Source organism: Phocoena phocoena, chromosome 11, assembly GCF_963924675.1.
Source record: "Phocoena phocoena chromosome 11, mPhoPho1.1, whole genome shotgun sequence".
NCBI lineage: Eukaryota > Metazoa > Chordata > Mammalia > Artiodactyla > Phocoenidae > Phocoena > Phocoena phocoena.
The window spans coordinates 59,906,014-60,043,551 of record NC_089229.1 but is presented as its reverse complement, the minus strand read 5'-3'; the positions used below and the strand labels follow the sequence as shown (position 1 = coordinate 60,043,551).

Genomic DNA, 137,538 nt, shown 5'->3' with positions numbered 1-137,538 from the left:
TCCTGAATCCCGGGTTTGTGGGGCCGCTGGTGAACATCCACACGGGAGACACCTTCTACTTCCCCAACTTCCGTGCGTCCGGGGCGCAGCTGCCCGGACTGCCTTCGCTGTCCTACCCGCGCCGCGACAACGTGTGCTCGCTGCCCTGGCCGTCGGCGGAGCCGTGCAATGGCTATCCGCAGCCCTATCTCGGCAGCCCGGTGTCGCTCAACCCGCCCTTCGGCCGCACGTGCGAGCTGGCGCGCGTGGAGGACAGCAAGGGTTATTACCGGGAACCGTGCGCCGAGGGCGGCGGCGGGGGCCTGAAACGTGAGGAGCGCGGGCGCGACCCCGGCCCAGGAGTCGGGCCCGGGGCAGCGCTGCTGCAGCTGGAGCCGTCGGGGCCGCCTGCGCTCGGTTTCAAGTACGACTACGCGGCAGGCGGCGAGGGTGGCGCGGGACCCCCGCACGACCCGCCCTCGTGCCAGTCGCTGGAATCCGACTCCAGTTCGTCCCTGCTTAACGAGGGCAACAAGGGCGCCGGCGCGGGCGACCCCGGCAGCTTGGTATCGCCTTTAAACCCCGGCGGCGGCCTCGCGGCCAGCGGTAAGGACCCCGGCCCATTCGCGAGGCTACTCCGGACGGGACGTCTGACCCGGGGCGGGGCGGTGGGGGGGGCAATGTGGGACTGAGCTAGGGCCTCCTGGGGTGACAGACTGTGTGGTGAGAAAGCGCTTCTTTTAAAAAAGGGAGTTGGGGGGGAAAGCCCTATAAACATGTAAATATCCCCGTAAAAGAACTAGATTCCCTTTTTCCTCGGCCTGCAGCTGGAGGGGGCAGGGAGCTCCGGAGAAAGGGGATTCTGACAGACTTCTCCAGGCCTTGGCGGGTGGGGACCCAGAGGCTGGTCCCTGCCCTCCCAGGGCCTCTCTTTCCACCTTCCCACAGGCCCCCATTACCTACTTTTTTTTTTTTTTTTTTTAAAGAAAGACCAGTTGTCTCTTGTCACTCGCTCATGTCTGTTCTAACTAATCAGGACCCCATCCTGGAGGATGTGAGAGGAAGGGGCCAGGATATCCTGGAGAAGAAGAGGTTTGGGGAGAAGTGAGAGGATAGGAATTTGGAAGGTTCTGGGATACTGCAGTGAGAAGTAGGGGAGGCAAGGAGAAAGAGTGAAAGGGGAAAAAGAGATTGATGGAGGCAGAGGAATTGGTGGGGATGGGAGTCTTCCTAAGAGAGGAGAGGAAGAGCCTGGGGTCGGGTGTTAGGCCAAGGTGAAAGGGGCTGGGGAAGGACCGACGGTACTGGGCTTGTCACCTCTTGGTCCCCTGGCCAACCCTGCTGGTTCGTCTCCACCCAGGCGCGCCCTGGTACCCGATCCACAGCCGCTCACGGAAGAAGCGCAAACCCTATTCGAAGTTGCAGCTGGCGGAGCTGGAGGGCGAGTTTCTGGTGAACGAGTTCATCACAAGGCAGCGCCGGAGGGAACTCTCAGACCGCTTGAATCTTAGTGACCAGCAGGTCAAGATCTGGTTTCAGAACCGCAGAATGAAAAAGAAAAGACTTCTGTTGAGGGAGCAAGCTCTCTCCTTCTTTTAGGGGGCAAGACACGGGCGCCAGCCCCAGACTGAGCCTGTCTCTGGCAGAGAGCAAAGAGGGGGCACTGCCTGGGACACAGTCCCCGCTTAGAACGCCAGGCGTCTCTGGCAGGTCCTCCTGGGACGTCCTCTTGTCTGTTTTGTTCGTGGTTCCCTCCCACACACCCCCAGCAGACCCTGCCAGGTCCCAGAGAGAAGGGAAGAACCCAGCCAGGGAGAGAGGAAGCCCACAGCTGCAGGCAGGGGGTAGGGGCAGGGAAGGCTGAGGCGCTGGGGAGGGGCTAGTTTGACGTGGGACCGGGGCGTTGGGCCTCCGTCTGAAGACCTGGAGGAGAGGTGACTCAGGCGTCCCCTCCCACCACTTTCCTTCCGTGGTCTTAGGTCTGTCTGCCTGCAGGAGTAGGCGAGGGTGGGGACAGTGGGACCAAGGCTCTCAGAACTTGCAGTTATTGGGGTTAGGAGAGGCTGCGAGGAGGGAGCAAGAGTGGAGGATGGGCAGAGAGCAGGGAAGGGGTCAGGGTAGCTCTGGGAGGGCAGAAGGAAGTGGGGGGACCTAGGAGGAAGTGTGGTTTGGGAGAACAGAATGAGCAGCAATGTCCAAGTCCGCTGGGGTCTGGGTCCTCCAGGCCTGGACACAGAGCAGGCCCAGGCATAAGCATTTGGCAGACCCGGCTGTGGACAAGGTGACGATCAGGCTTTCGTCCCCTCTAGGGCAGGCCACCCGAACCGTCTCCTGGTCCCCAGCCCTCTCCCGAGCCCCCTGCGCCCATTCGCTCACAGGTGTGCTGCCATCCACTCCTCCTGCCGCTCAGGCGGCTGCGGACCGGAAGCCGCAAGCGGGGAATTGCGAGCTGAGCGGACGCAGCCTCAGGTTCAGTAGCCACCCCAGGGACCCCCACCTGGCCCTCCGGGAAGCCCAGGAAGCTGTAAAAGGAGCTGCGAAGCGCGGCACTGATTGGCCGAGAGAGTTTCTGGCAGCCGCTGCAGATTCTCCCTTCGCCGCTGGCGTTCACGGTCACGGCCGGCCGGAGGCTGGACCGGCGTAATTTACGAGGCGGGAAAAGAATCCGCCCCTAAAAGGGGCTACCGGCCGCGGAGGCCCCCGCTCGGCCCGGGTTTCCCAGGCTGGTAACAATGAAGGAGGGGGCACTGCAGCCCCCCACCCAACTCCTTTCTCTCTTTTACCCACCCCTACTCCACCTGCTCCCCAACGGCGCCCTTTGTCTCAGGATCCGCTGTCTCCGCCCCCAGGCCAGGGAGCCGCAGATTAGGAGGACCAGAGCAGAGGGAAGGGCACATCCCCAAAACCCACTGGAGGCCAGAAAGTGGCTTCTCCAGCCGGGGGCCTTTTATTCATAGCCCACTTCAGGCCCCAGCCCCAGCCCAGTAGATCCCAGGCTGGCTTCCGAAAGAGAAGCTGTGAAGGAGCCCCCCGCCTTCTTGCACTCTGTTCTGATTCCCCTTGGTGAGAGTCCCCCAACCTCCCACCTGCTGACCCACCCTTGCCGGGATCAAGAGGGCGAGAAGCAGGGGAATGATGGGAGTTAAGCCCAGCCTGGCCCGCCAGCTTGGAGTTCTTCCCACCTGGGGAAAGGCTCTCCTTCCACACCCTGGAAAGGCAATCCACTCTCCCACCAGATTCAAGTCCCTGTGAAAGACTGTGCAGAGGCATGGGCAAACATATAGGCACAGCTGCCCAGTGCAGCACTTGGCCCACACCACTCTCCTGACTGTACTTGCAAAGAGGCAGCCTCGTATCCCCAGATACAGCCCTGCAGAATAGCTGTACAATCACATACCCTCATCCCACACTGGGCACCTGACACACTTCCCCACCCACATTAACCTATGTACACGTTTGCAGAAACCACCACCGTTCCAGCTGTCTGCACACTCCCCTGTGGGCTGGCGCTGGGTATGAGGCACTCCCCTCTTTGCCTGGTCACCCATGTACCCCTTCATACAGCCCCTCCTGTGACCTCTTGGTCTCTGGGGTGCTGGATTTGAGTTTCACCACTCCAGCCTGACTCTCCCAGCTTAATAAAGGAGACCAAAACACTCCAAAAGGGGTGGGGGGACAAAGATATGCAATATTCTCTTCCTGTCGCTTTAAACTTGATTTCTGTGAGCTTCTCTGTCAATCTGTGTCCTGTTCTCTGTGTCTGTTGCTGGTACCCAGTGTGATCCCTGTGGGTAGATGCCCTCCTTTCCTCCCTCCCCGGTTCTCTGTAGTGTGCCCTCCTATGCAAACGTCTGTCTCTAGCACGTTTTCCCTTTATATAGTCCTTGTACAGAGTTGCTTCATCATATTAATATTAATATTAATAATAATAATTAAAACATGATGGTATGATGATGTGATTTTTTTGAGAGAAAAATTTTAAACTGGCTCCATACACATGGTCTCCTATGCCCAGAAAGAATGGGATCCCCAACCTCCTAGCTGTTCCCCCACTTTACTTTTTCCAGCCCAGGTGAATAATAAAAATAATAAACGTATAATAATAAAGGAAGAGTGGTTGCAGGGGCAACAAAAATATACAAGCAACCAAGATCTGTTGATGAGCTGCCATCTCCAGTCCCAAGCAATTACTAGCAGAGAGAAAATTGGGGGATGGTAGATTAGCGGGGAGGAGAGGGATATCTGAGGAGTCGTGGGGTTGTAAAAATAATGTGGACAGCCCAGAGGAGGCTGAAACTACCTTCAGGACCACAAAAAGGAAGTCTGAGCTGCAAGATCTCCAAGAAGTGAGGCCAGGGTAGGGGCAAGAGCTGGTTGGAGCTGGGATGGTGAGAGTGCCATGGGGTAGGGGCAGGCGTTGGTGGGTCCACACTTCACCCTGATGGTTCTAACCCTGTGGCTTCACTCTGAGAGCACATTTTGTGCACTGCAAGATGACTGGACAGGGTACTAAAGACCCCTTGAAGCTGGTGACATAGGCTCCGCCTCTGTCAGCTGCGGCCCCTCCAGGCCATGACAGAGAGAGGCCCAGGTCCAGGCCAGAGTCTAGTCTCAGCTGAGCCCATGAGTCCTCTGCACCTCCACTTCACTCCTTCCTTATGGATGGGATGCCCTCCCTCTGCCTCCACCCGTGAGCCTCTGATCCCCGAGTTTCCCTTTCTCACAGCCAGGCTCCAATCACGGAGTCTCCTCCAAATTCCCCCTCCACCCTCCTGGGCCTGCTCCAGAATAACAAGAGCCCCCCTCTGAGCCCAGCCTCCCGAGCCACGCCTCCTGCCCTGAAATCTTTCTTTCTCTTTCTCCCCTCCTTTCTTTACTCCTGCAACTAGAAAAAGTAGCAGATTTAGACCAAATCCCATCCTCCCTTTGCCCCAACCCCCTGCTGAGTGTGTATCTGAAGGATTCAGGCAGGAAGCAGATCCCAAGCTTTGGGGTACTCCTATAAAGGGCCCACAGAGTTCAGGGCAGGCTGGGGACTGGATAGCTTCTGGCAGCCTTGAGCTGGTGGTATAGGGGAGGGACTGAGTGGCTGCCCTTGAGTCTGAATAAAGGTGGGGGGAGGTCTGAATCCCAGTGAATCCAGGCAAGAGACTACCCTCTTCTTAAGCCACATCTATACAGGAAGAGTTAACAGTGAAGGCATTTCTGGCTAAATAGGAAAGAGGGAATTTAGAGAGGTCAGGAATAACTGGCCTTTAATTTATTCCCTTGATTTATTCCCAGAGACACTGCAGATCTGAGAGAGAAGGTTCCTTGTTGGGTTTTGTCTATGCAGGCCCTGAGACTCAATAACTGGGGAAGCTGTCAGAGAAGGAAAAACGCTATAACCTCCTCCCAACGGCTGAATAACAAGTCCTTGGGTCTCCTGGCCAAAGAGAAGGTCATGGCTGGAGCCACAACCCAAATACCCAGGACTTGGCTGAGCTCTGGATCTGGGCAAAGATTGCATCTATTTTGCAAGTATTTGTCTGGCTTAAGCCCTGAAACTACAATTTACTCCACTGATTTAAGACAAAGCACCCTGTGTCTCTAACTGGGTCTTGAGGAACAAGAAAAGGAGAGAGTTATCTGGATAATCCAGGTAGAAAAATAATTTCACTGTTGTGTATGTGTAAGCTTATGCCATTCAAATGAGTTTTGTATTTGGCCCTGGTTATCACCCAGTTCTACTCCACTCTGAGCTGCGTACACGCAGCTAGGGTATTTAAAGCCACTATCGAGCGGGCGGGAGATGGGCCCGGCAGCCCGGGCTCTGTGGATGCTAATGCAGCCGGAAACCCGGCGCGATCGATGGCTCAGACCCAGAGCGGTGCAGGGACCGCCGGCCCCGATCTTCGAAAAATCAAACCCCCGGGACCTTGGGTTCCGGACCGGCCGGAGCTCCCGCCCATCCTCCCCACCATTACCAGGAAAGTAGGAGCGGTTTTTAGGCCCCCGACCCGTGGGGGAAACGCAGCCCGGAGCCCCCAACCCTCTCTGCGCGGCGGGCACAGGGAGGCGCCGAAGGTCCCGGTGTAATTTAGCGCGAGGTGGGCTGCAGGCCTGGGATCCCGCAGCCGCGTATAAGCCGAGCGTTAGGCTCGAGCGGCCGCCCTTCGGTATCCGCCTCCGTCGAGACGGAGCTGCCGGTTTTCCGCGGAGAAGCGTGCGTCCCGGGCCCTCCGCCACCGGACGCGCAGCACCGCGGCAGCTGGGGTCCGAGCTCGCGATCGCCGCTCAGGGGAGGCCCCGAGACAAAGGCCCGCCGGCCGCTGGTGGCCGACGCGGGCGCCTGGCCGCTCGCTCCCCTCCCCGCGCCCGGAGCGCTCCGTGCCCCGGCCCGGCGGACAGGGTTCCGGGGCCTCAGCCCAGTTCCCCGCCCGCCTGGCCCGGCCCCGGCTCCGGTGTGCCCGAGGTCCCGGGGAGAGGAAACCCGGCGCGCCTCCCAGCCCCGGCCCCGCCGCCCGAACAGAGCCGGCAGCTCCGGTCGCCGCGCGAGGGCCGCCGGCTCCCGCGAAGGACCGGATGACCCCTGCTGGCCAGATCCGCGGAGACCGCGAAGACCCGGACCCGCCCAGCCGCTCGGCCCTGAGCCACAGCCCGGGGGCGGGGGGACGCTCCTTGGGTTTGTGGGTGACCTCAAAGAACAGCCCGAGTCCGAGGCGCTGCCGGGCTGCGGGAACCAGGCCTTTCTCCCAAGTGCCCTCCCTCTGCTGGGCACGCGGCGTCCCCACAGCGGCGGCCCGCCCTCCCGCCGGGTTCGTCACCGCCGGCGGCTCTGCCCCAGGCTCCGAAAGGCTGTGCCGCCCGAGGGAGCCTGGCACCGGAGCCGAGGAACTGGGCTTGGATGAGACCAAACGCAGCGGACCTTTAGCCATTGTGACCCAGCCGGTTGCCTGGGGGTGAGTTCTCCTCTCCGAGCCGGAGCCGCTTCCTGGGGACTCCGAGATAAGCCTTCCGTTTGTCAGTTTCCCTGAACCGGAGTGGAGAACTTCCTTCAACGACCGATCTGTGCGGAACTCACCGGCAGTTGTTGCTAGAAAAGCTCCCTGTGAAAGACGCATAGTCCACATTCGGAGCATGGAAAAGCTGTTCCACAAAATGCACGCTTGGCCATGCTGCCGACATAACCGATATACTGAAACAGTCTAAAATGCACAGCGATCTATATTACATGTACATTCTGGGCATGGAAAATATATTTCTCTAGAAAATATACATATGGAGGCACTCTTATCTATTGTATGGGAAAACAACCTCCTGGGAAAAGATTACATATAGCATGTATACCCATCACATGTAAAAATTCATTTACATAGATTAAACAGTACACTTGCACACATCCTGCGCAGGGAAGGTACAGTCCTACATCTATTTAGCTACATGGATGTATACACTCCAAAGGGCATATAAAATCAGTACATGGACAATGCATCCAGATATTAATATATCCACATTAAAAAACTGCATGAAAAATATACATCATGTTATTACATATACACAAAGTGCCTATCAACCCAGTGTATGAAAAATATATTCTGTGAATTATGTTTGTATACATGGTGTATGTGTACCAAATACATTGAAGTACATACTTTGACTTCACATATTACTGTATTTATAATACACATTTATCTTAAAAACAGTAGCAGGAGGAGGCTCAGGCATTGGCAATGACATTCTCTATCAGCTGAACCTCTTTTCTGTCCTGTATTTCTATTATTTCTGTCTTTTACAAACCCTCTTCTGTGTCTACGTGGATTATTTATATGAGTGGTCTTCTATCTCTATTTAACTGTTGCTTCTCTTGTCTGAGGTCAGGGTCTATATTTAGAGCCCTAGGTCCTGTTTGCGGCAGGGTCTGACTGCATAACCACTCCTGTGTGGAATTAGCATTGTATAATTACGTTACCCCTTCTGTCTCAGGATGTGTTCTTCTAGATATAATATAAATATAGTTACTCTGAGCTGCCAGTTAGGAAAGGGGGAAAGAAGGAAGCGCAGCAACCAGGTGAGGTGTGTAACAGGTAGGTTCCGGCTGTGTGCTGGGCATGCAAGGGCTTCTTGAAAGCTAAGGTTTGTTTAACTTTTTAAAAATTTACTTTGAAAGCTCAAGTCCAGGGAAGTATGAAGTAAAGGCTGGACCTTGTCTTCTATGCTCCTCTCAAATCCGAGAGCAGCCCCACTCCATCCCAGACGACCAGGAAGAGGACTCCGGCCTGCTCAACTCCTCGACTCCAGTTCCCATCCTTAACCTTAACCAAGCAACTGGGAAAGGTTATCCAATAACCCAAGTTTTTCTCAACAAAACCCATTCCCAATGCTTTTTCAGAGGCAGTCATAAAGTATTTTCTGGAGCTGAGCTAACTCCGATCTGGCCTCCTAAAAATGAAACCCACTTGCGTCTTTCTTTAGCAGCTAAAAATCCTGGACTACATGACACACGCCTATGGAAAAATTCTTTGAGAGACAATACACTCACACCCAACAGAGATATTGTTTATGAGTCGATAGGTTCCATGTAGATGCGGCCATACTTTACTGTCCAAAGAAATCAATTAATTAGTGCCTCGCCAGTCCCCTCCCCACCCCGCCCCCGCCGGCCGCTGCTTGGCTGAGCTCGAGCGGCAGAGATAGATGTGCGTGGCCAGCTCGCTGGTCTTGTTAACAAGCCTCGTCATAAAGATGGAATGATAAGGAGAGCGAGGAAGCCCTGGTGGCCGCGAGGGGGGGCTTCGATAGCCCAGCCCAACGGGCTGTGGGACGGCGGCAAATCGGAACCAGAGCGAGCGCAGTGCAGCTCCTGCTCCAGCACCAGCACCGGGGATCACCGAGGATCTGGTGTATCCAGTGTTCTCCCCTTCTGGGGTGGTCACGCTGTAACTCGAATAATTCCCTCTCCCCTCCCCTTTCCTGAGTTGTCCCTTCTCTTCACTGAGCCCCAAATTTAAAAAAAAATTAATAAAAATACGTAAACCTCTGTCCTTGAGTGCCTGTCTTGCCCTCTGCCACGTTTGTTCCGGGACCTGCCGCCTCCTTCTTTCCCTGCATTTCTCCGCGTGGTTCCTTTTCATCTCCATCTGGCGCTCTCTTCCCTCCTTTGGCTCTCTCTCTGGCTTCATGGTTGCTTTTTCTACCAGGTTGGTACTGGCTCAGGCCCCAATGAGCTTGTAAAAATAATACAAATACCCCCTGGTTATCTCTCGGCAGAGTAAGCACCCCCAGATAAGCCCAACGGAAAACAAAAAAACAAATAACAACGAAACACTCCCCCCCAAAAAACCCTTGGATATAATTGCTGGTTTGGGTTGCAGCACTTAATTCTGTTTATTCTCACCAATGTGCATACTTAACAGAGAGATATTGATATTAAAAGGCAGGGGGGAATTAATTTTACTTTTATAGTCATCTATTAAGAGCAGAGGATGATCTGGGTCTCCTTTAAAGGGACCGGAAAAAGGGAGGAGGGAGAGAGAGAGAAAGGGAGGGGGAAGGGAGAAATATGACTGAAAGCGAACAAAGATCTTTGCCTGAAGAAACAATGTAACACTAGACAGAACTATAAAGTATGGGAATGTAAGAACACAGGACTCTCTCAGCTTCCCCCATTTGGAATCCTGTCCCTTGCACTTCCTGCTGAAATCTCAACCCCTACTACACAGCAATATTCAAGGAAGAATTCATGCAATTATCTGGATAATTGTAGGGGGAGAGAGAAAGAATTTCCCTTTGATTGTCTGATCCTCTCTGGTGTCTGTGCAAAGGAGGAGGAGAAGTGGGATGTAGGGGGGGGGAAAGGAAGTGGTAGGGTCTCCCAATATGACGCTATCCCCTACAGGATGGCTACTCCTAAATCAAGGAGGTCTTAGGCAGGCTTACAGATTCTGGAACATACTCAAGAATGGACACAGATTCACTTTCATTTTCCAGGATATTTGCTTGGCTTTACATTGTCTGCATAGATCTGCCTCATCCAGTATTTTAATTATCACAAGTAAGTGAATAATAGATAATTATAGGGGTGTCCATAATATCATTTATTTTATAGCCACACAAGATATGATTAGAGTTAATGTCCGAGGCTTTGTTGGAGCCTGGGAGGCAACAAGAGGCAAAGCAGAGAGGCCTGGATAATCTATCTCTTTCCTATTTTCATGTGTGTGGGAATCTCCAGAAATCCCTAATTCTCTAAATTCCCTCCCCAAAGGTCTTAAGTGAAATCTCTAGGATTTTAGGGGCTGGAAGCTGAGAGAAGGGCAAACAACAATTTGGTCCTTAAGTCTCCCCCTTAGTCTCAAGAGCAGTGATCTCTGCTCTCCCCAAACTGCCACAAACAAGGGCTTCGTCCTCCATTCAAGACGACTAGGGTCACAGAGACTTGGCGGGTGAGGCCAGTGAGAGGAAGACAGAGTCTTACCAAAACCAAATTCACTGCCATCCTCAAGTGGGCACTGGGCCCAGAGTGAAGCCCCTATAATCCTAAATCGGCCTTCTTTCCTGGACCCTCTTCCCCAGGGATACCTGGATGGGGGCAGAGGCCAGGCTGGGGCTGTGGAAGTCAGCTGGGGTGGGGATGGGAGAGTACTGAAAATATTTATTCTTGTTTCCGGGATTCAAAAGATCAGGAAAGAGAGAGAGAGAGAGAGAGAGAGAGAGATTGCAATAGAGAGCTGGGCAAGAGAGAATCAAGGGAAACCATGAAACCAGTGGGCAAGAATAAAAGGAATGAGTGAAAGGAAAGGGGCAGGAAGAAGAAAAGCAGGGGAAAAAGGGAAGGGAATAAAAAAGAAAAGGTAGGAAAAAGTGAAGAAAAGGACAAAAGAGAAAAAGAGGAAGTGAAAAAAAAGGAAAGGAGAGATTTGACAGAGAAAAAGAAGCAGGGAGGCAGAGGCCAGGGTCGCCTGGGCTCTGCCTGGCCGCCTGCAGCGGTCTGGGTGGGCGGGGGGCGCCCTGACAAAGTGAAGGTCAAGTTAGCATCGTACCTTATAAGGAAGGCGTCAGTCCTCCATTTCAGCCTTTCTTTCTGCCAGGATGTGGCCGTGGCATTTCTGGTCTTGTAAACACTGGACTCTTTGGGGCCTTAAAAAAAAAAAATAAAGACACCCCCCCCTCCTTCCTTTATTGGAGGTGAGCACGGCCGGCTGGGGGAAGCAGTGGACAGAGAAGTCAACTAATGAAGACTCCGGGAAACTTTTCTCTCCTTTTCTCTCTCTCTGGCTCCGCTCCCGCCAGCTGGGGCCCCCTCCCTCCCGCCCTCCCTCCATCCATCCCTCCCTCTCCCTCCCTCCTCTCCCCACCCCAATGCCTCTTTTTCTCTCCGTATCTCTCCGTCTTCCGTATCTCTCGCCACCGCCTGTAACTCTGGGCTCCATCTCTCCACTCCCCCCCATCCCATACGCAGACTTCTAAATCCATTCCATTCCACCGCGAAGCGGAGCAAGACGTAAGAATTGGAGAGAAAATTAGCCGTCACAAAGAAAAAAAATGTTCATTTACAGCTTAGATGTCTGACTATTAAGATTTTCTTCGAAAACAAGGCGGTACACTCGGTAAGGAGGAGGGGGAGTGAGGCAGCAGGAGTGGGGAGGGCTGATGCGGCATGAGCCGTGGATTTATTTATTTCTCATATCCAGAGGCGGAAAGAAAGGGGGAAGAAGAGGCAAAGCGAGAGAGAAGCTGTTGAACCCGGCAACTAGCAAAGTAGGAGGCTGCAGCTGAGGGACGGGGAGCGAAGCGCGCCGCGCTAGGACCCTGTAACGCGGCTGCGATCCCCGAGCGTTGAGCCGGCTCAGCCTAGACAAGTATATTAGATATCTGTTGGTCTGAGACGTGGGGGAAAGGCAGGGATGGAGGGAGGCAGGGAGAGAGGCGGAGTAAGGCGACGCCGCAGCCTGCCCGCTGGAGGGAAAGCGAGTTCCGGAGTGGAGGCGGCGGCGGGCTGGGCTGCGGGAAGCCGGCAGCGGGCAGCGGGCAGCGGGCAGCGGGCAGCCGGCGGACTCAGGCGAAAGAAGGCGGCCGAAGAAAGGAGCCTGAAGTAGAATCCTTGGCCCTCTCCCTCCAGGGTACCAGGGTAGCAGCACTAGGGCGGGGAGAGAGAGAGCGAGAGAGAGAGAGAGAGAGCGAGAGAGAGAGAGAGAGAGAGAGAGAGAGAGAGAGAGAGAGAGAGAGAGAGAGGAGAGAGAGGGAGAGAGAGAGAGAGAGAGAAGAGAATGAATATGACATGGAGGTGTCTGTGAAGGGCTCACCTCTTTCCAGGACCTCACAGCTTGTTTTCGCCAGCTCTGCGCCCACTCAGCCCTTTTTAGGCTTAATCATTGCTTTTGAAATGGGAATTCTAATGGCAAGGGAAGGGAGGGATGCACTGATGGGGGGCTTCTGGTTAAATCTGATGCCCCACAAACCCCTGCTGGTTGTCACCTACACCCTTCTCCACTGGAAAACCGGACGGAGTCTGGGATCAGTCCCGTCCCACTTGACCTACCTGGTTGAGGGTGCCCAAGAACTATCTGGGACCTGAAGTGGGGTCTGGGGCCCAGGTGGGAGCTGCCAGGAACGGTGGGGGCAGGCGGGGAGCTCCCAGGCCTGTATGCCTGGAGCCCTGCCACCCTGTGTTCTGATCATGAGAAACAAAGGGGGAGGATTTGATTATCTCTGCTGGTGTTAAAGGAGCCTGGCTTTCAAAAACAGCCTCTGACCCTGAGATCTAAGGTGATAAGTGTCTCTCCCACTGACGTTTAATCTGGGCAAACGTCCTACTGCCTGGGCTCAAGGGGCGGAGGGGGTGGCCAGGGTGAGGACAGTTGCTGCCGGGAAGCGCCAGGGAGGGAGTGGCAGGCCCTCTCTGTCATTATCTGGAGTTGTCTGGAGAGTATCTTTAAAGGTCAGAGTGGACTGGGGAAGCCCTTTCTGATGTCCCCCTCAGCCCACAGAAGGGGAGCCCCAAGAAGGGAGGGAGTTTACTACGAGCTGCGACATTTCCCCCTAGTGTGGGAAAGGCAAAGATAGCCAGACCTCATCCTGCAAAAATGTATTTTGGGTCTGTGACAGAAAATTGGTAGTCACTTGGGAGAGGTAGGGACTTGCAGTGAGCGAAGCAAGGCAAGACATTGTGGTGAAGGCAGAGGCTGAGGTGTGATTTAGGCTGAGGTGGTGCAGGAAGCTGAGGGAGAGACTGGAAAGGTATCACCCAAACCCATTTTCTCAGAGAAGCCAAACACACACACACAATGGACCCAATACTGAAAAACACCAGATGATCTGCTTCCAAGGGACATAACAGGCCAAGTGGATACAGGTTAATAAAACCCTCAAAAGCCCAGACAGGAACACTTAAAATGCCCGAGAAACAAAGCATACCGTGACAAATTCTGACCCAACACACAAGTACATGCACCAGAACGTTCCCAGGCACAGACAGACCTTCCCCATTTCGAGCCCTCACCCTTGGACACTCAGGTATACCTGCCCAGCTCCAAGGGCACACACACACTTGCGTCCCCTCCTAAACCTACCCACAGAAACCCCTGGGGGCAAGGGGGCAAGCACTCAGCAGCACGCACACCCCACAGAGCAAGGCCCGTGTCTCCTGAGCCTCAATAATGCACGATCCATACCCGGAGATAAAAGTCTAGACAATAGACGGTTGTTTATGACGAGGCTCTCCAAGTTTGGGGCCAGGCGATAAATCTCTGGCGAATCTTCTTGTAACTCAACTTCTGGCTGTAGTGACCGGAGGACCACGGAGACCTCAGAGAGGAGAGCAGCAAAATGGGAGAGACTTTTGAATCGTGAGCAGAAGGCAACTTCCCCGCTGGGGCAAGGGAGTGCAGGCGGCCACATTCTGCCCCACGTGGCAGGTCCACACTGTGGAAGCTTTCGTATCAGGCTTCAGAACCCAGGCGAGTCAGGTTTCCTGGCTCCCGAAACTGGGGAGAAATGGCAGGGCCTGGAGGCTGGGACTGACCCACAAACAGTTCTTGCTGCAGGCAAAGGGTCTTTTTTGTGGGTGACTGGAATCTTCTTGCTATGTGTCACCTGAATTTTTTCACCCCGTGCCTGCGCCTTCTCTCTCTCTCTCTCTCCTTTTCCTTTTTGGGTTGATGGGCTGTTCCCTTTTGCATTTTCAACCCAGGCATCTGATCACAAGTAAAGAGCCACCGAAGTTGATCTCATAAAAATGCCGCCAGCTCACTTTGATCTGCGAGGACTGGGTCCGAGCCTAAGCAGGCGCTGAAGCCGGGGAATGGCGGCTCCGGCCGACCCGGCCTGCACTGGGCCAAGAGTTCGGAGACCTGGGTGGCTCGGCACTGCAGTTCTGCCCAGAAAAGGCATCTTGTGTGTGTGTGAGCTGTTGCAGCTGAGTTTGGAGACCAAGGTCCAATGGTAGTGGCTCCATTTCCAGACTGCTTTTAAGACATTTCCTTGATTTTAGAGCATTTGGTGAGGGGCCAGTGAAACTGGCTCGTAAAATGGGACTTTTATTGGGAGAAAGGGGGTCGCGTTGCTAGCCTCCCAGGACAATCCCTCCTCCGAAGAGGAAAGGGGGTGGGGCTGTGGGGGCAGAGGGGCTGCCCTTCTCCCTCCTCCTTTCCTGTCCAGGGGCCGGAGGAACCTTGGAGCAGCGTCCTCTTAGGTGACCTGACTTGGGGCCTTGGGCTTGGGGCAATGGCCAGGGCTGAGGAGAGATGGGAGTCTGAGAACTGGCAGTCCCTTTCCCTTCTAGTTCCCTGGCTGGGGGTGGGAGGTGTCACGGGGTGCAGGATAAACCGCTGGCCTGAAAATCCCCAAGCACATTAAAGGGATTATTAAACTCAGTGGCATTGCAAGGGAGAGAGATTTGTGCAAAAGGATGCAATCCTTGCAGGCCCAGCCTCGGATCCACTGAGGGTGTCCATGCGCTGATTGCCTATCTCTTTATTGACCCCACACAAACTGAATTTACAGACCAGAGAGCTCTAAGGGCCCCCTTTCTCCAAACTGGGGTTTCCTCCCAGTTCTTGGTCTGTGGGGTGGGCCCCTTTCCCTACCACAGTCTGCTCTCTCCAGAGCAGCGCAGGAGGTGGGCAAGCTCTGAGGGGGCCCAGTACTGTGTGTGGGGTGCTGGGCTAGGACCTAGAGATACTGCCCCCTTCTGAAGCCACCTCTGGTGTCTGTGTGTGAAAGGGAAGAGTCTGTTGTGGCCCTGGCCAGAGTACCCAGGCGGCTGCCCAGACCGCAGCTGCCTGCTAGCCGCCTGAATGAGGCCACCCAGAGTCAGAGTCAGTGGGGCGGGCAGGATGGCCCTGCTAAGGAGGATTTCAGGTGAAAGCTGGGACTCCAGTAGGTGGAGAGGCCACAGGCACCCATGAGATGAGGGGGGAAAGCAACCTCCTCTCCACAGCGTGGGGCTTGCCAGGGCTCCTGGGAATCAATTTGGGGACCGATTTTTGATTTTGGGTCTCACGTCGGGGGAGGCACGGATGCTCAGGGATGCCGGCTGGGGCAGGCAGCTCAGCCTATGCTTCAGGGTGGCCTGGACCTAGGACTGGGCAGGGAGGCCACTCGCCCACACCGTGGGTACTTTTGCCAATCAATGTCTCCCCGACTTCAGCAGCCAAGGCCTTCTCTCCTTGACCCCAGCAGCAGCCTCCAGTTGTTGGGATTTTTTTAAGTTGTTAAAAAATTAAAAGTCAGATCGAAACTAGAAAAAAAATTTTTTTGAACTTTGTGCCTTAATTTTAGGGGGAAAAATATTGATGTTCACAAGCCTCTATTGGGAGACCCCAGGATTTCCTGAACATCCACTCCGTTGACATTCTTTCTTGCCTTTCTTTTTTGTTTCAAGGAAATAGAGCCGCCAGCAGCTCCTTGTAGCAGCCTGGCTCACTTTTATGGTGGCCCTGGAATAAACTTTGGTGGTCAAATTCAAGTGCTCAGGCCCACAGCTGTCTCCTCACAGGAAGCGAACCCCCTCCCCACTGTCGGCCCTGGCGGTACAGAATTTGCCTTGGGGGCTTGGGCCCCACGAGGCCCAGGAGGCCAGGATTGAGGGGGAACCAGGGCCCTGGGGGGAAGTGGGGAAAGTCAGAGTGGAGACTTTGAATGCTCATCCACACCTCTGCAAGGGGTACCTCTCAGCTCCCTCTTACCAGTTCCCATCACTGTTTGGGGAGCATTTTGCCTCCAATAAACTCGAGTTTAATGAGGAGAGCACAAACCCCATAAAAGCCATAGTCCACAGTTCCCCATCATTATAATTAAAAATGCCAGCCCCAGTACACCCTATGAAAAGAGGTAGGGGAAAGAGGAAAAGCAACAGATTTTTTTTTTTCTTGCAGCCTTCTCGTTAGCAAAGTCCTAATCTAGTTCCTTTTTGCCCTTAGTTAAGTTCCGGCCCTTAGTTAAGATCCGGCCAGGACTAAAGGAGGGCTCAGGAAGCAGTGCCCAGCAATGAATGGGTAGAGGGATGCCAGAGACCTATCCGTGGGTATGCCAGAGCCTCCCTGAGAATGGGACCCATGGCCAAGGCTGTTCCAACCCAGGTGTTGCTCTGGAGCAAATATGAGGAGACAGGAGGGTTGGGAAAGAATGATTTGGGGAGGGGTTGTGTTTGGGCTCAAGGTACCATTTTTTGTGTCTTCCCCATCTACTATCGGGGCCTCAGTACCTTGTCAAGTTCAACAAGGAAAATCAAATACAAATAATATTTTTACAGTGGAAACCAATTTTAAACAAGAGTTAGGAGTTAAAAGAGGGTTTGGGCCATTTCTGGCTTTCCCTAAGGGTGCGGTAGACTGCGTCCCCGGGGGCTTCAGTTCCTCCTGCTGATCTGAACAGAACAGATCATGCCCTAGTGGCTCCTCCTTGGATGCAAGGTTGCTTTCTGCTTGTGGGCAGTTGCTCTGGTACCCAGTCTAGAACCTTTCAATAAACTGATTTTCAGCTGCTCAAACGCGTCCTGTGCGAAGAAAGGCAAGGGAGTTCAGAACCGCTGAGTCCACCTCTGGGGTCACAGCCACCCAGGAGGCTGGCAGGGAAGGGCAGGACTGAGAAACAGGAAAGTGGCACCCACCAGGGCCTGGCTGCAGCCCCCCGGGGAGCAGGGAGAGGGGCTGGGGTTTTCCACTAGAGAGTGACCCCTGGCCCTGCCCAGCCCACCCAGGGTCCTCAGTTCCCTTCCACTGCCCTGCTGGTCTATTCCAGAGACCTGTACCTGGCCCCACCATCCACCTCACAGCCCCCAAATCGTCCAAGGATAGGAGCCCCAAACCCAGTCCCTCCACCATATCCTTCCTAGAGCCGACACTGGGCTTCTTTTCAGTGAAGAAGCTGAGACTGAACCACCAACCCAAAGGGCCCCTGACAGAGAAGACACAGGACTCTCATTCCAACCTCTTTCTTGCGGGTTTGAGACTTAAAAATCCACAGTGGATGTAGCTTTCTGTGCATTGATTGACAATAAAGTCAGGCATGAAATATTCACCCAGGGCCACTCTCTCATACTAAATATTTAACACAACATTAGAGAAGGTTTTTCCCAGACTTCGCCAGGCACCGGCTGGGCGGCTGGCTCACTGCTTACCACTGTTTATGACTAATCTAAGTCCCTAGCCGCCAGCAGCACAGCAAGCCAGACAAAGTTGGGACACTGGCTTGCTGCTGGGCCGCCTCACCTTTGGGAAACTTCAGATACACTTCCAGGGAGTCTCTCCAAAGGGGAAAGGGAGCCTTGATAGCCAGCCCTGGCCAGGAAAAGAATCGACTTCTTCAAACTCTTGTAAACAGGCGCTGTGACCCTCTTCAGGTTGGTGGGGTAAGAGTCCCTGAGAGTTGGGGGAAGAGATTCACATCTCTGGCAGAATCAGGCAGTGGGGAAAGAGGTCCTCATCCCTAGCCCTGTCTTGGGCTGATCACCGGGAGGAGGCAAGACCCCCCCCCCCATACGTGAGAACCCTCCTCCTTCTCCCAATCCTGGGGGGGGGGGGGGGGAAGAGCAGCAGCTAGAAAAAAATACAATTACCCCCTCCTAGCCCCCGCCCCCGCCCATCCCACCGCCCACCCCACCCCAACCCTCTCTCTCTCCTCCTTTGCTCGCTCTGTGGAATGGAGAGGAGGGGAGTGTCAAGAGAAAAACGAATACAAATCTGCAATTGATTTTCATAATGTTTCTGCGGTGTTTGCAAACCAATCGCCTGAACGTCCCCATCTTACCTAAGAGAGAACCCCTCCTACGACTGCGAAGTGCTCCGAACTGATATATGACAATATCTACTTTGGATCACGTGCTCGGGGAGAGAGACTAAGACGGATAACGCGTCATCTCGCCTTCCCAAATTTTCCCCCCTCGCTAGATCAGGTCCAAAACCTCCATCTGGAGCCGGCAGGAGAAGAGAACGATGTTTAACTCGGTCAACCTGGGCAACTTCTGCTCGCCGTCGCGCAAGGAGAGGGGCGCTGATTTCGGCGAGCGAGGGAGCTGCGCCTCCAACCTCTATCTGCCCAGTTGCACTTACTACGTGCCCGAGTTCTCCACGGTCTCCTCCTTCCTGCCCCAGGCCCCCTCTCGTCAGATCTCCTATCCCTACCCGGCCCAAGTGCCCCCGGTCCGGGAGGTCTCCTACGGCCTGGAGCCCTCCGGCAAGTGGCACCACCGGAACAGCTATTCCTCCTGCTATGCGGCGGCCGACGAGCTCATGCACCGGGAGTGCCTGCCTCCTTCCACCGTCACCGAGATCCTCATGAAAAACGAAGGCTCCTACGGCGGCCACCACCACCCCAGCGCCCCGCACGCCGCCCCCGCCGGCTTCTACTCCTCAGTCAACAAGAACAGCGTCCTGCCCCAAGCCTTCGACCGTTTCTTCGACAACGCCTACTGCGGTGGCGGCGACGCGCCCGCCGAGCCCCCCTGCCCGGGCAAGGGTGAGGCCAAGGGGGAGCCCGAGGCGCCCCCGGCCTCGGGACTGGCGTCCCGGGCTGAGGCGGGGCCCGAGGCGGCCGAGGCCGAGGAGGAAAACACGAATCCCAGCTCGTCCGGTTCAGCCCACTCGGCGGCCAAGGAGCCGGCCAAGGGAGCCGCCCCCAGTAGGTAGCAGCGGCCGTGAAACAGGCGGGCAGGAGGGAGGGAGCCAGAGAGGGAGGGCGAGAGTAGGGGGGAGGCGAGGGGAGCGGGGACGGCCTCGTGTTTTGGGTCAGTCCGATTTTATGTGGAGTTTTATAAGCATTCAAAGGATTTTATTATAACCTACAAAGCCCTCTCTCCCAACGACTCGACTTTTTACGATGGAGAAGGGGTGGGGACGGAGGGAAAAGGGCTCTTTGGAAAAGCTGGGTGAACCCCCTCCCCGTTATCTCCCTCGGTCTGTGAAATTTTTAAAAGCGCCACCATCGCGGGCTATATTAACTTTGATCGTGAACTTAGAGGAGCATTTAAGGAAGGATGGGGAGCCCGGCTGCCGGGGGGCGGGAGGGAGGGGAGGGGTGGAGGGGGAGAAAGGGGAGGGCAAGGGAAAGACAGGGAGAAACTCAGAGAGGGGGAGTGGTGGGGGAGAGAGGCAATGGAGCAGAACCTGAGGCCGGGGAGGCCAGCGAGGGCCGCTCTGCTTCTCTCAAAAACTATTTTCCAAATGTTCAAACTGTGTTCGCGTGTCCCTGAGCAGAACCCGGAGCAAGCCGGGGGTCAGCGGCGACAGGGGGTGGGGACGAGGCGGCTCAGGGCGCCACTCTGCTCCAGGCCTGGGGCTCAGCGTTTCTCTGCGGCCCGCGGCCGCTGCGCCGGCCTAGCCTAGCCGCGGGGAAGGCGCGGCCCGCCGGGCGTCCCGGGGCGCCAGGGCCCCCGGAAGCAGCTCTCGGGTGTCTTTGGTGCCTGCTCGCTCGCTTCCTCCCTGCCTCCCCACGACTCTCGCCCGGTCTCACTTCTTCGCGCCTGTTCTCCGCGGTTCCCCCAGATTTCTGGGCGGGGGGGGCGGTGGGTTTTCAGAGTCACTAGGAGGGCAGCGCAGGAAGGGGCAGAGGAGCCCGGCTGAGCAGAAGTCGTGGGGGGGGGGGGGCGCTGTCCGCGGGGACGCACTTGGCCCCGGCTGGCTTCCTTCTCCCCCAGACTCCGCCAGCCCCGTCCCTCGTCCGAGGGGAGGGGGCGCGGGTCCCACGGTGGCCCGGGATGGGGGACGAGCTCGCCCTGCCAGGGGGTCGTGGCTCGGCCCAGCGCTGCGCCCGCGGGAGGGCTGCCCGGCAGTGGGGCTGGGGTCGCCGGGGTCTCACGTGTCTCTCTTCCCCTCTCCTCGCACTTGCCCCCTCCCTCCCCTCCCCTCCAGACGCCCCCCGCACCCGCAAGAAGCGCTGCCCTTATTCGAAATTCCAGATCCGGGAACTGGAGCGAGAGTTTTTCTTCAACGTGTATATCAACAAAGAAAAGCGGCTGCAGCTGTCGCGGATGCTGAACCTGACGGACCGACAAGTGAAAATTTGGTTTCAGAACAGAAGGATGAAAGAAAAAAAACTAAGCAGAGACCGGCTGCAGTATTTCTCGGGAAATCCTCTGCTGTAACCGCAGACCGGGCCCTTTGGGGGGAGGGGGGAAAGGGGGAGATTATTTTATTTTATTTTTATTTTTTATTTTCTAACTCGCCTTCTTTCCGCGGGTGGAAAACTGGACTGTGGCCAGGGCTGGCCCCCACTGCCGTTGCCCGCACTTCTTTCCGGAACCTCCTTCACCTTGGTCTGACTCAGTGTGGGACAGGGACCGGGCCTGGAAAGGGGGGTGAAGGAAAGTGTCTGATCCACGGCGAGTGGACACCGTTGGCGCCGAGGCCAAGAATCTTTATTTAAAAGAAAACACACCTCGCGACAATGTCTTGCTGCTCGGATTGGGTGGGGGGAGGGGCGTGAGTAGTGAGCGCCTGAGCCTTACAATCCTCGAACTGCAAGCCTTCCCTTGCCCATGTGAGAAGATCTGCTAGGACACCGTCTCTGCGAGGGGAGACTTCCCGGGCTCCCCGTCCCTACCCCACCACTCCCCACTGCTGGGGAGCAGCTAAATGTGATCCCGCCTTGCTGTGAAATTTCTGTTCCTTTGACCTGGTGTTAGGTGTGCAAAGTCGTCTCCTACCTCTGTCTGTGCCCAGGCCCTGCCCAAGCCTAGTTGTTCTCCCCCTTGAACGTGTAGAGCCCTCCTTTGAAATTTCTTAACTGGTGCGTTGAGGTTTCCTAACCTTTTTCCAAGCTGTGCCCCACTCCGCGAATTTATAGCTATAGTCTATGCATTTGTTACCTTCTTTTTTTAAAAAAAAAAAGATTGGGGTGGAAGAGGCAGTAGGGAGATGGGATTGGACGCCTCCCCCATGCTGAGGCCTGAAGTTTTGTAAATAAATTTCACAAGCATTTCTTTCTACCCGGAGGGGATATGGGGAGGACTCGCCTGGAATGAGATTTGTATCACCCATCTCCTTGTGCGTGAGTGCGTGTGTACGTGTGCAATCCCCACCCGGCTCCTGTCCCAGAGGGATTGCTGTGAATTTTTTTTTTTTGGTGGCAAATAAAGATACTTCATTCTGTTCAATATTATATTATGATTTTATTTGACCCTTTTATTAGCCCCTCTCCTCTTAAAACCCTCAATGCTCCCAAGGCGGAGGAGGTGGAAGCAGGCAGGCAGAGCCCAACAGAGGAGGACAGGCGTGTGAAGGTGAGGTAGGCCGGAGCTGGCGGGCCTGCACCCGTCTCTCCACGGGCAGGGGCAAGAGTGTGGCGGTAGCTTCCTCCCGCTCTCAAGTTGAGGACTTTCCACTGCGACTCTTAAAGCTCTCATTTCTCACGTGCAGCTCGAGCTGCGTCCAAACGCCCAGCAACGCTTTCCGTTTAAGCACACGTTTGTTGTGGAGTTAATTGTAACCATCATCGAATTTAAATTTATAGGAATTTTCTTGGCTCCACCGCCCTCCCACCAGATGTCTCCGTCTGTGGCAGTTAAATGTGTAGGGTTGAGGGTAGGGCTTTCGTTTTTTCTTTTCTTCTTTTTCCCTCTATGAGAAGACTGTATTGGAATTTTTATATACAGTTTTGAGGGAGGGAAGGGAGAGGGGGAGAAACCAGCCCCCTCCCTTTCCTCACCGCGGCAGCCCCTGAGGGTGGGAGGGTAGGGCTGGGCCCCTTCCCCTCACGCACAAATGGCCGGGCTCCTCCAGACACAACAAGACCCTAGGCTGGGGCCACCCTGATGTTTGTACATTGGTCTCCCAGCGTGGAAAGCCCCAGAGATCTGTTTTGTAAGAGGTTGGCTTGGGGTGGGGCGCTGGGGAAGGAGGTGACCCGTGAGGATGGTCACCACACCCATACATATATTTGCTGCATGTTTCTTCCGGATGAAGATAACTATAGTCCTTTCAGCACATTCGTTGAGGGCACTCTGGCGATCTCTGTTCCAAATTCGTTATTTGGGGGCAGAGGTTTAGGACCGATTCTCTCATCTTTCCCTTTTCTTTGGAACTGTTCTTCTGTAATTCGAAGAAAATGTTTTCGTCAATATAATTCTGTTGAGTGAAAGAAAAAAGCACCACGACTATGGACTATTGCATCTAGGTTCCGTCGTTTTTGATGACGGGGTATCTGAATCTCTCATTTGTAAATGTAGGTCTTGAGACAAAATTTGCAAACTGGGGTGTATATACAACCCCACAATTGCCTGATGTGCCCACACACAAATATTTGTCGGATGCCTATGGGTGCACATGAAAAGGAATATTATGTGTACTCTTTTGCTTATAGTATGGAGTAAAACTGACCACATGCACATCTGGGGCTTGTGTCCTCCGAGGTGTGTAACCACTGTCAGTGTGGAGTGAGTGTCAGAAGGAATGCAGCTGAGGATCGTCTCTGTGTGTGCATGCACGTTTGCATGCGCGTGCACTTGGGCATGAGAGATATCTCTAGGTATGATGTTTATCCACTAGTCATAACAAGGGCTATTGGCCTGCCAGCCGTGCTTCCAATAAAATAGGATGGAGATAACTATATAGAACCTGTTTATAAAGCAAAATACTGATCTCTAAATGGCTCTTGATTTTGGAGAAGAATATTTAAAATCCAAAGCTACCACTTTCCCTGCAATGTGTAGCCCAGAAAAGATCCCCAGCTCTAGAAGGGATTTCTGAAGGAAGGCGGGGTGTCATGGTGAAAGAAAAACAAAAGCTTTCTATGATCCCAGCCCAGGAAGCTGCCAGTCTTCGGTGACCTTCTAAAAATTAGAAAAAAGAGGTCACTGTCCCCCCAACAAACCCACCTTCGGGCCCCCGGGATGTCCGACCCCCCTTGGCGGTCAGGGGCACTCTGGGCTCAACCTCTTCGGGTAATCCCCTCCAGCCGTGGCGCTGCCCGGGAACAAAAGAGCCTCGTCTAGACGCCGCCATAAAGTGCCCCCACCCCACCCCGCGTCTCTAAACCCAGTTTCATTTCGCCCTTAACGACCCAATCTGGCCTGTGTTAGAAAACGCTTCCGCCCTAACTAGTAAACAAATCCGCAGTGGACAGTCTTGGCTCCCCCAACACACCCCATACCCCCACTCCATTACCCCCTTGCCCGCAACCTCCTTCCCCCCCTCTCCTACTCCAGCCTTTCTCAGCTCCCAGTCCCCCAATCCCACCCCCCACCAGTAAATAAACCCGAGGCCGAGTTCAAAGTTTCCCGGAGCTAAGGAGGAATGTTGGTTGTAAAAATCCAAGTTTATAGCGCACGTGGGAGTTTACAAGGGTATTAAGTGGTGTGGGCTGAGAGAGCACTCTGGGCCCCTCCCCCTCCCACTATGGGCTTTGGGGGTGCAGGGGGAACCTGGGGGACTTGAAAGGAGAAGTGGGTTTGATGTTTCTTTGTCACGCAGACCCCCAGGTTGCTGGGAGATGGTGATGCGAGGGCGCCTTGCAAGACGGTTCACAGATCCCAGCCAAGCGCCTCTGAGAGAAAGCCCGCAGGTTCTAGGTGTCCCAGATGGGGAAAAAGGGGAGCTCCGCTTTAGGCAAGGAAGAAAGTTACAGACTAGGTGTCTGAAAGGTGAATGGAGTTGGGGATACCTGGAGCCGTTTCTCAATCGGAGGAGGAGAAACTACCTGGGGAATAATTTCTCGAGTGGATTGAAGGCAGAGAGGGTTTTTCTCACCAGGACAAAGAACTTTGAACTTCAAGGGAGTCAAGGGCGCCACCCCTTCCCTCTCCCCGCCCCTCTCCGGAATCTGTAGGGCAATTCGTTTCTGGGCCAATATTCCCTCAAGGGGCCAGCCCCTGGGGTTTCCTGTTGCCCCAGGGCTGGGTAATGCTGTTTGTTGAACCCTCCCCAGCTCGGAGCCCGCCAGAACTGTGTGCACGCGACCGCACTCTTTATTATTCATATAAACCTTCGGGAAAGGCAACGCCCGGGAAGTTTTTATAACTTTGTTTGGCATAAAAGTTTTACAAGATTCCTCCTCTCTTTTTCAAAAACTTAAAGTTTTGGTCTTGCCATGGAACCAAGTCTCAGGGTCTCTGGGAGGTTGGGGAGAGAGAGGTTCTGAGGTCCTTGTGGGGGGGGCGTGTCTGGAGCTGTATCTCTGACTAAGGCAAAACAAGGCTTAAAGGTTGGGATTAATCCTTCCTGAGGTCCACCTTGGATCCAGCTTTGGGGGCTGCTAGGAAAGTCCCAGCTGAGACACACCCTTACAGAACCGCAAAGTTTGGACAATGTCAATTAGACCAGATCTTCCCCATCACAACCTCTTGTTCTCCTGTAGGCATCTCTCTTTCTCTCTCTCTCTCTCTCTCTCTCTCTCTCACACACACACACACACACACACACACAGCCCTGCACACACCCTCGACCCACTGCACAAAGTGGAGACCCATAACCTTGACTCAGACCGTTAAGTTGGGAAGAGTCTCTGCACACACAGCCCTGCAACCCTGCCTCCTGCAAAGTCCACAAAGGGTTTGATGAAAGACAGAATTCAAGACGACAAGAAATGCCTGCCCAGAGGTTGCAGTGATTGTAGGACCGAGAGAGAAGGAAGGCCAGCGGGCTGCAATCCAGGAGCTCGAAGAACAAAGGTGCCTGTATAGGGACGTGGCCTTGGACTGCTAAGCCTGCGAGTGACCCCTTGGATCTGCCCCTCACCTGGGACGGACAGAACCCCACTCCTTCATTTCCCCTAGCTCCAGCCTTGGGGTATCAAGTGGGCTCAAACAGGGACTATTTTAATGTTCATCTCTGGAAGTCAGGACAAAGATGGAGCAAATTCTCCAAAGACAGACCTGGTGGATGAGGCTTCTTCGGGGTGATGGACTTGAGGATACCTAAGCCCTGGACCTGGGCACTTCAGGGAGCCAGCGGAGTTGGTCAGGATGTGCCCCAGTGCCTGCTTTTCCTTCCCTCTGATAGTGACTGCTGAGCCCTGGCCACCAGCGGCTGACAGCCCTACACTTCGCCTTGTGAGGAGTGGAGTTAAGGCTGAAGGCGGGCGAAGGTCAACTCCAAGCTTGAGCAGTGGGGCTGGGAAGGGATGCTACTGAGCCTTGTGCTCTCCCCCTCAGGGTGCCCAGCACAACAGAGAAAAACAAGAAGAGCTAGGGGAGAAGGTCAAGGGGAAGGAAAGCATTTAGGAGGAAAGAAAAGAGTAGAGAATAAATTGTATAACAAAGAAAGAAAGAAGAGAGAACTAAGGAACACAAGAAAGAGAAAGAATCAGAAAAAGAGAAGGAAACAAATGAATTGCAGAGAAAAAGAGAAAGAAACAAATAAAGAGAAAGGAGGAAGATGGAAAAAGAAAGAAAGAGGGGGGAAACAAAGATGGAAAACAAAGATCTTCGAAAAGGAAGTTAGCCAGTAAAGGAGGAGTGGGATTTTCTCCGAAGTAAGCCGGCAGACCGCAGCCCTGACTCCGGCTGGAAACACGACCCACTGGGCAACTTGGGCGCAAACCATAATATGGGGAGCAAGGCTTCCCCCACCCCGTCCCGCCCGCCAAAGACATCATCCCACCCGTCCTCCTCCCAAAGCTTCTGCTGGATGTGTTTACTGTCCGGTTTCAATTCAGGAGGCAAAGTTAAATAACTGGTTGGCTTCGGCAGGGCAAGAAAGCGGTTATGCTGGCTATCAGACTTCTTCGGGATGCGGGGATCCTAGGGAGTACATTTTTGGGTAAAAGTGAATATCTGTGGCCGTGTACATACAATCAAGCTCCAAGTCAGACACGGGTCTAGGTGGTAACCTCCATAGCATCTGGGTGCAAACGTGTACAACGTCCAGATGTGAGAGCGACTCTGATGGCCAGGCTGCCGCCAGGGTGGCAGTGAGATCCGGGGTAGACCAGAGGCCCCTCCAAGCGTCCTCAGCCTCCCACTTTCCTCTTGTACCTGTTTGAAAATCAGTTTGGGGGGCTTCGGTGCATTCTGTCTCTTGCCTGGGATTTTTCTTTTCCCAATTCAGCCGAAGCAGAGCCCGGTGTTAGCGAAGAAAAAGAAAGCAAATCTTTCCTTCAAGTTTTGAGAAGAGAATGATTTATTTGGGCCTCCAAAACAAGAGGGGAAAACCTTGCAATTTTAACCACTGGTGGTGTGATTTTGTTTTCCATTTCACTTGAGATTTCAAAACACACACACACACACACACACACACACACACACACACACACACACAGTATAATTATTTTATTTTATCCCAAAGGGAAAGACACTCTTCCTTCTTTTCACCTCACCTTTAGAATTTCCTAGATGATGTTCTTAGCCTTGTGGGGAAGCTCCACTAATTTTCCTTAGAGAAATCAGGGTGCCTCTGGGGTGCTTTGAGGGCTAGAGCCTGGAAAGCAGCCGAGGTTCCTTTCTGTTCATTGAGCACTAGATTTTCCTTCTTCTGTTTTCACATGGGGACCCCTAGCGCCCCAGTCCTCAGCCTGCCGTCTGGAACCCGCTGACCACCCTGAAGTCTGTGAGGAACACCCTTCGCCTCTCCCTTGGTCACAGTCCCACGGGCGGCAGGAGGCCCAGCTGCTCATCCCTGCTGCACTTCCAGGGTCTAGGTACGGGGAAGAAGGGCACGGGGACCAGAGCTCTCGGGGTAGAGGGGTTGGTCAAAAGGTAGGTGCAGCCTGAAGCCCCTGGATTTTCACATCCCCCAAGTTGAGGCAAGAAGAGGGAGCCCCAGGGAGCCAGGCATAGATGCAGCACTCCTGGAAAGTTGGGGAAATGGCTTAACAGGGTGATTTTAGCAACACAGACTTCTTCTGGACCCCAATCCGGTTCCCTTGGGGTGCAGGCCTGAGGGTCTTGGCCCGGTGGGGCTTAGCCGGTAGGCGCCCGGCAGTGGCGGCAGGCGGCAAGTGGGATGGCTGTGGCAGCCTGAGTGCCTTTGAACACCAGGCCCGGACAATAGGACGGAAACAGCCTTTGCTCGTGGCCTCGGGAAAGACGGAGCCCAAGGGGGCAGGGCTGGGACCCACACCTGACTGTACTTTCCCAAATCCGCATGAATGCTCCCCTCTCTCCGTCCTCACCCTCACGTCTTCCTTCCTTTCGTCTCCACTGGTGCAGAATCCCAAGTTTGCAAAAACCCAACAAGTTATTCAAGTCGGCGTCTTCCGGTTCTTGTTTAACAGCTCCGGGTTTGCGTTTTTCCTGCGTAATTAAAGGCAAACATTTGTCCCACCGGGGGTCCCACTTAGGCTGATGAATTTGATTTCTTTTTTCATTAATGGGCCATGTTTATCATACTTCTAATTATTTCAACTTTAAACACTATTCGTTCTTGTGAGGAGATGGGAGTAGAGGCGCGAGGCTCCTTCTCCCAGGGGGATTATTTCCATTAATAATGGCAAGGATTCTAAAAGCGACTCCATCCCCACCCAGGGCTGAGGTAAGGAGTGAGTTCGGGATGGGGGTCAGGCTGGTAGCGGAGACAGGTCTCAAAGCCGAGTGACTCTGCTTCTCTACCGCTGGTTCCCCAGGTTAAGCCGTGGGGCTTGACGTTTTTGAGAGGTTATCTGGAGTTTGTCTCCTTCACTCTGCCGCCTCCCTCACCCCCTCCCAGGCTGGGCCCAGACCCTTCCACTTCGAGGCTCTTGGAAACCTTCCGCAGCCCCACCCGATCCCAGCCTGGCCTGGGCAGAGAGGCTCAGGGAGTGCTGTCCCGGCCCCCCAGCTACTAACACAGAGAGAAAGACCAGGAGAAGCTGAGGTGGTCGAGCGGCACCTGGGTCTGGGGGAGAGGGCCCAGCAGACCCCAAGATGGGGGGCAAGGGCAGGAGACTGGGATGCCAAACTCCAGGGACAGGGACACCAGGCAGGAAAATAAAGGAGATGTGAAAGAGGGGGGAGGGAACACCCCCAAAGCCATATAATTCTCAATTGCTTTGGTCTTTAATTTCATCGCCCCGTAAATGAGGAAATATCAGTTCCCATACTAAATTTTTATCCTCGGCTGATAAATATGACGGGGAATTTTCGTTGGGTCCTCGTAAAAGCGAACAGTTTCGATCAAACTGGTGGGGAAAGACTTACGCAGATAATACAAACAGAGTGGCCATAAAGTGTCTGCGTTTCCCGCGGGGTGGGACAAATGGCTCCCTGGATTGACTGCCACCGGGGCCGTCCCAAGTCTCATCTGGGGCCTAAACGGGCTAACCTTGCCGGGGCCAACCCCTTGTGCCGAGCCCATGGCGACCTCTGTAAATGAAAACACGAAAGCATTTCAAATCTCCCCTGGCTGGCCTGCCAGCAAGTCACACATTAAACATTCTCTTCCAGTTTTCCCGGGGTTCGGGGACCCCTGCGCCTTTTCTCTCGCCCTCTGGATGACAGATTTCGGAGGATTTCTTTCCGAAGTCGTCTTCTAGCAGCCGCGGGCTTGGGCCTCCCTAGAAGCGATCCAGCCTTCTCACTCCTCCGCGCCAGGGCGTCTTGGAGCTCTGGTCTTTTCCCGGCCAGGCTCCAGCCCTTCGGAAAGTCGAAACCCATGGCTCGGTCCAGGGGAAAATGTGGGGCGACCGGAAAGACAAGTTATACTCCAGATTCCGTTTCCTGAGGAAAGAGTGGAGAGTTAAGCTCGCTTTGTGAGAAAGGCGATGAAGAAACGGAAAGAACTATTTGAAACATACCTTGTCCCTTATTTCTCGCTTCCCTTTCTTAAAAAAATCGCTCTGTTGAAGGACACTTCTCTGGGTCGCCTTTTGTCGCGTCCGTTGCCCTGGTTTCCCGGTTGATACGTGACTCCCCCAAACCGCCCGAGGCCCCGAGGGTTCCCTCTTTCTCTCTGGGAATGCTCCCTGTTTTCGTGGGGGCAAGGTCAACTGGAAAGCCAGGGCCGCCAGGGCCGCCAGGGCCTGGAGCAAAGCAGCCGAACTGGCTCCAAGGCCAAAGCCTTCCTGCCCCTGAGTTGATAACCCAGGGGCCGCCCACCCAGCCAGGTCCAGGCCGCACTCCCTGGTCGGGGAGCCGGTGCCTTTGGTTGCCGGCTTCCTCCTCCCGCGACCCCTCAGTCCCCTCGGAATCCCCCTCTCCCAAGCAGCCCTGAAGTCATCTTGACCTCCTCCCTGGCCTGCCCCAGACACTGGAGATTCCCCGTCAATCCCCACGGGGAACTTGCAACTCAACCAACTTCCGTGACGGGAGGTCCCGAGCTGAGCTCCCAGCCCCAAGGGCCGAGACCGACGAAAGAGGACGCAGGAGAGGAGAAACTTTAGTTCCGTTTGGGATTCCTTAACTTTTTCCTCTCCCTTTCTCTGCCCGCAGGATCCCTCCCCTAAACCTCACCCCACTCCCATCCCAGGGGAAGAAGTGGGGGCGGGGGCCAAGGCGAGGAAAAGAGGAGGTGAGGAGGGGAAGAAGTACCTGAATCGTGTCTTGACCTTTTAGTTTGAATGTGACTGTTTTGAGCCCCGAGTTGCCTCGCTCTCTCACTCTGTCCCGCATTTTCCCCCCTCTCCGCTCCCCTCTCCCCAAGAGTTACAGGCTGCTTCCCGGGTAAACAAACCCCATCCTCCCTAGAACCCCCTCATTCCCCTCCACCCCGCTCCTGCCCCAGTCGCCGCGGGGGCCCTTCCTTTGTTCGCGGGGAAGGGCTCCGGCGCCCCTACCTCGAGGCGGCTGCTAGGTGGCGCTGTTACTCCACGCTGCGCGCTCCGCCTGCAGACAACTTGACCCCGCTGACGTCACGGCCGTCTGAATCATCAAGGCCATTTTCAAATCCCATTGGTCTAGCCGTCACATGGTGAGGGCCGAATGCGCGGATAATTATGGAGCTGATATTTCCCCCCCTCCCCTTCTTTTCCCTCCCGCCCCTCCAACCGCCCCCCCTCCCGGATGGGGAAAAAAAAAGATGTCAGCTCCTCCGCAGTAGTATTGCTCCTTAAAAACCCCTCTCTCTGAAAATGACATGCCCTCGCAATGTAACTCCGAACTCGTACGCGGAGCCCTTGGTTGCGCCTGGCGGAGGAGAGCGCTATAGCCGGAGCGCAGGCATGTATATGCAATCTGGGAGTGACTTCAACTGCGGGGTGATGAGGGGCTGCGGGCTCGCGCCCTCGCTCTCCAAGAGGGACGAGGGCAGCAGCCCCAACCTCGCCCTCAACACCTACCCGTCCTACCTCTCGCAGCTGGACTCCTGGGGCGACCCCAAAGCCGCCTACCGCCTGGAACAACCTGTTGGCAGGCCGCTATCCTCCTGCTCCTACCCACCTAGTGTCAAGGAGGAGAATGTCTGCTGCATGTACAGCGCAGAGAAGCGGGCGAAAAGTGGCCCCGAGGCAGCTCTCTACTCCCACCCCCTGCAGGAGTCCTGCCTCGGGGAGCACGAGGTGCCGGTGCCCAGCTACTACCGCGCCAGCCCGAGCTACTCCGCGCTGGACAAGCCGCCCCACTGTGCCGGGGCCAACGACTTCGAAGCCCCTTTCGAGCAGCGGGCCAGTCTCAACCCGCGCGCCGAACATCTGGAGTCTCCCCAGCTCCGGGGTAAAGTGAGTTTCCCTGAGACACCCAAGTCCGACAGCCAGACCCCCAGCCCCAATGAGATCAAGACCGAGCAGAGCCTGGCGGGCCCAAAAGGCAGCCCCTTGGAGAGCGAAAAGGATCGGGCCAAAACCGCCGACTCCAGCCCAGACACCTCGGATAACGAAGCGAAAGGTAAGGCCTCCTGGGCCGTGGCCCGGGTGGGACGCTCGGGCACTTGGTCTTCGTGGCCGGGGCGGGGGCAGGGAGAGGGTTGGGCCGAGGAGGGCCTGGACGGTCTTGGGAATGCGACCCCGGCTTGGGACTCGTGCCTGCTGAGCGCCAGGCTGGTGGCGCCTCATTTGGCTGGGGAAGGTAAGCGGCGAAGTGGAGGTGCCGGCGGCAGCGGCTGTGGGCGCCGAGGCCGGGGTGGTGCGCACGACGGGCAGCCTGCAGCGTCTTGTGTTGCTCAGGGCGGGGGACAGATCCCGGGCGCGTGCTGGCTTTGGTTTGCTTGCTCTGCGTTTGTGTCCTGGGAAGCTGATGCCCCCCCCACACTCCCCCACCCCCCCACCCCCACCCCCGCTCAGGTCAGAAGCATGCAAAAAGCTTAAAATGGCGATCTTGGGCTAGGGACTAGGAAAGACTTGGGAGAAGGGGGATTTCGCTTTACTGCGTTTTCCCAGTTGAAAATTGTTTCCTGCGAGGCGCGATTTGTTGTTTGTGGGTCTGATTTGTGCGTGTGGCTTGGGCTCCTGCGGTTTTTGGCTCGGCCGGGGGCCTCTGGCAGCGGTGCTGGGGCCGGAAGAGGTGGAGGTGAAGGGCTGCCCTCCACGTCCCTCCCTCCCCCAGACGCCCGGGCTGCGTATGGCGTTGGAACAGGGCATTTGGAATGGTGTAAGTTTTTTGTCTCCCCTTTGAAATTTTGTTTCCTTTTTTTTATAGTTAACGTTTAAAAATTTTTTCCCGTTGGTTTCCAAAAGCAGCTTACAAATGAGTGGTTGGGAAATTTCTGTGTGCATGGTAAGCGGTTTTCTCCTGAAAGGGAGTGAGGCTTTAGTTGGATTTTATTGTAATTTTGGTGGCGAGGGAAAGCCTAGCCAGAGTTCAAGCTCGGGGTTCAAGATTCACTTCTGCTGCAGGTACTGGGGGCCCTCAGGACCCTTCTCTGACACCTGGAGAAAATGTGGAGGAAACGGGAGCAGTGGAGGGAGGCTGAGGGGACTTACCCTGAAAAGTTGGAGCAAAAAGCATCAGAAAAGGCCCAACTGGTGGGGCGGGGGGGACGGGCAGGGGATAAACCTGCTCCCCACAGCACTGGCTACTGGAGACTGTGCGTAAGAAGGGCTCTTTGGGTGCAGAGACAGATGAAACAGTGAAAACTGAGCAGACTGGGGGGCGGCCTGGGTCTTATGGCGCTTTGTATATGGATGCGGTCCACACGTATGCCCGGAGGCGACCTGTGTCACACTCACACACACTCACGCATGCCCTCTCATACATGCACACGCACTCTTTTGGCGGGTGAGGGCAGACCCTCGTCCTCTTGGGTTTCCTCTGCAAATCAAAGGTGGCCTTGGCAAATCAGCCCATGGAGACCCTAGCCAGAAGGTGGGCACGGGTGTGTTCATGAGGGGGAGGGGGAGAGAGGCACGCATACCCACGGAGCCTTGCTGGTGGCACGTGTGCAACCCAAAGGTTTCATTTTATACCATCTCCCCATACCCCGAGCTCGGTTGGGGTGCAGATCTAGGGTAGGACAAGCTGCGTTCTAGCCCCACCAAAAGCAAAGTCAAGTTTAACAAGCCTACCTCCTAGCTCAAACTGCCCCCATTCTCGTAGGCTCCCCTTTCTCCCCTGCCATCCCCATACCATCTAAACCCTCCCACCCCAACTAATCCCTCTGACTCTGCCTGCTCCCTTCTTGCCTGCCCCCCTCATTTTGGTGCCTCCACCAGGCCAGAGGCAAGAGGGCTTTGGGCCAGACTCCCCATTTGTAATTTCTCCCCTTCCCCCAGACCCCAACAACCTCAATAAAAAATAAATGGCACAGAGTTAGATGTGGAGAGCCTTTAAACAATTTGGCAGAAGGCTGCAGGTGCAGAGGTGGGCACCGAATTAAGGACATTAAAGTGTTTTAAACTGCAGCCTCAAGTTTGCATTTTCTGATGCCTCCTGGTTCCCCTAGGGCCCCCACCCCACCCCCCATCAAGCTAAGATCCAGGAACCTGGCAGTTTCATTTGGCATAGAAGGGGAGATAGAGCACAGAGCCATCAGCAGAGTCCTTTGCTGGGTGTCCCTCTCGGGTCTCTGGACTCTGGGTTTTTCCCTAGAAAAGATGGCCAAGGTCTCTTCTGCTGCTTGAGGAGCAAGGCTGGTTCATTTCAGCAAGAATTTGTGCCGGGGGCAGCAGGGAGAAGCTGTAGATAAGGGAAAGGGAAATACACACCACACTTATAGCATCTCCTGATATAAATAGACACATGTGTACATATCCCTGTGTGTGTACATATGTGTAGGAGTGTGTATCTCTGCAGAAATACACGTGAACATACATGCATACATACCTACATAGACTAGGCAGGAGATTTCCAGGAGGCTGCATTTCCTCAGGATCTCTCTCCCTTGACCTTAGGTCTCTGGCCAGGGCAGTTGACTGAGGACTCCTCAGCATGCCCCATAGCTGTTGCCCCTGACCTCCGCTGCCTGCACAAGCTCCCTGCCTCGGTTACTCCTGGGGGAAATGGCCGGGATAGGAAGAGCTGGCAATGGGAGATCCAATGGGGTAGAGTCACTCCGTGACACTTCAGGTGGGAGCCAGGGCTGGGGATCTGGTGCAGAGACGGCTGCAATGGCCTCTGGCTGCAGAGTCTGGGGCGACATCCCTCCACTGCGTTGAATGGGGTCAAAGCTCTCTGGAAATTGCTCTGGGGTCTGAGGCCTGGAAAACACTTTTTCCTTCTGGTTGGATTTTTACAGAGCTGGAAAGGAACAGAGAGGAGGCGGGGTCTGGTGAGGCTTAGAGGGCACACCAGGGTCAGCTAGCTGAGGGAGAGCAGGAGTTCTCAGAACATGCTAGGTCAAGGTGGATTGGGTGATTAAATTTAATAGACGCGTTGGAGGCAAGTACTTTCTGTCTTTCTCCCCTGTAAGTCTAGACCCCAAAGAAATTCTAAGAGCCTTGAGGCCAGGAGGACCCCACCAGCCAGGCCTGTGGGGCGAGAACAGCTCCCCTGTGCTCCCTCAGCTGCCCCCACTGCAAGCTGGCCAAGGCCGCAGTGCTGCGAGGGTTGCCTCTTCGAGGGATACTTATGTAAATAATGTTATTTTTAACAGAGGAGATAAAGGCAGAAAACACCACAGGAAACTGGCTGACAGCAAAGAGCGGAAGGAAGAAGAGGTGTCCCTATACTAAACACCAGACGCTGGAATTGGAGAAAGAATTTCTGTTCAATATGTATTTGACACGAGAGCGCCGCCTGGAGATTAGCAAGACCATTAACCTTACAGACAGACAAGTCAAAATCTGGTTTCAAAATCGCAGAATGAAACTCAAGAAAATGAACCGAGAGAATCGAATCCGGGAACTGTCCTCCAATTTTAATTTCACCTGAGCGAGGGGCCTCCCCTCCCACTCACCCTCTTCCCCCCCCCGTTCCCTCCTTTCCCCGCCCCTCCTCCCTTTGTGCCTGGTGGTATATATTTTTTTTCCTCCCTGAGTATAAATGCAACACGCCTGCAAAAAAGGCAAAGACCTCAGACACTCCTTTCAAGGGACCTATGGTTCTTGCTGGGAAGATGTGTCCACCTAAAGCATGAGAAATGGGGTGCTGGGTTGTGGGGTGTGGTGTGCCCGCATAGACGAGGGTGGGAGTGTGGCTGGTGTGTGTGTCAACCCCTAACTCACCCACGCACTCACACATAGCATCCCGGTCTCCAGGCAAAGTTAAGGTCGAATCCACCCGATTATAGGGGGGAAAAAGAGGGAAAAAAATCAACCAGAGAAGGTCTGTAATCTCGAAGAGCACAGTCAGAATCGCTCCTTCCTTGCTGCATTTCCTCCTTAGAATAATAGACGTTTTTGGAAAGTTCGGCTAGTGTTTGTGTGTTTGTCGTAGCGTCCAGCGCCGGTACCAAACCCTCTCTGTGTCTTCACCTCCCAATCGTTCTGAGAATCTGCTTGAAGTCTCGTATTTGTACTGCTTTCTGCTTTTCTCCCATTCTCCCAGCACCCCCACATCCCCCATGCACTGCCATCTCAGAAAATCCATCCAGAGGAGCAAAAAAAATTTTTTTTAATTTAAAATAGAACATAGTGAAGCAAAGGCAGAGTGCCCCTCCCCCAAATATCGCCCTGTCCCTGTCTGGGAGTTGTGTTATTTAAAGATATTCTGTACGTTGTATCTTTTGCATGTAGCTTCCTTAATGGAGAAAAAAATCCTAATAAATTTCCAGAATCATGATCCTCACATGGGTGGTTTTTTGTTTTTAGTGTTTTTTTTTTTTAGCGACACTCTCCCCCCAAAGAGGCTGAGTGTGTGGATGTGTGTGTTTTGTGTTTGACTCATCTCCTAGAGCCTTTCTAGAACGTCTCTTGGCGGGTTTAATGTAAGTGAGAGACCATAACGTTGATTTAAATATTATCCAGGTGACCACAATAAGTCAAGGTCATAAAACAGTAATGTCAGGACGGTCTTGGTGCGCGCGAGAGGTGGATTTTATGATCTGCAAATATAATGTGGTGCTGCAGTAAAAGATGCATTTAAAGGTGACTGGAGGAGGGAAAGAGGCAGAGAGCAAACTGCAATCTCGAGGAGCAGACGGATCTGATTGCCTGGGGTGCCGGGCCAGGCGCACCCCACCGCTGCTCGGGGGAACCCCAAGAGCCCCCCACCTATCCGAGGAAAGGAATAAACTTAACCGCCGGAGGGGGGCAAGGAGCTCAGCCACCCCCCCCCCTCGACAGCAGCAGCAGAAGCACGGGCAGCGGCAAGAGGAGGAGGACGACGACGAGGCAGCGACAAGGTAAGAGAAGCGGTTTCTTGTTCTTCTCTTGGCGCTGGAGTGGGGAACAGCGGCGTCCCCAGGTGCCCAGCGCGCAGTGGGCAGAGCAGGGTGGAAGGTGTTTCATGCATCCGCGCTTGCTGAGAGCCCAGGCTTGCCTTGTGGCGGCTCGCGGTGGAGGGCAGTGGCCGTGAGCTCCCCGTCCCCAGCCCTGTTGCCGTGGGGTTCGGCGGTCAAAGGAGTAAATTGGTGGTTTTGGGCTTCTTTCTTTACTCGGTCACTTAGGGTCTCCTTGAGTGCGACACATGGGTCTAGACGTCTCTCATTCTGGCCGTCTGCTGGGGGAAGCGGAGGGAGGATGGGCTAGAGAGTGTTGGAGCTTGAAGCTTAGGTCTTCCTGCTTTCTGCTGGTTTGGATGTGAGCCTTAGCCAGGCTCTCGGTCCCCACTCTGCCCGGCCGTGGGGCTTTGCCAGGCAAGTGGCCTGATCGGAAGAGGCTCTGGAGTGGTTCGGCCACACATAGACGAAGGGAAGCCGGAGTCCAGCTGAGAGACGGAGAAGATCAGAGGGAATCTAGGAGGAGAGCACAGGAGAGCCAGAAGGGCAAGACAGGGGACCCAGCTGGAGAGTGGAAGGACACTCCAGCTTCCCCCAGGGCCAGGGCCAGAGGCAGGGGGGTAGCTCCGCTGCGGTGCTAGGGGCGGGGCGGGGGTTTGGCAGCTGGAGGTCCCATTTCACCAGAGTCTCTCTGAGCGATTTGTTTAGACTAGCAGCTGATGGGGCAGGCAGGTCCCCTACCCACCCAGCCACCCAAAGTCTACTCTCTCGTCCTTAGGGAGGTCGTGAGGGCGGAAAGGGGGATGGGGCTGAATTTCTTCCTTCCCCAACCCCCTTCCCTTCTCCTGATAGATGCAAAGCTGAATCTCCCGCCCTGTTCGCTCAGCTGATCTGTGGCTTAGGTAGTTTCATGTTGTTGGGATTGAGTTTTGAACTCGGCAACAAGAAACTGTCTGAGTTACATCAGTCGGTTATCGTCGAGGGCCCCAACCCACCTACCCCGCTCCTACCCTCCCCGGTGGGACTGCCCCCAGCGCCCCTCCTAGATAAGGCAAAGTGGGTACAGGCTGAGGCGGGCTAGCTGTGAGTGGGGCTACACCACAAGTCTGGAGAACCCCGCTTTATCCTTTCCACTCCTCAGCCTGTCCCCATCCCCGTGATTGAGGGAGAGGAGTTTTTCCTGCAGCTATTGTTTCCTGGGCCCAGCTGATGGAGACAGACAAAGAAGGTCTAACCAATTCCAAGGAAATTCAGGAATTTGAGTAAGAGGTGGCCTGGCGGGCCAGCTCAGTTGGGTAGCAGGGTGGGGCAGGATGATTAAGAGAGAAAAGACCGCAGAAAGAGAAAGGGGTCTCTGGAAGAGTTAGCTTCTCCTACCTTCCACCTCCAAGGAAAAAAATCTGCCTCCAGTCGGCTGGGGCTGGAGCTTCTCCTTAGGAAAGTGGGGTGCCTGGGGTCCTGAGAGTTGGGGAACTCTGACCAGCAGCTCAGCCACCTCGCCTTCCCCTTCTGTATCTCCGTCGCCAGGAGAAGGGCACATTTAGGGTGTTAGTAGGCTGGAGGAAAGCCATCCAGTCCAAGTAGAACCCCCCCCACACCTACCCTACTGGGAAACATCAGGGCAGGAATCTGGCTCTGGTCTCTTTCTAGCTGTCTGTTACCCGTAGGCCTTGGTGTGTTGTGTCTGTGCCTGTCTGGCAGCTGCTTGTCTTTGCGCTGTGTGGAAATGTCTGGGTGAAGGGAGGCTGCCAGCGCCCACCATTACCATATTGCTGGGGAGGTTGTCGGCGGATGCCAGGGGGAGGAGGGGAGGGTCTGGGTTAGGGAGAATCCAAGCAGTGTGCAACTTTGCAAAGCTTCTTCCCCTCCTTGGCCCCTCTGGTTGCTCAATTCTGGTCCTGGTTACTAGAGAGAGGGCTCTCCAGCAAGGTTTCGCTGACTGCAGAGAAAACTGGGGAGGACCAGGGAGAATGGGGAGATACACCCCCGTTCTCAGAGAGACTGGGAAAGAGAAAGCCAGGTTCTTGGTTCTCTTACTTTGGAATTATTATGATTATTAAAACATTATAGACTTTCAGACAAGGGAACAAAATCATGTCCCCGGAACACAATATATACATGGAGTTCTGTATTCACGCAGTTGTCTGCTGGGGGCTTATGTGTAACCTTGGATGAGTGTGGTTCTCTGGTTCTATATCTCTGTCTCCTCCAGGCTCTCTCAGATCCCCTGTATATATTTTTGTGCACACTCGTGTATCTTTCTCTCTCTCGTGTACGAAGAGACCCAATGGAGACTAGAGGAGAAAATGGGAATAGGGCCTTCCTTCTCCCCAGCTGAAATTGTCAGTCTGTCTTTCTGTCTGTCCCCCAGCCCTTGGTAGGGGAAAAAAATCTCTTCCCTTGGAAGGAAGTGCTCAAATCGCCCTATGGCTCCAGGGGAAATGGGGAGGTTTTCAGAGAGGAAGGCCACCTGGTACAAGGCAGGCAAGGGCTTCCCCAGTTTGGGAGCCCCTAGCAGTCTCTGAGTTTTCAGGCTGTCAGAAGCCCGGGGCCAGCTGGAGTGAAGGGAGTCCCAGGCAGGGGCTGGGTGCTCAGGAGTGCCTGGCTTGGAGACGGCATCCCTGATGGGCCGAAATTCACCAATGAACGACTTCTGTGCTTTGGGTCTCTCTGCCCCAATATCTGTTTCAGAGCTGGTGGGCTTATGGGGTGGGTGGCCCCCCATATCCTGGGGAATGGGGTACATTCTCACAGGGCCAAGGTGAGGGCCAGTCTGGTGGCCAGAGTCCACCAAGGGGCCCTGGGGCCGTGGATCATGGCTAAGGCAATGGTGATTATTTATTCTCTTCGCTGGAAGGGAGTCTTCAAAAGAAACAGCATGAAGAGGAGGGAAAAAATTATCTCTCGTCTGCGGATATTAAGATGGATTTTTATTTCTTAAAGGACCCTCCCCGCCGAGAGTGCGTGAGCGTAAACTTAATATATGCTCCGCAGCCCAACTCCAGAAATCGCAATAAAAGTTAAAACCTCCCCTACTGTTTTTTTTTAATTATGATATGGGAAAGGGGAGCAGGATTTATAGAGCTGAACTCTCGGCGTGTGAGTGTTTAAGACTTGCAGGAGAAGGAGGAAAAGGCAAGAGCTCGCCAAGGAGAGCCTTGGTCTCTGAGATCTCTCGCCTGCCTGCGGGGGCTCCGGCTTAGCCGGCCGAGCCTCTGTGGCCTCCCTGGGACCTCGGCTCCCCAGCACCCTCCGCCCGGGCCCACCGGCCTGCCTCGGCTCGCTCGGAGATGCAGCCCTTCTCGGGAACAGGTGAAGGGCAGCGGGGCCAGGGACAGGGGGCTGCAGGTGGGAGCGTCAGGACACTGGGCTTTGTGTGGGTCCCGTGCAGGGGAGGAGGTTTGCAGCCCCGGGCAAGGCCGCGGCCCGAGGGTGGCCAGTGGGCGCCTTGGCTAGGAAGGGTGTCCGGCCGGGCGCGAGAGCACGAACAGGGTGGATTGTGTGTGGACTTTGGCCGCAGACGGAGCGGAGCGCGCTCCTGGGCAGAGGCCAGCGGCGAGGCGGGCAACCGGAGATTGAGTCTGTAGTAAGGACCTTGAGGTCTGTTTGGTGTTTGGGCTGCGGGGCGCGGCGGCCAGCGTGGGCGAGGCGGCAGGCCCCGCACACCGCTGCAGCTGCAGGGCCGGGCCCAGGACGTCTGAACTGAGGCCCACCAAGGGTCAGAGCGTGAAAAATAAATGCAGTTAAAGGTCTTTCTTTCTTTCTTTTCCACGTAAGAGGTCCTTTCTTTCTTGTCTCTTTCGGAGCTACCTGGATTTGGTCCAGAACAGGTTGCCCGCGGGAGGGCCCCGCGAGCGGCAGAGCGCGAGGGAGGGAGAGAGGGAGGGAGGGCGAGGAAGAGGGAGGGAGGGAAGAAGGGCGGGCAGCGGCGGCTGCGGTGGCCGGGGCTTCCCTCCCCCGGCGGAGGCGGCTTCCCTGCATCTGTGGCCGTGGGGAGCCGAGGAGCAGGTAACGAAGGCGCTTCCCGAGGCGGGATTGGACCAAGCCAGAGGGACCGAGGCTTCCGGGTCTCTGCCCAACGCCCCGGAGGGGAGAGAAGGTAGGGAGATCGGCGCTCACCCGGCCTGGCACAGAGGCCTGGGGAATGTTGAACCTGTATTCGATTTCAGGCTCACACTCATGTTGTGAGTCTGTCTGCCTCCGGAGATGCGGTTTGCCTGGCTGCCTGTCTGTCCGTCTGTCTGAGACGTCCCAAACCCTAGGCTGTCCTTCCAAAGGCTGGAAAAAATCGGGCAAATTCGTCGGAATGTACACTTTCATTCACTGGATTCTCTGCAACTCAGCGGAGCTGCTTGGTGCGCGCCCAAGTTGGAGGGAGCGTTCCTCCTGCTTTCTGGCTGCCGGATCCTCTGGTTCCCTCCACCATGGGCTGAGTTTCCGGCTCCAGGTTCGCGGCTTGCCCTGAGGTTTGAGGCCAGACAGCTCCTAGCCTGGCAGGGAAGGCGGGGGAGAGACTAGCGGCTCTGGCCCCTTAATTGTACTTCGGACCCTTATTGTCTCTCCTTTCGCCACCTCGGCTTCCTCAGTCTGGGCTCCAAAGTCACTGCAAATTTCCTTGCGACACACACATCCCACAAAGATCGGGTAACCAGGCGCCCAAGGCCACGGGGGCTCCAAGCGCAGAGCACCCCTAGCTCTGGGGCCGCTGCCCCTCCAGCCACTCCCCAGGCGGGGAAACCGGACCGGGCTGGGAGAGGTGGAAATAGCCCCGTTTGCTGTGGGGCGGCTGGGCAGGGGGCTGGTGGGAATGTAGGCCGTGGCGTTGAGAGGGCCACGTTCACAGCCCCTGGGGGTTTCACTCCTGCTGGGTTTAGCGGCTGGACTCCTAGTGTGTAGGGATCCCGGGTACCCACCTGGGGTGGGTGCAGGACGCTGGTCTCCTCGCCGCAGGCCAGGAGAATTCAGTTTCTGCTTCCAGCGCAGGCCTGAGCTAGGAGGAGTTGTGTGTGTGGGTGTGTTTTTCCCAACAAAGAGGGATCAGGAGAGAAAAGGGGGGAAAGTAGAGGGGAACCAAGGAGGGGGCGGGGAGGAGGAGAGGGCAGCGGAGAGGTGAACTGAGCCCATTTCAGGGGAAGAAGGAAAATGAAAGCAAATGGAGTACACACAGCCTCCTCCGCGCTGACGAGCCGGGAGCGGGCGCCCTGCCTTCGGGCTCGGGGATGACCCACTGAGGGACCGGGGAAAGCCTGTTTTAAATTTAATCCGAACTTGGCGGTGTGGATTGAACCGGAGGGAATTTAAATCACTAAAAGGGAGGTGCAGGGCAAGGGGAGGGGATGAGGCTAACCTGCCTGTCTTTCTGTCTGTCTGTCCTTCCCACGGTGGTGCTAGCTTGATTGTGGTCCCAGCTGTCCAGGTCTGAGGTGATGCAGTAAGGGTGCTCCGCCCCCTGAGGGGCCTCTCCTGTGCCCAGTGCCGTCATTTGGGGTCAGAAGAGAGCTCTAAGAACTAGAGTGGATGCACAGCTGCTAGCTAAAGTTGGGGTCCCCCCGCCCATCCCCAACAGGGACTCCCAGTGGCCTCCAGTCCCTTGGGTTCCCAATCGGTGATGAGGAAAATTGAAGGGAGTGGTGTGGGTGAGAGGGAGGCTGGGAACCAGGCAGGAGATTCAGCAGGCGTAACTGAACCTGGGAAGACAAACCCCTCCTGCTTGGTGATCCCACATCCTTTGTGCCCTGACACATCCAAGCGTGGATTTGGGGGGAGCCTGAAGGTCTGCTTCGGAGCCCTGACCTGCCACCCCATCTCCAAATGCAGAGAAAGGGGGCATTACCCACATGCAGTTGTGGAAGCCGAGGGACCTCGGCCTGGTGGCCCGGTGAACTCAGGGACTCCCAGGCTCTTCCAGCCCCCCTCCTCCTGGCTGCCTCTCTCAGCAAGGCCTAGGCAAAATGGGGCATTGGTGGGGAGGGGGCTGTGGGCGAGGCCTGCTTCCTGATCCACAGCTGTGTCTGTGCCTGAGTGAGGAGGGTCTGAGTTCACGCTCCGAAATGAAGGCGACAATCCCCCCTCGGTTTGACAGGGAATTTGACGGCTGCAGAGTACGTGGGCCTGCTGATCCAGGCCGCCCCACTGCTGCTGCCTCTGCTGGGTGGGCAGGCTGCTCAGGAGGTGAAAAGAAGGCGGTGACCGAAGTGGGCAGCAGAGAAAGGGGCATCTGTTTACCGCCAGTACGTCTGGGGTCTCTCCCAAATAGTAGAGGCCCACAGGAGAGGGGCTGTAGGGGCATCTTTCTTCTAAGAAGACTGCGGTTGGGACAGATGGGCTCTGTTCCCTGGCGAAGACGCAGAGAAGGAGCGGCTGTGAAACCTTCTCCTTCCTCATGTCTTCTTTGCTCCTTGACGAGTCCGTGGCTCAGCTCCCAGCTGCCTGGGCGGCTGCCTAGGCCGAGATAGGGTTCTATATCCCAGAGGCCTGGTGTACCCACCTCAGCAGGTCGCCGGGAGAGGCAGGAGAGAAGGCCTCTTCCTCCTTTGTGTCCAGACAGAAGTGGCCGCCGCGCCCGGAGCCGGTCCCGCGGCAAAGGCCCGGCCAGCCAGCAGGCTGCACCATGCCATGGCTGCTCGGCCAGCCCGCGCCCTACCCCGTCCTGCCTTCCTGTCACTGCCCTTCCTCCGGCTCGCTCTCTACACGCCTTCCTTTCCCTGCTCTCCCCCTCTTTTCATCCTGCCTCCCCTCTTTTCTGTAATTCTCCCCTCTTTCTTTCTTTTATCCTAATCCGTTTTCTTTTTTCCTTCCCTCCTTCCTTCCTCCCTTCCTCTCTATGGGCCTGGCGCCGGGCTTCAATCTTGTTGTCTCAGGCTGTCTCGGGCTCTGTCCTCTGATGTCCCCTTGGTCGCAGTCTGGCCCCAGGCCCTCTGACGGCTACACAGCTCTGCTCAGCATTGCCAGCAGTCACCCCAGAGCCAGGCAGGGTCCCCAGCCGCCTGGGCTGGGGGAGGTGCTGATGGCGCTGGGGATCTGGAGGAAGCCTCGGCAGGGGAACAGGAATCTCCTGTCTTTTCCTCGAAATAGTGAGGGAGAATTTTTGATTGACAGCTAACCCGACTCCATCAAGGCCAAAGAGGTATGCTGTTTCTTGGTGTAATTTGGATTTCCCAGACCAGTCCAGGCCGGGGCAGGAGAACATAATCAGAGCCGAGGGTAAAGAGGCTGAGGTCCCAGGTCGTCTCTCCCCAGCCGGGTACTTCTCACGTCACGCGCCCCCCCCCCACCATGCGTCGAAATCCCAGCCCTGCTAGACCGAAAAGGACATAACCGGGGTGGTGGTGGTGGGATAAGTAGGGACTGGGGAGGGGGCCTGGCAGGCTGGGGTCAGTGCTTCGAGCTGCAGATCTATCCTTCCCCCTCAACTTCCCCCCACCCCAAACACACATATTACACTCTCTGGGACACCTCTCTCTAGCCCTTCTCCTCCCCAGAGGAGACAGGTCGACAGAGATGTGCGGTGGGGGGGAAGCAGCCTCTGCCCCCCACCCCTGGCATTTGGTCCCTTCCTGGGGACAAGAGGGGAAAAAGAAGGGCAGGCGTCTCGGATCTGGGAAAACTCATCCTTCACTGCTGCCTCAGAGCCTGTGTCTTAGCCTCAGCTCCTGCCTATTTCCCCTAGCGCAAACTGGACTCTTCCCTGCTGACCCTGAAATTGCACCCCTCCTTCAAACTCACTCTGCCCTGCCTAGGGTACATCTGTCTCTGGGGACATCACCTGCTCTTCTCCCCCGCCCCCAGCCAACTTCCCTGCCCCCTCTCTTGCACCCACACTGAGATTTTCCTGCTTGCCTAAAGCGCACTTTTGCTAAATCACCATGGGACAGTGTGATGGAAAGCAGAGGGCTGGGCAATGAACCCCAGATTCAAGGAGGAGGGTAGCGACCAACTTATTGGAGGGAGGAATCCAAGTTGTGTGATCTTCCCTACAATCACACTACCCCTCCAGAATTCCTGTGTCTGACTCCAAAGAAATTGCTTTCTCCCATTCCTCTGTAGCTTTTTTCCCGTTCCAAAAACAGCCTACAATTTTATTTAATGAAAGACACATTTATGAACAATCAAATGATCCTCATAAAATTTTTATTGAAGGACGTAAAAACAAGCTACTTGCCCACGACCGAGGTCGCTCTCTCGCCTTGCCCGCTCTCACCCTGGCTCTCTGCAGACAGAGCCCTGGAGTGACTTCTTTTGGGGGGGCGGGGGAGGGCAGGAGGTCTCAGAGGTGGAGTTGGGGGCAAAGGAGGGCGAGCAGGAAGACGGGATGGGGACACCCCACTGAAGTTGTGTAGGTCTCTCCTCCACTTCTTCAGGCTGGCAAAGAAAGATAAATAGATACAGACAATAAATTTAAAATAAAGGCGTTTGCATATCTGTGCCAAAGCCATGCGAGGACTTCTGGTGACAAAGGTGTACGAGGTCCCGAGGTCCTACCCCTCCCACCCGCGGACCACCTTCCCCAAGCTTCCTCTGCCCCAAATTTGGGGGGCTGAGTTGGCCAGTGGCAGAAGGACGCTCCCCTTCCCCTCCTTCCCTCCCTCCACCCCAGCTTCCCCAGTCCCCTCCCACTCTCCCTCCCTCGCTGCTGCTGCTCCTGAAAGAAATACATACATACACACGGTTTAAAAACGTATTTTTAAAAGCCACGTTCGGAACTGACAATCGCTGATCTCGGCTTGCGCAGAGACTGCGGGAGCGTCGGGGCCGACAGAGACGGATTACGTCAAGAAATAGTTCCTCCACCTACCTCGGCCGGCCTCTCCGCCCCTGCGGGGCTCCCGCACCCAGCTCGGCCCCGGGGGTCCGGAAACCCTGGCTTCGGGGAGTGGCACTTGCACCCCATCAAGAAATCCTCCCGGGGGTGGGGGCGGAGGCCATCTGCTTAGGGGTGGACACGAGCCAGGGGCTTCTCTGCTGACATGCGAGTTGTCCTGAGGGGGTGGCCGGGTCCTTGGGTCCAGAGTTGCGAACCCCCAGGAAAACGCAGGTCGCGGGGATCAGCAGAGAGAAGAGGGTGGGAGAAGGTTAAAAAAAAAAAAAAAAGCCAGGAAAAAAAGCCCCTGCGCATTGATCCGCGCCGTATTTTTGGGTAAATACGATCACGTGGGGGCCGGGGAGCCAATGAGCTGCGGGGAAAAGGCTGGAAAAATAATTACCTGCCTTGATTGTTCTGTGAGCAGATAAAAAGTACATATACAGTTCATACAATAATCTTATGTATGTAAAACCCTGTTACGATGTCGGCGACGGGGCCCATCAGTAACTATTACGTGGACTCGCTCATCTCTCACGACAATGAAGACCTCCTAGCGTCCAGGTTTCCGGCCACGGGGGCTCACCCCGCCGCCGCCAGACCCAGCGGTTTGGTGCCGGACTGTAGCGATTTTCCGTCCTGTAGCTTCGCGCCCAAGCCGGCCGTGTTCAGCACGTCGTGGGCGCCCGTGCCCTCGCAGTCGTCCGTGGTCTACCACCCGTACGGCCCCCAGCCCCACCTCGGCGCCGACACGCGCTACATGCGGACTTGGCTCGAGCCGCTGTCCGGCGCCGTCTCCTTCCCCAGCTTCCCGGCCGGGGGTCGTCACTACGCCCTCAAGCCGGACGCCTACCCCGGGCGCCGCGCCGACTGCGGCCCGGGCGACGGCCGCAGCTACCCGGACTACATGTACGGCTCGCCCGGGGAACTGCGCGACCGCGCCCCGCAGACCCTGCCCTCGCCCGAGGCGGACGCCCTCGCCGGCAGCAAGCACAAAGAGGAGAAGGCCGACCTGGACCCCAGTAAGTTGGGAGCAATTTTCCTTTACAACCCGCGCGGGAGGGGAGGGGAGGCCGGGCGGGGGGGAGCCGGATTACAGCCCCTCCGAGCGGCGCAGGGAGCGCGGGAGAGGGGCGAAGGCGAGGGGGTGAGGACTCAATAAAAGCGAATTACCTTGGGGAGCTTTCAGGGGCAGGAAGGTCTGAGAAGGGCGCCCAGGGAGCCAGGTTGGGAGAAGGCTGAAGGGGGCTCCTTTCCCAGGAGCTGGCTTTGATGAGACCCCCGCCCACACACCCCCGGCCCAGGCTTTTTGGCTCAGTCGCAACTTTCGAAGAAATGCAGACAGGGCCAGGGGATGGGGTGGGGGCAAGGTTCATTTTATGGTTTGGGGTGGGATGGGAGAGAGATGGGGAGGACACTGGGGGCAGAGAGGAAATAACCCCAAGGAGAAAAGCCACCCCCTACCTCCCAGGCAGTGTAGGGGTCCTCACTCCACTAGAGATTCATAAAACAGAGGGTCCATGGGCTTCTCCCCCAGGAAGCCTGGGTGAGGGGTCTGGGGGCTTTCCCAGCCTAGGAACTTGGAGAGATCAGGACTTCCAGAGTTGGGGGAGAGAAGTGGGGTCCCAGTCTCCTTAAACTTGAGAGCCCTCTTCTGAGTGTCTGCAGGAGAGAGGGGTGGGAATGGGGGTCAGAGAGGAGGAGTGGGGAGCGGGAAGCGGTATCTCCCCAGATTAGAGAATTGTACACACACACCACACACACACACACACACACACACACACACACACACACACACACACGCCAATCAGGGAAACAGGAGCCTTCTGAGTATTGCAAAGAAAGGCAGGGGTAGGTGAGGTGAGGTGGGGTGGGGGGACAGGTGAGAGCTGCAGGTCCAGAGAAAGAGGAAAGAAAGGGAAACAGCAGGGGAAGGGGTGCAGCCCCTGGGTGTGAGGAAGTGTCTGGGGGAGTCCCAGGAGGGGGTTGCAGGAAATCCTTTCCTGCAGCCCCATCAGGGGCCAGGGCCTAATTATACCCCTCTGAAGGCTTCCCTCCTTGCCCTCAGCTACTCCCATAAACCTGAAATTGGAGGCTTGGCTCCTGCAGAGCATGTCCTGGGGCTGGCAGGAGGAGGGGGCACTGGAAGCCAAACAGGGAAGCTAAGATACAGGGGAGCCTGTCCCCAAGGCCAGCAGCTCCCTGGGGAGAGGAGAAAGGCTTTTCCCATCCCAGCATCACTCTGAGAATTCGCCTCAGCAGGGTTGAATTCTGAGAGAGCGGAGATGGGGCGCTGGAGAGGGTAGTGAGGGGCTTGGGGACTCAGGGTCAGGAAGCAGAACTGCTGAAATTTCAGGACTTGGTCGTGGGCTGGGAAGATGGGAGGGGGCAGAGGAGGAGGGAAGTGGGGAGGAGAGAGACCTCGCTATAAAAATAAAAAACAAGAGAGAGAAGCGTTTATGGGCCTATGAAACGGTTGGGAATTTGGACTTTTTATAGGGATATTCTCGAATTACTACTCTTGAAGCTGAGGACCAGACTGTAGAGGCTTTGATAGCTTCGATTTCCTATCGTTTTAGGTGCTGGAAACCGAGGAGGGGGAAGATGAGGAGGGGGGAGAACGCAAAGGAGTAAGGGGGGAAATTCCTCAAGCAAAACGTGCCCAAATTCAGGTTCAATTATTGGGTTTGGGGAGCCTGGCTGAGGCTGGGGGGGTGGTGCCAGGCGTCCTGGACTGGAAAGGGGCTCCACTGACCCCTGCCTGTGTTTGGCCCTCCAGGCAACCCCGTGGCCAACTGGATTCATGCCCGCTCCACAAGGAAGAAGCGCTGCCCCTATACCAAGTATCAGACGCTGGAACTGGAGAAGGAGTTTCTCTTCAATATGTATTTAACCAGGGACCGTCGGTACGAGGTGGCCCGGGTTCTCAACCTCACCGAGCGGCAGGTCAAAATCTGGTTTCAGAACCGGAGGATGAAGATGAAAAAGATGAATAAAGAAAAAACCGACAAGGAGCAATCCTAAACCCTGCCGCAGCCTGCTGCCTCTGCACAGCCAAGGGAAAAACAAAAAACCCACAAAAATACCCCGACGCAGGCGGGAGACAGCACGAAAAAGAAAAGGAATGAGCAAGATAGAGAAAAGCCAATCGGCTTAAAAAGGAAAAAAAGGGAAAGGGAGAAGGAAAACTCTTGCGAGATTTGGGAGGGTTCAGTGTTGAGAAATTGGTGTTTTAGTTAGTTCTACCCAGCAAGGAGGAGGAGGCCGGGAGAGAAACAGCGTTCTCTTCTCCCAGCGCAACTGAAATAAATGACACACACAAATGTGATTTTTTTCCTCCTTTCTTCAGAGAAGCCAGTACTTGAATCGCTATATTTCTATTTTTTTTTCTCCTGTGTTGTATTTGGTCCGGGCCATCCTTCCCCAGGCCTGGGGTGCTCTGCGTGCAGATTTTGTACAAAAAAAAAAGACACACACGTATACACAAGAACGCTTCCCAGCCCAGGAGCTGAGGGGCGAGGGCCGGGGACCATGCCGCAGGCTGGGTCCGGCGGCTCAGGCCAGCGCCTCTGGCGTGTACATAGCAGTGTCAACTCATCCCCAGAGTCCGTCCTGTAACGTGCTTCTGTTTGTTGTGGTAGAACAGCTCTGTGTTAATATATCGAAGTCACTTAAAAAACCAGAAACCCAACCGTATCCAGTTCTCGTTATTTCTCCTCCCTGTGGCTCTCAGGCTTCTGGCGTGGAGGAAGCAAGTGCTTAGATCCTTTCGGGGAGGCGGGAGCCAGGCAAGGGGCTCCCTCTGCTTCGGAAGGGCAAGTCCCCAGCCGCTTCTCCAGGCAGGGTGCGATGGGGCTGAGGGCTCCCAGGGTGCAGTGGAGGCTGCCGAGGCCCGGGTCCAGTTGTGCCTGCCCAGGCTGGCTGCCTGTGAGTCTCCTGGTAGCTCGATGGAGTCCCTGGGGGTGGGGGCACAGCATGAATGGTTTTCCCAGGCTGTAATTAATTGTAATAATTTATGAGTACATGAGATTGGAGAGAAGAGATAGGTAAAGATGAAAGTTGGGTGCTGGGTGAGGGCCCGGGCTGGATTCTTGCCCGGCTGCATCGGTGCTTCGAGGGATGGCTTGTGGGGTGGGGGGGGCAGTGCTAGGGAGGGTGTGTGGTGAATGGTGAGGAGGAAGAAGGCCCAGCAGGCCTCAGGGAGCCGGACAGGCACTGGGCATTGAGAGTGAAAGAAGGAAGATGCAGAGAGAGAGTAGGGAGGGAAGAAAAGGAGGAAGGAAGGAAAGAAGGAAGAGGGGCAAGGGAGGGAGGAAGGGAGGGAGGAAAGAGAAAGAAAAAGGGAAAGAAAGAAAAGGAAGGAAGAGAGGGAGGAAGGAGAAAGATGGCAAAACCAGAATCAGAATGAGATTTAGTTTCTACTTCTCAATGTATTCTCAGCTCTCTCTCTCTCTCTCTCTCTCTCTCTCTCTCTCTCTCCACCTCCTGGTTCTCTCTTTTCTAATCAATCTCTCTCTCTGGTGCTTAGTTTGAATGTTGATCTGGGGGTGACGGGGTTATGCTGAGCGGCTGCAGCATTTCTGGGAGATGGCGCAGCTAGGGCCCAAGGAAGCTGGTCAGGGATTAGCCAGGAGTGGGGTGTTCTCTGGTGGCTGTGGGACCCAAGGGGCAAGGATGTGGGGATGTGTGTGTAACAGCCCAATGGGCTGGCTGGCTGCATAGCACCCCAGAGCGCCTTCCCCAGAACCGGCAGTTTTCATCTGCTAATCGGAAGCAGACTCAAGCTGCCGGGTATGACTCGGCCCGGCGCCCCCATTCTCGGAAATCCCCCAATCTGGAAACTATTAAACTCAGACTGCTTGAAATATAGCCCTTTAATATCTCGGGCTGCCCATTCTGGCGAGGGTGCAGGGTGTTGCTCTGAATACTTGGGGAATACCACCGTAGAAGAAAATAATTGGGGACCCCAGTCTCTGTGCAGCTCCCTCCATGGCATCACCTTACAGGACTGGCGAGGCACTTGTAGGGACCAGCCCCTTCCCCATCATTTGAATCTCCTACCCCCTCCTTCTACTAAATACTCCAATTTCGGGGCTGGAGGAAGGTGGGAAGAGGTGAACATTTTGTTTTGATATTTCCTCTCGTCTTCCCCGCTTAAGAAGAGACCTCCCCAATTCCAGAAGCGATTGTTTTCTCGGTCCTTTTGGAAGGTGCTTTGCCTGTAGTTTTCTCTCTTTTCTTGCTTCCTCGCTCCTCCCCTGGGCCGTTTTACTGTTCTGGGACCCTGGCCGCAGTTCCGCACCGGGCGGAGGACGAGGCACTCGTCTCCCTCGGTCCTGACCGCCGGGACTCAGGCTTCTCTCCGGCCCGAGCTCGGCGGCGTTTCCGGGCCTCCACCCGGCCCCTGTTCCAAGGCCCTGTCGCCTCCCCTCGTCGGTCCGTCAGCGCGGCCTGCTTCCTGCGGCCCGCCTGAGCCGGCCTTGCTCCGGGCAGGAAGGAGGGCCCTGAGCGGAGCGTGGGATCCAGAGCAGGCCCACCCGGTCCAGCCCACTGTTCGGTACCAGCTCGGCCTCCAGCCTGCAGGTCAGGATTGGATTCTAGTTTTATTTATTGTCATTTGTGAACTCAAAGCACAACAACACAACACACATCTGGGGAAAGAAACGAAAGCTGGGGAGGAAAGAGGGGCTTGCAAACGCCCCCTGCCCTAACCTTCTCCTCCCACCTCTCCTCTGCTCCTTTGTCAGAATCACAAAACCCTAAAGGTTGTTCCACTTGGGAAGGCAGAGGATAGGTACATTTCCGCGGCCCCGAAATGCCTCTTTTATGGCGCTGTTTGTCTCCCTGCGCTGGATTCTGAATGGGGCCGAACAAAACAGCAGCGCGGAGCTGGCTAGACGTCTGGGCTTAATTGTTTTATGGTTTAAATAAGGTGGACACTCTTTCCTTTGAAATCGGATTATAGGAATGTTTTGTCTATGGTCCACGGAGAACAGGACCTCACTGGCTGGGAGGCAGAGGTGGAGAGAGCGCGCGCATGAGAGAGAGGGATGGGCTACAAACCAGGGAGCAAAGAGCCAGGAGAAGTCAGAATCCCACCCCAAAGTCCTGCAGGCGGCAGCGGAATAGGCGGTGCGGAGCCAGCGGCAGGGTAAGAGGAGCGAGGAGTTTAGGGTGCGCGCCGCGGGCAGGCGGTCGCGGGAGCTTCGGGGCGTGCATCTGCGTGCGCGGAGGTGTTCCGAGGCCAGAAATGCGCCTGAACGCGGGGGAAATCGCGGCAGTTCCTTTGCACAGTGTCTCTTAATGCGGGAAGGGAGGGTGACAGAAAGAGAAAATAGTGTGAAACCTCTGACAAGGTTTATTTCGAGAATTTAGAAAACAAAAGAGCAGCGGTCCAGAGGGAAATCCCTTCCGGGGACCCCTCTCACGCGCACCCATTTGGAAACTCCTTCCTCCCACCTCCCACCTTTGGGTCAAGCCTGGGGACCTGCTTGCTCTAAGCAGTTGGCTTTTTCCCGGCCGGACTGCATTGGAGTAAGTGGACGCGAGGTGGCGCTGTTGCTCAATGTTAGAGGCGGCGGCGGTGCCCCCGGCCGGCCTGGCCGCACTGACGTTTGAGGCCCGGCCCCGAGGAGCAGCGACGAGAAGGCCCGGCGCCCCGGCCCAGCCCGGCCCCTCTGGCTCTGAGCAAATCAATCCTCTCACCTGCGAGGTGTAAATAAATCGAGAGTGGCGGCGGGAGGTGGGCCCTCGCTCTGGCAGCAGACTCGGGAATCTCAGGAGGGCGGGCGCCGAAAATAATCGCTTTGCGGAGGAGATAAGCACGAAGCAGGCAGCGCGTAATTAACACGAAAAGGCAGAATGACCCGGACAAACGAACATAAATCCGTGGTACCTAGGAGGGCGGTGCAGGCCTCGGGGCGAGGGACAGAGACGCCCCAGCAAGGATGGGGGTCGAGGGACAGAGACGCCCCAGCAAGGATGGCTGCTTGCGGTTCCTTTATTTCCAGGCTCCCGGAGAGAAATCAACCAGATACGTGTAAAAGAAAAAAAACAATCAAATGAACGAAAGAAAGAAAAGGCGAGGGACGCCCCCCGCTCCATCCCGAAAGGGGAAACCAAGTCCAACCAGGGATTTCGGGACTGGTGGGCTCTCGGAGCAGACGGTGCTGGCAGCACACTCGGGACAGTCGCATTCCAGGACACAAAGGCCCGGAAGACTAGCTCTGTGGCAGGGTTTCCGCTGGACCATAAAGTGTGGAGATATCCCCCCAGCCCCTAAAAGATAAGGCGCAGGCCCCAGAGCGGATCCGGCCTGCCCAGCCTCCTCTTTCCAGGAGGGGAGGAGAAAGTATTTATGACAGTCCCCAGTGACCTAGAAGCTGGGAGCCCAGAGTCTGTCTCGTTCAGCTCAGTAGCCACAGAACAGGCTCAGAAAAGGCAGGGCCAGAACCAAGGCTGTGGCGTGCTCTGGTAGTGGAGGAGACCTCTGCCATGCCCTCTACTGCCCTGGACCCTGGGGAGGCCTGCAGCCCTGGCACGGCCCTCCGCTGACCCTCCCCTCCTGCTGCTCCAGGGCCAGAGTTCTGGGTGTCACAGAGTTTGGGCGGTCCCTAAGTCAGATGGGGGGTAGGTTCTTCCAAATTCAGGGGATCCTGGAAGCGTCTCTTGCTGGGCCACCAGTGACTGTCCTTTGGGAATTTGGCCGAGAGTGGCCATTTCCTCAGCAATTATTTAGATACAAAAGGGGGAAGCTCATTCTCTCTACACCATCCTCCCCTGCACTTTCATTTCTTCCTCCATCCCCAGAGCTGGGCTCTGGATGGGGAAGAAAAAGATCTGGTTTTCTAACCGCCTCCTACCTCATCCAACCCTGAAACCCCAGGATGTGGAAGGAAAATAGGTAGCAATTTTTTTTTTCATGATGCAAAAGGCTAAAGATGCATGTGTGTTTATCAGGTCTTATTTTCATATGTGCCCGGATGTGCGTGTGTGTGCACAGTGCCTGTGAGGTGACGGGGCGCTTCCCGGCATGTGTGATAGCTGATTGAGCATGCATTTGATGAAGGTAGCACATACAGTATGTGTGGATCCCGAGTATGGCCCCGCATTGCCCTGTGTACGACAACCTCACACACTGTGGAGGGGGGAGGACCGGAAAAATCATTCTTGTTGCTCTTCTTCCTTCACCTGCACACAGCACACATATCCACAGCTCTCAGACTTTCTCCCTTTTCTCTCTGTCTGGGTGAAGTCCACATAATTGTACATGTTTATGGCCAGGAAAGGGTGCTGATGGAATAAGGTTCCTTTATCCATTAGAATTAACTTGAATTTACCCAGTCTTGGGGATGGGGGAAGCCCCCCAGAGAAAGTGTGGGTAAATAAAGAGTGTCTGTTGACAGTTCCCATCCACATCCTGGCCTGGGCAGCCTGCCTGGGGAAGTGTAGGGGTGTGTGTGTGGTGAAGCCAGGGAGCCCCTCCTAGCCGAACTGGCATTTCCTATGGGGTTAGGGTATGTGGGGACAGCTAAGAGGCCTGCTCTAGTCTCCTCCAACCCAGATACAAGGGGTCTCCTAAGAAGAAACCTCCTGGATCAGCCCAGCCAGAAGCCAGGGACCCACCAGCTGCCCTCTCCTTCTCTGTCCCCACCAGCAGCTTTGCTCTCCAGCAAGCTCATGGCTATTGCCTAGGCTTCCTGCCTCAGGCAGGAGCTGGTGTCTGAAGGGTCAGTGCAGCCCTGACTGGGTATATGGAGTGCCCCCTGCCTCTGGCCCTCTCCACTACCCACAGCACGCAGGCAGGCAAGAGAAAAGGATCTAGGGAAGACAGGGCAGCTTCCCACCCTGGGGAGGGGCAAGAGTCATGGAGGGTTCTGATGCCTGAAGTGTTTGGGGATATGATGTGCTTGTTCTTCCTCAGAGTCCCCAGACTTAAGGACACCCCTGGGGAGCCCATCTCTGGGGGTTAGGGGAGCAACTTTCTTGTTGGCATTCAACCCCTGGGGGGGGGGGTCTTATACCTGTTGAGGTAACCTGAGTTGGCCTGCTGGCTCAGGTATCTCTCTCTCTCTGAGAGGAAGGAAAAGAGAAGGGGGGAGAGGCACCTTCAAATCTGAATGCGCGCACCTTGGAAAAGCTGGCCCTAGTCATTAGCTAGAGCTGGCTCACCACCCCCCGACATACCACACCCCCATCCCTCCCCCTTCCTCCCCTGCCCTTCTTCCAGGTCCCCCCCAGCCCTGAACCCCTCTGCCACCCGCCCACCATCCCTCCCTTTCTTCTCTCTCTCTCTCTCTCTCTCCCCCTCTCCCTCTCCCTCTCTCTCCCTCTCCCTCTCTCTCTCTCTCCCTCTCTCCCTCTCTCCCTCTCTCCCTCTCTCCCTCTCTTCCTCTCTCCCTCTCGCCTGTCTTCATGTCGTGGATTGATGAACGCGAATCGCGTGTAAGCGCCGCCACCGCCGGGAGTCTGAGGAATTGAGGAATTCGCCCGGGCTGTTAAAGGAAAGAGCTAAGTGCGAGAGCGCGAGCTCTACCTACCGACAGTGAAGAGAGCCGCCGCCGCTGCTGCCGCCGCCACCGCCGCCGCCGCCGCCGCCGCCGCCCGCGCCCAGCCCGGGAGCTGCGCCGCCCCGCCGGCACCCAGGCGCCCCCCACCTGCCCAGCCCGGCCCGCCGCCCCGGGGAGCCGGCCGGCCTAGGGATCGCTCCCGGGGGGAGGGCAGTTTCGGGGTCCCGGGCGGGGGAGTCGGGAGCCAGAGGGGAGAGGGCGGCGGGTTTTCATGTGCCCAGCATGAGCTCCTACTTCGTCAACCCCCTGTTCTCCAAGTACAAAGGCGGCGAGTCCCTGGAGCCGGCCTATTACGACTGCCGCTTCCCGCAGAGCGTGGGCCGGAGCCATGCGCTGGTGTACGGGCCCGGCGGCTCGGCGCCCGGCTTCCAGCACGCCTCGCACCACGTCCAAGACTTCTTCCACCACGGCACCTCGGGCATCTCCAACTCGGGCTACCAGCAGAACCCGTGCTCGCTGAGCTGCCACGGAGACGCCTCCAAATTCTATGGCTACGAGGCGCTCCCCAGACAGTCCCTTTATGGGGCTCAGCAAGAGGCGAGCGTGGTGCAATATCCCGACTGTAAATCCTCCGCCAACACTAACAGTAGCGAAGGACAAGGCCACTTAAATCAAAACTCGTCTCCCAGCCTCATGTTTCCATGGATGAGACCCCACGGTGAGAAGCCTTTTCTCTTTCCCCCTTGGTCTCCCGCTCTCCGGGGTCTCCCCCCGCCCTTGCCTCCTTTTTGTCTGCCCTCGCTTTACCTCCTGGCTTGGGGCTCTCTCGGGCCCCACCCCCGGGCGTGAGTGGGTTTCTGGAGGTTGGGAGGTTCAGCTGGGGGTGGGGCACGGAGTTCGCCTGGGGGATTGGGGTGAAGGTGGGGGAAAAGGTGGTGTCTGGGTGCAAAGGGTTAAAAAAAACGTTTTCTCCACTTCTGTCAATCTGTCTGTCTCTCTCTCCCCTCCACCCCTCTTTCTCTCCCTCTCATCATCTTTAGTCAAAGTTGGGGAGGTGGCTGGGAAGGGCCCAGAGACCCTGAGCAAGCGTTTGGAGCAAGCCAGTTTCTCCATAAGGCAGACAGCCTCAGTCCAGGACAGTGGCCAGGCTGTCTTGGGGTGAAGGGAGACCCCTGCTTCTCTCCCCTAGCTGGGTCAGAGGGTGGCGGGACCCCAAGGACAGGTGCTCTGCCTGTCTGGGGCACCCACCACCTTCTCTCAGAGAGCTAGCCTTAGGGCCACTACCCCAACTTTGCTTTACTTCCCTCAGTTGGAGAGAAGAGAGAGAGAGTCAAGGAGAAGAAAAAAGAGTCCCAGAAAGGATGGAGGCCATGCAGATTAGAGAGCTCTGTGGTCTGGGGGACCCTCGCCAAGCTGTCCCCAGTCAAAGGCTTGCAGGGTCTCCCTGAGACCCTCAGGGCAGCTCAGGTCATGAGCCCCTCCAAGGGTGGCCCCTCAGAGCCCAGTTTCGAAGTAAAAGGGGACGCGAGAAGGTGACAAGTTCCAGTGGGGATGGCCCGTGATTTATTTGCTGGTCTCCAGTTAGCAGTCAGGCCAAGCAGTGATACATTCCAGGAGATCAATTATTTTTCTTCTGGAAAAGCATTAGGCAGAGAGATCCGAGGAAGGGCAGTGAACACAGCCCCACTTCTTCACCCCCAGCCCTTATGCCTTCCTTTTTGAAACAGACTCTGTCCCCATCCTTGCTCACCCAATGCCCCTCTGCACTTGTGAACAAAGCTGCAAGGGCCAGTTTTCTGGGACTGCAGGCCTGGGGAGACTCTACAGTGCCCCCCTGGCCTCTGCCAGCCCCTCCTTTCCAGACAGACCCCAGTCCCTGCCCCCCCACCTCCCAAGGTGAAGCCAAGCCAAAACAAACCCCCAAATTTTCCTGCCCTTGCCTGATTTCCACTCTTGCCTTTTCTGCAGGAGGGAGGGGAACTGGGCAGACCACAGGGGGGACTTCAGGGGAGGAAGAGTGACAGGGGAAAGCCAGGCCCCCACCCAAACATAACCAGACTGGGCTTCTGTTCTGTCCAGCTCCGGGGCGGCGCAGCGGAAGGCAAACTTACAGCCGGTATCAGACCTTGGAACTAGAAAAGGAGTTTCTCTTTAATCCTTATTTGACACGAAAGCGCCGAATTGAAGTCTCTCACGCCCTGGGACTGACTGAGAGACAAGTGAAGATCTGGTTCCAGAACCGAAGGATGAAGTGGAAAAAGGAGAACAACAAGGATAAACTGCCGGGAGCCCGAGACGAGGAGAAGGTGGAGGAAGAAGGAAATGAGGAAGAGGAGAAAGAAGAGGAGGAAAAGGAAGAAAACAAGGACTGAGCAAAAAAGAGAGGACCCCCCCCCCTTTAGCAACTCCCTTGAAGTTTCGTTTTATGGTAGCGGATAAATTGAGAAGTTTACGACTGTCATTTGCTTTTATAGAGAATAGAATGACACTCAAAACACCAACTACCTGTCAGATACTTGCAGCTCGGGTTTTATTACCTTTGGACTTCCCTGGATCTTTATTTGTTTGGGGACTGGAGGGGGGAGACCGAGACACAGTGAAAAGTTCCGAGTCTCTGTCTCAGTCGTTGCCCCAACACACACACTTGTCCGTCCCCCCACCCTTCTTAGTCCTGGCTGGATTTTAAGGTCTGAGACCTGGCGTCTTTGCCCCTTCTCCCGGCCCCCGTCTTGCCACACTGCCACCTCCCTGCTTCTCTGGTATTTATTTTAGAGGGGAACCCCCTCAAACTGCAGAAGAAGACTCGTGGCGGCTTTGTTTTCAAGCTAGGATTAGTGTATTAGATTGACTTTTTTTTCCCCCAAAGGACAGAAAATTGAAGGAAGGAAGGAAAAGAAAGGGAAGATGTTCAAAGACATTTTTTAAAGGATAGCGAGGAATATCCCCTCTCCCTCCCTGGGGCTCCCCGCTCAGAAAGACTCCCTTGACTTTCTCTAGGAACCTGATGGAAACCTGAAGCAGATGGGGGTCTCCCCCTCCCCCCTCCCTTTCCACGGGGTAGATAGGAGCCTGCAGTCACCCGCTAAGATCCTACCTAGCCATCCCATGGTCACTCGGGCCCATGCCTCCCTCCCCTTTCCTGTCTAATTTCTGTTGTTGGGCCCAGCTTCCTCTGAGCTGCATTGGTGAGCGCTCAGAAATCACCATAGTCATGAAAATAATAATAATACTGATAATACTGATAATAATAATGAATCTTTAACATACTACCTAAAGGGAACCTGCAATAATCTTGAAAAAAATAAAAAAGAGAGAAATTTAAAAACATCCTAATACGGGAGAAAAAAAGAGAAAAAATTTAAAATAAAAAAAAAGTAAGAAACCTCCAACGTATTTTATCACTACCTATAGGAAGAAATCCCGCTTTGAGAGTATTTGTAATGCAGTTTTGCTGTCGTTTGTTGCTGCTTATTTCAATAAGAAAAACCCAACAACTGAGACTGCCTAGCCCGCCGGTCCTGTGAGCTTTTATTGTGCTTCTAACCCCAGTAGAGTAGAACTAAGTTGCACTGAATGTATAGTTAACTCTGTCTTGAATTCTCTGTTTATGCAATGTGCTCGAAAGGAAAAAAACGTTAAAAATATATCTATAATAATAATTTTTCGTCATTTGTCTTTATGTCCAGCTATGAATGTAGATTTTGTGTCCCAGCAGCCCTGTTTCTGGTCCAAGTACTTTGTATTGTATACGTGAGTCATAATTAAAAAAAAGAGGAGAAAAATAGTTGAAGCTGCAATGACTGACTTGTTTTTTCCCCAGCACACCCCCCCCATTCTCTACCGCCCTCCCCTCCTTTTGCTTCTTTTTCAACACTCTGGTAAAGGTTTCCTCCACTGATTTGACTTGGGATTGGGGGCACTCACGTGGAGAGGAGCAGGCTGGACTGGGAGGGCAGGTGAAAGGGGGGAGGTGAAGAAGAGGGGGAGGGGGAGGAGGAGGAAGATGCTCTTGGGAGAACCTTGGCTCCAAACAAAGTGGGTTTCTGGATGCCAGGATCCCAATGGGAAGAAAGCATCTTCTCCCCACTTATCCCTCTTCTTCCTCCTCGTCCTGGGCTGGGCCCAGACCAAAACTCTGCCCCTGTGCCCCTCCGGCAACTAGGCCTTTTTCTTCCAGGGGCTGGGGCTGAGGATGAGGATGAGGCAATGGTGTGCTTTCTCATCTCCACATGCCCCTCATGGCCAACCCTTGGTACTCAGCACCCAGCACTAGACCATGAACAGGGTGGGAAGGATGTGAGGCTCAAGGCAGTCTGGAGGGCTTGGCTGGAAGAAGCCTGAGTGTTGGGGGGCTAGGAAGCTTACGCCCAGGGGAGAGGAGGGAAGGAGAAGGTGAGTGGACTGGCATGCCAACAGCATGGGCCCACAGTCTGAACTGCGAATGTGGCCAGCACAGAGCCGTCGCTGTCACCTAGCCCGCTTGCACTTACCCCAGCCTCTGTTCTGGCTGTTTCAAGCCCGCTCCTGGCTTCACCTTGGCAGTTGGGCAGCCTGCCCTGCCCTTATAACGTGGCTCAGTTGGCCTGGGTTGGGGGCTGCTGCTGAATGTACAGTCCCCCACCCCAGCCACAGCGGGGTAAGGACAGTCTTCACTGGACTCCTCATTCCCCAAAATAAAGGGTCGAAGGCTAAGGGACTCAGGGGGGCAAGGTGGCTCTCGCTCCTCCCTGGAGGGTCCTAGACAGAGAAATCTGTTTATGCCAGTAAGATCCTGGTCAAATAATACCAAATTCCAGAGATACAAGTCATCTGATTCAGTCATGAGAGGGGGAGAGGGGAGGGGAAGGGATCTTCTGGTCTTAAAAACCAGACCCCCAAAGACTGAAATATTTTTGAGGTCAGATCCTTCTCTCTGTCTCTCTCTGTCTCTGTTCCCTGGTCAATGATTTTCCCAGACTTAGGCCCAGGTCGACTCTAGTTTTGTGTAATTTCACCCGCATCTGGGTGCCTGGCTCCCACTCAAAGTGGTTCTGAACACAGGATTGGATCTGGCGTCATTAACGGAGGACTCCTGCGGCCCCAGCGAGGCTGCCGATTGGAAGCGCAGGCTGCAGGCAGCCGGGAACAGCTTTGAGCAGCTCTGGGGGAAATGTTTCGGAACCTGGGGTCCCTGCTGCCAGCCGCGGGGCATCCAGGTAACCCCGTCTGCTGCGGGAAACACCGGCAACCCTCCGGGGAGGCCTGAAAATAGAGCATTTCGCTCCGACCTCAGGCCTTCCCACAGGCGTCCACACTCCAAGGGCCGGCAAGGGCCGTTTCATTTTTAAATGTGGACTTCTGATTGCTATTAATACAAATCGCTGGCCCGGTAGCCGAGTGGGTTGACCCTACACTAAGTGGCTTCGAAGAACCTCGCCGAATTTTCGCCACACCCGATGTCCCATTCAACCCCGGCCGTGCAGTGCTGGTGGCCCCAAGCCCGGCGTCGGAGGGCTGGGTGCGTCTGGCACCCGGCATCGCTTGACATGCGAAGCTTCGGGTGGGCCAGACCAAGAGAGCTCCAGCCGCCCCCTCTTGCAGCACCTGATCCCCCACCCCTGGTGCCCACCGCCTCTGTTTTCTCGTTTGGAGAGAAAAGGAGGCAAAACCCATTTTATGGGGGGACTTAATTGCGAGCGGGTTGCACTCTCTTTAGAAACGCGTCCTCCCAAATGCTCCCGCCGTCCCATTACCGGAATGAGGACCATACGGCTGCAGCAGATAGGACATTCTCCCATTCTTTACTTGTTTATTAGCCAATCAAAGTGGCTTCCGAAAGCTACTTGTGATTTGTGAAAAATAGTATCTTTCAAACTGCTGAGTTGAAGCATCTCGCTCATTTCGCCCCACATTTATTATTCTAACCCCAACCGTAGAGAAGGGATAATGCAGCTATTAAGTTGGGGGGCAAATTCGTTTCTCTGGCATTTTTGAAAATTCTCGGCATTTTTTCTCCTCCCCACTTCACTGCAGAGGCCAAGGGAGTAGCGGGCCCGCAGGGGATCTGGGGGGTGAGGGAGGTAGTGAGTGCCCTAAAGGGTTCCTTGGGAGAGATGGGAGAGTGGATTGGCCTCCCCAGCCTCAGCTTCCCTAAATGAGATGCCCCAGTGGCCGCGTGTTGGCTAGAGAGAGTCACCCCGCCCCAGTTAAAGTGAACTCAGGACAGGTTATGCCACAGACTAGAAGTAAAATTTCCGGTGAACTGCCCGCAGTGCTGTCCCATTCTCCCCTCGGCCCATTGTGAAAAGCTGGGCCAGCGCTTCCTTGTCGTAATTTTTAACTACCTGTTATAAAATTTATGGGTGGGTTTGTAAAAGGAACGAGGTCTCTGCATCCGGCTGAGGGAACTGCTTCTCTTACTGTGGAGGAAGTTTGGGGAGGGGATGAGGGACCCCCTGTTGGTTGGGGTGGGGGCACCCAGCCACGGAAGTTCCCATGCCAGCTTAATTTGGGACCAAGGGAAGAACTTTACGCCTTCAGATCTCCAGCTGGTGGGGAAAGTGGCTGGGCTGCGAATGGTTGGCAAATAGTCTCGATGCGGGAATTTATTCTGGGCTCCCCCACGCTGGATTCATCGCCAAAATCAGGGGTCTGGAGTCTCGGGTGCTCGGTGTTTAGCATGGAAGGTGGAATTTAGAGAAGAATTGGGTTTTTTTTCAGAGCCTCCAAGGTGTGTCCCAGCTGCCCAGATACCAGAATTTTTCTGAAAAAGGCAGGCGGGTGTGGGCCACCTGATAAGACAGAAAAGGCTTCACATGACCACGCACCCAAAGGAAAAAGAAGTGGGAGCCAAGATCGTGGTCCTTTATTTTATTTTTAATTCTAGAAAGATTAGGAGGAAGCTGCCGTCTGAACCTAGGAACTGAGGAGACCTGACACTAGGGATGGTCTTGGGGAAAAAATGTCATTCGTTTTCTCTGAGAAAGGAACCTGGGGATGATGGGCGCTTTGGGGGTTCTATAGGCTGCCCCCGCTTCCCATCCCTCCTGCTGCCTCCGCAGGACTGCCCAGGACCGGTCTCAACCCTCTCTGCTCTTCAGACCGTGGCCAGGTCAGGCTTGGTTATGAGGCCTCCAGCCGCCTGCCCCTCCCGTTCCCAGCTGGGGTGGAGTGGTGGGGGGGGCTTCCCGGACGCCCCATTGGGAAGGATGTTGTTCTCTTCCTAGAAAAAACAGGGGTGGGGAGGGAGCAGGGGTAGGGAGTGAATCCCTTCTCAGTCCCTTCACGCCGCCGCCGGCACTGCCCCAATGCCACAAACCTTTGCAAAGCTTTGGTTCTGCCAGAGCCAGCCTTAATACCCCATTTATTAAGGAAAATATGTAAAATTCGGTATGGCAAAGGGAGGCAGCCGACTCAGCGGCCAGAATCCTTCCTTCTCTCCTGTCAAGTTCCCCCGTTGCCCTTTCCGCGCTAGCCAGGAGCAGCCCGGCCCGTGGGGAGTGGACGGTGGGTGGGGGTGGGGTGGGGGTCTGGGGATGCTCCCTCTGAGAGAGAATTGGGTAAACATGGCGACCGTGGCGCCCATTTGCACACGCTACACAAATGCATCGCATTCCCGGTTGTTTGCAGAAAATTTACAGCTGAGTAATAAAAGTTTACGATCGACTCACAAGTTGGATTGGCCACAAGAAGTCATGTGGATTCCATCCATGAACGTGAACTTTTTATTGTGGTTTGTCCGTTCGGAGCGCTCCGCAGAACAGTCCTCCCTGTAAGAGCCTAACCATTGCCAGGGAAACCTGCGCTGGGCGCTCCCTTCATTACCAGTATTTTTTTTAAATTAATCTGATTAATAATTATTTTCTCCCCTCATTTAATTTCTTTCCTCCCAGATGGAGTTGCTGGAAGCTGGAAGCACCTGGGGAGGGGGGTGGGGGGAGAGGCAGGAGTAGAGGACACCCCTCTCTCCCTTCCCGACCCTCTAGCCCCCCAAGGGGCAGGAGGAATGCGGGAGCAGTTGAGATAGGGAGCTGCAGCTGCCTCCGCCCCTCCCCTCTCCCAGGCTCTCACTCCTGCCTCCTTCTCGCAACTCTGCTTCAAATTTATTTGGCTTTTTGATTATTGGGACTACTCTTTTTTATTTTTAAATTTATATAAAGTATATATATGTATGTGGAGCTGAAGCAGTCTCGGCAGCGGCACAGAATGAGGGAAGACGAGAAAGAGAGAGAGTGGGAGAGAGAGGCAGAGAGAGAGAGAGGGAGAGGGAGAGTGACAGCAGCGCCCGGTAAGTGTTTCCTTATTGGTTCAAATATGTAACTAATGGTCCGTAACTGGGTGGCGGTTTCAAGATAAGGACAGCAGCGGCTTGTCTTGGTTAGAGAGGAGAGGGGGCTGGCGAGAGGGTTAGAGGGTGGGCGCGTGGGCAATTATGGGGGGGGGAAGGGGAGGGAGGGGAAGAAATTGGGTTAAATTGGAATATGGTAGTGGGGGAAGTGTGTTGTCCTTATGTCACTATACGCTGAAATTGGGGGTCGGGGGGGCACAGGACTGCACCGGTGGGGCTCAAGGCCTGGGTCTAGTGCGCGGACCATGTCCCTACGTTTTATAGATCTGCGGCCTCTTGGCTAATGGGACTGGGACAGAGGGGGCCCGGAGCTCAAACTCCAGGGCAGGAGAGAGAACCTGTAGGCTGTAGCCATTGCTCCCTGGGCAGAGTCTGGCCCCCAACCCCCAAACAAACTTTCCACCGCCCCCTCCCTGCTCCGCAGCCTCCTCCCTGTCTCCGGGAGAGCGCGACCGCTAGAGCTCACACATGCGCAGTGCGGGCCCAGGACCGAGCAGATGAGCAGGAAGAGAGCGCAGCTAGGCGGGCGGCTGGGCCTGTTAATTGGCAATTACGGGGGAGGCTGGTGGCTGGTGCGCGTCGGCGGAGGGGACAGCGTCTGCCCACCCCTGCTCCCACCCCCATTCGAGCGGATGGAAAGATGGGAGGTGCTCTGCACTGCGGGTGGACGGGTGGGGGTGGGGCTGGAGGACTCGGTACTCGGTACTCAAAAGCCATCTTGTGCTTGGAGAAAGGGGGCCAATCTGCCTTCTCTCCCCGCGGCCCGGAGTCCCCCACCCCCAGCCGCCGCCACCCCACCCAGGATATCCATTGGGCTGCTTCATCCGCGTCGCCTGGCTGCTCTGGGCTGGAATCTGCCCTGTCTGGGGCGGAGGTGGGAATTGGGGACGCCCAAGGATGGGTGGGGACAGGACCAGGCCTCGCTGGCGGGGCGTCCTGGGTGAGCGGAGACAGTGAGGACTCAAGGCACGGCTGGCTCATGGGATAGGGACGTCAGAATTGGGCGGCCTGGAGGGTCCCGGGCGCTCGGGAGCTTCTTAGTAATTGGTGCTAATGGCGTGTTGTATACTCTTAACCCAACACACATGGTTTCATAACACAGTGGCTTAATTTCTTCCAAATGTACGTAGCCCTGAATGTGTTGCAGCTTGATATATGACCCCGCCCTGCTCCCTGGCCTGGGTCCGAGGTGGCACCTATATGTGTGAGCTTCTGTTTGTAAAGGGCGGTGATGCACACACAATCGCTTACACACCCAGGCAGACACACCTCAGAGCTGGGGGAGGGGGTGCATATTCCTGGAGAGATCCGAGAGTCTGGGGGCCAGAGTCCCCTCCAGTCCGAGCCAAGAGCACCCACCCCCATCCTCTTCCAACCGCGCGACTGGGCTTCTCCGCCAAGCCCGAGTGGGGGAGGGGATCACTCCTCGATTTCCTGTTTAAACCCCGACCGGTCGCCTGGTGGGGGGGAGGGGGGTGGATAACCTTTTTTTATCAAATTCTTAAAAATATAATTCGACTGCATTCAAATCAAACCCCTTGGGCCCGAGTTGACGGTGAATCTTCCCTCCCCTACCCCCACAGTCCCCTTCCCTTCCTCTCCTGCCCCCCCAAAATTCCCCTTTCGCAGCCGACATAAAGGCCTAGGAGGTATTCTCCCGGGGTAAGAAATGGCATTTTCTCTCCCCCTTCCACCCCCCCACCCCCAGTAGGACTTGTGTGTGTCGGCAGAGGCGTCTGCCGAGGGGCTAATTTCGCGTTCCTTGTTTACGATCGAGAAAAGCGCTTTGGCTCTTCCCAAATGGGCCCAGCCCGCCGCCTGCTGCGGCGGCCGCGCGCTCTCCCGCCGCTCGGCGCGGCCCAGGGGCTGACGCCCCGGAGAGACAGGCTCCGGCCGCCGAGGCCCCGAGTCCGTGCGACCTGCAAAGGGCAAGGGGAGTACAGTGGGCCAATGGAGGGGCCCCGGAAGCCTGAAAATGGGAGCCTTTCTCCTGGCGTACTGTGGGAACCGCCGATCGGTGAGGCCTCTATTTCTCTTTCGCTGTATTTTGTCTGCCCCCACCCCTGCAGATGGCCGCACTGATTTGCTGGGGGACGGGGGGGAGTACGGACAAGTCTCCTTTGTTCACCCCTGAGGACAACAGTTTCTGGAGAAGGCCTCTCAGGCCAGTAGGGGTTCACCTGGAATACTAGAGGGCCCCCCTTCCTTTGGAGGGGTGGGCCTGGGCAAGGCTGGGGTATTCCCCTCGGCCTACAGGGATCTAACCGAACGTGGCTGGTGAGACTTCAGCGTGCTAGGGTTCGTGGTTGTCAGGTTAACAGCACCGTCCTGAAATGTCCTTATATAATATTTTTATCAGTTGATTTTCTGTCCCTTCCTGGCTAGGGTCCTGCAGGCCCTCACTCCCTTCACCCCTAGACTCCTCCTCAGGACACAGAGAGATGCAGAGACAGCGTAGCAACAGTGACTGGCCCTGGTTTTCTGTGTTCTAGTCTGGCCAGGGAAAAAACCCAGCCCCAGATGCCAGCCCCTTCCTTCCCTCCTTACTTTCGATTTTCTTTCCCTGCTCTCTTTCCCTCGATGGTGCTCAAACTGAAACACAACAGGGGCCACCCTTGGCAGCCCTCAGCCTCCTTGCAGGCCAGATTCCCTGTAGACAAGGTCCTTAGAGAGGGAGAGCACTGCTGTGATTGTCTAATAATAGCCCGGGCAGCTGAGAATAGCATCAGGCCCAAGGACTCTGCACACCCAGAACTAAGGCTGGACGGAAGCCCTGAGTCCGTGGGTCAGGGTCTGGTGACACTCCCTGGAGCCCAGGGCCCCCAGCAGTCTGCTCTGAGCCCACTCTTTTGGGCACTTCAGGCCTGCCCCTTACGGGGCTTTGTCAGTCCTGCCACGGGCTGTATTTCATGCACCAGCTCCTAGCTAAGGAGAAATGGGCAAAGCAAACCCTTTCTCTCCCTGGTCTGACAGTTGTGATCCCCACGAAGAATGAGACCTTGTTTGGAGAAGGCGGCCTTGTTGGGTTGGCTGTTGTGTTCCGAAACCAGACTTGGTAGCTTTATACATTTATTAGATAGAGGCTGAAATGTACAGGCGCAGACTTACGCATGAATATGTACAGACTCATATTTTCTCAATGGTTAATTGTATATAGCCATACCTGTATTCACTCAAACACCGTTTTATGTGCCTGTGAAATTTTGTTAGCCCTCACTAGGTGGGCATGGGCTCAAGGAGGCACTGGGTGCCCTCTGTGCGTGCTCTGTGCGGAGGGCATTGGAGTGCTTAATAAGGTGGCCTCTGGGCGGTGGTCTGGGGCGGCTGCCAGCTAGGGTGCCTGGAGAGGCCGCGGGGAAAGCCAGCCAGACGGGTAGGGGTGTGGTGAGCATCTCTCCCCCGCCCCTGCTTGCCTTGGCTGCTCACGGGGCCCCAGCTTTGCCTGTGTCATCTGTGGGGCAGATTAGGGGCTCTCTAAGTTCCCCAAATACCCAGATCTGGTTACCGGTGGGACTTTATTTTAATCCTCTCTGCTACCTAAACCGGGGAGATGGCTGATGGGGCAGAAGAAGCTGGGTCTGACCGCCTGCAGGCTTAAAGCACTGAGTGTGGGCCAGGGCTGGGAATTAACCAGCCTTCTTTCTCTCTTCTGGGCCCAGGGAAAGACAGAGCGGGGTGGGGGGGAGTATAAATGTCCATTAAAATGCCCAGGAAAGAAAGTAAGGACGGGAGAGGGGCTGGTGGGTGTTTTTCCTCCACTCCCTAGGTGATCAGGTTTCTCCCCAGAATCTCCTGTCCAGACTTGCTGCGGGTCCCGAGGCGTGCAGCTCTCTCCCACCTTCTCTCCATCGGCACCAAAGCCTTGAGCTTTTAGGCCTGGGTGGCCCCCGGGTGCCAGGGTGACATTACCCCCAAAGTGTGCTCCTCACCCGGCCTCTGCCACGGCGCCGCAGCCGCCCCTGTTTATTGTGTCTGTGAGTTGTTTACTTGTTTTGTCTGCTGCCACCCTGCGTCAGAAACCCGCCAAACCAGCAAACTCACCCAGGAGAACAAAGTACAGCGCTATCCTGAACTCCCTCCCCTTTCCGGCACCCCGCTCCCGCCATTACCACCTCCCTCACTCTCCCTTTCCGAGGGGAGGAAGCAGAAATCGTCCTAAAATAGGGCAACTGTTTATAGGGTGGGGGGAATTATGGGGACACCATAAACCTCCGGGTGTCCCGGTGGTGGAGAGACAGAACAGCCTCCAGCTTTTCTTCCTTGCCCCTGGCAACTGCTTGGTTAAGGGGGCCACACTCATTGAGAAAGCTGAGTCCCTCTCACCTCACTCCTTTCTGCAGGAGTTTTCCCTGAGACATAGGTTGTTGGGTTTTTAAATCAGGGTAACGTTGACGGATTCATAAAGCTAGATAAAGCATGTCGCTCTCCCCTCACCCTCCCTTCTCCTCAGTCCCCCAAAATAGCAGTGAATTTAAGCAAATCCTACAAAATTAAATTGCCCCTTCACTAAAGATCCTATAAATCTCCAATCCCACCAGGTGTAGAGTCGGAGAGGCCGCTGTTCGCCTCTAATTTTGCTCCTGGCTATCAAATCTGAAAGAGTATCATTGAAGTAAGTAATATTCTAGTTTCTGAAATTAATCTCTCCCCTCCCCATCTCTCTCCCTCTTTTCGCCAGCGCAGATTAAATGGTTCTTTTAGGTCTGCAAACAATAAAGGATAAAATTATTTATAGGGAAATGAGGATGATGTTTCATTGTTGGCTTATTGTTCTAGAACATAATAACATTTTATTTTCAAGTGGGAAAACTTAGACCAGGGGAAGAAGGGGAAAGCGAGAGACAAAGTGAGGGGAGGCGGGGAACCACACACAGAACCTAGCCGTACATAACTTTTATGACATTTACAATTTCCTCATGACAACTCGCTGTGACGTCATAAATGCCTTGTTCTTGAACTTTACAATTTTCATAAACCTCCAAAAGGGGTCCAAACAGTGCTCGGTGTGGAGGGGTATAAGAGAAGCCAGGAAGTTGGGGATCCTTTGCCCTTATTCTGGGGGCCAAAAATATTCTGAATTTTCCTTTTCCCTCCTGGGCCAAGCACGGCTACTTGCTTTCCCTCCCTGAAATGTCACTCAGGGTCTGAGTTCCCTCCCCATTCCCGGTGGGGATGAGATACTATGTCCAAAGTCTCTCTGTATGCCCCCGCCTCAGCTGCTTGGGATAGAGGTGGGAGGCTTGGGGGCCAGGCGCCCAAAGCCAAAAATGATTTCTTCCAGAGGGAGCCGAAAGGGGCTCAGGGCTGAGTGTTATGGGACAGAGATGCTGAGGACGTATTTTACTTTTGAACCTTCAGCCAGAGAAGTGAATTGAGAAGCCGAACAAATGCCGGTGTGGGAGTTTGTGTCTGCTAATGGTAGCAGCATTGAGTGGAGTGGTGATAAGGAAAGGTCAGGCAGAAATCTGGACAGAGAGAGGGAAAAGAGAAAATATGATGTGAGTTAGCAGCGTCCCTCCAGGTACCTTTCTCCTCTGTTTAATTGTAAATAAAGCAAAAGCAGCTTGGGCAGCCTCTCAACGGCTCAGCTCAAAAGCCCAGGCCTCTGAGGTGTTTGGGGCAGTTCTCAGGCACTTGACATGCCCCCATCTGGCCTTTTCCTCCTTCCCCCCTCCCTGCTGACCCCCAACTCCATTCAGCTAGCCAGCCTGGGCCCTGTCCCCAGAATATCAGCACCCCCAAATGGGATCCATTTCCGGGTTGGGTGTGTCAAATTTCACTTTTCTCCAAGAGTTTCCATGCCTGAACTTTGAAAGACGAAAGAGCATTCTTTTTTGCAATGCAATGTGTGTATGGGGAGGTATGAGCTCAGACAATTTCCCCACTGGATCTTTGAGAAGCTGGGGGCTCCTTGCGTCAGCTCTGTTTTGGTATCCCCAAGCAGACACAGTTCCCCGTGTTCAGGCTATCTGGCAGACTAGGAAACTCTCTCTGCAATCCTTTTACTCTGGATTCTGTGGAGATCAAAGGAGCTCATACACAAAACACTAGGCATTTGGAGTAGGATTTATTTTTTTTAATTTTTAAATTAAAAAAAAATCCAATCATAAGTCAGTCGGGCCAACTGAGCAGTCACTCTAGAACAGCAAAGCCTTAACCAAACAGTGCTATTGTGAGGTGAGCTGAACAATTATTGAAACTCAGCTTTCTCTGCAAGAGGGATTTCAGCCTTCGCCCAGTGGCACAAAAGGGACCAGTGGGGCAACGGCTCCTCTCCTGCCCTGGAAGTCGAGGATTGAAGGGGTGGGTCGGCAGCTATAGTGGCTTCCAGGCAGACAGGCGCTCAGGCCGAGTGCTGAGTCCTGCGGCTCCAGTGCCCACGTCCCTGAGCAGCCTCCAGAGGCGCCGAGCTGTAGTTGGTGGCGCCGGCAGCCAGGAATGGAGTGTGTGTATCTGTGTGCGAGGCTGGGTGAGTCACAGACATCGGTGCAGAGTTGGGGGATCTGGGGAGAGAGAGAAGACTGGCAGAATACGAACTAAGCAGGACCTCTGGAGAAGACTGTCCCCAAATAAAAATTCCAGATCTCATCCCTCTCACTTCAGATACCCTTACCCAAGAAATTAATATATTTCCCAGAGCAGAGTGGAAAGCAAAGGCAGGCAAGATGAGGCCTGCCCATGAACCCCTCCAGGGCCAGCGTCCAGTCCCAGCCACCCTCTTCCCAGTTCAGAGCTACACAGGCCCGCAGCCCCCAGCCTGGAGCGGGGTAGGGCTGGAGTAGGAGCCCTGTACTTGCCCTAGGAAACCCTCAAGTGCCCAGCCTCCAATGCAACTTTGGGGACTCCAGACCAATGACTGCCCCCGACTCAGGCCCAGGGCACCTACTGTAAGTTCTCTCCTATAACTAGCACTCATGAAAAGCATGTGTTTTGGATGGGGGCGGGTGGCTGAAACAGGGAGCAGGGAGCGGGCAACTTTCCACCTTTATTCCTTTTCTGTGTTTTTGGAATTCTGTTTTTGAATCCACTAATTCCAACTCTGAAAGCGAACCGCTCTTTCTGCCAAACCCCCTCCGATGCCTGATTCCGGAGGCCGAAGGGGGCAGACCAAGTCGGAGACCTATGGGCCTGATGGGGGGTGTTCTCTGATTTCTCTAGGCTTGTTTTATAGAAACAAAGAACAAGTTCTCGCCCCTCCTTCCCAGGACTTGTGCATATTTACAGAGCTCAGCTGCAGTTTTAATAAAACATCTGTTCTTGCTTCTGCTGATGAGTTTCTATAATTGTTTTCAGACAAATTTAACAGGAAAATATAAATATATTTAGAAAAACCCAAGTCCCAGCTTTCCCCCCATAGACAGTTGTTCTTTCGCCAAAAAATTAAAATTATCATGAAATGAAAAAAGGAAAATATAATCCAATGGAGGGAAGACCCGGCTCATCTGACCTGCTCTCCCCCCTTGGAGCGAATCCTTCCAGCAAATTTCAGCTGCATAATTAAAGATCCAACTGAAAGAAAAAGGCTTCATTCCTCAGGAATGAAAGGTGATGGGGGAAGAGTGTGTTGGAAATTAGTTTTGCCGAAAGTCTTTAAGCAGTAGGGGAACTTATTTGTATTTCTGCTTCCCCTTCTCCCCCCCGGTCCAGCATTTCTGCCTCTTTCCCCCAGCAGCTGGTTCCTGTTCATTATAAATCGGTGAGACCTTTCAGTCTCTGCCCTCTGTTTAGGGACGTAATAAAACACTTAACTTTCCAGGGCTGAGACTTACATTCTGTTCCTCAGGTCGCCCACCCCCACGCCCACCGCTTTTAGGCCCTAAAGGAGACTCTCCCCAACTTTGGGGCCCCTTTCCCCTCCAGACTTGGTTTAGGAGGGGCTCAAGGAAACCCAGGCATCCTTGCTGGGGAGCTGCAGCACATTTCCCCAGAAGCCCCTTCTTTCTTTCAAGGTCCTTCCTTCCCCCACCCACCCATGAAAGAGATTTTAAAATATGTAGAAAATCAACACTCATTGAAAGCGAAACCTCATTAAGACATCCTATCTTCCATCATTCAATTTGTTGTAAATTGCAACAATTTAATATCTTGAAGGAAATATCACTGACATGATTTATCCCTCTAGCAATCTCTCTCTGAAAAGGAGGTGGGGGTGGGGAGGGAATTTACTCTCTCTTCCGGCCTCTTTTACGTGTTACACTGCTACCCTTAGGGCAGAATTGAGGATGGGAACTCTGAGAGCGGCTACTTGTATCCAGGGGTGCACTGACTTGCTCCTTAGTTCAGCCCCCTCGGTCTTCCACCCCTTCCCTAGTTCTCTCTCCCTCTCCCTCTCCCTCTTGCCCTCCAGGGGGCCTGGAGCCCCAGCCAGCTGTTGGAAACCACTGCCCAGGCATGCCACGAATTCAATTCGAGGACAGCTGGATTCTAGAGCGAAAAGCAGCTCACGCTGGTGTCTGTTTGTGTACCTGCCATGGCACCCCAAAATGAGACAACTCATCTAAAATTTTCTTCCTTAATTTAAGAATCCTCCTCTATGCTTCCCTTGCATCTCCTTGGGGAGAGGAAAGTATGGTCCAAGAGGGGGAACCTTAATAACTATAGGGGCCTTCCCCCTGCCCTTCTAAATACCAACACATTTCCCTCCTTTCTGAAGGACTGGGGCTGTATTTTTAAAAGCCAACACAAATTGTCTCGCAGGAAGACTCTTCCATCCCGTAACAAGGTTCATGTATTAACTAACATGTTGTCTCCATCAGCTCCTACACAGTCTGCTTTTGGGTTCGAAACTTTATTTTTCCCCCCTAGAGACACTCCAGGGAAACCTTAACGTTACAGCAGATGAATAAACGAGTTTTTTTCCCAGCGTAGTCCCGTTTATGGCTTTATTGCTACCCATTGATTACTCCGCTTTGTTACACAGAAGGAAAAGATCATAAAATCCGGAGACATCCGGGTTCTTGTTATAGCCAGTTTCCCCCACCACCACCAAAAAATGGTGAGGCGAAAATATGAGCTTCCACTGCTCCCCTCGCTTGCCCCACTGACCCCCTCTTTCTCAACTCAAAGCATTTTCAGCCTGTGTTACGATATCAACGTAAGTTTGGATTAATCAGGGGGAAAAAAAAAAGAACATCTGCACACCTTCCGCTGTTTCTGTTTGCCCACTGCGGCTCCCTCAGAAGCCTCGGACGCAGCCGCCTTTTCCTAACCTTCTCTTCCTTATTCTCAGCCCCCAGGTGGGAAGAAAATGGAGGTAGGGGGCTGCTGAGAGGCCCGGCCCCACTAGGTGTGGCCGGCCCTTGGGTGAGAGCACCCCGGGAAACCTTGGCTAGAATCTCCAAGCCCCAGAGCTCAGGTCCAGGGGCACCTCCCTTGGCAGGACAGAGAGTCCGAGGGGGCAGGGGCTTCTGACCTGGGCAGGGGCTTTGAGCCTGCAAGACACTCACTATCCATCAGAACCCCGCCGGCCTTCTCTTTCTGGCTGGATCCTATGTGAATTACCCCAACGGCCCTGGCTGGCTCTAAATCATAAATTCTCACCAACATAAACAGGAGTTGATGTGTCTAGAAAGACTCTCAGAGTTCTTTCTTCTTCCTTTCTTCCTTTTTTTCTCTCTCTCCCACCTTTTACTTTTTCTCTTCCTTTCCTATTTATTTTTAAAATAAATCTTCCCTTTTAGGCAAAAATGCTTTATGAGTTTCCCCCAAAAGGGGTCCTGAGGAGGAGGTAGACGGAGGGCTAGGAGGAAGAGGAAGCAGATGCATGGCTACTTTGCACACCTCAGCTCTGCCACTGCACCCTGATGTCTCACTCTTCCCTCTTTAGACTTAGGGACTCCCCACATGCGCCCTCCACCCCAGACTCTCCTCCCTCTGAGCACCATGTTTTATGCAATTTCTTTCCACTTTTGATTTTTTAAAAGAAATTATTCGGAAAAGTATACTGGTTTAATGATGTGGACTCACTCCATGGAGTATCAAACCAGGATTTCCTGTAGGATTTCTGGGGATCTCCCTGAGCTGGGAGGGAGTTCCTCCCATGGAGAAATCAAGATGTAATTTTAGAAGGGGGCAGATATAAAAGATGAAATTAGATTGAAAATACAGGGATTTCTCCAGCCCTGGCTGTGGCTACAGCACAGCAAAGTTAGCTGGAGCTGAGAGATTTCCTGGGAGTGTAGCTCTCCTTTTCTGGGCCCCAAGGCCCTGCTCGGGGACATTCACCCTTCCTTCACCCTCAAATCAGTTCCCTTACTTATATATTTTTAAAAGAAATCCAAGTCTTACTTTCAAAGCACACACTTAGTCTCAACTAGGGAATCAACAGAAGCAGAAGCGATTTTTTTCCCCCTTCTTGACATCTGGCTTGCGATTGGCTGGGAGGGGGTCAGCTGACTTTGTCATTTTGTCTGTCCTGGATTGGAGCCGTCCCTATAACCATCTAGTTCCGAGTACAAACTGGAGACAGAAATAAATATTAAAGAAATCATAGCCCGACCAGGTAAAGGCAAAGGGATGAATTCCTACTTCACTAACCCTTCCTTATCCTGCCACCTCGCCGGGGGCCAGGACGTCCTCCCCAACGTCGCCCTCAATTCCACCGCCTATGATCCAGTGAGGCATTTCTCGACCTATGGAGCGGCCGTTGCCCAGAACCGGATCTACTCGACTCCCTTTTATTCGCCACAGGAGAATGTCGTGTTCAGTTCCAGCCGAGGGCCGTATGACTATGGATCTAATTCCTTTTACCAGGAGAAAGACATGCTCTCAAACTGCAGACAAAACACCTTAGGACATAACACACAGACCTCAATCGCTCAGGATTTTAGTTCTGAGCAGGGCAGGACTGCGCCCCAGGACCAGAAAGCCAGTATCCAGATTTACCCCTGGATGCAGCGAATGAATTCGCACAGTGGTGAGTTTTACAGCTCCGAGATATAAATTAAATAAACTGAACTGGCTTTATGACCGGCTTCCCTAGAAGAACGGGCGGAGAGAGTTTTTTATGGCCCCATAAAAACAATCACGCTCGTCTCCTCGCCGACGCCGAGACAGGGCCCCCTCTTCTGCCCCCTCTGCTCGCCTCCCGCTTGCTCGCAGGGGCCTGGCCCCCTCGGCCCCTGACGGATTGGAGGGCTCCAAGGCGAGCTGAGGGGGCAGGAACAGGGCAGGGGATGAGGGGAGGGGGTGGGGGAGCCCCCCAAAGTCGAGTCAGGCTAAGGAGAAGGGAGGGGGAGAGGAGGGGACAGAGAAGTGGGGAGAAGTTTCCAAGGAGCTAGGACGCTTGGGGAGATGGGGGAACCCAGTCGTTCAGAAATGGGGCCCCATCCCCCATGTTTGGGATTTTTCAAAAATCAGCTTTTAGACTTGCAGCTTTCTGCCTGGTTCTGTCCCCCACCCTAACCCCACCTTTCTTTGGGACCCACCTACCAACCTGGCGGGGGGGGCGCTGAATGAAGTTGGGATCCTGACTGTAGTACCCCCAGTGGGGGTGGAGACAGGGCAGAGAGAAGGCTGGAGCCCGAGAGGGCCCGTGAGTTGCTGGCCAAGTTGGGAGGGTCAGGGCTGTGCTAGGCTAAATCGTCTGCGGAGGGTGCCTTGCTGACTGTTTTTAGTGTGTTTTGTGCCCGGATCTCTAGGGGTCGGCTATGGAGCGGACCGGAGGCGCGGTCGCCAGATCTACTCGCGGTACCAGACCCTGGAACTGGAGAAGGAATTTCACTTCAACCGCTACCTAACGCGGCGCCGGCGCATCGAGATCGCCAACGCGCTCTGCCTGACCGAGCGACAGATCAAAATCTGGTTCCAGAACCGCCGGATGAAGTGGAAAAAAGAGTCTAATCTCACGTCCACGCTCTCAGGGGGCGGCGGAGGGGCCGCGGTCGACAGCCTGGGCGGAAAAGAGGAAAAGCGGGAAGAGACAGAAGAGGAGAAGCAGAAAGAGTGACCAGGACTGTCCCTGCCACCCCTCTCTCTCCTGCTGCCTCGCTCCCCCCAACTCCCTCCTAATCACACACTCTGTATTTATCACTGGCACAAATTGATGTTTGGACTTCCTGAGACAAAATTAGGGAGTCAAATATGGACCTGAAAAGTCAGCTCTGGACCCCCTCCCTCACCGCACAGACTCTCTCACAAGGCGCCTCCTCCTCTCCTGCTCCCTCGCTAGCTCGTTCTCGGCTCGTCTGCAGGCCCCTTCCCTCGCCCAGGCCTTGGGGCTCGTGCCTGAACCTCGCTTCAGACTCCACAGATCTCCCTCCAAACGAGGACTTGGCCTCCAACCCTCTCGGCGCCCCCCACCCCCGCCCCCGCGCAGAGAGCCGGCTCCCGGGCCCGGGGGCCTCCGCTCCCAGGCCTCAGGGCCCGGCGTGGCAGCCGGGGAGGGCGGGAGGCCCAAGTAGGGCGCGTGGTGATCCCACAGCAACCCCCAGGGCCTGCCCGCAGCCCCCGCCCGGCCCCTCTGCCCCAGCAAATGCCCAGCCCAGGCGAATTGTATTTAAAGAATCCTGGGGATCATTATGGCATATTACAAACTGTGACCATTTCTGTGTGAATATTTTTAGCTGTATTTGTGGTCTCTGTATTTATATTTATGTTTAGCACCGTCCGTGTTCCAATCCCATCTTAAAAAGGAAAAAAAAAAAAGAGGGAAAAGTACAAAAAGAGAGAAAAAATAGTGGATGACGTTTGTTTAGCCGGTAGGAGAAAAATAATAAATTTTAAAAATCCCGTCGTGTTACTCTCCTGTATAAATCCGACCTCTGGATCCGTTCTCGAATATTTAATAAAACATATTATTTTTTAAAGTTTATATCGGGATTTCTGTTACTTCGCTCGCCCTCCGGCCTCGGGGTGAAACTTGGAGCAGGCTCCGAGCGCTCTCGCGTCCGCCCGCCGCCTGCGAGCCCCCGGCCCCCTGCACGCGCCTCGCCCGGCCCGGCGCTGAGCCCTGCCTCCCGGTTCTCCCGGGGATCGCGCTGGTGGCTGGGAGGCCTCTCCGGGTTCCCCACATAGAGCAACGCCCTCGCCCCGCAAAAAGGGCCGCACGGGGTTTCGCTGGGGGTAGTCGGAGTGGTCTCCGGCCCCACACAGGCCTTTCTTCCTGCCTTTGGTAGTCTGGGGTCCTCGGCTTCTGAACCCCGGGCCCCAAAGGCCAGAAAGGACGCATTATCCAGGCCCCAGGTCACCCCCGCCCACTCCCCGGAGCGAGGAGGGAGGCGCCGCCGGAAGCCAGCAGGGCAGCCCCCGGCCCGCGCCAGGCCGACTCTTGCGAAACGTGGCGGAGGCGGAGAACCGAGGGAAAGAGGAGACCGCGGGACCCGAGCCCTTCGGCAGAGATTGAGCGATTCAAGGACATCTCGGAAAAGAAAGCCTGGAAACTGAGCTCTCGCCTGCTCTGGGACTCCTGACGTGGCCGGGACCAAATTCCTTCCTCCTTCCAGCGCCAGCCCCAGTCTGGTTCCTTACTCTTTCTTCTCCCCTCAAACTAGGCCGGTGAGGAGCGCAGCCAGACCCTAGCCCTTCCCCAGCTCAGGCCTTCTCTCCTAAGCCCAGCCAGAGAAACCTGAGTGGACCTAGGGGGTGAGGTAGTGAGGGGGTCTCCCAGAGGGAAAAAATCCGCCAGTTTTCCAGACCTTCCAGATCCCCCGCCAGCGCCCCTTCCAGCGCCTCTGCCAGCGGGGGCGGGAGGGGGGCTTCTCCTGGCCGGGGCGGATATTTCCTGGGGAGAGACAGGCAGGAAAGAATAAGACTTGGGGCTAGGGGAGGGGGGGGATGTAAAGGGGCCGAATGGCTGCGGAGCCCCTGGTCACAGGCTGTGAAGGTGGCCCAGGCGCCTGCCCTGCCTACCCCCATCCCCCCACCCCCAGCTAGATCCTTTTGGACACCTCCAGATAGCTCAGAAATTGCTCTCCTGTGGACCTTCTGAACCCAGGTCCCTGGAAAGCCTGGTCCAGAGGCCTTTCCTCCAAAGGGCACAAAACAGGTCTTTTCCTCTGCCCTGCTCATATAATATTTGTGGAAGCTTGAATCTTGCTTCTCCATGCCCTCAATTAACATCTATTTTCCATCCAAGATACCTGGCATGGGTACCACACCAGGGTCATACCCAGGGATGCAGAGCAGTCCTCCAGTTCATTGTGTCTGGTTCTTTACCCACCCAGCTAGCCATCCACCCAGTCACACAATTGAAAATTGCCTTGTTGCTACTCTGGGGTCCCTGGCATGGTGAGGAGGCCTACTCATCTTCCCCTGGCTCCTCACCTCCAGGCTCATCCCAGAGTCCCCAGCACTCTCAGTCCCCTGAGCCCCCTATCTAGTTCTGCCCACTCGGGACCCCTACTCCTGGGCATCCTGCCTACCTCTGCAGAGGCTGGGTTCACTTTCTCAGGCTGACAGGCACCTCCTCAGCAGTATCAGGGCTCTGGGGCCTCAGAGGAAAGGGACATCGACCCTTGGTTTAGAGAACCTGAGATAAGCCCCCTCCGGCCTGGGTAGGGGCTCTCCTACCTCAATCCCCTTCCCTCAGCCATTTTTGAACATTGAAAGGCCCCGGGGTTGGGGAGGATGGGGCCATCCGCTACCCAAGAAAACCCCGAAAAAACAGAAAACCAAAAAACAGAACAAACCCTCTGTGCATCCTAGTGAAGCCTCATCTCCCCTTAAAATTAAATACAATTTAAAAGGCCATTTCAGTGGTTTGTTGCAGCAACACCCAGCTTCTCCTCTACAGCGTGGAAAATCCAGAGTCCTGAAGGCCAGCCGGCGAGCCAGGCTGCAATTCCTCCAAGGAGGCACCAGGTGTCGCTGTGGGCTCGTTGTCCCGCCTACCCCCCAATTCCAAGAACCTTTTTTTTTTCTCCCCCTTCTCTCTCTTTCTCTCTCTCCCTCACTCCCTCTCCCCCTTGGTTGCGCTTTGCCAACATATCAAGATGCGTTTCGCCGGCTTCCATCACTAACCTCCCGGAGGTCATCAAGCCAAATTTATGAGTGGCCGCTCGAGTCACGTGACTCTATTTAAGGCTCCCTTATTTGGGAAGAGCGCATAGGATAAAGAAAGAGATATCTCCACCTATAAATTGTGCACTTTGGAGAACAAAAAACCCCTCAACTTCAAAGAGTCACAAATCACCCTTAATCAAAAAGGGTGCAGAAAATTTTTTTGGGCCCTCCCCGCCATGAGCTCCTACGTAGCCAATTCATTCTATAAGCAGAGCCCCAATATCCCTGCCTATAACATGCAAACTTGTGGGAACTATGGATCGGCCTCAGAGGTGCAGGCATCCAGGTACTGCTACGGCGGATTGGACTTAAGCATCACTTTCCCACCGCCTGCGCCTTCCAACTCTCTCCACGGGGTAGACATGGCTGCCAACCCCCGGGCTCACCCCGACCGCCCCGCCTGCAGCGCCGCGGCCGCTCCGGGACACGCTCTGGGCAGAGATGAAGCGGCTCCTCTGAACCCCGGGATGTACAGTCAGAAGGCGGCTCGCCCAGCGCTGGAGGAGCGAGCTAAGAGCAGTGGGGAGATCAAAGAGGAGCAGGCGCAGACAGGGCAGCCCGCCGGACTGAGCCAGCCACCGGCCCCGCCACAGATTTACCCGTGGATGACCAAACTGCACATGAGCCACGGTAAACTTTAGGACTTCATTTTGCGCGCTCGGGTCCGCCTGGGTTTTATAGGCCATGCGGGGCAAATAAAGAAAAAAAACCTGCGGCCATAAATTTTACGATCCAGGCATCAATGGCTCGTAAAACTGTCCACTAAAAGGCTTAGAGGCTGTGTGCGCCCAAATTTACGACGACATAATTGGATCATAGGAACAAAACGTGTATAAAAGGCAATATTCAATTTTGGGGGGAGAGGGAGGGAGTTAAAAAAATAGAGGGATCTGAAGGGTGAGGAGCGCGGGGCTCCAGAGCGGGGATCCCCCCGCGGTCCCTCCTCCCTCCCCTGCGGAGCCGGCTCGGCCGCCGCTTGCCGCTCCGGAAGATTCCAGCGACTTGGGAGGGGCGGGAGGGGGGTCCCCGGTGCTCGGATCTCGAGGGTGCTTATTGTTCGGTCCGAGCCTGGGTCTCCCTCTCCCCCCCACCCCCTCAGCCCCTCCGGCTGCTAAGTGAAGGCTACGGCGGAAAGTTTCCTGCCTGGGCGGAGGCGCCTCTCCCGGGGCCAGGCTGGGCTGGGCCGGGCCCGCCTGCGGCCCGCCGGGCCTGTCCTGCCCTGCTCGCGTCTTCTCCCTCCGGCCGCTGGTGGGGGCCTGGGGCTGGGATGGGGAAGCTGGGGCGCTGCACGCTATTCACCCCTTCCTGGCTTGGGGGGTTTATATTCCAGAGACTGACGGCAAGCGGTCCCGAACCAGTTACACGCGCTACCAGACTCTGGAACTGGAAAAAGAATTCCACTTTAACCGCTACCTCACTCGCCGCAGGCGCATAGAGATCGCCAACAACTTGTGTCTCAACGAGAGACAGATCAAGATCTGGTTCCAGAACCGCAGGATGAAGTGGAAGAAAGATTCCAAAATGAAAAGCAAAGAGGCTCTCTAGAGGCAGCGGAGAGGCCCGCCGAGAGCACCCCCGAGCCCGCTTCGGTCCCTGCGCCTTTCCTTTTCGGTTTTCCTCTCTCGGTATAGGGCGGGGGCTTGGAGCATCGGCTCCCCGGCCTCACAGACAAAAGCTCTTTCCCTTGGCATTCCGCATCCCCACCGACCCCAGGTTCCCGCGTGGCTGCCCGCGCTGCCCGGACTCCCCTCAGTTCTGCTCAGCACCGAGGTCCCAGGGCAGGCTATCCGCAGAGGGCTGTGGCATAGGGGCTGGTGCTGAGCGAACCCGGCCTGGGCTGCCTCTCAGGATTCCTGCCCCAGCGTGGCCGCCGGGGTGCAGGTGGGTCCTGCGGGCGCCTCAGGCCCCGCACCGGGACCCTCCGGCCTCGCCCTCTCCTTTGTTCCCGGCTGCGGGCTCGGTAAGAGGATGGTTGTGCCTGGCGGAGTCCGGCACCAGACTCGGGGTGCTTCCTTGTAGCCACTAAACTCAATGTTCATTTTTTAAAATGATTTGCATATGAAAGGGGGAAGATGACTGTCTGCTTAGGGCCCCCTTGGTTGCCCTATGTTCTCCCAACCTGCGCCCCCCACCCCAAAGCCCGGGAACTTGTCCAGCCTGCGCTCTCTGCATGCCCTCTCAGGCCCCCAGCCTCAGACTGCTAGCTAGCTCAGCTATTGGGGTTCCCTGCTACTGGACCCCAGCAAAGGTCCTAGAGGCTCCTGACTGCCCCAGTAGTCCCTGCCACGACGTTCGGTGTCCTTTTTCTCATCACTGTTGTCCAACTATTTATTGACTCCAGGTCTTTCCTGAAACTATATTTTGTCATATCAAATAAAGACAAAGAACAGGACTAAAGATGCAGCGGCTCCTCTCTGTTTGGGGGGCATGTATTGGGGAAAATTGTCTAAATGGGCTACGGGGTGTTGGGGGAGGCCCACAGCCTTTAAGCGTCTCCTTTAAAAGAATTTTTAGGAGCCTCTAGGAGTATTGAGAAGAGGAAGGTCGAACTGAGCCTTTTTCCCAATCCCTGGCTCCAAGAAGGACCTCTCGGGGAAGGGGAGGGCACCCAAGCCGTCTGTACTGGCTTTTCCCATGCTGTGACTGTCCCAGGCATTCAGGCCTCCGCACCCACTCCCACTTTGGCTGGGTGGATATGAGGCCTCTAGACTGGCAGCGGCCCCACAGCATGCCAGAGCTAATCTGCAGGGACCAGGGACCCATGGCTCCACGGTGCTCAGACTCAGGCCCTTCTGGGCCTGTGCAGAGGTCTCTCAGGGCTACGTGGTGGTCCCCGGGCCTCGCTGGACATAGAGGAAGGACTGAGCCCTCAGCCTAGGGGCCTATTTGGTCCCAAAAGGATGCTCAGAAAGAGTTGGTACTGCTCAGTAGAGGGGTGCCGTGGGAGGAGGTGTGTGAGCTTTCTCAGGTGGTGGGGAAGCAGTGGGGCAAACTGCAGTTTGTACCTCCCAGGCAGGAAATGTTCAGAGCGTCTTCCCCACCTCCTAGGGCCTAGGGCTATGCAGGACAATCAGCTGGGAAAGGAGCTGCATAGACGAGTGCCTGAGTTGGGTCTTTTTGTCATCATTTATCTCAGTCTCTGGGATTTTGTGTGGAGGGGGAGGGGGAGCTAAAGGGAAGGGGAAAAGGAGATAATTCAGGTGGTGCCTGAGGCTGGCCTAGGCCCAAGATCTGCTCCGCCCCAGGCTCCTGGGATGGGATGGGGGAGGAAGTACTTTATAGGAGAAACAAATGCGGGAAGGGTTCATAAAACTTTAGTGCATTTCCTCTCCCGCCTCCCACGACGGGGTGATTTCCTGGAGCCAAGCCTAGGCCCCCCACACTGGGGGTGGGGGCCAGTTCAGGATCTGGGCTAGAAGTCTATTCCAGCAGCCAAGAGGGAAAGGGAGCAGAGAGGCTTTGGGGAGGGGCAAGGATAATATTTATGATTATTAATGTTGATGTTCCTTGGATTTATTATAAGGACTGACTCCTCTGCATCCCACTGCCTAAGCTGCCAGTCTGTCATTTTTTTTTTTTCTGAAAGACCCAAGAGCCTTGCCTCATCCTATGCTTAGCATGTAGGAGGTCTCCACACATGTTTCTCCATGGCTACACCCTTCCCCTTCTCACTGCACTCAGGCCAGGTTAGGGAGCTTGTAATGTCTCTCTTCCACTAGCGCTCAGCAGTCAGCCCAGCCCTACACCAGCTCATCTGTTTCCTTTCTCTCAAATAAAATGTGTAATTTTCTTCAGGGAGTTATTTTAATTTTTTCTCCAGTGAAGCGTGGAGAAGCATTGGTGTCTCCAGTGGGTAACAGTTAACTAATAAAGAGGTCATGGTGCCCACCATCACCCACCCCAGCCTCCCTGACTGCCGAGGCCCTGCGCTTCTTCCCAGGGGTTGAAGTGGGGTGGGGTGAGGGGATGCATCGCCCCTGGCCAGGGGTGGGGACAGTGTGGTTCAGACCCGCTGGGCAGGTTACACCAGCCCCACTGTGCACTGACGCCTCCTCCCCGCAGGGTTTGGGTCTCCTCTTTCCCTGGAGGAGCTGAAGTAGTGACTCCGGTCGGCCAGACTTGGGTAGACACAGCCGTGCCTGCCAGTTTTCCACCCTGTGTCATGGTCCGCAGACCTGTGCTCAGGGCCCAGCCTCTGCTTCGGCGGCATCAGCGCCCACAACCTAGACAGAGGCCTCGGACACGCTCCCTTGCACTGCGAGTGGGTGCTTGCTTTCTCCCTGAACAGAGGCTTCTGCTTCACCAGCCGGCCTCCTGGAACAATCTTCAAATACCAGGGTTTGGCATTGCTCTTGGGGAGTTAGTGGAGGGGCTTCTGGGTCCCAAACAGAGACCATGGAGCCTGCTTCTCCACTTTGCCCTGGAACCCACCCCCTCTGGCAGTGAGGAAGAAGGGGAAGAAGCATGACTTACCTTCCCCGGGGGAGTGGGAAGAGGGGGACACAGCCCACTCTGAGCAATTAGAGGAGAGAGGAGAAAAAAAAATAGGAGGAAAAAAAAATATCAACACGACCTCGAAGGCGACAGGTCCTTATGGAAGTAAGTAAGTAAGTAAATAAATAAAGATCCACCCTCTGCCCTCTCCCCACCCTGCAAGGGGGGTATGGGGTGAAGCCAGGGAGCAGCACGAGGGCTTTTTAGTGTAACTGAGCATTAGAGAAACACGCACTGCTTCTATGTGAATTTAGGAGTTTGAAACTTTTGGAGGTTATTTATGTGAATGGCCCGAAGGCAAGCCCATGAGTGGCTCTTGGGGGACCACGTGATGTCATTAAACCAAGTTTTATGGTGTAGGGAGAGCTGACAAACCCACAATATATTTACATCATATATAATCTTAACTGTCCAGCCACGCAGCTGCTGGTGAGGTTTAATGCTGGGACAGAGGGCCTGGCAGTTAGAGGGGATTACGGCGCTGGGGATGATGGTGAGAGAGGTTACATCTTCGCAAATGAATCCCAGACGAACGCTGTAAGTTAATTTTCTCTCTCTCTGACCCTTTCTCCCATTTACCTAATTCCCCCCACCCCCGCCAAAGAGGAGGCAGTTCCCACTCATGAAGGGAGGGGAAGAAGGCCTCCCCAGGCCTCCCCAGGCCGGGGTGGGAGAAGAAGAGAAGCCGCTGGGAGGTAGGAGGATGGGGGAGCTTGTCTCCCCAGACCAGCCCTCCCCACCCCCAGCCCCTCAGTCCCTCCAGCTGCAAGTCGACTGGGGTAAAGAGAGACCTGGGTCCTTTAGAGCTTTGCCAGGTCCCCCTGACCCCCTCTCCCTTCTCAGTTGAGAAGAAAGACAGCGGCAGACACAGGGATGTTTGGTGTTTGTTAGGAGTGTGTAAACTCTAGGCGCAAGTGCAAAGGGCCTCTGGGGCCCTTGTTCTGGGGAGGGGCCAGTTCAGCCCTTGGCCAGTGGCCCAGAGTCCAGGCAGGGCAGGCAGCTGGGGAGGGAGACAGGGAAGGAGGCCTTTGGGACTATTGAGCCCACAGGCTGTGAACTGAAATGGCAGAAGCATCTTAAAGTTGGCAGGTGGAGCCCAGGGAGTCCCGAAACATTCTATCTCTTCATCACCAGGCCTGGGTGGGCAGCTGTCCGGGTCTCCACAGTCTGGGGTCTTAGTCTGTCTGGGGCCAGTGTGGTTTCATGCCTCCCCCTCCCTCTAACTGTCGGGGTCTTTCCTGGCATCCCTAGCGCTGGCCTAAGGTAAAACTAGGCCCTGGAGGCCTAGAGGCTCCTGCTATGAATGGAGTATAAATGGGCATGGGAGTGGAGGCAATGTCTTTACTAGGCTGGCCAGGAAAGTCCCCTGGCCCCGAGGAGAGAGTGGCCTCTGGGCGATGGAGCCCTCAGGACCCAATGGGCATGGTGCCCTGGGGCCAATCTCAGGCTGAGACTCCCTTCAGGTTTCTAGGAAGGAACAGCAGAGGCGTTGGACACAGAGGCAGGACGTGTCCTCCACACCTACGTGTGGAGGACACGTAGTGTTCACCTCCCCGTGCTTCATTCACTGGGGGCTAAACCAAGAAAATGACAACGTAGGAACGCAGGTTCTCTGAAGAGGCCAGGGATTCCAAAGCAGGGTGGAAAGCGGGTCCTTAGAGGGCAAGGCATCTAGGCCAGGGGAAAGGGGGAGGGAGCGAGGGGGTGAGCCAGAGCAGAGGGGGAGGGAATGTTTTGGGGGCAAGGGGCTCTGGGCGCCCACTGGATGGAGAGGTGCAGTTGGGGACAGGAGGAGGACGCTGTTACCGTGCCCCTGTCGCCCAAAAGACTGAGAAAGAAACAGGAATCAGGCAGAGGCAGGGGGCCCAGGCAGACTCTGGCAGGGTGATGGGGAACAGAGACCCAAGGACACCGGCCGTCAGAGCTGGAGCCCCATCCCTTGCTCGAGGGGACTGTCGCATGCTAGAGGAGCTGAAGAGCCCGGGCGCCCAGGTGGAGAACTCTCCAAAGCCTTCCCTCCCGGGCCTCAGTCCCTCAACTTCGGCCTCCCCCTCCAGCCTCCCACCCCTTTATTTTCTGGAGAGGCGTTAGGATCCCAGCGGACTCTTCCCAGTAACCCATTGGAGAATTAACTCTCCTGTTCTCCCTTTCTCGTTAGGGGCCCTCCCCGACTCTACCCCTCCCTCCCAGTCTGATTCTGAGGATTTTTGGAAACTTTCCATCCAAGCAGCAGGGAGATGGGAGTTTCCCTTGGTCTATAACTTGACGCCCCCCTCCTCTCTCCAGCCTCCCTTGGGTCTTGGGGAGCGAATCTAATGGTCTTCAATCAAGAATTTAATCAGGGCCCAAGTCCCACACCCAGGCAAGACTCGCTGCCTTCCCCAGCTCCTGGCCAGATCTCAGTCCCGATCCCTTCAGCTCTGTGTAGCAGGGTGAGTGAGTGTGTTTCTGTTTTACAGACTTACACAGCGTCTCTTGGAGGGTTTCTATGACTCTCTCGCCCCCTTTTCCTGTTTCTTAGGCTCAAAAGTTCCATGTAAATATCACCCCTTCTTCCCACCCCAGTAATTGCAGATTGTCTTTCTTCTCAGATAATTTGCCACAGCGTTGATGTTTGTTTTTCTGTTGTGGTGGGGTTTTCTTTACATGTATTTATTTATTTTGCTGTTTTGTAGGACTAATACAAATGGAAGTAGTACAAACACAAACGGGCCTTGACATTCTTGGCTTTCCCACCCCTCCCCCATTCTGGAATTTGAGGTTTCTCTGGAGTATAGGGGGATGGGCGGTCCATCAAGGTGCCAAGGTGCCCCACCTAACCCGGAAAGCTTTTAATTTTGTTCCTAGGTCTTTAACCCTAGAAGAGGTCAAGCAACCAATCAGAAATGCGCTAAGCAGGGTCACATGGCCTTTAGCAACCAATCAGCCAAAAAGTACTGGGGTCTCAGTCTCGGCCTTCCCCGACTCCTCTTCCTCCCTCCCCACCACCCTCTTTAGTTCTTGGGTCCTCCATGTCTCTGAAGGGAAGGGGATAAGTGATGCTGAGAATATTCTAGCCCTCTTCCTCTGTCCCTGACCCAGCTCTGGGGAGTCTTTGGCTTTTGTCCTCCAGTTGTAACAAAGTTATACTTCGAGATCAGTCTCAACTGCACTGGGATCTGAGGTTGTGGGGGCATCCTCTGCATTATTCTCATGTCCTCCCGTGTGATCTTACCCCATTCCCTGGACTTTATAGATAATACACTCTAGATTAGGCTGTACAGTGGATGTGGATACGAACTCCAGCCCTGAATTCAAATTCTGACTATGATTATTCCCTATACACTTACCTTGCACCTTTTTGCTTTCATTCTCTTATCCTCCTGGGGACAGGTGGAGTGATAAGAAGAGACCTCCTTTGATTTATCTTTCTGGAAATGCTCCAGAAGCCATTAGCTTTATCGAAGTGTCTCTGGCATGGTTGGGGAAGGGAGCAAAAGTGGAGACTTTTTGAAAGTTGTGTTTGGTACCTTTAGTTTGTTGAATAACAAGTCAGTTGAAAGAAGCATTCTGGAAAAGGAAATCAGCACGGAAAACCGGGACCCTTCCCCCTCCCTTCCCCCATACTAAACAGGTGATGGATTTAAGTCCCCTTCCTTTCCATTCTTTTAACGAGATATGATGATGGTGATGATGATGACCCTTTGTCCAGGCCAATGGTTATCAAAGGACACAGCCACTGAAGGTGTGGATTTTGGTTTGTGTTTACACATGGGTTAGGTCAGAACAAGCAATGGCTGATAAACTATTTCTGAGCAAGTCCATCTGATGGCACAGAGAATGTGCACGTGTGGCAGGAGTACTTTTCCTCATGTCTCCTGAACACTTGACTTTCAGGTCCAGACCCAGGCATTTCTCCCCCCCACCCCCATCCCCCAGTCTCCAAGGCTTTGTTCCAGGGTTAATTTTCTGGTTGAGTTCCCCTCCCCTCCCCTCCCCTTCTCCTCCTCCTGAACTCCTGCCCTCCTTGAACTGACTGAGGAGCAAGATGGGCTGTGCCACCCAGACCTCTAAGCCCTCCTCTGGGGGTGTCAAGGGATAGCCCAGATTGAGCTGGGCTTTGTCAACACCCCCCTGTCAGTTTGCCTTCTGGGTGGGGCTGACTTGGGGCCAATGCCACAGGTCAGGTGGGAAGGATTAGAATGAGAAGCCAGAGGGAGGGCAGCTCTTCTCAGAAACCACTGAGCCCCCACTTGCCAAGTCACCTTCAATCCCACCACTCCACTGACCTCTATCATGAATTAGAATTAGAGCACACAAACTTATTTTTCTCTGGTAGATGGTGTTAGTCTTGTCCGAGACCAATCCTCACCTCTATGTGGATATCTCATGCTGGAGTTTCCAGACTCCAGGAAAGTAAGGAAAGAAAGGGCAGGAGTGTTGGCTTGTTCTAAGCAGGCACTGGGAAGAGAGATTTTATTGCCTCAGCCCCTCTTAATATCCAGGTCAGCTTTATCTGTGTCTTTGACTCTCCCTCTCTTTGTGTAATTGCTTTGGGCTGAGTTCCTGAGCTGAAACATCATTGTCCTGGGCTTTAATTCTGTGCTTTCCTTTCCTGGAGAGACAGGCACTGCTCTGAGCTTCCTCCTCAGTGGGATTGGAGACCCTGGAGCCCTTAGAGGTGGAGAAGGGACAGAATCTGGATTCAGGACCCCAAGCTAGAGCTTTCTGGCTTTTTGAAATTCAATTTAAAGAAGAGGCTAGCTGTTAGAGGGCCAAGAAAATCACGTCCGTTTTGCCGGGTCTTTGTAACCCAGAATGGTGTGTCTGTTGTGATACCTCCCTTCACTGCTTTGATGGGGCCCTAGGAGCCCAAGGAGTCTGGACTGAGGAACTGAGGTGATAGAGATCTCTTTGTCCTTGAGTCCTACAGAAGAACCCTGGGATACATTTTCTTCTCCCACTCCTGGGAAGATTCATCGTGTGTGGGTGGGGGTGGGAGGGAGATGAAATTTGGGACTTAGGGAAGTTGGGCTAGGTTATCCAGGACCTTGTTCAGCCTCTGATGACCAGGCCTTAGAAGCTAGAATGAGAGGTTGACCAGAAGGCTCTGGGCATGCTGGGGAGCCTTTGCAAGACAGAGGCTACTTCTCTACACCTGACACAAGTGCACAGAAAGTGCCATGATCTGCAGCCCCATATTGGGGTGTGTGTGGAATGTGTGGGCTCAGTTCCCTGGGATCCCTTCAGATCTGCATGTGACACAGCTCTCAGAGAGGTAGAGGAGGCTGGGTTCTGCCCTTGAAAGATCCCCAGTTCTCTCAGCCCCCAGCCCAGAACACCACACCTGAATAGACAAAGTATATGTATGTGTCCAAGTGTGTATGAAAGAGGTCTGAAGGCCAGGCTGGACACAGCAAACCAGCCTTAAACTAACTTCCCAGTAGCCCATGATTCTTCCCATCAGCCCATCCTGAAGACCATTTGTCCTCCCCTCCCCATTCATGCCCTCGAGCCCTAGGCATCTGTTAAGTTTCTTCCCTTCTGCCTCCCCGGAAAACCAACCCCCTGGAGCAGCCCCTACAGATGGGGCAGCCAGGCTCTTGGTGACCTTTAGTGTCCTGTTGGCCTGTTGAGTTGTAGGGGGTTGGAAGGCAATGTAGGACTAGGAGGCCAGATCCTTATCTGATCAAATCTGCTCTCCAGGCTCCATTCCAAATATCTTAGGGCTGCTTCTCTGCTCAGATAGTGGAGAAAATTCTTGTGTAGTAAATACTTCTTTTAAAAGTCAACTTTCTGGCTGGAAAACCCAGTGTGTGTGTGAGTGTGTGAGTGTGTGAGTGTGTGTGTGTGTGTGTGTGTGTGTGTCTTTGTGTGTGTGTGTATGAAGCGAGTAAGGGTCAGGTCCCTCATTTTACACTGTGTCTCTCCCCCTCCCCTGGGTGGAGGATGGGGGCATGGGCTGAGGTTTTATTGAAGGTGCTTTTCCTGTTGGGAGTAGAGATGGGGTCATAAAGCCTAGAGGAGGCTGTTTTGATCTGGTGACTTCTCAGGAAGTAGCATTTGAGCTTTTGCTTTGTAAATCACTCTCCCCCAAGCTGGCCAACTAGATTGGATTGCACTTCTCCAGGCCCACCTGGGGCCCTCCTTACCTCCCTTTCCCCAGTAAACCAAAGCAGAAAAATCAAAGGAAGTCCAGGGCTCCCCAAATCCTCTGCCTCCAATAAGAAAAGGGCTCATTGGTGATTTTTCCCCCTCAAAACTCCAGATTTAAAAATCATGCCGTCTTTTATTTTCTTTTGCCCGTACAGACCTTGGCTCCCCCAACCCCTTAGTTAAAAAGGAACTAATGTGGAAAGCAATCAGCTTCTGAGCCTGGTGGTAGATACCATGACTCCTGGGGGCTCTACTCTCTTCTGAGGCCACTGTCTCCCTGTGATGTCTTTCTTGAGCCCCAAACCCCTTCTTGACAGGGTGGGAATTCAGGTCTGTAAGAGAGAGCTCATGAAGAGAGGGGATGGGAGGGGGGCATATAGATGACCCCATCTAGCATTATATGAATGGAGGAAACTCTCTGCAGTCAGTGACTGGGTTTTATGTAATTAAGATGGGTGCAAGATTGTGTGTGAAAGCCCACAGGCTTCTCACATTTCTCTCTAACCAAGCTGCTGCTGCAAAAAAAGTTTTACCCAAATGGCTCCATTTCGTAATGTTAACGAGCCTTCCCCTCCTAAAGACACCCCAGCTTCCCATGGATCCGTCCCCCAGCTTTGGGTTAGGGAGCTAAAGGGAAAAGAAGTAAAGAGTCCTCTACCTCTGTCTCAGTTCGGGCTACATCAAGTCAGGATGCTTTCAGGCCCAGTTGTCAGGGCTCCTATCCATTGCCAGAGAGATGCCCCATATGCTGGAAATAAGGCCATAGATTATATAAGTCCCTGGGCCCTCTTAGCACTTACTTGCACAGGCTTCAGTTTACTCTCATTTATTTCCCAGAGAAGTCTGGGCTGGGGCATCTCAAACCCACAAGCATCAGAGAATCTCCATCATTCCTAAGATTCGATGCAAATACACGTGTCTTTATAGAGAGCTGAGCAATCCCATAGCTGTATACATGAAAATATATTTATAGATTGCTCTGTGTATAACAGGATGTGTTTTACATCCCTCTCTACTCCACATTTAAATGCAGATTTATAGATATTTAGATTTATAGATACACAGTGAACGTAACAGTCCTCCGTCAAACTCCTGTGTGCGCATTACCAATCTCTCTATAGTGTTGGATGCATAAGCTGGGATGTCTGTCCCTAAATATCTGGATGAATAATTGGTGAGTTTTTTCCCTCGGTTGGAAAGAACTCTGCGTGTGTTGCTCAATCTCTATTTTGAAAATTTTATCTAGATTTATGCAAAAGTTCCAACTCATAAAATAGCTACATATTGAAGCTACATATTTGGAGATCTTTATAGTCTTTGCAGTTTTGCTGCAAACTTAAATATTTGAAAGTATGTTTAGAGATGGTTCCATAATGCATGTATCTATATGTAGGGGCATAGATCTCCCTCTAGAAGGACTGAAACTTACTGCATCTCTCTGTCTCTCTATCTCTGTGTCAATAAAGACATCAGGTGAGTGGGGATAGGGAACAAATATCTCTGGGCTGTTTTGCTTATTAAAGGGAGTGATTCTGTTGCTATCTCCAAGGCTGAGTCCAAATGAGTTATTTGCCCCTGAAAACCTGCTCTAGGGACCACAGTCCTCTCCAGGCTGTCCCTGTGACCTGAAATCCCAGCCCAGGCTCCCCAACCTGCAGTACCTCCCAAGACAGTCACTAAGACGGGAGAGAGAAGGGACGAGTCCTCTAGCTCCGCTCGTCTTGGCTCCCAGGGTGGAGAGGCTGACAGAGGCGTTGTCCCCCCACGCCAACTGGGCCTTTGAAATTTGGGGAAAAGAGCGTTCAAGTCCCCCACTATTTTTGTAGGGTGCCCAAATGGTGCCACAGTCACTGCCCGACCCATAGATGCCTCCTCCCCAATTGTTCTTGGTGCCCAGGGCCCAATTAAGCGGCCGCCTCACTCCCGGCAGCCGAGCTCTTATCGGCCGGGATTGATGCCTCCGCGGCTCCTGTATATCATTTCCAAGATTTTTTCTGTCCAACTCCTCGGCTCCTTTGGCTTGCGCGGCTTTGACTAATGATTGCTACAGATGCCAACGTCTCCAGAATCCTAATAGCCAGACAGGCGGACTCTTATTTACCCGGCAACATTTCTGCGGGAAGGGGTGGGGGGAGAGGGGCTGAGGGAGCTGGGGCTCGGCTGTTGCAGGTGGGGGGCGGGACAGGGAGAAGGTTGTGACCAACTCACGTTTCACTGAACTTCTTCCCCAGTGAGAAAGACATTCCCAACTCCCTCCTCTCCCTGAGGGAAAAGCAGGATCATAAAATAGTGCTAATACTAACTCAGAGCTCGCCTCATTGAAAAGGATCAAAGAACGAACAGGACATGGGGAAATAATCAGAGAAGTGTTTATTAGTTGTAAATAGATGAGAGATTAAGCAGGAGACCTGCGGTTTAGGGAGAAAAAAGAGGGGTATTTTTTTTTTCTTCCGGAGGAGAGAAAGGGGAGGTCAGCCACGGTGGGAGAAGGGGCTCCTTTTTAAAATTTCACGTCTTCCCTGTCCTCTCCGCACCCCGCATCTAGTCTTCCCGTCCGTGGAAATGCCTCCCGTCCTTCCCTTACTTCGCCTCACCTTCGGTCCCTCCGGTGTGGGACCGCGGCCACTTCCCAGAGGCTGCTCCGATGCCCGCTGGGGCTGCCCGGGTGATGGGACCTCTATCTGGGGCTGGGGAGCAAAATGAGACCCAACGGCCAACTGCGGGCTGGGGGCCGCCGGCCCTGCGGTCCCACTCGCGCAGAAGCGGTGGAAAGTTGCGGCCGAATTCGCTTCTCCCGGCGCTTCTGCGCCGCCGGCGGGGCCGGGTCTTTGGGGGAAGCGGCTGGAGCTCCCCGCCGAGCCTGGAGCCGGGCGTCGCGCTTCCCGGGGTCTCGATCCAGACCTTCCCAGACATATACCCCTCATTCGGGTGAAGAGTAAACAAAAACGCTGAGCGGCCCGGCTCCGAGCCCAGGCATGGAGTGCTAACTCCAACGCGGAACATTTTTCTATCAGAGAATAACGGAGCACGAAATAATTCAGCAAGGCGGATGGGCAGGAGCACGGTGTGAGATCCCCGCGCGGTGAAGCGGCTGCAGAGCGGACCGCGCCGCACAGCCCGGGAGGACCATTTCGTTGGAGTGTAGGGCGAGGCCGCAGCCCGGACCCGGACCCAGACGCCCGAGGGCCAGTCTCTAAATTACAGCCCATCAGGAGGACTCGGAAATGCAAAACAGGGAGCCGAAAGATTTAAACAGTCGGAGGCGGAGGCGTCCCGACGCGGCCAAAGCGAAAATCAATCACGTAATTAAAACGGGGAGAGGGCGAGGCCCGAGCTTGGGGGTCCGGGGTTCGGAGGAGGCAGCCAAGGTGCGGGCCGAGGTGGGCGAGCGGCCTGAGGACGGGGCTCTCCCGCCGCGGCCGGAGCGCGGAGGGGCTGCGGGGAAGTTTGTAACAGATCGCTATTGATTCCCGCTTGGCTGGAAAGAGCAGGCTGTGTGTCCTCTTCTAGGCCGGACCCCGAAGCCGCCCGATGGGCCCTTCCCGGGCTCCCCCATTTTCATTGGGTTGTGGCGTGTGGTGATCCCTGGGGTGCCCCGATCTGTCCAGGCAGGTTTGTCTGAGAGCGCAGGTAGCACCAAGACGTTGCCTCTGGGTTTAAGGGGATAGAGGGAAGTGGCACCCTAGTTTCAGGCACTTACATGTTGCCTTTGGACTGGATCCCCGCCTCCCCGCCACCCCCCCACCCCCCCCCCCCCCGGGAATCAAGGCTTGCCTTTGGAATGACTCCCATCTAGGCATCCAGGTTTGGAAGGGAGGTGAGTGGGCTTATTAAGGGGAAACTTGGGCCTGAGCTAACTGGACTCCTTTGGGCAGGGAACGAGAAGGAACAGTTCCTGGAGGAAAAAAATAAGGCACACAAGGAGCTCTGTTTGTGAGGGAATGATGTTCTTGTTATTACTGAGGTTAATGATGGTAATGATCAGGTATGGCTGGGTCAGCCTGGAGAGAACAAGCTCTCCACAGCCCTTTCCCACAGAGGCTTCTCTGGAGAAGTCACCAGCTCCCCAACTTGGGTGTGATTGGGGCGAATAAAATGAAGACCTTTCCTCCCTTTCCCTGCCCTTTCCTCTCCCATTCCTTAAGAACTCCAGAAAAAAAGGGGAAACCTTATAAAATCTTCAACTCCCCCCCATCATTTTCCTCTGCTCTCTCCAGTTCAGTAAAATGCATCATCTTTGGGCACTGGGCTTTTGCCGGGCGCCCTTCTTAGGAAGTTCAGCCAGCAGTTACCGGGCCAAGTCCCTATGAATTCTGTTTCTGACCCTGGAGGAGACCCAGGATTCTCTTGCCTGCTATATTGGAATTCTCCCTCTATCCTTAGCCTTTCCCAGTCTCTACCTTCCTTGGTCCTGGGTGTCTAATCCCATGGGTCTCTGGCAGCTCAGAGGCCAAGAGCATGATGAGATGCCCTCATCAGCTCCCCAAAGGAATCCCACCTTCCTATCGGCTTCTTAATTCTGGGAGCACTAGGTCAGGGAGCTCTTTGTAAGCTCCCCTAAGCCAGCCTAATTCCTAGATCTTTCAAAACCACATTTAGAGAGCTTTAAAAGTAAAAGTCCTTTCCCCCTCTAACAGGAAAGTTCAGGTTACAAATCTTCAGCAGTGCAAGCTTCCTGCAGCCATAAGTCAGAATTTTCAACAACAAGAAAAAAGAAGAGTTAAAGCTTGCATCAAAGGGAGAAAGGGACACCCCAGCCCCAATTTTAAAGGGGATGTAATCCAGCAGCCTTGGACAAGAGTGGGGGCCTCACTTGACAAGAGTCAGTGAGGCCACGATGGGCAAGGAAGGGGGTGGGGAACCCAACCTCTAACTAACAATTTCTCCAGCATAAAAATGAAACATCAAATTCGTTAGCCCAGGGCCTTCATTTTTCCCCTTCCACATTATAACTAGTTATTGAACTCGTTGGAAGATCTAAAGGCCATTTGCGAAGAGACAAATTTCAATGGAGTTTCCCCATCAATAACCCCATGGCAGTGACCTATTGGAACAAGTCAAACACCCGAGGTGAAATGCAGGTCACTCTGTCTAACCAATATTAAAATGCAGCCACTTTTTAAAAAGCCACTTTAAACGAGATTTGAGGAAAATTGAATTCCAAGAAAGGCAAAGCAAGGAGGGGGAAATCCATGAGAGGACCTTGCCTATGGTCTCCGAACAAACAAGAGAGATTCATCTTTAATATTTAAAGGGGGGCAAATTAACATTCCATGATTGCTTTTTTTTTTTTTTTGAGACTATAAGCGATTCTAGGAGAAAAAAAAAAGGTTGAGTATTTTCTGGTGACACTTCTGGGTTATTAAAATCATTTTAGACCAATTCATTACTTTTACTGACAAGAGATTTAAGAAAAAATCAATTAAGCATTTGCATATTCTTTTGCATACATTAGCCCTGCCTGCTGGCATTAGAAAGGGACAAAACACATACACATATACATATACACACACAGGGGGAAAAATGGGAGCCTTGCTTTAGTTTAGGATTTTCAAGTTGCTCGGAGAAAAAATAAAAATGAAATGAATTACTTGATCGTATACCATCTAAAAGTCAATTTACTTGAGGAAGAAGAAAGAGACATGTTGCAATTTTTAATCTCTAAAACAACAACAAAAACCACCTACACACACGGGCGCGCGTGCCCGCACACACCCACATCCTGCACTTCTGAGAGTGGGAAATGGAATGACCCTCATTTTCCTTCTCTTTGCCCTCCAAGTCCTGAGTTGGTTCTCCCACTTATTTTTCTCCCTAGGAAAATCCAGGGATTCTGAGAGGTGAGATTTTAAGGCATCGCAGAATCAGTGGAGCCGCTGAGGTCTCTCAGCCGGCAGCTTGTTACCGGGGAGGGGAGGAATATGGGTTATCCAACGGTCAGTATGGTAATCCGGGCACAATAAGGCCTCGCACACAATGGACACATATTTTTCTTCAGCGGTGTCAGAAGGGAAGCGCTTTGTACTGAAACATGTTTCCGAAAGAGAAACCAGATCAAGACTTAGAAAGGATATGGGGTGAGGGGGGCATTCAGACAGTGATTGCTTAGAGGCTGGCAAAAGGTGATCAGAAAAAATAAAAAAAAAAAATTGGGGCAGAGAGAGGTGGAGGGCAGAGCAGGGGTTGGAGATCCCTGGGCTGAGGAGGCAGGAGGGCGAAGCACAAAAGGAGATACAGGATTCATCACGGGCAAGAACGGCTTTATTGCCCCCCTTCCCAACCCGTTAAGCCAGGGCTAAGTACAGAAGCCCTCCGAAGGGATCTTATTTCTGTGCTTGCAATAATATCCTGGTGAAAATGTTCTTGTGTGTGTGTGTGGTAGAGTCTGGCTTGTTATTTTCCCCATAGGCAACTTTCTTGCTATTATAGGAGCCCAAAGAGAGGGTTTTGGTAAGTGATGTCGATAAGTGTGGGCATACTTGGAGGAATCTCCCAGATTTCACTTTCCGGATGTGCATATCGAATTAGCTGTGAAAACCTGGAACGAAAACTCCACAGATTTATGGCTGCATAAGGAGGCATTTAATACATTAATAAATGTTAATAGTATGAATGCATATATATTTGTTAGCAGTAATAACCAAAGATGGATTGGACACGTGGTTGGAGGCAACTGAACTCTCTGGATCTACTTACACGTACTGGCCTGAAGTGGGTTTCCTGCTCCCGTTCCCTCGACCCACCTGCAGGAGCTCAGAATCCTAGGGAGTGGTGGTGTGAGATGTGCAATGCCTTGGGAATGACTCCCTAATAAGCCCGAGAGGGTGAAGAGATGGAAGAAAAGCGAGCTGAGGCGGGGGCAGGGCTGCTAGAAGGTGAATGTGAGGACTGCGAGGAGGGGAGCCAGGTGGAGCAGAGATTATTCCCTGCCTGGGTGAGGTGGGGCTACCTGATCCAGGTGCAGGCCTAGAAGGGAGGATGGGGGTGGGGCTGGAAGGCTTTCTCCCTCAGCAGCCTTCCTCCCACCCTACCTGAGCTCTCAGGGGCTTTGCCTCTCCCCAGGCAGCAGTCTGGGGCTGGGTTCAGAATTTTTATGTAGATCAGCAGTCAGCATTGGTTTCCCTCGCCACTTCCAACAACTTATAATTAACCTATCCCCCTCCCACCAATAATAAAACCCTCACGCACTCCAAATCACTGTCAACCAAGCAGCAGCCTTCCCCTTCTCACAGTCTCAAGTTCCTCTTCCAACCAAACCAGCCAGTCCTCACACACAGAGGGTCCCGGACAGGAGTGGGCAGGAGTTCTCAACCAACTTTGGAAATCTGAGAACCTCTTCTAAGAGATGGTCAACCTCCAGGGAATTCCGGTTCTCTCACCCATCTGGTGGTAGGGGTCGGGCACAGACCTCTTGGGGAGAGGGTATCCAGGGACCCCCAAGCACTGGCTCTTGGTGAGCCTGGGGTGAGTGTGGGGGGCTTAAGCGTTGCAGAAGGGAAGGCAGCCAGGGGCCCAGGCAGGGTGACTCAGTCCCTTTGGGCATCGGCTGTGGCCCAGCTCTCGCTCCAGCCCTCAGGGTGAGCCCTAATTTGGAAGTGGGGACCCTCTCTGACACCCCAAAGGTGGTGAGAGACAGATTGGGAATCTCCCGCCTTCAGCCTCCCTCGCACAAGGGTTTTATTTTTTTTCACTTTCCCCTCCTCATTCCCTTAATTGCAGATGTTCTAATTAAACCCTCAAATAGTTGTCACGCCATTTTAAAAGGTACTTATTCAAGTGTCAACCAGGCTGGGCAGGGAGGAGGCAGCGTAGGGCGGCGAATTAAAGGTAGATTGACTAATCACAGCGGCGATCATAATAATAAAATCAGAGGGAAAAAAAATCACATTACGACTTTTCGTGGAAAGGAGGGAGCAGGCAGCCAGCGGCCGCCAGCCCTGCGCTGCCGCCGACACAAAGAGTGCGGGCGATTCCACGAGACTGATTTATGACGTTTTACAGCCCTATAAAAGCTGTAGCGACGAGGCAAGCGCTTCTACCACCGCTGGCAGATTTAGTCTAATAAATAAAACATAAACAGTTAACTTTATGTGTCACTTTTATTGTTATCAAGTAAAATATAGCCGAGCCCGGCAAGCTATGATTTTAAACTATAATTGTTATCAAGTGCAACAAGGGGACCCGGCTCCCTCCCTGGGCTCTCCCTTCTGCCACCCCCCTCAACTCTGAGTTACGGGATCAGTTAATTGGAATTGGTGCAAGACGTGGCCACCCCTAGCTGAGGGGGAGTGTGTCAGAAAGCAGCTCTTCCTTGCCCCCTCCCTCCTCCATGGCCCTGCCACCCCACCATCAGGGTATTCCTGTGGGTGGGTAGCAGAGAGAGGGGAGGGTGCAGGAACGGGCTGGAGACTCCCAAGGCCCGCTCAGCATCCCCAGCTTCGTGAGCTCACCCTTCAGCTTTTGGAAGGCAGCCTGGAGCTGGCCCTTGGGGATGTGTGTTTACATGTAAACACATGTGTTACATGGATACAATCCCTGGCCGGAAGCAGGCTCTACAGACGAAGGCCTCCCCCTTAGCTAGGTCTGCCCTCTGTGGGGATGGAGAAAGAAGAGCTCCCTGGGCCTTGGCTGGGCACCATCCCAGGGCACTGGCCCCTGGCAGAGTGCTCTCCTCCCTGCTCCAGGTCCTTAGGAACCAGGCTTGGAGGCAGTTGTCGGAAAGCAGCAGGCCAGACGGAATGGGGAGTGGGAACAGCGGCCAGCAGGAGAGATCCTCTGCTCTGGGCTGGGAAGGGAGGGTTAGTGGGTACTCGGGGAGGGCAAGGCTTCTGAACTCTGCTTTTGCCAACCACTTCCTGTCTCTCTTCAGCGGGGGCTCAACCCCCAGACCTCCAGAAATGACGTCAGAATCATTTGCATCCCGCTGCCTCTACCTGCCCGGTCCAGCTGGGACCCTGCCTCGCCGGCCCCATGGCCAGAGGGTTGGGTGAGTGTGTATGGGGAAGGGGGCTGGACTCTGGTCTCCTTGGATGGGGGGCATCCCAGGCTCACCAGCTTCCTGGGCTCAGCCTGGGCCTCTCCCCATCCAACCTCCACTCCAGTCCTCATTCAACTTCCTCTTCCTGCGAAAGAGGGGCGCTGCCACGGTGCCCTACACAGACTGAGACAGGATCGCCATGAATGGGGACCTCTAGAAAAGCTCGGGAGCCTAAGCCCGAGGGGCCCACCGGAGGCCCAAGGGGAGACCCTGGGAGGGGGCTGAATCACAGCCTCCCGACAGCCCCCCAATGCCCAGGCTTTAGAAAGGAGCTGGGGCTTCCCATCTCCTTTTGCAGGGGAGGGTTGTCAGTCGGCGGGGTGTGCACTGGGGGCACCGCGGCCCCTGCCAGCTGACCCCGCATCACCACCACCACCCCCCCAGCACCACCACCACCACACACACAAAAAAAATTGGATACATTTTGAATAAAGCGATTCGGTTCCTTATCCGGGGACTGGGTTGCTCCGTGTGATTGGCCGGCGGAGTCACATGGTGAAAGTAACTTTACAGGGTCGCTAGCTAGTAGGAGGGCTTTATGGAGCAGAAAAACGACAAAGCGAGAAAAATTATTTTCCACTCCAGAAATTAATGATCATGAGCTCGTATTTGATGGACTCTAACTACATCGATCCGAAATTTCCTCCATGCGAAGAATATTCGCAAAATAGCTACATCCCTGAACACAGTCCGGAATATTACGGCCGGACCAGGGAATCGGGATTCCAGCATCACCACCAGGAGCTGTACCCACCACCGCCTCCGCGCCCTAGCTACCCTGAGCGCCAGTATAGCTGCACCAGTCTCCAGGGGCCAGGCAATTCGCGAGGCCACGGCCCGGCCCAGGCGGGCCACCACCACCCCGAGAAATCACAGCCGCTCTGCGAGCCGGCGCCTCTCTCAGGCGCCTCCGCCTCCCCGTCCCCAGCCCCGCCAGCCTGCAGCCAGCCAGCCCCTGACCATCCCTCCAGCGCCGCCAGCAAGCAACCCATAGTCTACCCATGGATGAAAAAAATCCACGTTAGCACGGGTAGGCAACTTTGCTTTTTGCTCTCCCCCTCCCTCCCCTCTTCCCCAGCGCTCCCCACCCTCCTCGGCCCCCTCTGGGCCCCCGTCCTCCTTTCTCTCCTTCCCCCTCTCTCTCCAGGAGCGACTCTGGGTTAGCACAATTGAACTGGATTTACGAGCGAGAATGGGTAATTACATCCCCCATAAATTTTATGGCTTAGCTACTCTGGGCAGTCCGAGCCATGTGCTACGATCTGTTCTGTATGTGTGAAAACTATGCTCGCTTTCTAAGGGCGCATAAATAATTCAGTGTCGTTGCAATGAGGATTCCCCTCTTATTACACTACAAAGTCTCCAGCTCCCTTCAACTTCTTTGTAACCCGTTTAGCTTGACGACTTTATTTCCACCACCCCCTCCTCCTGTTACAACAGAGCTGAGGATGGGGTGAGGGTGGGGGGCGGGGAGCCTGCTGCCTTTGAACCCCACTATTTGCTTTTCCCCTCCCCCTCCCCCAGTGAACCCCAATTATAACGGAGGGGAACCCAAGCGCTCGAGGACAGCCTACACCCGGCAGCAAGTCCTGGAATTAGAGAAAGAGTTTCATTACAATCGCTACCTGACCCGAAGGAGAAGGATCGAGATCGCCCACTCGCTGTGCCTCTCTGAGAGGCAGATTAAAATCTGGTTCCAAAACCGTCGCATGAAATGGAAGAAGGACCACCGACTCCCCAACACCAAAGTCAGGTCAGCGCCCCCGGCCGGGGCTGCACCCAGCACCCTCTCGGCAGCCGCCCAGGGCACTTCTGAAGACCACTCCCAGAGCGCCACGCCACCGGAGCAGCCACGGGCAGAGGACATTACCAGGTTATAAAACATAACTCACACCCTGCCCCCACCCCAGGCCCCCATCCTCCCCTCACACACAAATTGACTCTTATTTATAGAATTTAATATATATATATATTTTTTGGTTCTTTTCTCTCTTCCTCCCACCTTATCCCTTGTCATTTCCAAACAGACAAAACAGATAAACAAACAAGCCCCCTGCCCTTCTCTCCTTTCCACTGTTAAGGACCCTTTTAAGCATGTGATGTTGTCTTAGCATGGTACCTGCTGGGTTTTTTTTTTTAAGGCCATTTTGGGGGGTTATTTATTTTTTAAGGAAAAAAAGCTGCAAAAATTATATATTGCAAGGTACGATGGTCTGGTTTAGGTGCGTTTCAGGGGAAATGAGGAAAAGAAAAAAGGAAAGAGATTTTTAAGCCAATTCTCCTCCTTCTTCTTTCTCCTCCTCCTCCTTCCCCGCTCTTTCCTTAGGCCTTTTGCATTGAAAATGCACCAGGGGAGGTTAGTGAGGGGGAAGTCATTTTAGGGAGAACAAAGCTATGAAGTTCTTTTGTATTATTGTTGGGGGGAGCTGGGAGGAGAGGGGGGGAAGACAGCAGACAAAGCTAAATGCATCTGGAGAGCTTCTCAGAGCTGTTCAGTTTGGGGAGCCAAAAGAAAATAAAAATGAACTTTCAGTTCAGAGAGGCAGTCTATAGGTAGAATACCCCTCACCACCCCCATCGTGGTTATTGTGTTTTTGGACTGAATTTACTTGATTATTGTAAAAACTTGCAATAAAGAATTTTAGTGTCGATGTGAAATGCCCCGTGATCAATAATAAACCAGTGGATGTGAATTAGTTTTACGTCAATGTCTGATGGTTTCTTTTTTATCCCCCTCCTCCTTCTGACCTGGTATAACATCCCACCTTCTCTATATAGTTGCCGAAGTTTACTCTAAGCAAACACACAAATCTTAACTCTCAACTCCAGTTTCCCAAGGTCCTTAGAAGAACCAGCAAAAGGTTTGGGGCAGAGGATCTCAGGGGAGGGGATGTGGAAGATTAGGGCCAATTTCTCCCTGAGTCTGCAGAGGCCAGACTCTCCTGGGGGTACTTAGAGTGGAGCTGGGGGGGGGGGGTGTCTCACTTTTCTAGAGTTAAGCACAGTGCCTTCTTTTGTCTATTTCCTTCTCCTCTCTTCTCCTTTCTCTCTGATGAGTAGGCCTGCCTAATTTGCAGACTAGAAGGCAAGTTTAGGGAGTTGGGAGGAAGAAGAGTTTTCATCTTTGGGAAGCTCTTTGGGAATAAGGGATTAAGGAAGATGCCCACTCAGCATGCCTGTTCTCCTTAAAAGAAGAAACATTTTGAGCTGGTGACTCTGAAGCAGTAAAGTGACCTGTCAGGATGGCTTCTCTGTTTGTTTAGACTTGGAAAGAAGGGTGAAGTGGAGGCCAGAGGCCTGGGAGGCCCCCTTGCATGGGTAGGCCTCAAAGCCTGATTCCTAGAGATAATGAAGCACTTTTATTTTTTCCCCCTAACTTTTATCATGGACCTGCCAGGTGTTGAGAAAAGACACAGGGAGAGTCAGGGACCACCCCTCTTCCTACAGCTTCCCAGGTCCCCTCAGGGCTTGGGATAGGCAGAACAAGGCTGCCTGGTTGTAAAAAAAAATTTTTTTAATTGTTTCCTTGGGGGCTGAAACAAAGAAACAAACAACAACAACAAAAAACTGAGCTGGATTACCTGAATGATTAATTTAAGCCAAAGCCTCCAAAGAATTCTGGTCCTGGGGACCAGGCTCTGAGCAAGGCCTGCTCAAATTTTTGCTTGTTTGTTGGGAGAAGGTGAGGAGGTAGTTGGTGAGCTTCTCAGGCAGTTCAACCAAATTTCAGGATGGAGGGCTATCAGAGGTAGAAGAGAGAGGGAGAAGATATCTGGGGTAAGTAGGGGAGCCATGGATACCGCTGTCCTCTCTCCCCAAATTCTGGAGTGAAAGGCAACAGAAGAACCAAGTTATGAAAATCTGTTTGGTGTGCTTTGGATTTAATTCCTCTTGAAGGACTTGCTTGCTGGTACTTTGTGTGTGTGTGTGTGTGTGTGTGTGTGTGTGTGTGTGTGTGTGTGTGTTGGGGGGAATCAGTCCTGTAGGTCTACTTTCTCCTCCCTCAGTGGTGCCCCAGGGACAGCAAAACAAGCTGCCTACAGTGTGAGGAAGCAGGGCCAACAATTATCTGGAGTGATTTTATGTAATCAAGTGAATTAGGGGCCAAATCGGACTGTGGCTCCCATCATCTTGAGGCAATTGACTTTAGGGCAGGAAAAGGGGGTCTAGTTGTGCTTGGGGGAAGGGAAGGAAGGTCTGAGGGGTGGACCTGGGTGTCTTTCCCATCCTGTAAGGAAGCTAAGATGGAAAGAGAGGGGAAAATGGAAATTAAGATCCATAGTCCTTTCCTAACTTTGCTCATTTGGTTTCAGGGGAATTTATTCCCTGTCCTCCCTAAAGTGGAAGAGGTGAAAGCAAGGAGGGGAAAATTCGCTCTCTTTTATGTCTTATGCTTTTTCCTGAACTTGCTGAAGGGGCATGCTCTAGCTCCGGAAAAGCAGCATAAAAGGATTGGGACAGTTCTTTTATTTTTCCTTCTTTAGGGGCTTCTGTTTTTAATTCCTCTTCTCACACATACACACATGGTCACTCTGTCCTTCCTCTCTCTGTCCTTCTCTGTCTGAAAAGGGGAAACATCAGACATCCCTAGTTTGTAACAAATAAAACAAAACTAAACCCTCTTACATTTGATTTTTGGAAAATTTTGGCCTCTGGCCTTCCCTCCAGTGAGCTCCATTCTCTCCTCTTTCCCTAAAACTCTCCTTTGCCTTGGACCTGGCCACCTAGAATGGGATCAGGCTGGCTGGGAGGAGTAGGATGTCGGGTGTGGGGACCGACCTGGGCCGGGGCTCCTAGCTCCAGCTGTCTTGGTCCACTGGCTGCTGCTACAGCCTCACTGGGAAGCTGAGGGCCAGAGCTTTTATTGAAGTTGGGTTGAGCAGTGGGAAAAGGCTGGGGGGGCGGGGGCGGGAGGGGGGTCAGGGGTGGGGGGAGCGGGGAGGACGCAGCCCAGGTTCACGGGGAGGACACAGCATTTTCTCTCCCATTGCCTTTATATTCGGCAGCGCCTCTGACCTCTCCCCCACCCCCATCTCCGACCCTCCCAAGCCAGCCCTTGCTCAGCCCCTGGTCTCCAGATAGGATGCCACTGCTTTTGTAGGGCTGGGGATTTCTTGCCCCGAGTAATGGGAGAGGCAAGACGCATGAATGCCTGCTAGCGTATTGTGTGTCTCTCCAATGGCTAAGTAAAAAGAAGACGGGGTGAAAACGGCGACACCAGTCTTCCAAGGTCCTTCTCTCCAAGCACCAGGAGATTCCCCACAGGTCAAAAATCCCCTTGACATGTAAGTAGTTAGCACTGATCTGCTCTGGGGGTGAGGAGCACAGCAGTTTCAACTCTATCTCTGTTTGCGATTCAATTTTTATCTCAACTCCCGGTCTTGGGGAGGGAAGGCGGGAAATCCAATCAGGAGCGGAGGGCTTCTGCTTGGGAAGAATGGAGTTTCTGTGCAGAGTCGTGTACCTGAGGAGTGAAGAAACTTGGCTCAAAAAGGAGAGAGAGAGTCGAAAAAGTGAGCCTGATGGGAAGGACTGGGGAACTTTCTCTAAGGGCCTCTCGCTGCCACTTGTGTGAAGTTTCCTACAAAGTTTTCTCTGCAATCTGTGTATCAGCTTTTTTTGAGCATGGACTGGGCGGATTGCAATCCAGAGACATCTTCCTGCTGTTAGATGTATGTATATGTGTGTGTTTGGGGGAGTGCTAGGGAAGATAAACAATTAAGGGGTTCTCTGGAGCTTGGGGCCAGGGTATGCTCTGCTAGGCACAGTTTGTCTGCTTTTCTAAGATTAAAGAGACTGACTCCGAAGGGTGTCCTTGAGATGGAGGGTGCTACAATGGGGAGGAGCAGCGTGCTGGGGCAATTTCACCATCTTTTTCTCAGCTTTTTGCCCAGTCCTGGGGGAGCGTGGTTCACAAAGCCACTTCTCATGGTTTTCCACAGCTTCTATCTGGCACCCCACTTTTGGAGAGCTCGTTCTTATGAAAGTGTTCCCCTTTCAAGAAATCCTTGTCTGACTTGGAAAAAGAGATGGAGGAACCCCCAACTCCAGCAGCCATCAGTTGCCGAGGGAATATTTATTACCTCTCTGGATATCATTACCTAAATACAATTTTATGAACTTCCTAATCTGTTAGCCTGATTTATCTGGATCGGTAGGGGCCCAAAATAAACATTTGGGAGATTTAGTAGAAAAAAAACGTCTTTGCCTGTAACCAGTCTTTCTGATGGAACTGACCACCCCGCTCAGCCTGCTTTTTCTGCATCCCATCTCGCTAGCCCCATTTCAACTGTTCTCCTGCGGTGTGTGGCTGCTCTGAGCGTCCGAGTTTTAGCTGCTTCTTGAGAATTAAAAATGGTAGGGTGAGCCGTTTGAACCGGAGACCTAAAGGGCTCCCTCAGCCATCTTAAAATCTGTGCAGCTCCAGGAGCTCAGATCCCCTTTGGACTTGGGGAGCAGAGAGAAACCAAGGTCTGCTCACTGCCCCCCACGTCCAGGAGCCTCTTCTCAGGCTTGGCTCTCCCTCTATGCGTCAGGATTTTCCTGCTCTTCTCTCTGGTGTCAGCTCTGTAGCTTCTTTGAACACAGGATCCACCCAGAGGCCAAGCCCACAACCGTGCCAGCAGGGGTAAGGTCCTCTGCAGCACTCACTGTCTTCCAGCCTGCCGCTTCCTGCAGGCCCAGCTAGCTGATGAACTAGGAGGCAGGGGAGACAAGAATGGGTAGGGATGGCCTCAGAGTATGTTGGAGTGTAAATAGGGTTACACAGTCTAATAAATGGAAAGGGACTATTTTAAATTTCCAGTCCCCATCAGCAATTGCTAGATTCCCTAAGATGTAGGGTCCTGTAGGATCCGCTCTGCCAGCTGCCAGTGGTGATGGGCTATGGATCCAGCCCAGAGAAGTGTCACCTCTACTCACTCTTTTCTGACCTTCTCTTCCAGCATCAGAGATTGGGAGTGGGAAGTATATTTGAACTTCTGGGCGCAGAAACCCTAGATCACAGCGTATCTGAGGCACGGCCAAACAGCCCAACCCTAGGTTCCCGCTCCCGGCCTCTGGCTTCCCAGGAAGCCGGGAGTAAGACAGCAGGGCACAGAGCAACTGCCTGCATTCGGGCCGGGGCCGGGGGCGGGGTGGGGGGGGAGTGGGGGTGGTCACAGCTCCCCTCTTCGCAGCGGCCAGGGTCTGGAAGATGGCGAAATGTGACCAGCCCGGGCAAAAGCGTGGTGCGAGGGCGAGATGCGAGAGGCCGCCGGCGGCCCGGCTCCTCCTCCGGTTTCCACGCCGCGTCCGCTCCGGGTGGGTGCGGTGTCTCCTTCAGCTGGGTCACGACCCCGGGCTCGCACGGAGGACAATAGGGCGCGGGGCGGGGGCCTAGGGCTGCGTGGCCGGCCGAGCGGGTTCACTGGGCGGTGAACTCCGCTCCACCTCCGGGGACTCGCCCTTTAGAGCCCAAGCTCCCTTTGCTTCCCCCTATTCCACCTTCCAGAATAGTTTCCTCTGAGTTACAAGAGCAGGAAATGGGACCCTCTCAAGATTTCTGTGTGGAAGGACGGAGAGGAGAGATCTAGTTAGTAGTAAACATTCCCAAGCCGGGACTTGGTGACTCTGAAGAATCCCAGGTCATCGAACCAACAGTCTCCTCCATCAGAGGAATTCCAGGCAGACAGTGGGTCCTCCCCCCACCTCCACCCCAAATCCTAGGGAGAATTGCCTCCCTCTTCCCCTGGCCTTTGTCTCTGGATGTCAGGTTAGGATTAGGGCTCTTACGAAAGGGGGCGGCACCTTCTCCAATCTGATGGACGGGGACAGGGCTGGGTTATCCATGGGAGTGTGGGAATGAGTCACTTGGGAGATGTCCCCCAACCAGTTTGTTCTTGTTCTGAGGTGTTGCCCCCCTCCACTGATTGCCTGGCTCCTGTCTGTGACTCTGTCCCTTTGGGCGGTAACCCAGTGTTTGTAACTTTGTACATGTGGAGTCTTTCCACTCAGCTGGAACAGACCTTGGTAATTAAGGTTACAGAACAGGGGTTGAGTTCTAGCTGGAGGAAAGGAAAGCTGGGGAGAGGAGAAAATGGGCGAGGTACGGAATATTCTCCGTGTGCATTTGCTCTTCCCTTTAGCTGCCCTTCTCCAGCCCCCCACCTCACCCTTATCCTGCCTGATCGGACTCAGAGGTGAGATGGGGAGATGTGGGCCTCCCAGCTGGAAACCTCTCTTCTTGGACTCAGTCTCTCTGATGATTTTGAACCATTTTGGAATGTGACTGCCTCCAGCTCTGTCTGTCTGTCTGTCTTTGCTCGGCATTTTCAAGGAAGCCTCGCATTACTGCTGCTTTCTGTGCTCCGTATTTCCTCGAATTCTTGCTCCTCTGCCTTGTCATTTCCCAATAATCTGCGGGGACAATCCCCAGCCCCAGTGCCCCTCCTCAAACTCCCCTCCAACTGAGAAACAGGAGAGGAACCAAAAGGTAGGGGCAACAACCTGGGAGGCACAGCTGAGGTTCAAAGGTTTCTGGCTGAGCCTCCAGTCCAGGTCACTTTGGGGGCCCATCTGACGGCTCCAGAGTGGCCCCTCGGCCAGCAGCAAATAGAACAAGGTTTTATAGCCCGGGGCAGATGTTGGTTTAGTCTTCTCACCCGAATTGCCCTTTATCTCTCCTCCACCAAAGAGGCTCCAATCTCCACCATACCTTTGTTCTCTTTCCTTTTCCCCCTCCTCCCCCTCGGCTTCCTCCGTTTGATCCTGCCTTTCCCCCTCAAATTATTTCTTTAGATCTGGAAGCATCTGTTCCTGACTGCCCCTCCCCCGCACCTCGCTCCTTCTTCCCCCCTCCCTCCCTCTCTAGCAGTCAAAGAAGCCCCCAAATGGAGGGCCTCTGGCCTCTCGTCTGTTCTGCTACCCCAGAGCCCAGAGACCTTTGAGGCCAAACCTTGAGACCCCTCCCCAACCCCCAGTCCCTTTCATTTCATTCTCCCAGCTAGACAGGGTCCTGGAATTGCACAATTTGAGTCTTGGCCCCCAGGGAACAGTCTCTCCTCTCACTGGGACAGTTACCCATTAAATTCAAGTAAAAGTGGGGAATCTGAGGTCGAAGGGTTTGGTGCTGAATTATTTAGATAATTGCCCCAGTTCTCTGCTGGGCTTTTTTGGGCTCCAGATTTTGAACATACCTTCATATTCTGACCATAGAAGGGAGATGGCCTTTTCTAACCTCTGTACCTGGTCATTCTTTATCACCCTCTCCTGCCCCTTCCCTTGGTTGCAAAGTTATTTTCTGAGAAATTAGAATTTCCCTCAATCCCCCCCAGAATTCTGTAACCTAACTGAGGAGGCCAAGGCAGTGTCCACTGTACACATTGGAGGGTCTCTTTTCTGTGTCTTCCAAAAAATAAAAAAGACACCAAAAAAAGACTCCCTCACATCCTCCTTCTGTCCACTCATATCCAGGAACATGTGGTCTGCAAAGCTTGATGGAGAGGGTGGTAAACTTAATCAGGGTGAACAAGAGCCTGCCTTATTCTCTTAGTCCAGTTGGGTCTCAGTCCAGATCATTCAGGCCCAAGACTCTTGGACTCTGTCTGGTAGACCTGTCTCTAGCAAGAACCCACCTTATATTCCAGAGCACCAGACTGGAATAATCCCGAGGTCCTTGCCCTCGTGCCCACAGTTGAAAACTGGTAGAAAAGAGTAAATCCTCCTCCCTCCCTTCCCTCCAGCTTTGTCCTGAGATTCAGCCCTGCCTGGGATCCTAACCCCTCTTCTCTCCTTGAAGATCAGTGGCTGGCCAGGAGCTCCAGAGTCATGCTCCCCCGTTGCTCTGCCACTTAGTTTCTATAACAATGAGCTGCAACTGAACTACCAACCCACCCCTGACTGGTTGGGTAGACCTAGACCAGCTAGGGTGTTCTCTGGGGGAACCTGATCTAAGAAAGTTACAGGAGACGGGAGCCCGTATTTTGTTATAGCAGCTTTGCTAATTAGTCAGGATGGAAGAGGGAAAACTGGGGAGAGAGTTCCTCCCTGCAATCTATAACTTCACACAGCCCTTTCTCTCTGCATACGTGTTTACCTAGAGGTACACCCTCAAAACACGCATGAGGCAAGGACCTTAACACATTCATTTCTCCTGTTCATATATGCATGGGAGGTGAAGTTGCTGAAAGCATGCCTGCGTGTGTGTGTGTGTGTGTGTGTGTGTGTTGGAGGCTATGAGTGACAGAGAATGACATCCCAAGTAGAGCACCTATGAAGTAGGTGTTTTGACTTACCACTCATATCACTGGTGATAGAGGCTTTTGCTGTCCCCTATTCCCCATACACTGCTTTAAAAGGCCTGCCCGTTTGCTGAAGGCCATGTGGCATGAGGGGTCACTCTTGATCCTACAACTTGGCTCCATAGGCCTGGGGTGGCTATATAAAGAAGGAGGCAGGAGTCAGAGGCGTCTGGAAGATCAGATTCCTCGCTTAATACTCTCACTTACATGTCAAAGTTAAATCCAATCCACAAACATTTATCTAACCCTCCAATCTTCACTATTCTGCCCATAGGCAGGACCTGGGAAACCACCACCGCTACCACATAGCAGCAGGAAATGCAGAGTAACTACCTCCTACCAGTGTTCTTAATTGCCTTGGGATTAAGTGGATTAATGTACAAAAAGCACTTAGATGAGTGCTTGGCATACAGTAAGCTTTCAGTAAAAGTGCTATCTATTATTATTATTAACGATAATAGGCATTTTCTTAAGTGTTTACTATGTACCAGGCACTGTGCTAAATTGATTTCCTTCGAGCCTTACAATAACACTGCAAGGAAGTTGTTATATCCCCATTTTACACAAGGGGAAGCTGAGTGAGGCCCAGGTAGCTACTGATATGCCCCACTGGCAGAACCAGGACTCCAATGAGACTTGCCTGACCCCAGAGTGGGCGCTCCGAGCCAGTTCTTTGCTCGTAATGGACTTGGCACTGGCTGTTAGTATGGGACTGAGTTTGGCAGGGAGCGCTGCTGAGGGTGTAGGGACGGCACCAGCCTGAGGGCGAGCAGAACCTAACCTGGGTTTTGCTAACTTGGCTTGGTCTTGCCTCGACAGGTTCTTGTCTTCATCAACAACAGACTCTGACCCAGTGGTTCACAACCTTTTTGGTCTTAGGACCCCTTTACACTCTTAAAAACTATTAGAATCTCCAAGAGCTCTTTTTCTATGGGTTATACCTATCAATATTTACCTTACTAGAAATGAAAACTGGAACTTTAAAAGTATTTTAAAACAATGATAAATCTATTATGCTATCATAACTAACTTTTTATGAAAAAATAGCATTTAGTGAGAAGAATGTCACTGTTTTACATTTAAGCATATCTTTTAAATGTCTAGCTTAGTAGAAGATGACTGGATTCTTATATCTGTTTCTGCATTCAATTTGTTGTGATATATTGTTTGTTTGAAGTATATGAAGTACATAGCCTCATGCAGATACGTATTGGGAGAGAAAGGACTTCACAGAGCTCCTGAAAGGGTCTTTGGAACCCCCAGGGATCCTTGGACAACACTTTAAGAACCACTGATCTAACCAACTGAGAAAACCAGCAGAACTCACTTCATGATAACTATATCCGACACCTTTTTAGCTCTTTGATGGTGCTTCTAACTCCAAGACTCGTCATCATTTCACTAGTCCATGCTGTATTTGAATTGTGTTTATCTTAGGCAAGTTACTCAATTTTTCTATCCCATAGATTAAATTAGAAAGATAGATGATAGATAGATATGCATACATACAAATATTTATATGCTATGTTGTCAGTGCATATTCATTATTTTATTGTGAATATGTAGAGTAAAATATAGATTTATAGATAAAATAGTTTTTATGTTTAGCATAGTCTGACATGGGCAGCTTAGCTACTCATGTCAATCTTGTTTTTCCAAAGGGGAAACTGAGCCAAAGAGGAGTGATGTGACTTGCTGAAGATGAAATGCTCAGCAAGTGGTGGACAGGAGACCAGAACTCCTGTCCTCTGACTCCAACACTTGTGCTCACCTACTCAGGATCCCTCCCTCTGAAGACGTGGCTGTGTAACATGCACATGAAGGTGGCTGGGTGCCATGCGCTGTTTATGGAAGTACATGTGGTGGTTTTATTTATCTGAACATATCTATGTATGAGAGGAAAAAAAAATATCTTGTATCCCCTGAGTGTGAAGTTGCAGCTTTATTGAGAGGTACAAGGCACCAGCTTACCAATGTTTTCCCTTCCTCACCAAGCTCTCTGTGTCTGTGGTCTTGGTCTTGATCTATCTAATTTCAGGGACATTTCTTCCTTCCAAGTCCCCTGTTTGTACATTCTCACCAGGGGTATGTAGATAGCCCAATTCTTCACATGAGCACACAGAACAGGCACACCTGGAAGTGACAATCTGATCCCCTTCTTCTTTTTTTTCCTGGGCATCACGTGCAACACACCTTTTCAAAATAAGTGATCTACACGTGTACAACTAAGAGAAGGATAGCTGCACGAACTGAGATGTGTATGCGTCTCTGCAGATGCAAACGTGGAACCCTTGGGCGTCCATATACTTGTCTAGGTAAGCACCATGCAAATGTATGAGCAACTGGAACCTCAGTAATTTCATTAATCTGTTAGGAATTTATTCACAAATTCTATATTTTACTACTGCGTGAGGCTCATGTTTTATGCACGGTCCAATGTGAAGAACCCTGGGTGGGAAGCAGGCTGCTGGAATTCTAGTCAGAGGTTTCTGCTCCCAGTTACCTTAAACAAATCACTTACCCAGTGAAGGCTCTCCACTTCCTCATCCATTTAATGGGGGGAAATAATTAGAGTTTCAGCTACATCTCCAGATGGAGAGTGTAGTGGGGAAAGAATAAGAGATGTCTGCATGAATGTGATTCTTTTCTACTATGGAAAAATCTAAACAGAATGATGGAGAGAATAATATAGTCAAACACTCATGTACCCATCACCTCACTTTAACAATGATCGACCCACAGCCAATCTAGTTTCACCTAGATTGAACCTAACACCACCTCATATACTTTGAAGCAAATCCCAGACATCACATCATTTCTTCTGTGAACAATTCAATAAATATCTCTAAAAGGTAAAGAGATTTTCTACAACCTAACTACAATATGATTATCATACCAACCTAAAAAATTTCAGCAAAAATTTTTTTAGCTTTTAAAGCATGAAAAAGTTCTTAAAAAATGCACAACGGCTGACTTCCTTGTGCCTAATGCTCAGCGTTGATGAATGTCAGAAAGGGAAAATGAGGAGAATGGGGAGGAAAGGGTGAAGTTTCCTTTTGTATTTCCCTCTTAAAATCCCAGTGCACCTCCAGAAACTCCCCTCTACTCATTAGGTCCATTAAAAATGGACTGAGAGGGGACCCTGGAGGTCTAGATGTGCTAGAGGCAGCCAGAAGGGCCCTTGGAAGGTGCTGCAGACTTCATCGTGGAAGAAAATAGTTGTTGAGCCAGAGGAATCTGAGCAGAGGGCCTGCCCAACCATTCTCCAGCATCAGATTTCACCTTTGGCTTGCCAGGCATTTGAGAGATGTCTGAAGTCTCATTGGAGTCATTGATCTCCAAAGACATGCAGATACATGTAATAGCATCCTCATACAGAAACCCAAAAAGATATGCACAGAGGCACAGGCAAATCCACCCATTCATATACAGGTCATGTACAAACACATGCAAACATTCAGAGACAGATGCAAATGTACAAGTAGATGCAAACTCAGGCATGTGGGAAAACACAGAGACACAAACCCAAACGCTCTGACATATGTGAATATATAGGGATACAAAAACATGCAAGTCCTGGAAGAAAAAAACACAAACACCAAAACCCAGAGGCATGCAAATGAATGTTGGGCCATTTTTATTCATGAGCAGCTAACATGGTCAAGCCCCATTCTAGCTGGCTCCTTCCCTCTCATCCTATCAACTGGGCCAAATATTGGCCAAAGCTACAATCTGAGTCACATTCATGCACATATGTGCCTAAGAGAAGTCATCCCAAGGTCTTCCCACTGCTCCTGCCAGCACAAGTTTTCTATCTCTCAGCTCTCTCTCCCAGAAAGACAAGACTAAGAGTAGAGTGGCATGGTATGTATGTGTGCATGTGTCCATACGAACACATGTTTCTTTGTCCTAAAAAGTCAGCTTGGTGAGAAGGGGAAGGATGCTGGTCATGTACAGACTGCAAGTCACCTCAGGCTGACAAGGGAACATTGCTTTGCCTATAGGCAAAGCTGTAGGTTAGGCTGATTTTTCACTGAATTGATTGACCCAAGTGGGTGTTTTGGCATCTTATAGACATGACCTGGGAGTGCTTTCTCTGGGCCTGAGTGAGGCTGTCAGTTGTCTGGGTTTGATTTTTTTGAGTGAACTTACCAATCAATTCAAAGAATAACAGCGATGGAACTGAGTAGATCAGGTGGTTGACTAGGCCTCACATGGCCACAGAGTGATTCTAAGTCAAAAACGATCGGTGGGATCTGACAGTTTAAAAACAAGATCCATCAGTTAAGCAGAGATAAACCAGTGGGGCTGTGTGGCACTGTGTTCACCAAAACTAGTCAACTGACTAAAATGTTCTCGTTTCAACCAAGTTTTGCAAGATGCACCAGCAGCACCTGAGAGTCAGGGAACCCAAATGTTGTGTGCATTGAAAGTTGGATCTACACTGGCATTTAGGCGAAGAAAGGGCTGTGTTCGTGGCTGTACATTTGGAAGAATAAAGTTGTGATGCAAGGCTGCGTGTTTGATTTCATGAGTGCATCTATCTGGAGCTGTGTCTGCCTACAATTAACATCACTGGTAACATAGTAAAAGTTGTGTAGTGTAACCGGGGATTTCCTTTAGTATGGAATCACAGAATGTTAGGTATTGAAGAGACCTTGGAGACAGACCACCAAACACTGGGAAAAGGAAGTTTCTAACCAGAATCTTTGGCCTGGAAGGAACCCTGTGAGGTTAACTTGACCGTCTCAGGGGGATGAGAACTTACCTGGTGTGTTCAGAAAACACAGGTGTCTGACAGCTTTCATGACTGGCAAGTTCTTTCTTATGTATACTCTGCATTCCTCATGCTAAGCTCAAGCCTCTTCCCTTGCCTCCAGTCCTCAGAACTGGACAATAAGAGAGGTTTCTTTTGTTTGTTTGTTTGTTTTCCTTTGGAGCTTGAGGAAGGCTTGACAACATATTAAGGAAAACTTTTTGTTCAAGACAACCTCTTTCCTTACCTGAGGCTGGAGGTAGGATGTGAGAGGCAAAAAAAGGTGTGCTTACCCCTTTGCTCTTTGCCCTGAGACCTTCAACCCTTCTCCAGGTCTTGACAAGCTCTAGGGAGTGGATTGAGGTGAGCTGACATGTAATGTGGCACAGAAACAGGGTCTTCTCCTGCTTATTAGAGAGGTCCTCTAATTTCACAGAAATCACAGATGGGCTTCAGTGGGATTGTGGAGCATAGTGTGGGTATAAGGCATGTGTCCAAAAAGTGGCCATAACCAGGCAAGAGAGTCCACATTAACATGATGGTTGGTGCCTGTGTTCTCTGCCATGGAAAGCAAGCTCAGATCCTGGGTTTTGGAGGTAGCAGTTCCAAAAGTATTTAGCTGAAATGCAAAGCGAGCCAGTTGCAGTATGACATTGGGAAGAATACTCGTTTGGGGAGCAGAATACCTAGGTTCTGTTCTCTGTCTGAGCCTCAGTTCCCCTTCCTCTACAATGAAGTGGTTCGATTAGGTTATCACAAAGATCCTTCCAGCTCTGAGACTCTAAGCAAAAACTAGAGGATGCTGTGGGGCGGGGAAGGAATACTCTTTGTAGCAAATCAAATGATGGACTATGTGTCTCTGTGAACCAAACCAGGCACAGAAAACTCTCCATCTTCATTCCAGAGGTGGTGGGGGTTGGAGGAGTGGGGTGTTAGCTATGGTGTCTCCTCATTTGACGACTCAACCTTTCCTACAGGGCCCCTGCAGACACACCATGGGGAGCTGTCTCCCTTAAGGACTCTGCCCCTGAGGGGAGGGAGGCAAAGACAAGATGGGGCAGGACCATGGGGAGGGTGTCTGCAGGATGCCAGCAGCCAGGTAAGAAGGGAGAAATCCGCCCACTCTCTGCTTAGTTTCAAATATCAGAATAAAGGGATCCAATTTTATAGCTTTCAACTGAAGTTAATGGATAATGAGATGCAGGATCAGTCTTATGCAGTGATGCAGTTTAAAGCCCCTGGGAAGGCTCTGTTTTCCCCCTCCCCAATTATCCTGCTGCTGAAATGCCTTAAGTTCCACCATTAGGGCACATGGTATTAAGTGCAGTCCTCTGCACATCACATCCTTTAAAATACAAAAGCACCGCTGGGATACTTTATCAAACAAGGATAGAATCAGAAAAGTAGTGCTTGGGGGGGATGCTCAGGGAGACGAGGGGCTCTGAAGGAAGTGGGAACTCAAGGACTCCCCTAGAAACCTGGACTCTGGGTATATTTCCAGTCTTGGGAAAGGGCTGACTCTAAGTGGGGAGACTAGTCATCATGCTGAAAAAATCACAGAGGCTGCCAGGGAAGCTGAATTCAGGGAGATGAAAATTCTGAGTGTATATGCACTTGGATCGGCCAGCGTAGAAGTGCCTCGTGGAGCTGCCTCTGTGTGTCCAGAGGATGCAAAACTATTTCAGAAAAAAATTTTTTTTTTCCTTTCCATGGTTATCTTCTGTTTATTTAACCCAGGAGGCATGATTTGGAACTGTTAAGACCTAGCAGATGGGGAAATACACAGCCAGGGTTCAAACCTGGCTCAGCGACCTTGGGCAGGTGACTTAACCTTTCTGAGATCACATTTCTTCATCAAATTCAGTATAAAGCACCTGGCATATAGTAATCCTCTATAAATGGCAGCTATTATAGTTATGAGTATTGAGAGGGCTTCGTGACCCTACCCATGAATTGGAACTGAGTCACGGAATGAATGATCACCGCATTCTGAACAAATCAGAGGCCCAGACACTGATAATTCATGCATAATCTTCTCACCCGAATGGAATCCAGTCTTTTTCCAACTTAATTTGACCTCTCAAAAACTGGTGATAAAAGAGGAAGAAAGAGTTCGGGACCCCTCAAAGCAGCCTGGAAACCTTAGGTTTGGGGCAAAAATGGTCTTCCCCACAGACAGGATGGGTGGCTGCCTTCATGACATGGTTTAAGAAAAAATCATATACCACCCTCACACACATCTGTACCATGCCGCTTGCCATGGATCTGAAGTTCCGTCATGATAGCTATTTCTTTCCACCTGGGCAATGGTCCCTGCAGATCCCTACCAAAAAGCACACAATTTCCTGGGAGAATGTACATGTGAACACATTAGTTAAGGTTTCCTAATCTGGCTTTTACCCAGTGGATACCGGGCTGGGACTCAGGACAAGTAAGTTTTGATAGAACTGGGGATATGGAAAGGCCAGAGGGATACAGTGGAAAGTGTGGGCAGCAGAAAGACGTGAGGACTAGAAAGAGAAGAAAAGACACCAAATGGGCTATGGGACCTGCTGAGAATGTCAACTCTGCCACCTATGGTTTAGACAGGCTAAGAAGTAGATGCAATTCTAACTTTTCCAGTTCACCTTGATATTGGCTCTACGTGGCTCTTGCACCCTCCAGCCCAGACTGGCTTCTTTCCAGGAGCAATTTTGTACTTGGGCAGAGAGGCGGAGGGCTGGCCTCAGCATCCTGGTGGTCTGAGCAGTAACACCCAGGATCTCAATGACTGGCCAAGCAGCTCTGGCTCTGACCAAGCCTACTATGACAGCAGCTTCAGTTCCCCACCCTGGACTGGGGCTGAGGAATGGGTAACTAGGAGTGCACTCTGCAGATCACTGGGACTCCAGGGGGCCTTTTAGATGGTCCAAGCTTCTGGGTCTACCCAGAATCTGTCATCCAAAAACATGTCTGGTTTTCATTTTAATTATAATCTCTGAGAAGATAGGAATTTACATTTAAAAGTACAAAGAAATATTTTAAAAAGTATAACCACTGTCATGGTTATTTACTCAGGAAAAAATATGTGTATGAATATGTACGTACGGATAAATTTATATACATATGTGTATACAAACACACATATGTCTTCCTTCTTTCCCTCCTCCCTTCTCTCCTCCTTTTCTTTCCATTGCCAAAAGAGGCCAACAGACGTGTGGGGCCTGGAATCTCCGAGGTCTGGCCTGAACAGTCTGAAGGCCACTGACGTTGTTACATTTGTAGGACGGGTGACCCGTCTACACTTGATTCAGATGTTTTGGCATCGTGGCGTCAAGTACCCTCTCTAACCCGGTCTGCCGGGGGACCCTGTGCAGTCAGTTTCTGCCCCAAAAGAGCCATCAGAGAAGTTAAGAATTTGGTTCCTCCCACATTATCCTAGATACTTCTGTGATGTCAGGGAAACAATATTAATACCTACAACTCTCTGGGCCTCAGCTACTCCCCTCCCCGGCCTTTCCTCCTCCTAATTATGGGGAAACTTCCCTAACAGGGATGGAAAAATCTGGGAATGGGAGAGGAGAATTGGGACTGGGGAGACTGTCAAGCAGGTGTAAAACACCGGGAGGGGTTCTGTAAATGCCCCATCTCTGAGAGGGTGACTTTGTGGATGGGAGGAGAAGGAGCTGAAGGGTGGTAATTAGCTTATTATTGTCTCCCCTGGGTGTTGTGAGACTTCCTTAGGAGACACGTGAAAAAGCCGAGGGAAGACAATAAATACACACCTAATGATATGCTAAATAAATTATTATTGTTATTATTATGACTATTATTATAGCAATTGCGACTTGCTCCTTGCATCCAAGTTTCCACTAGAGGTGGGAATTGGTCCCCTTATAGCCAGGGCTCCACTGCTGCCAAGATGCCCCCAGACTCCCCCACCCTCAGGAATTAGTGGAGTAATTGGGCAGGGGAGACCAGGCTTCAGTTAACGGCCACTTGCCCGGTTTCTGCAGGGGAGCAGATAAGGAGCTCAGCAGAAACGTGTAAGGCCTCTGCCTGGTACCTCTGCTCATGAAGGAAAGCAGGAAAAGCGCTTTGCCAAGAAAGGCAGGGCTTATACCTGGGGAGGACTCAGTGAGGGCAAAAACCAGACCACAGGGGATGGGTCACAAAACTAAAGGGTAAATAAATATATAAATTAGGGACACCCAACCCAGAGATCCCAGGCTTCCCAGCCCCATATAATCCCGGCAACTGTCCACACTGTGTACGTGCTTGGCTGGGGACAGAGCAGATTGTTTTTAACAGCCTCTCAAAGGGGTCTGGTACCCAGAAACAGCTAAGAGCTATTCCAGCCCAGGTAAAGGGACCCAACCTCTCCAGGCTCAACAGCATATGGCCAGCATCTCTTCATTTCCTGCCTTTTGGCCAAAGACAATTGTTATTTGAACCCTGCAGGTTCTGCGGGTTACAGCAAACCACCTCCACCTCCTGGCCCGAGCCCAGATACCTGCCCAGAGTCCAGCTACCTGCCCAGAGTCCAGCTTAAGCAAACATACGCAAATGCAGGCCCGTCAGTTCTCTGTCTGCATTTCCATGGGGAAAGCATCCACCAACCGGGTGGGCATTAGGTGTTGCAGGGTGGCGGGGGTGGGGGGTGGGGGTGGGCGGGGGTGGTGGGGACCGGTTATCTGCAGAGGAAACTGTCAAAGGCTGGGGGACTAGAAATGAGATTCCAGGTTTAACTTGGCCCCCTCTCCGGACCTCAGTCCCTCACCCAGACACCGGGCAGATGGCCTCTAAGGGTCCTTAGGAGAAAAAGGAACCAAATTTGGGAGGGTTCTCCCTGCTTCAAGCCTTGATGCGATCCCGCAGACCTGGATCCTCGCAAGATGGGGAAACTCTGAACTTGCCTATCTCACCCCATGCCAGTGACTGCCTGTCCCCAAACCCCCAGAAGGAACTATTCTGCAGGGACCAAAGCAAGGGGGAATTAGGACAATTAAGAAATAACTATATGAAACAACCTGAGCAGGGGGTATGACTGGATCAGAAAATCTGTGAGCCCTTTTACAGTTAAAAAAATTTTTTAAACATTAATTCTGATCAGTTTGGTAGCATCCCTGGGGCAGGGCTGAGGCATAGAGGTGTTTCCTCAGCCTGGCTAACTGCCTCCACTGATTTATGTTTGTTTCATTTGTATATTTCTTAATGGATCAAGTCGGGGGTTCCTCTTTGGGCCCCTCAGGCCCACTGGCAGCTCCATCCTAGCCCAGGTCTCAACTCTGGTTTAGTTTTAATATATTTGGGGGTCTGGGAAACCAGGAGACTGAGGGTGGGGGGCAGAGCCTGCCTTGCCCCCTCCCCTATTTCCTGGCTCCAGATGCCTCACTCCACCCCCTAATCCCCATCTCAGGGCTCAAGCTACCATCTTGCCCTGGCACTAACCACTGGCCCCACCAGAGCCCACTGCAGCCAGTGACCACGTGATCCCCCAGCCTGGCTCCAGCCTTGACACCGGGATGCCCTAGCCTGTGGTGGCCAGTGGTCAGGGAGGGTGAGACTCCCTCCGCCAAAAGCTTTTGAATTGATTGCCATTCAGTTTACTGCAACAAGTAGTCATATGTATTGGACGACCCCTCTGTGGCAGGCAGCAGAGAGAGTCCCTGCTCTGGAGCTCCATTCTAGTGGGCAGGGGTGGGAGGCTGGCTCTTGGCTTTTAACCCCAGCAAGGGGTCTCCACTCCCTTCCCAGCATACTAGAGATCTTGGAAGCCCTGCTGGCCACTAAAACTAAGCGGGGAAACGCCTTCACGCAAACCATTCAGCAAAGATGCCTGTGACTCCCCAGTTAAAAAAAATGAAGTGGGCTTGAGGGTGTCTTTTTCCCAGGGGATGGTTGGTGCAGGAGAATTGTGGAGCCTGGGCTCAGCGGCACCTGGAAGGGGGCTGGCAGGAGAGCCATGTGGATGTGAGTAGCAGAAGTGAGGGACAGAGGTTCAGGTCCCTGCTCATTAAGGTCAAATTCTCCCTATAAAGGCCCAAGGCAGGGTTATTAGGGAGCTGGAGGGGCCCCTTGAAACCCCAATTTGGGAAGCAACAGAGAAGAAGTGGTCCAATGGAGCAGAATTAGGCCCCTGAAGCCCAGGCCTCAGAGAAGGGGGGATGAGGAAGACCTTCCCAAACTCCTATCAGAATAGGCCCAATACTGGAAAATTCATCCCTCAATCCACCAGGGTCCCCAGGGGCACAGGAGACCCAGGCTAAAGCAAGCTTTATTGGGTCACATTACCTCGATTTTCTGGCCATATTACCAGAGAACAGAAGTGGCAAAAGTGCAGCCCACTTCCTGCCCTGTCCCTCCTATATTTCTTCATTGCTAAAGCCTACTCTTTGAGACCCCAAAATTAGGGTTCAGGAGAAATGCACCAGGATTGCGAGAGGGGCTGGGCGGTAGCCGATCTTTGGTGCATTAAAAGCCAAACCGAAGGCCCTTTAAGGCCTTCTCCCTCCCTCCCTCAGTGGAGAGTATCTCTGGGTGGTAGGACAGTTCAACGCCTCCCCTTCCTTAAGACCCATGCCCACCTGCGCCAGCCCCTCACAAAGCTGGCTCCGCTTTCAGTGGGTGCCTGCTGTTTATCTCTTTCCTCCCTAACTATCTGTGCCGAGCCCCAATCTCCTTCCTTCTGCCTCCTCTCCTGGAGGCTTCCTACGCTCTGTCTACCCTCTTGTAACTCCATCCTCCATAAGTAAAGAATTCTGGTAGCTGGTTTCCTTGTTGGCCAGATACAGCCTCTCCGTTGGCCCTCTGGAAACATTTCCGTGAACAAGTCTCTCTCAGCCCCTGCATATAAATATGCCTGTACAGAGATAGACTGGCCTAAGCCCAAATACACACACATCATGAGATAATTACACCCTTATATACATACAGATATCTCTATAGAGTTATATTCGCAAGTGTCTATAACTCTAGCGAGATAGCAGCATGTACATATAGGACTATAATTACTTATGTCCATTTTTATAACTATGCAGTTATAAATAGATATGCCTATATATAGTGATAATAATATAGAAATATCTCCATAGCCATATATGGCTCTAAGTGAATGCTCTAACTACACTATATCACAATCAATAAGTATATATCTCCTGATACATAATTCCAGTGATATACCTTTATCTATATAGCTGCTCAGAGATATTAATCTGTCAGGATATCAAATGTCCATAAAGCTGGATGGCTAGAAAAGAGTCGTATATTTTCCCATATATAAATCTGCTCTTACAACTACTGTATATGCACAAATACAATGGAAATAATTATATTTTCCTCAAACATAAATCTGTAAATACAACCACAGCACCATTTAGGTATGGTTAGAGATAGAGCAATATTTTCTAGACGTCAGTCTGTCAATAGAGCCACCAGTGCCTCCAAACAGAGAGAGTTATAGTGGGAGTTATAAATAAACTCTCCAGACAGGAAGGGATCTGTAGAACTAGATGTAAACAGGAATCTAAGCCGCCTTTCTTCTTCTTCTTCTTCTTCTTTGTAAAATATTCCTGATGAGCGCACGGTGCAGAGGTGCCTGGGCACTACTATTTTCCCCCCAAAGAGAGCTGGAGGTTGCTGGACTTGGGGAAACCAGGCAGGAGTTGGTCGGGGGCAGCCCAGAAGCCCCTTCCGCGTCAGTCTCCCGGCGGCCGAGAGCTCGGGCAAGTGGAGAGGGCCTAGGGGGAGAAAAATGAAGCAGCGTCTGGCCTGAATCACTGTGCCCCAGCTAAGGCCCCAAATCCTCGCACCAGGGAAGCCCCCGACCGGGAGACGGGGCATCCGAGCCGAGAGAGCCAGGAGGGTCGCGGAGGCTGGGAGAAGGGGACTGCAGGCCGGACCCGGGAGGCCGAGACCCAGCGGGGTCGCCCACCACCGCCGGTGCCCAGCCCTCCCAGCGCCCCATCGTCCGGGGCAGCTGCCTCGCTGGGCGGCTGCCTGGAACCCCAACCTGGGCCCTCTCGATGCGCCCCGCACTCAGCGCTTCGACCGCTGTTCTTTCCTTTTATTGTTATTTTGCCCGATTGGTTATCACAGTGTCCTCCACCGCGTGTGGTTTTCAAATGCGAGGACGCCCAGGGGTCTCTTTCGAATTTTTGTGTGTCTACATTGGCCTTAAAGAAGTGTCTCACACTGGCCTTAAAGAAGTGTCTCAGTGGAAAGTTTGCTTCTCGGTCTTTTTTCTGATCAGATGGGTCACCAGCTGCTAAAAAAGAATCCAAACCTCTGACAAGGTTTGTTACTTAAAAAATTTAAAAGTTCTCACGTTCATTTGTTATGATCATTTTATTTTATTTCTCTTTTAAAAAGTTGGCTAATTTACATTTTTATATTTCCTGTTTGATTATTTTTTTTGGATACAATTATTTTTAAAGGGAGGGAATTTCGTTAGACCCGAAACTGTGGGGCAGCTTCCTTCCCCGCGAGAGTGTCCGTCGCATCTCTACACGTATGACTCAGTCCTCCCCCCAACACATAAATTAATAAGATTATCAGCAAATTGTACCTGGATAGAATAAGGTGGACGTGGAAGGATCCGGGACCGTGATCTTCTCATCCTTTATGGAAATCCGCTCCTCTCCAAGCCCGAGAAGGAAAATTCAACGCGCCTCAACCCCTCCCTTCTTTCTCTCACTCACTCTCTCTCTCTTTTTTTTTTTGAAAAGACCCCAGGAAGGCAACTTTCCCTGGGCTACTGGAGCCCCGACCTCGCTCTCCCCTCTCTCCGGGCGAGGCCATAAATGTTTTTAGATCTCTGCCCGGCGGCTGGTCCTCCCGGGCACCTCGGCTGCTCTCCGGGCCTGGACCCCGGCTGTGGTCGTCGCCTCATCCCTCTCTGCCCCTGCAGGGCCTGACCCTGCACGCTTGCCCTCCTCTTTAAAACAGGGTCTCCAAAGAGCCCCCAAAGCCACTAACCATCCCGGTATGGAGGTTCCTCCCCTGATCGCACAAAGCAAATGCCGAGAAAGAGAAGCAGGACAGAGCGGCCTCCGGGCTCTCCTTCTCCTCCTCTGGCCGGAGGACCTCATCTGGGGAGGGGGTTCCCCAACCCAGCCCCCCAAGGGCATAGGAAGAAGCTAACTTCCTTCCTTCCTTTCTTGTCTGCCCTCGGTGGCTGTGATCATGATTCCTTCCCCTGTCCCCTCCTCGAAACATCTCCTCTTGCATTTTACTGTTATCCTGCTAGGGAGGGACTGTTAACTACGGTGTTCATTATTTATTATTATGATTGTTGTTAGAGGTCTGTTCACCGGGTTGGGGGGTAGGGGACAGCAGCCTGGCCCAGAGGGAGGCCTGCTTGTCACGCGTGCTCGTACACACACACACACACACACCCCTAGCGTGGTGCACACACTCACAGGTATATGCCCACAAATGCCCGCTATATTCACAGGAGGCTGGCATCTTCCTACCTCAGCGCACAAACACCACACTGCCCACGCACACCAGCATTCAGGCGCAAACACCACCCCCAAACCGATTTCAAAAGCCACACAACGCGCTGGTAAGGAAAGGAAAATACGGAAGAACCCACTTGCAGAAATCCCTTCTCTCCCACAACCTGGAGGGGCGAGTCAGGCCTCAGTCTCTTCCCCCCAGTCTCTCTCTTTCCCTCTCTCTTTTTTTTCTTCTTGTTTACAGCTTCAGAGAGCTCAAGGCCCATAAATCTTGAGGGGCCTACAGAGGCAGACCACATTTGTATGCATCGTTAGGACTCGCTAATACCTAAGCCCATTAACGAGCGTGTTTGCGCGTGGTTTCCGGTGTGTATTAACTTATAGTTAAATTCTGGGGAAAGGGCATTGTGAATTAACATATAACAAATCCATCAAGGGCTTTTGTCATATCAGATTAGTCAGCTATGGGTTTGGGGGTGCGGGTTGCCTGCGTCGGGGGGCACCCACCCTCTAAACTTGCTGGTGCAACCTGAGGGTCTAGGGGAAGACGGGGTGCTCCGATCCCAGCCCCAGTCATTCAGATCCCCCAGGCCAGCCGCTGCCCACCTGCGGGACGGTGGATGGCCAAGGGACCCGGGTCCGGGAGGTCGGCGCCGGCGGCGGAGTGAGGCGGACGAGGGGAGGCCCCGCCGGCGCGGCCTGTGGTTATGCTGGGACCGCTCAGCCCGCGGCTGCTGGGCTGTCTGGTTTCCGCTTTGTGAGAGAAACGAGAGGAGAGGCAAGTGGAGTCGCTGAACTTTAATTAAACCGAAGAGAAGACAGTGGGGGGAGGAAAAAAAAAAAAAAAACGATCAGAGAAGGAGGAGAAGGAGGCGGAGGAAAGGAAGCGAGTCCGGTTCGGGAGATCTCTGCGAGGGCCTGAAAGCTGGGCCTTCTGTGAAGTTCTTCCTTTTCCCCACCCCAGCTTCTCCGCCCTAGTCAAGGAAGGTCATTCCAGCCCTCTTTTAAAAAGAAAGGAAAGGCAAAAGGAAAAGAAAGAAGAGGTAAAAAAGAGAAAATCCTTTGTAATTACAGGGCATGTTTCAGCCAGGTGTTCCCGGTTCCAATGACTCAGATCCTATTGGAACCCCAAGTATCTCTATAATTGGCCTGTATAGACAGAGAGGAAGGATGCCCGTTCTAGAGGGAGGATGGAGAGTGGAGGGTCCATCTCTTGGGGTCCTGTAGAAAATGCCAAAGACAAAACCAACTAAATTATTCTGTCCGTGTGGATCTAGTTGCCTATTTAAATAAAGCAAGCGGGGCGGGGGGTTGGGGGGCGGAGATACACGGCGGCCGGGATGGAGCGGGCTGGCGGGAGAGAAAACGCCCCCCTCTTCCTTTGCCACAGCAGCTCAGGGGCCTCCCCGGCTGGGCTCGGGAGGCCGCGCACAGGCCGGGCCGGGGCGGGCCCGGGCCGGAGCGGGGGAGGGTAGGCGGGGGCGGGCCCTCCTCGGGCGCTGTGAACTTTAGCTAGGCCGCCGCTTGTCAGCCCCAGAAAGCGTTAAAGGTGCAGCAGCCCGCGCCAGCCTCCGCAGCCGCCTTTGTACGTGTGATTTATGACTTCAATCTTGGTTCACCGAGAGTTCACACGGCTTTCGCTGCTGTTGAAGGTTAAAAGATGGTCTTCGCTTGACAAGTGGGACTATTGAAAATTCTTTCTTCTTCGCTTTTTTTTTTTAGAAGCGAAGAGCGGAGGTTCAGGAGAGAGAAAAAAAATTTGGGGGGCGGGGGGACAGGGGTTGCAGGTGGGGAAAACGGTAAATCAGGAAAGTTTGCCCCTCTACGTTTAGGATTTTTTTGGAGCTAGGACTTGGGAATACGCTGGGGAGGCGCGTGGAGACTAGGAGGAGCTAGGGAAAGGATTTTTGGGGCATCTTCGGAGGCCAAAGGAGTGACATTTTAAAAAACACAACTCGTGCTTCCACAGTTAATTATCTGGATAACCTGGATCACACCTAACTGATCCTCCTCTTGACACCAAAAGTAGGGCCAGGGAAGGAGAGAACTTGGGGCGAAGAACCGGTATGCTTGGCTGACCATCCGCCTTGCCTGTAGCAGCTTTTCAAGGGCACCCTTGTACCCACAGATTTGGAAAAGGGTGCTTTTAGGTCCCAATTTTCCAACTCCCTTCATCCTGTAGATGTAGCCTCACGTGCATATTTGACGTCTATGATGAAGCGGATGGGAAAAGTCTAGAACTGAAGTTGGAAGACCTTTCTAATACCAGATCCCTGTGGCCCCCAATCCACTCGCTCCTTCTTCCTTCCAACACTTTGAAGAAGGTGGGTCCACTGCAGAGATGGTGGTCAAGGGTCTCCTAAGGGCCAGAGATAAGGCCCCTTTGTGGTCTAAGACATTGAGTGTTTGGAAGAACAAATCTCTCCTCCTTTTCAGATTCCCTGAGAGAGAGATGGAGATTCTCTGGAGCTGAGAGTTTCTGAGCAGCCTTTTGAGGTTCCTTTAAGATTTTTTAAATCCCCTGAAGTGGGAATTGGGGGCTGTGGGTGTTGGGGAGGGGAGCAGCAGAGAGCTGGGTCTGGTGCTGGGTAGGCCTCCCTACCCCTGTTTAGGGCCCACCACCATGATTGATGCCATGTAGATGTCTTCTCAGGAGGTCAGAATCAGCCTCTCTAACCCAGATCCTGGAACCAAGGGCATCCACACTAGAAGAGGTGCTCCCTGCTTCCCTTCTGTCACCATTTGAGGGCTCCTAGGCAATCCCCAGGAGAAGGGAAGGAAGAGGGAGGAGAGTGGGAAGATGACCACACCCCCTGGGACACCCGGCGCCAGCCCCTCCCACACCCCATATATAAACAGTACAACCGGCAGCAGGGAACAGAGAGACCCCAGAAATCCAGAATCCAGGTTCTAAGGTCACTTTGGCACGGATGGCCCTCTGGCATCAAGGCTGTGTCGCACTGTGTTCAGAGGCTTGGGGTGGGGAATAGCTATTGGGAGGAATCAGCCCAAGAAGCTAATGAATCTCTTCCGGATTTGGGTTGGGAAGCAGAAGAATGAACTTAAGGGCCTCTAGAGGTAATGGCTGCACTGAAGTCCCCTTCCCACCCCCTCCAACTATGTTCCTCCCTGGGAAATATTAATTCATAATTGACTGTTGCTTGTGACCATTGTCCTCCAGTGGGCTCACCGATTTCCTTCTCCTCTGTGAAACACAGGGCAGCCTCTGTTAGCCCCTGCCCTCAGAACAAGCAAACTGAGGCCAGCCCCTTGAACTCGGCCCCTATGTGGAATGCTCGCCTCATTCCCAGTCAAGTCACGTTGCACCTCATAGAGTATTTGCACTCAATAAACCACCTCCCATGAACTTCAGATTTCAAAGTGCTTTGTAGGCTTGGCTCCTAGAAAGACAGAGTGGGGACTGGACGTGAGACCCCAACAAGGGAAGCAGCTTGGCCAAGCTTCGTGTGGAGACAGGGATTAAGGCCTAGTGGCAGGACTCCCAGGCTCAATGCTCAAGCGATCTGGGATCAGGGATGGGCATTCTGCCTCCCCTGCCCTGAGGGGTTGCTGGCCTCCCTCAGCCCTCTGGGGACCCCTGAAGACACACCAGGCTCGTTTTCCTGACCTCCTTTTCCCCCCACCCCACTCCCCTGTAGGAGGCACACACCCTGGGGTGGTTAGGGGTTGAGAATTGGAATCCGCCAGTTGTTTCACATCTGTAATGGCCTAGAGAGGGAGAGAACTGTATCCCATGAGATAATCTCCCTTTAAATCCCTGCCTGCAGCTCACCTCCCTCGGCACTGAGACAGTTCTCTTCACCCCCTCTTCCCTTCTTACCTGCCCTCTGAAAATGCCAGTGGGGAGGTCGAGGCAGCTCCCACAGCTGCACCTCCTGAGGGACAGAAGTAGTAAATGAGGAGGAGGGTTCAGACCTCCTACGTCCCATGACTTTTCCCTCTATTCCTCAAACCCAGCTCAACCCCTTCATATCAGGGCCCTCCCTCCTTCCTCCCCCAACTCGACTCTCTCTCATGGAAAAGGAGCCTTCCTCCCTCCCTGAGGTGAGGGCTGCTCTAAGAACACCACCACCTTCCATAGGACATCTGGGGACCCAACCCCCAGGAGAAGCCAGTGGCCCAGCCAGCACATCACTGCTTCCTGCCCCCGTGGAGTGGTCCACGGGGTCATCTCAACCACGATCCCAGAGCTCCCTCGCTCTTCCTCCAGGCCACCTCAGTGTCCCTGGGTCTCTCCCAAGCCAGTGTCCCTAGGAAGCCCATCCACAGTGTCCTCTGGAGCTGGCGAATATATTTTAATTTACTGTTTGACGGCAAATAAAGAGACCTTGGGAAAAAAGAGAAGGAGCAACTGTGCCCAGCGTCCTCCCCACCCTCCCCTCCTCTGGACATTGGCTTTCTCCACGAAACAGTGCACTGTTGTTCTTGGACAACCATTCCCCACCATCTCCTTTCGAAGGGTTTGAGTTTCACCCTCCGTTCACCCCCATTAATCACCCCAGCAGCTAAACATCACCCAGCCCCCTCTGGCCCTTTCTCTTCTTCTTGCCCTTAGTATTCATGGCGGGCATTCCTTACTGCTGTGTGCCTCACAAAGACCCCCTCCTCCGACACAAGGTCCCTCCCCCTCTCCAGCCACTCAGGCCGGGTGGGCACTACTCACCGGTCCTGCGGTTCTCACTGCCAGCTCCCGCTCCTGGACCCCATTCCCTCACCACACCTTCCTTCAGGTACCTCATCCCATCCCCACGTACCCTGTCCAGTCTCTCCCACCCATCACCACTCTTTCCTTCCCCATCCACGTGTAGGCCCTTTCTACACTTTTCCCTTCCCCTCCCCCAAGATATTCCCCTAGGCTCTTCAGATACTAGCTTTGAAGCACTTCCCTTCCAGCCTTGGGAAACTGAGAGGCAGCGAGCGTAGCACAGTGGCTAAAAGCATGGGTTTTGGATTCAAATCCCAGATCTGTCACTTGCTGGTTGTATGACCTTAGGCAAACTACTTAACCTCTCTTAGACATCCATAAAATGGACACGCCCACTGACCTTATGGAGCTGTTGTGTAGATCAGATTAAATTTTATTTGCATAGACCCAAGCATTCAGCAGGAGCTTGATAAATGGTACTTATTAATATCAGAAGCTTCTTGTAAAGGGAGAAAAGGATGCTTTTCAGCTTCCAATACAATTGCCTCCTCCAGCATCTAAGAGGGAGGGGTAACAATGACAGAGTCTTGCAGATAAGCAGGGCCCTGGACCAGCTCTCTAGGTTCTCATCATTTGCCGCACATTGGAACCCCCTGGGGAGCTTTAAGAAATACTGATGCCTGGGTCCCACCTCCTGAGATTCTAATTTAGTTGGTTTGGAGTAGTACCCAGGCATCTGGACTTTTAAGCACTCCTCAAGTGATGCTAATTTGCAGCCAGGTGTTGAGGTATGGGCCCTAGGATACAAGAGGTGCTAGGAGGGCTGCCACGTTGCCCTTCTCCTCTTTGTTAACCGGGAGCAGAGCGGGAAGGATACTCAGCCAAGCGCTTCTTCTCAGCGTGGGGCCGCATCGGCAGCCACACTGCTTCAGGGGGTGGGGGGCTGTCACTTAGGATTGGCTTCTCTTAAGATCGCAGAATTTCAGACTCCCATCCTTTTCGTTTCCTCCAACGATTGGGATTTATAAAGGGGCCACCCCAAGAGGAAACAGGGGAATGGACAAATTGACCTCTTCAAGGTCCCTCCCTCATCAGAAAAGTATATGATCCCCAGACCACCAGTGACAGAGGCAGAGGCAGCTAGTGGGGAAAATCTGTAGTTACATAGTAAATGGAGTTTCTACCGGGTTGCTACAATAATAGGCTAAGCGATTAGGATACAAGTTTCCAGGATCTTTTCCCATATTTCCAAAAAGATAAATCAGCCCCGGGAACAGAATCTGCATATTGTAATTAACTTATAAGTATTTCATGCTTGGTGCAAACTTTCTCCTCTTCTATTTCATGGCCACAAACTTGAGCACAGAGGAAACCGGGGAAGAGGACTGTGAAGGGCGGAGGGAGGCCCCACGTTGGCTTTGGGGGAGGGAGAAACTGTCTCGGCCGCTTCTTTATTTACTTTCCTCCTGTTCCTTTAAGGAAACATTGCTCACCTGAGAAAATCGGGTCCCAGGTGGTAGAAGGTGTGACTTGGGCTTCTTGGCTTCAGCCCTGACCTCCCCCGGGAGAGGCCAGTCTCTTGTGACCCTGGGGCACTGGGAGCCGCACGCTTTGGAGTCCAAGGACCCAGTGTTTGAATATAAGCTTGGTTCTGCCATTTATTAACTGGTTGGCTTTAAGCAATTTACTTAATTTATCTGAAACTCAGTTTCTTCTTCTGTAAAACAGGCATAACAACCTCTTCCTCATAGGGTTGCCTGTGCCCAGTAGTATTCTACGCGATAACTATTCTTATCAACAGTAACACTTCATAATGGTTAATCACCCCATTGCATTGCCTTGCATTGTACCCTGTCCCTTGCCCAACCCCACCCCAATGTTTAGGGCACCTAAACAATGAATGCCTACTGTGAATGGGGTGAATATCTCACCTCATTTAATCAACACAACAACCCCGTGAAGGGAGTATAGAATTATCCCTATTTATTATCTGTGTTATGCAAATAAGGGAACTGGGGCCTGTAGCAGTTAAGCATCTAGCCCAGGGTCATCCAGGGAAGTGCTTAAGAGCATAGGCTCTATGGTCTGACTGCAGTTTCAAAGTTGGGCTCTACCACTTAATAATAGCCATAGGATGTAGCGTAAACTACTTAACCTGAGTCTCAGTTTCTTCATCTGTAAATTGGTACTATTAATGGTACCTACCTGGAATGTAATTGTGAGACTTTTTTTTTTTTTAACTTATTTACTTATTTATATTTTTGGCTGTGTTGGGTCTTCGTTTCTGTGCGAGGGCTTTCTCTAGTTGCGGCGAGCGGGGGCCACTCTTCATTGCGTCGTGCGGGCCTCTGACTGTCGTGGCCTCTCTTGTTGCGGAGCACAGGCTCCAGACACGCAGGCTCAGTAGTTGTGGCTCACGAGCCCAGTTGCTCCGTGGCATGTGGGATCTTCCCAGACCAGGGCTCGAACCCGTGTCCCCTGCATTGGCAGGCAGAGTCTCAACCACTGCGCCACCAGGGAAGCCCCTAATTGTGAGACTTAATTGTTAACTGCACGGGCGGTGCCTAGCTCAGTACTGGCACATGGAGGTGCCCAGCAAGTATCAGTCATTGTCATCATGATCTCCTCGGCAACTCGGCCCTCGTGTCTCCTGCTCTCTGGTGCTGCTTGGAGGTTAAGTGTGTGAGGTTCTCCACAAGCCACAGAGCTGCTCTCTCATTAACTCCCCCTCTCTCCCCACACACACTTCAGTACCCAGGACTTGGGAAAAAGGACACTAAACAGATTATGACTCCATTTCAGGAATTAAATCAAAACTCAAGACTAACTCAATTTGGCTTCCGACGAGAGGGAAAGGTTAAAAGGGAGTGAGGAGGCGTCTGGGTGTGCTCTCAGAATTGTAATGGGTTCTGGGTCCTTGTTGCCAGCCCTCTGATGGGCCCTTGCCCAAGGGGGATCCCCTGGGGTAGAGAAGCGGAGGAGCCTTAGAACTCTAGGTCACCTGGAAGTGGTGAGGGGGTGGGAAATCATCCAGGAACATTTCCCCAAGGGAGACCCTCTCCTCACACCCCTCAGTCAGGATCCCAAGACTGGATGGGACTGGGGCTTAGATGGGTAGGTGGGCCTTGAGGCTGTCACCTCCTGAAGTGATATCTGTGCTGACCTGCTTCTCCCTAAAGACATCTAAGCATACTGATATTGTTAGACAGCCCCAAACACTATGACGTGTGTACTTGTACAGACATATAGTAGGCGTGTGAATATCTGCCCAGCTCTCATTCAGCTTCGTGAATTAGCCCAGATTGCTCTGAACACCGTGAAGGAAAAAGTAAAAATCGATTTCTACTTCAGAGAGAGTGGTAACTTTCCTCAGTATTTTCTCCTTTGCTGTTGACACTCTCCATCCAGGCTTAGAAAGACCACATTTCCCCTTATACAGAAGGGGAAAGTGAGGCTCAGGGAGATGGGTAGCTTGAATCAAACAGAAGCGGTGTAGGATCCAAGGATGAATCCCAAACAGAAACCAGTGCTTTGGGGGAGACAGGGCAGGGAAAGCTCCTACCTCAGCTTTCCCCTGGAGGCCGCAGGCCGCAGGCCTCCCCAAAGCCCAGTGGGATGGGGACAGCGCCTGGGAGGCAGTCGCTCCGGAGGGGGGCACTCCGGGGCTCGCCGAACAGCGGGGCCTCGGGCGAGAGCGTCGCCAGCGCGTCCTCATTCTGCGATTACTGTCAGGGGACCATCCATCAGCGCCGCCCAGGACGCTCGGCCAGACTGCCCGCCGCCCGCCCGGGTCTCTCCAGATCGCATTAGCGCGGGGAGAGGGCGCGCTGCGGCACCGGCTGCTGGGAGAGGGGCGGACCGGCCACGCTGTGGGGTGGGGGAACCTGGGCACCGCGGGGGGGGCCGCTGCGGGGGCAGGGCAGAGGCCGCTTTAGGGCCCCTCTCCTTCCAACCTCCCGGCTCTGGCGTCTAAGGTCGAGAAGGGGGCGCTAGAACCGGGGAGCAGTGGGGGAGGGGAACACAAAGGGCTCCAGGGAGGGGGCCAGGTAGTGGGGGAGGAATCACCAGAAACAGAAAGCGAGAGAAACACCTGTAAAGGGGAAAACAGGAGGAAGTTGGTTGGGAAGAGGAGGAGATTGAGAAGGGGAGGGCAGAGAATGTGGGTTAAGTGGGAGACAGGGACTTAAAGGGGAAGAGAAGTGAGGATGTAGAGTGAATCGGAAAGGAACAGGTGAGAGAACAGGGAAGCAGGGGTGAAAAACCTTAACCTAGCGCACCCCCCTCCTTCTACACGTGGAGAAAGTGAGGCCCAGAGAGGAGAACCCTTATCCAAAGACCCACTCCAGCTGCTGGTCCTTCAACTCCTGTGTTTTGGGTATTTGCTGCGTGCGGGGCACGGGCTGCTGAAATGATGCAGGATCGGTCCTTTCTCTCCAGAAGCTGCAGTCTTTTCTGGGTGGGGTGGTAGAGGGGCTGAATACCCAGCAGAGCTCTTCCACCCCCAGCCAGGTGGGGTTCCCTGCACTCAACTCCCCTTGCCCTCTGCTGTTGCGCTTATCTCCTTGCGGAGTGTGGCAGGTGCAGAGAAGAACCCCCTTCTGTCTCCACGGGACTCCCCAGAAGCTGAGACAGGTGCTTGAGAGTTTGGCCAACTCTCCCACAGCCTTGCCTGCTCAGTTTGTCCTCTGGGGATGGGCAACCCCCACAGTGAGATCAAAGCAAGCAGAATTGAGGTTGAACACAAAGAAGTACTTCCGGGTCCCACTGTCGGGAATCTTTTTTTTTTTTTTTTTGAGGTACGCGGGCCTCTCACTGTTGTGGCCTCTCCCATTGTGGAGCACAGGCTCCGGATGCGCAGGCTCAGCGGCCATGGCTCACGGGCCCAGCCGCTCTGCGGCATGTGGGATCTTCCCGGACCGGGGCACGAACCCGCGTCCCCTGCATCGGCAGGCGGACTCTCTACCACTGCACCACCAGGGAAGCCCCGGGAATCATTTTGTTGCTGAGGCTGTAAAGCAGCTGTCCTCCCCCAGGGGTGGAGTTGGCACCATCTGCCAGGGGAAGACTTGTCCCCTGAAGTCAGATTCCATGGTCTGCCTTGTATGAGGCTTGGTGCTGGGCATGTTGGGGGTTCCAGAGAGCCTGGTCCCTGTCTATGGGGTTTGCGCTCTAGACATGAATGAACTGACATCTAACTGGCCTCCTCCCCATTCCCTGCCAGCTCTGCAATATCATGGAATTCCTGTATCCTTGGCAACCCCCAAATCATCTCACCCTTCTTCCTGCCTCTGGGAGAACTGAGTCTGGGTGGTTCCATCTAACCCTCCCCAACTTCTCTCCTTAAACCTGTTTCCTGACAATCAGGAAGTGCCTCCTTATGTCTAAACTTGACCCCTCCATCACCATGGTCCATCGTCATCATCATCACTTTGATGGGATTTTGTCATGACCAGGGCTGAAGCAGCGCATTCTTTCTACAAACACCCCTCCTTCCCAGTGATACCCAATCCTCAGTGGCCAGGCAGGGAGTGGGGACGGCCTCCTTTCGAGAGCTCTGGAAACTTCTCTTTCCTCTATCTGAAACCAGCTCCTATATGCTCTGAGGTAGCTGTTGTTGTTTTTAAGAAGGGGTCATCTTCCTCCAAAGCCCAGGTTACATTTAGAGGAAGGCAAAGGTGAGGGAGTTTCTAATCCCAGCCTTTGCCTGTGCCCATCCCCAAAGAGGCGAGGGGCTCAGGAGAGGAGAGAAATGAACAGAGCTGGGACTTGAACAGATTCCCTGTCCCCCCTCCCAGCCTCAACTCCCAGGGTTGGGGTCCCTACAGGACAGGAGAAGTAGATACTCTTGAAGCTCCAGACTAAAAGTCCATAGATGAATTTCAGCATTATTCCGTCTTGTGGGCAAAGTGGTGCCCTCAGGACTCAGCCAAGTGGGAAAAGCTGGGAAAGAGGCTGTTTCTGCAGCTACTGACACTTTATCCAGAGGAGGATGTCAGCCTCACCCCAGGAGCAGTGCTGGAAGCTGAGAGCTTGGGAGTAGACAGTGAAACAATTCTTCCAAGGGCATGCTAGTTGAGGGGGTTGGAACGCCCAGGCCAGAAAATCATCCAGGGAAGGAGGCCTTGGCAATAACTCTCTGTGTCTCTGCACTAACTCCACATACATTGTCTCATGTGATCCTCAGTGCGGGCTTCAGCGCCTGGCACAGAATACATGCTTGTTGTACAAATGGATGAATGAAGAGCCGTGGGAGGGAGGTCACGATCCTCAATTATAGATTAAGAAACAGAGGCACACAAAGGTTAAACGACTTGCTCAAGGTCACGTGTCTCACTGGGGCAGGGCCAAATTTCAGGGGAGAGCTACTTTGGTGGTCGAGGGTGCTGGAGAGGAGGGAGGCAGGAAGGGAGGGAATAAACGATCAGACCCCAGACCAGGGGACAGAGGAGAGCTCCGTAAACAGATGACTCCCTGGGGAAGATGACATTTCAGACCATGCAGCTTTAGAAATATCTCACTGGGCTTCCCCGGTGGCGCAGTGGTTGAGAGTCCGCCTGCCGATGCAGGGTTCGTGCCCCGGTCTGGGAAGATCCCACATGCCGCGGAGCGGCTGGGCCCGTGAGCCATGGCCGCTGCGCCTGCGCGTCCGGAGCCTGTGCTCCGCGATGGGAGAGGCCACGACAGTGAGAGGCCCGCCTACCGCAAAAAAAAAAAATCTCACTGAAGGTTGACTGGTAGCATATACACAGCCCTGCAAATAACATGGAGAGGGCAAGGGGGAGACTGGGCCGTTGAAGACCAGGAGAGGAGGTTGACACTGAGAGTCTGGACACATGACCCTGGGATCTTTGATTGCCCCTGAACACTGTGTGACATCAGACCAGCCACATCCCTCTCTGAGCCTCTAGAGAATGGAGATACCAGATGAAGAGGAGGGTGCACGTGGGCAAGAAGGGTCATCATCCTCAGGTAGCAATTGCAGGCATCAAGTTCTCACTTCCCTGGATCTTTTTTTTTCTAGCTGTGTTGGCTCTTTCTTGCTGCATTAGAGCTTTCTCTAGTTGCCTTGAGCGGGGGCCACTCTTTGCTGCAGTGTGTGGGCTTTTTATTGTGGTGGCTTCTCCTGTCGCGGAGCACAGGCTCTAGGCACACGGGCTTCAATAGTTGTGGCTTGCGGGCTCCAAAGCACAGGCTCAGTAGTTGTGGTGCATGGGCTTGGTTGCGCCGTGGCATGTGGGATCTTCCTGGACGAGGGATCGAACCCGTGTCCCCTGCATTGGCAGGCGGATTCTTAACCACTGCGCCACCAGGGAAGCCCAGAGGTACATTTTGTCCCCTCTCCAAATCCCTAACTTGGAATGTTGGCTTTTTGTGTGTGTGTGTGTCTCTGCCAGGACTTAGTTGCAGCATGTGAGATCTAGTTCCCTGACCAGGGCTCGAACCCGTGTCCCCTGCATTGGCAGGCGGATTCTTAACCACTGCGCCACCAGGGAAGTCCCTGGATCTGTTCTTTGTTGTTATTATTGTTGTCGTCGCTTCTGTCTGATTTTAATTATCTTATTTTTTTTCGAATACGAAATACGTGTACATAGTTGAAAACTCAAGAGACATCAAAAGTTATACAGTGACAGGTAAGTTTCCGTCCCACGCTCAGGACTACCAGGCCACCCAAGTCCTCTCTCCATTCTAACCGCAGTAGCCACTGTCTTGTAGAACCCTCCAAAGATACTTTCTACATCTCCTGGCTTGTACCCTGGCGTCACCACAAAGCTGAGCTGAGAACTGAGGTTTGGGGAAGAGGAGTAGAGGGACACACCTGGGTGGGTGGGGCCTTGGAGGACCAAGTACTTTCAGTTTCCGCTCCCACCCTGGTGAGATGGCTGCATACCTGAGCAGCTCAGAAGCCTTGCAGGTCACAGGGTGTGGTCAGGGGTCCAGGCAGAGGCAGGAGTCCTCTCCAGGGCTCTAAGCCCCCACTCTGCCGTCCCAGGACCCTCAGTGTTCGCCTGGCTGAGGTGTCACCCAGTTGGGTCCTGCTTAGGTTCTCCAGAGAACAAGGCTCCACATCTTCCTTCTACTACCTGTTGCACTGTTGGGAAGTCTTCCTTGATGTCTAACTCCAATTCCTTCTACTTTCGGTGTAACTCATGGTTTTAGCTTCCGCCCTCAGTGGAGATGGAACGTCCTCTTTGAGATGATGGTTTTGCTCCCTCCCCCACGCTGACATACACAATAACGTACACCCTCCCCCGACATTGAAGGCCTCTGAATTCCCATCCACCTGTCATTTCCAACCACTTCATTCTTGCCTGGCACATCCCTTTGGTACTATTATCCGAGAGTGCACTTTGGTCACTGAAATGATGAAATCCCAACATAAAGCCGAGTCTTCCACCAGATTCAGGGGGTAAATGCAGGCTAGACCCCTTGCCAACGGAATTTCCGCATTTTTGGTGATGGTCTAGCCCAACTCTTGCACTTGTGCCCATCACCTTGACCACCCCCCCCACCACAGCCCTCATTCATGGCCTACAGTGGGATAAGGCATAGGCGGACCCCAAGGCTGGGATGGCCTCCCCTGCCCTTGGCTCCATACCCTGCCCTGGTTAAACCTCATCCTTTTCATTTACTCATTAAGCAGTCATTATTGAGCACTAGTCTCGGTTCTTGGGATACATCGGTGACCAAAACAGAGAAAGACCCCTGCCCGTGTGGCGTTTATGTTTTAGCAGGGTGAGACAGCTAATAAACAATACATTTATTAAATAAGTAAATTCTATTGTGTATTAGGTGGAAGGTATTACAGAAAAAAATAAATCAGAGAAAGAAGGATCAGGATGAAGGGGAAGTCTGCAATTTTAAATATGGTGGTCAAAGAGGTCTCAATGAGAGTGTAGTATTTGAACGAAGACCTAGAGGTGAGGGTGTAAATAAGCCCCACAGCTGTCTTGGGGAAGAGAATTTCGAGCAGAGGGAAAGCTGGTGCAAAGGCCCTGGGGCAGGTATGTGCCAGGCAAGTCTGTGGAACCTGGAGGCTCGTGTGGCTGGAGTGGCGAGAGCAAGGAAGTGGGAAGGGATGATGTCTGAGAGCTAATGAGGGGCCAGGTGACATAGGACCTCCTAAGCTGTCTTAAGGAGTTTGATTTTTATTCTGAATGAAGCGGAGAGGAAAGATATGATTGGACTGAAGTTTTAAATAGGTCTTCTGTCTTTTGTGTTGAGAATGGATTGCGGGGGGGGGGAAGATGCGGGGAGATCTGTTGAAAGGTTCTGGCACTAATCCAAGTGAGAGGTGAGTGGCTCGGACCAAGGTGGCAGCAGCTGACATGGTGAGAAAGGCCCAGATTCTGGATTTGGTGACAGTTTTCCGTTCTTTGGCTTCCATCCTCCACTCTCTTCACACCCTCTCTTCTTTCCTAGGTTGTATGTTTTCTCTTTCCTTGAAGACGGAGAGCTCTCTGGGGGCGGGGTCAATTCCGGCCCCGAGATCTGCCCCAGCATCCAGGGCAGTGCTGGATCTGCCCCAGCATCCAGGGCACTGGGGCCTGTTGACCTTGCAAAGGTCAACAGGCCCCAGTGCTGTTCAGGAAGAGGCTGACAAGCAGGGCAGCCTGGCAGCCCTTCCCGGTCCCAGGCTCCCTGAGCCGAGGGGAGGAGGCTGCTGTCTCTAAAGAGGATGTGATGGACAGTTATTGAAGGCACTCAGCTGGGGTCTCCACTCCAGTCTTAATCTGAGCTGCCCTCAAGGAAATCATAACCAGCTCTTAAAAACATGTTAAGACCAAAGCTGGTGTGTGTGTTTGAGCAGTGCTTCAGACAGCTGCTTAATACTGGGGGCCTCCAGGCCTTTGATTCCTCCACCCTTCACCTGGCCCTCTCCCCCCCATCTGGCTGGTGTTTATCTGCCAAGACGTTGTTTAAATCACACTCATTTCCTATAAACATTTCACTTGAAATGCTATCCGCTGCTCCAGAAATTCATCTATCACCAGCTCAGGGCTGTACTTGAGGAGCCTCGGGGTGATGGCTCCCCATCTCTCTTCTGTCCCCCATCATCCCTCCTCCCTGACCCATATTCTCAGGTTTCACGCCATAAGAACAACTTCCCCTCAGTGTAACAGCGCACTTAGTGCCAGGATTATTTATAACAGTTGAGATGGCAACAGGCTACAGGGAACAGCCCAGCCCATGGACACTGTCTCTTGCAAAGCTCAGTAAATGGACCTGGATTGCTGTTTACCACCTGGCGTCTCGGCCTTCTCTGTGTTTCCTGCTGGCTTCAGGGGGACATGGGTGGTTGGGGGAACAGGGGCCTGGATAAGGTCAAGGCTGTCCTCAGAGTTTATTATAAGCCAGGCCCCAAATAAAGTGACCCCCTCACTCTCCTTCTGTCCCCCGCCTCTCTGTTCTGGCCTCGGGCCAGCTCTCCTCTTGAAAATTAGCTGCTCCTAAGAGCTTGTTCTCTAGCAGGGATCCCACAACCTCCCCAGGAGTCAAGCTGGGGAAGGCATCTAATCTGGATTGGAATGGGGGTGTGGGAGGCTCTGGGGTCTTCTTCCAAGGAAAGGTTTGAATTGGCTCTACTCGGGCTAGAGTGGAGGCAGGGGGTTGGATGAATTCACTTCCTGAAGACAGGAAGCTTTCCGACCATCTTCCTCCTCCCCAGCTGTAACAATTCACTAGTTGTCCTAATTTGAAGGCTCTGCTCGCGTTTGGGGCTGGAGGATCCGAACCCGTTGAATGGCTCCTCTCCCAATTTCATTTATTTGGCTAGAGTCACTTGAAGGAAAAGCATCATTAGATCTCCTAGTCCTTCCCGCAGGCCTGATCCAACCCCTCCCCAGACACTGGGGCACCTCCACCTCCTTCCCTCCACACCTGTGACGACTCACTGCACTGGGGAGGCTCCCAGCTGAGTTCCAGGGAGAGCCCAGGTGAGAAGCTTCTAGAAGGTAGGGAGGGATCAGGGTTAAACCCAAGGTGGGGCAGGCAAGGGAGCGGCCCCAGTCTTTGGGGGTCAAGTAGTATCCCTTTACAAGCCAAATGAAGAAAAAAAGTTCTAAGGGGAACACATGACTCCATAAAATAAAGGGACATAATTCGGAGTG

At 53.4% G+C, this 137,538-nt stretch overlaps 8 protein-coding genes across 10 annotated transcripts in view; all 8 read left to right on the top strand.

Moving 5' to 3' along the window:
• The window catches only part of HOXC12 (homeobox C12), a 1,594-nt gene extending 16 nt beyond the window's left edge, over positions 1 to 1,578 (top strand). The window contains exons 1-2 of the mRNA XM_065888108.1: positions 1 to 585; positions 1,340 to 1,578. The exon at positions 1 to 585 is cut by the window's left edge and continues 16 nt beyond it. Of these exons, the coding sequence (XP_065744180.1) occupies positions 1 to 585; positions 1,340 to 1,578 (824 nt within the window). The remainder of the gene's footprint in view (positions 586 to 1,339) is intronic.
• A 16,709-nt stretch (positions 1,579 to 18,287) lies between these two features.
• HOXC11 (homeobox C11) lies at positions 18,288 to 20,718 on the top strand. The gene is made up of 2 exons (XM_065887560.1): positions 18,288 to 19,077; positions 20,307 to 20,718. Exons 1-2 carry the CDS (start codon positions 18,393 to 18,395, stop codon positions 20,537 to 20,539), a joined length of 918 nt encoding a protein of 305 aa, XP_065743632.1. The 5' UTR covers positions 18,288 to 18,392; the 3' UTR covers positions 20,540 to 20,718.
• A 9,654-nt stretch (positions 20,719 to 30,372) lies between these two features.
• HOXC10 (homeobox C10) lies at positions 30,373 to 34,543 on the top strand. The gene is made up of 2 exons (XM_065887563.1): positions 30,373 to 31,123; positions 34,266 to 34,543. The coding sequence occupies exons 1-2, from the start codon at positions 30,373 to 30,375 to the stop codon at positions 34,541 to 34,543; spliced, it is 1,029 nt and encodes a 342-aa protein (XP_065743635.1).
• A 10,654-nt stretch (positions 34,544 to 45,197) lies between these two features.
• On the top strand, positions 45,198 to 48,258 carry HOXC9 (homeobox C9). The gene is made up of 2 exons (XM_065887265.1): positions 45,198 to 45,812; positions 47,570 to 48,258. The coding sequence occupies exons 1-2, from the start codon at positions 45,275 to 45,277 to the stop codon at positions 47,812 to 47,814; spliced, it is 783 nt and encodes a 260-aa protein (XP_065743337.1). The 5' UTR covers positions 45,198 to 45,274; the 3' UTR covers positions 47,815 to 48,258.
• Positions 48,259 to 54,562: 6,304 nt separating this feature from the next.
• Positions 54,563 to 57,052, top strand: HOXC8 (homeobox C8). The gene is made up of 2 exons (XM_065887480.1): positions 54,563 to 55,017; positions 56,379 to 57,052. The coding sequence occupies exons 1-2, from the start codon at positions 54,582 to 54,584 to the stop codon at positions 56,669 to 56,671; spliced, it is 729 nt and encodes a 242-aa protein (XP_065743552.1). The 5' UTR covers positions 54,563 to 54,581; the 3' UTR covers positions 56,672 to 57,052.
• Positions 57,053 to 61,996: 4,944 nt separating this feature from the next.
• On the top strand, positions 61,997 to 75,288 carry HOXC6 (homeobox C6). Of its 2 annotated transcripts, XM_065888426.1 has the most exons (3): positions 61,997 to 62,565; positions 73,195 to 73,540; positions 74,265 to 75,288. In XM_065888426.1, exons 2-3 carry the CDS (start codon positions 73,387 to 73,389, stop codon positions 74,570 to 74,572), a joined length of 462 nt encoding a protein of 153 aa, XP_065744498.1. In that variant the 5' UTR covers positions 61,997 to 62,565; positions 73,195 to 73,386; the 3' UTR covers positions 74,573 to 75,288. The 2 variants fall into 2 exon arrangements, with proteins under 2 accessions (XP_065744498.1, XP_065744497.1); XM_065888425.1 differs by lacking the exon at positions 61,997 to 62,565 and having other exon boundaries at positions 73,029 to 73,540.
• HOXC4 (homeobox C4) lies at positions 62,003 to 99,993 on the top strand. 2 transcript variants are annotated; one of them, XM_065888424.1, is made up of 4 exons: positions 62,003 to 62,565; positions 97,124 to 97,240; positions 97,877 to 98,321; positions 98,816 to 99,993. In XM_065888424.1, the coding sequence occupies exons 3-4, from the start codon at positions 97,883 to 97,885 to the stop codon at positions 99,169 to 99,171; spliced, it is 795 nt and encodes a 264-aa protein (XP_065744496.1). In that variant the 5' UTR covers positions 62,003 to 62,565; positions 97,124 to 97,240; positions 97,877 to 97,882; the 3' UTR covers positions 99,172 to 99,993. The 2 variants fall into 2 exon arrangements, with proteins under 2 accessions (XP_065744496.1, XP_065744495.1); XM_065888423.1 differs by lacking the exons at positions 62,003 to 62,565; positions 97,124 to 97,240 and having other exon boundaries at positions 97,847 to 98,321.
• HOXC5 (homeobox C5) lies at positions 77,726 to 79,170 on the top strand. The gene is made up of 2 exons (XM_065887474.1): positions 77,726 to 78,255; positions 78,956 to 79,170. Exons 1-2 carry the CDS (start codon positions 77,802 to 77,804, stop codon positions 79,168 to 79,170), a joined length of 669 nt encoding a protein of 222 aa, XP_065743546.1. The 5' UTR covers positions 77,726 to 77,801.
• Positions 99,994 to 137,538: the final 37,545 nt, after the last annotated feature.

What these genes read in the sequence shown, in the direction of transcription:
- HOXC11 (XM_065887560.1), top strand. Translation starts at nt 18,393, where the DNA reads ATGTTTAACTCGGTCAACCTGGGCAACTTCTGCTCGCCGTCGCGCAAG. An exon ending in GGCCAAGGGAGCCGCCCCCA is followed by an intron (nt 19,078 to 20,306) that starts GTAGGTAGCAGC and finishes CCTCCCCTCCAG; the next exon opens with ACGCCCCCCGCACCCGCAAG.
- HOXC8 (XM_065887480.1), top strand. Translation starts at nt 54,582, where the DNA reads ATGAGCTCCTACTTCGTCAACCCCCTGTTCTCCAAGTACAAAGGCGGC. An exon ending in TCCATGGATGAGACCCCACG is followed by an intron (nt 55,018 to 56,378) that starts GTGAGAAGCCTT and finishes TGTTCTGTCCAG; the next exon opens with CTCCGGGGCGGCGCAGCGGA.
- HOXC6 (XM_065888425.1), top strand. Translation starts at nt 73,141, where the DNA reads ATGAATTCCTACTTCACTAACCCTTCCTTATCCTGCCACCTCGCCGGG. An exon ending in GCGAATGAATTCGCACAGTG is followed by an intron (nt 73,541 to 74,264) that starts GTGAGTTTTACA and finishes CCGGATCTCTAG; the next exon opens with GGGTCGGCTATGGAGCGGAC.
- HOXC5 (XM_065887474.1), top strand. Translation starts at nt 77,802, where the DNA reads ATGAGCTCCTACGTAGCCAATTCATTCTATAAGCAGAGCCCCAATATC. An exon ending in CAAACTGCACATGAGCCACG is followed by an intron (nt 78,256 to 78,955) that starts GTAAACTTTAGG and finishes TTTATATTCCAG; the next exon opens with AGACTGACGGCAAGCGGTCC.
- HOXC4 (XM_065888424.1), top strand. Translation starts at nt 97,883, where the DNA reads ATGATCATGAGCTCGTATTTGATGGACTCTAACTACATCGATCCGAAA. An exon ending in AAAAATCCACGTTAGCACGG is followed by an intron (nt 98,322 to 98,815) that starts GTAGGCAACTTT and finishes CCCCTCCCCCAG; the next exon opens with TGAACCCCAATTATAACGGA.
- HOXC9 (XM_065887265.1), top strand. Translation starts at nt 45,275, where the DNA reads ATGTCGGCGACGGGGCCCATCAGTAACTATTACGTGGACTCGCTCATC. An exon ending in GAAGGCCGACCTGGACCCCA is followed by an intron (nt 45,813 to 47,569) that starts GTAAGTTGGGAG and finishes TTGGCCCTCCAG; the next exon opens with GCAACCCCGTGGCCAACTGG.
- HOXC10 (XM_065887563.1), top strand. Translation starts at nt 30,373, where the DNA reads ATGACATGCCCTCGCAATGTAACTCCGAACTCGTACGCGGAGCCCTTG. An exon ending in CTCGGATAACGAAGCGAAAG is followed by an intron (nt 31,124 to 34,265) that starts GTAAGGCCTCCT and finishes TATTTTTAACAG; the next exon opens with AGGAGATAAAGGCAGAAAAC.